The sequence below is a fragment of the Gymnogyps californianus genome, chromosome 4 (genome assembly GCF_018139145.2).
Source record: "Gymnogyps californianus isolate 813 chromosome 4, ASM1813914v2, whole genome shotgun sequence".
Lineage (NCBI taxonomy): Eukaryota > Metazoa > Chordata > Aves > Accipitriformes > Cathartidae > Gymnogyps > Gymnogyps californianus.
The window spans coordinates 84,189,470-84,331,910 of NC_059474.1; the positions used below are offsets into that span (position 1 = coordinate 84,189,470).

General features: G+C 42.9%; 7 protein-coding genes across 7 annotated transcripts in view; all 7 read left to right on the top strand.

The window, feature by feature from the left end:
- The first annotated feature begins 261 nt into the window (after positions 1-261).
- On the top strand, positions 262-3,582 carry LOC127015802 (interleukin-8). Its single transcript, XM_050895969.1, has 4 exons — positions 262-382; positions 1,156-1,291; positions 2,091-2,174; positions 2,758-3,582. Exons 1-4 carry the CDS (start codon positions 322-324, stop codon positions 2,786-2,788), a joined length of 312 nt encoding a protein of 103 aa, XP_050751926.1. The 5' UTR covers positions 262-321; the 3' UTR covers positions 2,789-3,582.
- Positions 3,583-29,502: 25,920 nt separating this feature from the next.
- Positions 29,503-31,485, top strand: LOC127015804 (alveolar macrophage chemotactic factor-like). The gene is made up of 4 exons (XM_050895971.1): positions 29,503-29,561; positions 29,764-29,890; positions 29,964-30,047; positions 30,289-31,485. The coding sequence occupies exons 1-4, from the start codon at positions 29,504-29,506 to the stop codon at positions 30,305-30,307; spliced, it is 288 nt and encodes a 95-aa protein (XP_050751928.1). The 5' UTR covers position 29,503; the 3' UTR covers positions 30,308-31,485.
- Positions 31,486-38,154: 6,669 nt separating this feature from the next.
- LOC127015803 (growth-regulated alpha protein-like) lies at positions 38,155-40,289 on the top strand. The gene is made up of 4 exons (XM_050895970.1): positions 38,155-38,213; positions 38,421-38,547; positions 38,639-38,722; positions 39,161-40,289. The coding sequence occupies exons 1-4, from the start codon at positions 38,156-38,158 to the stop codon at positions 39,177-39,179; spliced, it is 288 nt and encodes a 95-aa protein (XP_050751927.1). The 5' UTR covers position 38,155; the 3' UTR covers positions 39,180-40,289.
- Positions 40,290-47,571: 7,282 nt separating this feature from the next.
- LOC127016100 (interleukin-8-like) lies at positions 47,572-49,756 on the top strand. Its single transcript, XM_050896426.1, has 3 exons — positions 47,572-47,696; positions 47,849-47,932; positions 49,720-49,756. Exons 1-3 carry the CDS (start codon positions 47,572-47,574, stop codon positions 49,754-49,756), a joined length of 246 nt encoding a protein of 81 aa, XP_050752383.1.
- A 20,393-nt stretch (positions 49,757-70,149) lies between these two features.
- Positions 70,150-107,680, top strand: MTHFD2L (methylenetetrahydrofolate dehydrogenase (NADP+ dependent) 2 like). Its single transcript, XM_050895963.1, has 8 exons — positions 70,150-70,301; positions 79,154-79,338; positions 80,654-80,776; positions 85,758-85,910; positions 86,704-86,811; positions 92,572-92,664; positions 99,179-99,304; positions 107,568-107,680. The coding sequence occupies exons 1-8, from the start codon at positions 70,150-70,152 to the stop codon at positions 107,678-107,680; spliced, it is 1,053 nt and encodes a 350-aa protein (XP_050751920.1).
- Positions 107,681-111,585: 3,905 nt separating this feature from the next.
- Positions 111,586-120,341, top strand: EPGN (epithelial mitogen). Its single transcript, XM_050895968.1, has 5 exons — positions 111,586-111,642; positions 112,149-112,238; positions 117,958-118,078; positions 119,459-119,611; positions 119,923-120,341. The coding sequence occupies exons 1-5, from the start codon at positions 111,606-111,608 to the stop codon at positions 119,975-119,977; spliced, it is 456 nt and encodes a 151-aa protein (XP_050751925.1). The 5' UTR covers positions 111,586-111,605; the 3' UTR covers positions 119,978-120,341.
- Positions 120,342-139,178: 18,837 nt separating this feature from the next.
- Positions 139,179-142,441, top strand: part of EREG (epiregulin) — a 14,613-nt gene continuing 11,350 nt past the window's right edge. Inside the window, exons 1-3 of the mRNA XM_050895966.1 lie at positions 139,179-139,269; positions 139,374-139,477; positions 140,827-140,917. The gene's annotated coding sequence lies outside the window, so the exon portion shown is untranslated. The remainder of the gene's footprint in view (positions 139,270-139,373; positions 139,478-140,826; positions 140,918-142,441) is intronic.

Genomic DNA, 142,441 nt, shown 5'->3' on the forward strand with positions numbered 1-142,441 from the left:
ACAAAAGTCTACAAAAGAGATCGGAATGCATGGCTATTATTTACATATTTTAATAAACTAATACATTATATCATTCTGAGCAGAGCAATTCCTCGTCATCTAGGAAGGAGTTTCACAACAGTCATGTGACTCATTTTTACTGCATCTGGGAAATTCCTCTAACGCAATCTACATGCTAGCAGAGCACACATGCCGGGCACAAAACGGTATATAAGCAAGATGGATCGCCCAGATCAGGCATCCGCAACCCTCCGGGACAAGAGAGGTCACTGCTCCACAGAACCAGAGCTAACCAATCCAGCGAAAACCTCCTGTCTAACCATGAACGGCAAACTTGTGGCTGTCCTGGCTCTTTTCCTGATTTCAGCGGCTATGTCTCAAGGTAAGTAAATCCCTGCCAAGGTCCCCACGGCTGTAGTATTGTCTAGGCATCTACCGAGATGCTTGTCCTTGCAGAGAGGTAGCTTTGTATTTGTTTCAGCAAATTAGTTTCTTTCGAGAGATTTTGAGCAACTTCTCTTCAGTCGCAAAGCTACCACGTAGCCGTTGTACTGAAGAGTTACTGACATCTTGTGGGAAAAATTTTAAGGATGCAACTTAAATTTGCTTTGTTTCTATGTTTTACCTGAAGTGCATGCAGCTAGAGACAGGATCTTCTTCTGAAGTGTTTGAATGTTTCTCTCCCTTCCCACACAAAGAGCAGTTTATGATCTCGTATTTGTTACTTAATGATCATACTGCCTCAAGCAAGTAATATACAGCTGGGAACGGAGAATAAACAATATGAACACAGAAGCATGGACAAGCCTTCAATTAATGAAAAAATCTAGGGCTCTAACTTCTGCATAGTTGCCAGTTTTTAGATCCAGATATTAAAATGATGCAACGAACTGTACAGTGTAGTCAGTACCAGTAACCACAAAATACGTGGTTTTATTTTAAAAAGATGTGATAATTTATTTTAAAACGTACTTGGGCATCAGCTCCTCTGAAACAAATAAACAACTGATCTTTATACCGTGAGGATTTAGGCAGCTTGGACAAATGCAGTCTTTTAATTGAGAATGCTGTTAAAAAAGAGCAGTCGTGCTTTATGTCTGATACAGAGATGGTAAGACCGCCTCTCAAACCACGACCTTCCTTTTCTGCTCACAGGTAGGACCCTGGCAAGGATGGGAACCGAGCTCCGGTGCCAGTGCATAGCCACTCATTCGAAGTTCATCCCTCCTAAATCCATTCAAGATGTGAAGCTGACACAGAGCGGCCCCCACTGCAGGAACGTTGAAGTCATGTAAGTAGCTCTGCAAGAGCCTCCCTCTTCTTCACCTACGCTCTGCTGCTGCTGCTGCTGCCGCTGCAGGGGCTTTTACGCTTCATGACAAGTATGACAGTTAGCAGGCTGACAAGATGCAGTCGGATTTGGTTATTCTTTTGAGAGAGACGGTTTTAAGTAATACACCATGTTCTTCATCGTCTCTATGACCTTACGTATTCCTGAACTGATCATTATTTATCTGTCATGGGACATATTAAATATTTGTGGTGGTAGAACATGAATTTCGAGGACTGGTCAGTTCTTAATACACAAGGTACTAACGTAGTTGAAATCCTGCATTTATTAGGCAGGCAAAACTCCCATTAAAACAGTCTGCGTCAGTCTCGGAGGGAAAAATTAAGTTCCCACAGGCAGATTTAGGGAAACAATGAAACTAATCTGGTCCTGAATAGCACGGAGGAGGCACTAAAATGTTGAAATCCTTATACTGCTGAAACACCTTTTCACCAATGGAGGTTTCAATCGTGTAAGAAAGCTTTACTAATTTAAACAAATTCAAACCAAGTACCCATATATATTGAGAAAGATTTTTGGGAATGTGTGACTGCTTTGAGAGCAGGCACGCAGACTCACACAACTTCTGGACAGTTTTAGTCTCCTCAGCTGTGGAACACATATAACAAAACGGCCAAGTCTAACGTAGAGCAGTTGGGATGAATTTACACTAACTAATCTAAAAATGCAATATTATGTTCTGTGAGTAAAACAAATCCATGTAGTAGTTTCCTGACTTTCCTTTATTCCTGTTTTGCAGAGCTACTCTGAAGGACGGCAGAGAGGTGTGCTTGGAGCCCACTGCTCCCTGGGTACAGCTGATCATAAAGGCAATTTTGGCCAAGTAAGTCCCATTTCCTCTCAATTTGGGCAGTTGAGTGGTAAATCTCCCAAAAAAGCCAATTTGTAGGACTTCTTAGTGATACTTTCCATTTTCCCTTAATCAGATTTAAAGAACAAGGAACCTTGCTGCTTAATTATAGAATCAGTCTTAGTCTTTCTGACTCTGCTGCAGGGTCCTTGTTCAAGCTGATATGTCACTACTAAACCTTTGAGTACCGGCAACTCCATCTGGAGGGAAAGGAAAGTGTTCGGCTCCCTTTGAAAAACGAGGCTTTAAAAAATTCATCTTCCCCTTACTTACAGTAGCATATGTTAACAATTCATGTTTCTGTGTTAATGAGTTTCTTGATGCGAGTAAACACAGAAACGCGTGCTGCAGAAGTTTCCTAGCTGGGCACCAGATACGCACACACTGGGATTTCAGTAATTGCTTTTGAAACAGCAACTTATTCTCTCCATGCATCAAAATAGCACATAGAGTGGGGAAACAGACCACTCATCCTTAACTGTTCATGCAATGCTAAGCAATGATAACCATTCTTGAACCTGCTTTTAAATGATCCTCTTCCCTCACCTCTTAACAGGGCTGAACTCAATTCTGACTCGCCACTGTAAGAAACACCAGGACAGAAAAAATCTGGGAACCGCTCCCGCTCCTCCGTTAAGAGAAACATTCGGGAAAAGCATCATTCAGGCAGCGTACCATCTTCCACCTCCTGCATCCGTGTTATTATGTTAATTATGGATTATTGTATTTATTTATTTAACTGCATCTATTTAAGAAAGTCTTTCAAAATGGTCAGCGTTGTCTGTGGGCCATGCTGTTCACTGACACTGAAGACGCTGAATAGGAAAAGTGGTTTGCTAAAGGAAATGAAGAACCCTTGGCAGCCACTTCAGCTAGTTAAGTGCAATGCACTTATAGCACAGCTTATTTACATTAAGCCTTACTATTTTGCTACTACACCAGCAAACTGGTAATTCCTCCTGCTCCCCTGGAGTGCACTAGTATGTTGTGTCAACAACAGTTTCCTGAACCACGGTCAGACTGTGTCTAGACTGTGAACTGTGATTTCTGACTTTAAAAATCAGCCTACGCAATCTGTAAGACACTGGGTTTGGTACTTATTTATTGTGATTTCCATGGTATTTATAAATGTATTTATTGAGCAGTTCCTATACAAGAGAGAAAATGCTGATAATTTATTTCATTTCTACTGGATTTTCCATTCCTACTATTCATTTCTTAAGAAATATTTCTTAAGAAATATTCTCATTGCTCCGTACAAGGACTTGGTTGTATGTCTAATGTCTCAATCAGCTAATGGAAAAAACTGCATCTTACATACACAGAATTTGCTTGTGAGAGTGTAATTATTCCTAACAATGTATTATTAAATGTTTTCTACAAAAAATCTGTTTGTTATCTGTTTGCTATTTTACATTTTTATTTGCTTTATTTGGAAACAGTCTGCTTCATTTTTGCCACCTCAGCCTGATTTCTGGAACCGAAATGAAAATTTTTAGTACGTGGTACCATAACTCACCCTGTTATGGTAACCTGACTTTACTGAAGACAATAACAAACTCCTAGGGTAGGGTAAAATGCTCACTCTCCTCTCTTCAGGCTATTCCCAGTCCTTGGGGACTGGTGGGCTGTAGGGTAAGGCTCCTTATTTAAACACCTTGCAGACAAGCAAATTTTAACCTCAGATGCCTAAACACTGCCAGTGTCCAGATCAGCCCCAGAGCTGTAAATATTTACTACATCAAAAGGCCACTATTTGACTAAGAAAATGGGTATTTGTGACGTTTACTTTGGGTAGCCAAATACCAAGCATTTGCCCTCGTGTAACAACTGCTTCCTATTCTGATCCCTGAAACAGAGAGCGCTGAGTACACGATGCCTGCCTCTTTTAAAAGGCCTGGCTATTCCTCCCCACCATGCACAGGCATTGATGCTCGGCCTCTTTGGGAGAGAAGCACTCATACCGCATACGAACGCCGAGGAAGGATTCTGGCAGGTAAACTGGGATGCTTCATATTGTTACCACCCCATCTCCTGTGGGAGAGCACAGCTCTCATGGGTGTAATGCGCCTTCCCACTGGAGTCCCAGTGCAGTTCATAAGACAGTAGTATAAAGCATCCCTGCGTACCAGTTCTCTGAAATCATCAGCTCAAAGTGCAACGGCGGCCAAATGAAAGCCAGCGACGTGTTGGGCATCTTCAGGAAGGGGACTGAGAATAAGAGAGAGAGGGCATAGGTTTAAAGCCTATTGCTTTAAACTAGCGTATACCTGTTTATTGGAGGCATGCACACTTCTATTTCACTTTTACCTATGATCTAGATAGATAGTCTTAAAACAGCAGAAGGGTTTTTGCCAGGTAACTTTGTGATCATAGAATAAGAAAGCTGTCTTTGGCTTGCTTCTTCTTGAAGACCCTTTGCAGTAAGATTGATGTCAGTCCTCTCTTCGATCCATATTATTTTGGCATCAGTTTGAGGTGTTCATCCACTTGAACTCTAAACAATGTGCCCTGTGGCCCTCCAGTTACCAGGCCACGCAGAAGTCATAACAGAAAAGTGCACCCTTTGAAAACATGTAGACTATTTAGTAAGTGTCTTTGTGTGTGTGTGTGCGTGTGCATGTCTGCGTAACACACCAGAAAGCTGAAGAGGCGGTGAGCAAGAGTCAGCATATTTGCACCACAATGAAAGGAAGGACCCTGAGATTTCACTGCAGCTAACTACATGTTCTTGTCCGTCTTCTCGTTTTCCAAATCTCATGTAAGCTTCTGCTCCCCTTAGCCACTTCATTCAGCATCTAAATTGTATTTCTACAACCCTGTCAGAAGGCCATTCCATGTTACAGCCGCCATGCGTATTTGTCACCTTCCATTCATTTCTCTATTGCCCTCCTCGCAATTAAATGTAGCAGAGGTGTTTACATGTCCTTTCTGTCCTCAGTTATTTTCTTGGTCCCTTACCTCATCTTCCTTCCAAACCACTTTCACTTCCTTCTTTCACCAACAATTTCAGTTTGGGGGCAAGAGGACGGTAGGAACAACCAAACAACCAAGCAACCACCTCGTGTCATTTCCTTAGCCTCAAACTCCACCTCCCGTGCCTGGTTGCTGTAGTTCTGCTCTTGTAAGGAGAGCCTTTTCAATCACGAACTGTAATGTGTTCCCTCGAGTTTTAAAGTTACTTTTCTTATAATACCAAAAGTATATTTCTCTCTAATGTATAAATGCTGCAAACCATAGAGGAAGTCATTGAAAGAAAGTCATACTGGAAAGTCCCTGAAAAACACTTTTAACTCTTCCTTAGAAGAATAGAGAATACAAACAGTGATTTGCTGGCCTCCGCTCCTCTCTCTGTGCTGAATATTGACTAATACAAACATCCGCGTTAGGTATCAGGTGACAGATGCATTAGCCATGCTTTACTTGCTTTTGTTTATGGATTCCTTCCCATTCTGGAAATGATTGCATTTCTTATGTTGTTATCACATAACGTGGGAAAAGCCCAGGAAAATCATACATAGCTCTGGCTTGATATCGCAGACTTGTTCCAAGCATTGCATTTATTCTTGTTAATAACAGGATATTATGAGCAACTCCACAGGAAATGGATCCTTTGGAAATTATACAGACTGCCATGGAAACTTCTGGGTCAGCAAATAGGCATTTTGTTTCTGTGTGCAAAAGTGAAACAAGAATTTTCCCACCTATAAAAATAAGCCTGAGATCTCTGTTGTTGAAAACCATCGTGAAAATTTATTTGTAATATTATCTGCAGTTAATTATTTTTAATCGTAACTATGAGTGCCAGTCAGTGCACGGATGACTTTGCAATTTCTATGGATTTCTAGAGAGGAAGATACTATGCGTGGAAGAACCTGGAAGGTAGGCTGAGACTCTAAGCCCAATTCCGAACCGACAAAAGGAATAAGCTGTTTTCCTTTAGTCAGAGCTAATGCTTAGCAAGAGTTCAAGTGCAAACTCTGTACTATTTCAGCTGTGTATCTACAGTACTTACAATGCATTTTCTTCAAACCCATCATACTTTTGGCCTCCTCAGCATCTTGTGACAATGACTTCTACCGTTTAATCACAGGCTGTAGAAGTACACACATCCGGTTGCTTTCAACATGACATGTTGAAAGCAATACAATTTTCTCATATTTTCTCTTTTTTCCCCCCATAATTCCTTTCTAAATGCTTCCTAAAACTCTAGTCGCCTTTTTGACTGCCATAAGACATTGTACACCGTTCTATAAAAACATCAAACCTGTGACACCCAGCTCTATCTCCTCAGTGACAACAGCTAATTTACAATTCCTTCTGCACATACACAGTTAGGTTATAGGTATAACGAGGCTCACTCTTTCTACCACTTTCTGCAGGCAGATTTCAACATAGCTATGCTCAATAACTTTGCATCGTTAACAAATATCATTTATTTTAAACAATTATCAGCCTCTGGCAGGTCCAACTATCTTATGCCATGAAAGTTAAAATTCACGAGGAACACGATCAAATTTCTTGGAAAAAAAAGTTGTACTAGGTTGACCAGATCCCACTTGCCTGTATCTCCACGGACTCGGCCAATGACTCTAGCGGATATGTGAAGTAAGACTTTTCCCTCCAAAGGATGCATTGGCAACTCCGGTATCAGTCTATCAATTTCTGCTATTCCTTACTGGAAGATAGGTAAACTGGGGAAAATCTAATTTTTTTTTTTTCTTTTGCAGGTAACTATTTTTCATACATATACACCTTATAAAAATCTGTGGAAGTAAGCGGTCATTAGACAAGTAGCTTGTTTTGAGAACACGTTTGGACGAACGAGCCTTCGGTGTTCGAGAAGGCAGCAGAAAGAGGAGAGTTAAGCAGCTTTTCTGACTCAGCTAACACAAAATGCCAGAATGCCAAAACCAATTTTTAAGCACTGAAGCAACGCTCACACTGAGCTCCTGAGATTAATGATTTCTAGCTTCTCCTTGCAATTATTTTCCAGAATGATGAAAGCTCCATAGCTCGTAAGAGGACCAAATGAATAAGTCCACCCTCTTAGCCTGGCTTTTTTATTAAAGATATACATTACATGCTTCCACAGCAACAATGAGACTTCAAAAATACTGACAATTCTCCCCTTCCTCCTCTTTTTTTGAGGTCACTTTTTTTTCAAGATTGCAAGCAGACAAGAGAATCAGAATTCAACTGTCCACGCTAAAACCAAAATGTCAATAAAATTGTAAAAGCTTGAAATACTCACCACTTCTATTTACGTTTAGGGACCTCCTCTGTAAATGTTTCTGTCGCATTTGTTGGCCTTTTTATTACGTAAGAATATCATGGAGAAGGGAGCCTTCTCTCATATCCAGGGGCACGGATACACATTTCATCTTTTTCTCTGCCACCAAGTCAGGGCAATGAGTGTATTTATGGTTCTTGGATTCATACCTGTTCTCTCTTGACAGTTTGTTTTGCTACGAAAGAGGGATCAAGGCATGAGTGTGAAAATGCTGAGAGGATCTTGAATGAACTACTAGCATTCCCAGGATTAAGAAAGAAAAATGCCAGGCCCCTGGGCTCCTGCTCACCCCTCTGACCCCTGAACTACGCTTGTGTCTGTGACAGCCTATTTAGATTACCCTGATGGGACAAACAAGATCAGAAGGCTGCGTTTGCTCCACAGGGGATGCAAGCCCAGAGTTTCAGGGGACTGACTTGAGGATGCTCCCTGTAATAGAGCTGAGGGGTGCTTGGCCTTTGGGTCTGTGCTCAAGCCTCTGCCACTTAAGCTACTCCCTTATTTATTTCATCTCACTTCTACTGTCTTATTATCACAGGACGCTTGGCAAAGGAATCGGGCAGTGCCAGGGAGAATTTCTCTCCAGGAAATAATGAATTACTTAAGAAAAACTAAAACATAGGCATATGATAGGAAGACAAACCTTAAATCCGAGAAATGGAAACTTTTTTTTTAAACTATTTGCAGTGTATTCTTTCCTTCTTTACCGTTTTATGAAGTGTAGGACATGTATATGAGGCACACGTTTGCCTGTCCTCTAGACTACCATCTCTCTTAGAGTTCTGGTAGTGTATATTCAAACTATAGCAATCTTCAGCAGTGATTACTTTTTATCTCTCACTTTGTAGTGACTTTTTAAAATCCAAATAAGAAGAAACACATACACTTTGTGAAAACAAAGTTTGTCCTCTTCCGTTCACTTGAAAAAAGCTCTCTTTATGGCTATGAAGCATCAACGACACCAAAGCACTAACAGAAGACATTCTTGCCCCGTTAGCTGAAGGCTAAAGCATTCAGCGGCAGATTTCATGACGGTAAGACTGGACATGCTAGTGAAAGCCTGGATCGCACGTGTTTCTTTTTACTTGATGCAGAACTTCTAGAAGGAATAAGACTGCAGGAGAATAAGCCACTGTGTGGGGGCAAAGCACAAGCATCAAGGAAACAATTAATGCCATGGTCAAAAGGAAAGGTCTTCTAACTGAAAACCAGCACCCGTTTACCGGTACTCAGGAAAGCACTGCCACCTGCTATAATGGGAGATAATTAATGAGTACACATGCAACAGATGAGTGCCTTATGGTCTCCTTTTGGTCAGGCTTTCACAGAAGTCAAGGAGAAGCAATATATACCAAGCACAGGAAAGGACCAAAGAGCAGAACTTGAAACATCACCTGCCACCACCCAGTCCTGGACATGGGACAGAACTGCTGCAGTATTCCTTCCCATACAGAGATACCCGGGGTGAAATCCTCCTCAGTGTCTACAGCACTTGAGATTTCAGCCTCCACTGAAGTTCAGCTTGGGTTTTTCCACTAACTGAAACTACACAAAATTGATGTCAATTAAAACTAAAAAAACCCCAAAACTTATTGGGACAACAAGGTATCTAAATCCTTAGGCAGTTTTAAAAAGAACAGCCAAAATACATTTGCAAACAGAGACATCTGAGATGCTTATCTTCATTCAAATCTCCTGGGCTGACAAGAAATTACTCTTGATCAGGAAGGGAAAGCAGTCAAAACAGAGAGAGGACTCATTTCTCAGCTTGTTTAGGTAGGCCACTCTTCCCTTGCAAAGTGCTTGAAAACAAAGTGGCCCGCTGTAGGTGCTTTTTCTCATAGGTAGAAAGAAAAAGTAGAAATTGGCTTTATGTTCAAATCTACAACACTGGGTTTGAAATATAGTTCCGACATTTCCACTAAAACTACATGTTCCACAAAAAGCAAAAAGGCGAAGTCTTAAAACATGTTAACTGTTAACATCCTGAGAATACAAAATGGCAAGCAAGGATGTGGAAATACAGCGCCCAAGAAAATAAGCTACAGAAATCAGGACGTGAAACTATACTGCTGATACAATGTAAATGGATTTTTTTCTATAAATTTGTGCCTATCTTACGTCTGGTTACATTTCTGTCCTTAGCAAGGTTTCTAGTGTGAACAGCGAGTTCACTACTGTCCAGGGTGACATGCCACACACAGGAAAATTTTATCTTTTGCAACATTTAGGAATTTCTTATGATGTAACCAACCACTGAATACGAAACACAAACTCTGAGGGTGCAATACATAAAGAGGATGAATTACACTTCCCAGATGTCCATAATGCTCTGGAACAAGCGACACCTGCATAGATTGAAATCTCTTATCTAATCATGAATGTCATTACTGCTGCCCTGGCTCTTCCTGGTATCAGGAGCCGTGGCTGAAAGCGAGCAAATTTTTCCAGTCCTTATGACTAAAACCAGAGTAGCTTTCCAAAAATACCCAGAGACTCACCTGTTAAAACCCAAGCGTGTGTTTGTATGCATAGGCAGTGACAAAAAAAATGAAAAATGATTTTCAGTTTCAACAGCCTACACTCATTGAGAAAGCTACCTATCCTGCTCAGCACTTACTCTGAACCCCTGGCATATATTTAAAGAAACAGTCCACTCACATTAGAAAATTATTTGTGTCTTATTTTCTACTTGTCTGACCTCATTCTGGCTCAGATAATATTTTCCTTTATGCAATATTAATTTTTCTTAACTTTGTACGACAGAGCCACAGAATGTGGTTTGTATTTGTTTTTCCACTGTAACAATTATTCTACATGACAAAGGATTGTACAAATGGAAGAAGCATCTATACACACGCTTCAAAGCAATAACAAATAAATATTTGGAAAGGCATTCATGCATATTTAGTATGATATAACTAACCATAAATTCTGGTTATATCAGGTTCCAGGTGCGTGAAAACAAACCTTCAGATTTTTTTAATATTTAGGTAGTTTAGAACAAGGATCAGAGGCAATCCTTTATTCAAGTTTTGTCAATATGAGAATATTCTTCTAATACGAGAAATAGGGCTATCACGTAAAGCTAAAGGAAGCAAAGTTCAGACAAACAATAAGAGGTGGTTCTTCATGCAACAAATATTTGACCTGGGGAACTTCTCACCAAAGGATTTTGTGCATTTCAAAAGTGTGCAGAGACTGAAGACAAGATGCAACAAAAACATAGGAGAAAACCCACTGAGGACATCTAGATGCACAGAAATGTGATCCAGGTTGGGAAATCCCTGCTCTAAAATTGGCTAGAGTGTGAGAATATTCCAGAGAGGTAGCCCCAAATGCTTGTCCTCTTCTTTTCCTCTTTTCCAAGGTATTTGCTCTTTCCCAAGGAATCCCCAGCTCAGGAATAAAATACCAACTTTGATGGACCTCTACTCCGATCCTCAATGGCCATTCCTACATTTTCTGGTGTACATCAGAATCCAATGCGATTTATGAAGGAAATTTAAAAGTCACGCCGGAGATGCAAGAACTAGGTGACCTGCCTGAATCAGATTTGTATAGGATTACTTCTAGTGCTAGTGCCTGATAGTAACTGCTTAATGATGCTTTCTCAGATAACAAAATATTTAAGGGTTATTGTCCAGTCAAAGAGAACTATTATTAAGCGTCAAGAAATCAGACAAACTACAATACACGTAATAGCATGTGGCCAAAATTTCTGGAGACGCTCAAAAATGAGCAAAATTAATTCCTGTGATATTAATCCAATTTCACCCCAAGCACTATGGGCATGACATAACGGCGCCACTAACTCCAGCACTGACCTCGGCTTAGGCTTTTACAGACTGCCCCTTTATCTATAGGGACACAACAACAAAACACCTCTCACACCAATCCACATGTCCTGCTGCTAGCAAATCGTTATTCTAGTTCTTAAGAGCTATGAATTCTATCTGTTGCTGACAAACAACTGTTTCCATCTATAAAGAAATGCAAGAATTAATTTCAGATCAACATTTCAGCCTCACTGATGGGAATCTGAAGCCCAGCAATGTTCTTCCGTGGAAATGTAGTGACTATTGTTAAGCACATAGGCTTAGTCTCTAAAAGAATGTGACTCACTGACTCAGTTTGCTTCCTTTTATCATATTAACAACCAGATATGACTGATACGAAGTGTACTTTGTGACCCTGCAATCAAAAATGTCCTCTGAGCTGCAGTGTTGGAAATCCTGCATTTTCTACCTTTAAGAAAGGCTACAAATTCAATGGCCACATTTCGAATATTTCTGAATGCCAAGTATCTGATCTGAGTGAGAAAACATGTTTGCCTACATGAATTCTTTCCTGTTTTACCCTAATCTTTAGGGTCTCTGACAGCTTAAGACAACAGATATTCTTCTGTTAAGTCACCGTGAATCAGAAATTGCTATAATGCCATCAAATGCCAATACAGTTGCCCCCTGCACTTAAAGGGCAACTGAACTTAATCAAGGCACATGCTTAATTCCAACTGATTTCAACCACTGCACTGTAGGAGGTTTCTGATTCCCACCCAAACCAGCCTGCAAACAATACCAGATCCACAAGACAGGCCACAAGATACAATGTTCCTCATGTGCCCAAAAAAGAAAAAAAGCTGCTTTGCCCCTGCTACATTAGGAGGTCATTTACCTTTTCTTCACCACTCTCACATTTGCATTCAAGATCATTGAGGCTTGTTTGGATAAGAAGGATAGCGTCGGCAACCACACTAACCTCTTCTGTTCATCTAACCTCCTCTTTCTGGCCAGCCTCAGCAATTCTGCGTGGTGAAGTGCCTGTGCGGCTCCATTTCTTTCGGAGTGAGATTTAAAAATAGTTTTTGACATCACTGCTGCCTTCAGCAGAAGCTGCTATCCCCCTTCTTCTCCCATCTCATCTCCACATTTCCTCATTTCTTCCAACCCTTCAGCAGCCTAACATGCAGGCACAAATGTTTGTGCAGCTGCATGGTGCATCACAATTAAGAACTGGTAACTGAACAATAAGGTGGCACAAAATAAGAGTTAGTCCTTCCTCTGGACTCATTCTATGAACACCTGTGTTGGTGCAACCAACAAGAGGGAAGCAAGGCTAGGAGTGAATATCTGTAGTGGGATGGGGACCATTCAAACCAATCCAAAGACCGTTGCTACCAACTGTTAAACAGCGGCCTAGGATCCTAGAGCTCTGGTTTCATCACGTAATGGCAACACACTAGTTTGTCCACATTTAGAAGTAGAGTGATGTCAGAACCGGATTTGAGCTACAGCATTAATAGCTTGAGTTTGGGGCATGATGATGCCCTGTGATGATCTGAACTGGTACTAGTCAATGTAAAGGCTTTATGCAATCCTTACACCTTTAAATTTAGCTTTATTTTATTTTCACTCCTGATAGCCATGTATTAACAGATTCTAGACTCCTTACAAGGTATCCTGTATGCTTCTATGAGACCAAAGACTTTCAACCCCATAGCACCCTACAGTAACTGGCTTTGAAAGAAACAGAAACAGAAATATAAATTCTACCACAATGCAAATTTCTTCCCTGTGGGACAGCAAATAAAAGGTTTAAAAAGAGCAGGCATTTGAACCCCACCCCGTTTCTGGGCAAACCATAGAAACTGAGCCGTTTATTTGCTCAAGGAAACTGAGGCATTATTCAGTAAACACTCTAACCGTAATGAGCAGAGCATATATACTCAATGCAGTCAACTGCACGGTTCCCTTCAATTCTAATCTGTCCTCCTGGGCATTTGGTATATTGCATGTATGCTTATGGCTGATGTTTTCACAGTAAATGTGGTTGTTTTGGTTCTGAAAAGCACCCTCCCTTCCTCCTGCTTTTAATGCTAAAAGTATTCTGGAGACAGTGTGCAAGTCCTTTTTAATCCATGTGCCACATGTCCTGCCCTTCACAGAGCTGAAAAGGAACAAGAGCCTCATTATCAGTTGGATTTTTCTTTCTTTTTTTGTCCCTCCTTTATACTTCAGCACTATTACTGTGTCAGGTATCTGGAAGTGCTTTTTCAAGCTTTGCTCTGAGTTCACAGGTCTTGTAAGTAGAGAGTAATGAGCGGTTCCTAGGTGGTCATGAGATGCTGGTGCATCTGAGTCATTTTCTTACTCCCTAGGGGCACTTTCCTTTCTCCGAGCAGCGCTACGTTATTGCAATGATTACAAAAGCCAAAGGGCGCTGCCGCCTCCCTCAGCACCATCGCTTCCTCGAGGTTCCTAAGTTGTACTCTCTCTCATCCTGCTCAGCATCACTGCTGCATTCACTGTAGAGAAGCTATGTCAAGTACAACCCCAGTGCATCTACTCCATTACCTGTTGGTAGTATACAGACAAAAGCTTGTGTCCAAGGATAGCCGGAGATGTTTGTGTATTATGTGTGCTATAATTAATGACTTTGCATTTTCCTGTTGCCTAGGCTAAGATGTAACTGAAAAAGTGAAAACCTGAGACAGCCAGTACTGTGTGTTCACCACTGATCTGTCCAGAGACTGCTCCACCCCAAAACACAAAGAAAATACCTTCCTGGGCCTTCCCCAGGTACGTGCCTGTCCCAGGGACAGACATTTCTGACTGACCAGCCTGATAATCAGCAGCTTGTTTATAAGGCAGCAATTTCCCCTTTATCTCTTTGGTTTCACACCATCTCACAGTAGTTTGCTGAGGACAGATATCAAGGGGCAGGTCTGCTGCTTCTGAGCTCTCTTGCGTTATGTCACACACTCTCACAGGAAACAGGGCAACTCCAGGCCCTCACTGGGAAAAATGACCATGATACGCTGATTTGATAATAGCCATCCACTACTTTTTTGTACAAGTGGATATTTCTGCTGCTCCTGAGGCTCCCACCGTCTGCAGCCATCTACACAGCTGTAGATGGGATATGTGCCTTCTGCACTAGGAATCCCTGACAGCCCATCGTATTACCATAAACCAGAAATAGAGTATCTCATACTAACATGTCAGGCTGAAAACTGCACTACCTCAGGAGCAGCCTGACAGGTGGATCCAGCGTCCGTACTTCGAGGGTGGAAACCTTTTTCACAGTGTTAGGCTAGATTGCTGAACAGATGCAGCAGCTCAGTTTTGATACACTGTTCAAAGTCTGTCAAGATACCTAGCCCCCTTATGTAGATAGGAATTAGATATCTAAGTACCTTGGATGATCTGTCTCTCTGGAATATTTATTTTCAAACTATGAAACTTGCTTTATGAACAAGACTTGCTGGATTTATTTAATCCACAGACACCTTGCTTCCATGCAGAACTAGCCTCCAAGTATGTACTTACCTACCTGAATCAGCCGTGTTCTGGGACGTTTCCATCCTTAATGCTTCTTAAGACCGGGACTGGATTCCGCTTTATACCTGCTGCGTCAGTGGCTCTCATAACTGCTGTGGTTAGCCCTGCAAACACCGCAGAAACAACACATGAGAACTGACTCCTGAAAAACTTACATAATCTGCAAAGAGCTCTAGATGAGCATGAGGATTTCCTGATCACACGCGGCTTTCTATCACTGGTTGCCTCACGCTGCACAGGCTTGTGATATCAACATTAAAACTGGTTTGAATAGAGAATGAAGGGGAATGTCCAGGTGCAGATGCACCAGGAGGAATGGCAGAAGGACTGTAAGAACAGCATGTATGGATGGCATCAAGATCCCAGCACACCTCCATGTGGCTTCTGAGATACTGATCCAGAAGACAAATGACAGCACGTAAATACAGTATATACAACGTCATGCGATAAGGTTAAATCATACTAAAACTAATAGATATAATCACTGTCCTTCATTAGTAATAATTTTTATGAACAAGTAATATCTTTTCCAGATGAAAAAATCAGCAGCAAAACAAAAGCCCATTTCACCATGCAAAACAAAGACCTATGAAAAGCACACGCAAGTAAAGGGATATCGCTGATTGACATAAGCCAGACTGGATAATTCCCATTCCCAGCAGCTCCATCTAAAATGGTGGTTTTGAGAGCACTCCCCAACTCTTGGAGCTGCACAAACGATCCAGCTGCATCCTGACTCCCTGTCAGGACAATATCTGGATTTTCATCATCCCCTGCCATATCCTGGTCTCCACGGTAAAGAAACCTGGACATGCAGGGAACAGGATCAGGCACCTGGCTGGAAAACCTCTCTTTCCCATATACTAGGAAGACAAGGCTGGAGATGGAAATGAAGCAGGATATAAACAAATACCTACGTTCAGCCAAGAAAAGCACTGGGAATATGTTCCTCAGAAAACACCAGGGACACTCTGGGCTAATTGCTGTCTGGAAAAAACAGTGTAAACAATTTTTTTGGTACTAGCATCCAGGCAAAAATAACTCTGTGCTTTCTTTGTAAGCAAAAACAGTTTCATCAAAGTAGTATCTGACTTCGTTGCAACTTTCTCCTGTTTCCTAAATTTACCTCCCTGAACCCTGAATTTAGGTCTGTCACTTGGCACAAAAACTGGTGATGCTATTTGCAGGTCTCAGTAGGTTAACTACAGGTTCTACAATGAACTATGAAGGGACATTGGTCTTTTGAGGGGGGCGGGGGGGAGAAATCCAAATAAGAACTTGTTCACTTGGCCCTGGAAACCAGAAGCCTGAGCACATGGACTCAGTGTCTGTGAAAGGGGACAACTGGGCACCTCAAAATAAGGCCTAAAATCTGGGACACAGTGAAAATCCTGCTTTTAGATCTGACCCCTAGAAACCCCTCAGATCTGGCCCATCTACTTGATAAAAAAATCCCAAACATTAAAGCGGTTTTATAAGTAACCATGTAAGTTTAGAATTCCAGAAGGAAGGCATTTTGAAAACAGAAAAAATCTTTTTAAAAACTGATCTTTTGTTTTTCTGAGGTCCTATGGGGTGAAAAGATTATAAGTTAAACATACTTGGCAGCATTCCTAGAGATCAAATATGATATAAGGAAATACAGATTCTGTGTACTTATTTAAAAGTGGAATATTTGAGATCACTAAAGATCTCAAGTGCACTGAGTTCCATTTCACATCTGGAAGAGAGAAGAAAGCCAATTTTTTTAGTACTCTGCAACATAGCAGAGAGTTTTTAGTCATTGCCAAATATCATCTGCATCTAATTTTTATCTACTGTGACAGGAACATCTACAACATGTGTTCATCGAGTTAGAAAATGCAATAAGCTGCAGTTGTCACTGTCCTTCTGAAACACTGGGAGCCCCATCTGATCTATTGTAACTTGTCTGCAGGATACTGCTCCAGATGCCATGCTGCTGAGGGTTTGGCAGCTTTGTTTGTTTGTTTGTGTGCATCCATTATTTGTTTAAGTAGCACTTACAGTTTTCCAACTATGAACTCAGCTCTTCATAAACAAGACCATAGCTGAACTCTTCCTCACGAGCCAGAGTCCACTGGAAGCTGACAGTATCTTAGAGATACAAATTTGGGGGAATACATCTGTTTGCTTCAGGCTTCACAGGTGCCTCAGGATCTACCCAGTATGCAGTAAGAAAAATTGGGAAGATTTTGCAGCTAAGAAGTTAAAGTTTCTGGACCACTCCTCCCACTGGAATCGACTAAGCAGGGAAGCTGACCACTTTGTGCTCTTACTTCTGCAGAGGCAGGCAGCTTTTTATTTTCCATATGTTATGGGAACCTTTTACTAGCATGTCCCCAAGAAATGAAATCTGGAAAACATTTCATATTTGGAAGTTAATTCTCAAAGTCCCCCTATGTCATCGAGGAAAAAGACGGAATCTGACTGTCAAGTAAAACACAGGTGAAAGAGAAAGAATAAACAAGTGTGACAGAAGACAGAGGAAAGAGCCCTCACTAGCATTTAATTACCTTTCTCTGAATAATTATGCAAGAGAGACTGCCTAGAACAAACAGATGATGTTTTCAAACTAAATGCATAACGAAAAATGAACTGTACAACTGATGAGAGGACAACCTTGTAGAATACATGACAACGTGCCGCTGTAGCTTAAACGACACGTAGCCCTTCCACCCAGTAGCTTACCACTCCACCCTCTGCGCTGAATGCTCTGCTGATGATTCTCTGTGAATCCCTCTGCATCCCAACAGCTTTGCTATCGCTGTTTCTTTGATGCAATGCAGGAAACCTCTCAGAGATTGCTTGCCCAAATGCAGGGTGTTGGCAAACAAACGTTTGGTTGGAGACGTTCAGGGGTTTTGGTTTGGTTTAATTGTTTTTCCCCACTGTCAGGAAACTCATGCCTATTAAAGAAAATGCACAGACAAGAGGGAGCAGTAGGTGGTGACAGCAAGACGTTGTTCATCCTCCCTCAGAGGCAAACTGATTGGAATGCAACAGGCCCATCTCCAGGTTCAGGGTGAAAAATGCTAATACCTCCAGACTATACAGGGCTCAAGGTGTATCATGTGGATAATCGGGTGATTACTGTCTCTCACGTTTTGTAATCCAAATACAAGAACACAGAAACACTCAGAAAATACCATCAAGAAGAAAGGCTGAAAGACAGGCCTCAAAGAACTGTTCTGTGGTTTAGAGTAAGGATAAAGCATTAACACACACACACACAAAAAAGTTGGTTTAGGCCCATACAATCCTCCTGTGACTCAGCAAGAGTCTTGCCAGTGTTTCGTCGAAGTTGCGCAACGGGACTATGCAGGCCACTCCACCATGCCCCAGTCAGGACAGGCTGCCGTAGCCCGCAGGCTGAACCCAGCTTTGTGGACAACAGCCATGGGAGCCAGCTCAAAACTTGGCTTTGCACGAACGCTTCCTGCCTGGCTGGACATCAGTGGGAGAAAGGGAGCACATGTAGAAACCAGGCAGGGATAACAGGCGGGCAAGCACACAAGAACCTCGCAAACAAAAATGCCCAGCGCAGGTGGAATTAGTGCGGTAGAAAAAAACCACCAAGACAGGGCTTTTGCCAGAGGCTGGACAAAAGGAATTTGAACTGGGCAAACTACATCTGGCGTTTGCCTCCTTAACAAAGGAATGCTTTGCCCATTGTAATAAATACATGGGGTTACATGAAAAATATCTAATTCCATCAACAAATCTTTTCTTCTGACTGAAAAAGCACTTTGAACCCGCAAATTTTCATTAATCACCAATAACAAGAAAGGGTGACACTGGTATGAGAAGTAGACTCAGTTTGCAAAGAAGATTGATTCACTGTCAGCTAGCATTCCTGGTGGAACAAGATGAAATAAGTGAAGGAGCTGGTGGGGGTGGGTGGGTGTGGAGCGGGGCTGGAAGAAAACAGACGAAAAGAATTAAAATCAAAAGAAAGTGAGACTATGAAATCCAAGAGATGGAGAAGGTTCAAAATAAGCTATGATGTTCTAAAACAGGGGCTGGAAGTCTTCCAAAGAAAACTGCAAGATGTGTGCGGTTAGAGGTGCAAACATTTTTTTTGGAACAGCAAACATTAGACTTCTGCTGTGAGGGGAAGGCTAGCTGCAGACTTGCCAGTTCAGAACGGAGCAGAAATTAAGGAGGAGATGGGCAAATTGATCTTCCCCTCAAAATCATGGGGGACAGTAAATTTTCATTTAGTCTAGAAATCATCAGATCTAAATTGCTGGTCAGAGACACCACAACTTAAAAAAAAAAGAAAAAAGTAATTTGCCCCAGAAGAGCAATCAGTGAGGGGGGGATTTCCGCTACAAGAAGAAATTTGAAGCTATATGGGATTGGCCAAGTCTCCACAGGAGTCCAGAGGTGCAGTTTGATAGGTTTCTCATCCTGTTATGCAAGACTTATTTTGAAATTGCTTTTATTGCAAAACTATTATACTGGCTGACTGAAAAAGGAAAGTGGTCAATAATACATTTACTCAGGAGTTTTACTGACAAAAAGAGCTCCTGACTTGAATTGCCCATGTTTCCAAATTTCTATCACATCAGATGTAGATGCTAATGCCGACAGTTAGGAACAGTATTGATACAACAACATAGAGCCCAAGTCTAAGGTTTCCTCCACAAAATAATTTCACCCAGCAGAAGCTTCTAGAAGTCATTAACCTTTTGTTACTTTTTGCATAGAAAAAAACCCCTCGTGGTCAGGATAAATCACACCTCCTTGCATCAAAATCCTGGAACAACCTCCCAACAAGTTACAAACTGCAATACTATGATCTCAGTATTATTCACAAATCCAAGCACAATCATGATAGCACCAGTAGCTTGCCTACCTAGCACTGCTGTGCTAACTGCTTCACAAAACAGTCTGGCACTGACCCTTCAAAAAGTTATGTCGCTGGGACAGTAGCAGATGGCCTTGTAAAGTAATTATTCATCAGACCTGGAGATCTAGGTGGCTAAACAAGCGTCAAGAGTATTTCAGCAAGTTAATGGATTCTAGTTTCATAAAACACATCCCATATCTGCATGTCGACACTTCGAGCGGCTGCTGGAAAAGCTCAACAGATCTTGGGGAGAGTGAAGCACCCGCCTCTTTAGAATGACACACAGGTGCAGGAACCAGCATATGCCATTGCTTTTAAGAATTTACTGAACATCAGTCAGTAAGGATATAAACCATGCCTTGGGACAGCTTCTGTTTGGGCTTCACCCAGCACCATAACATAATGATACCAGTGTAAAATGGGTGCAAATAAAATCTGAATGTACCCTATATACTTTTACTTCCTTCTTCCTGCCAAATCAGAACAAATGTTCGTTATCTTTGCAGCAGAACACCAGAGCCAAAATTTAATTTGCACCTCACTGTGCCACGTGGGGTCTGGGAGAAGTTTGTAGATAGCATACCGTAACTGGAAGCAGACAGGCATGCTTAAAATCAAGCACAATCCACTAGGTGAACACACAGGCTCTATTCTCTTTCATTAAAAGGATCTGAACTATAGCCTGTACTTGCCCCAGTTGTTCTGGACCTCCACAGTCTTTCCTTAAGTACTAACGCGTATTTAACGCAGCTCAGTTGCTCTTACTGAAGAGTTGTCCATGCAGGTGTCAGATCTTTGTGGGAAAGACACTTAGTCACCCAACACAAATAACGAAGAGCGAGTGACTTGCCGAGAAATCCGACGCTCTGAAAGCTTTATGTTTGAATTATCAATAACCGATAAACAAAGGCACAGCAATCCGGGCTGGTTCACGGCTGATTAAGCCAGACATTGCGAGCAGCAGACCAGTAATCAAGCCAATAAAAACATGTTTGCTGACACTGAATTCCTGTTGTCAAAATTCTATCAACTCCTTCCTCACTTTCTGCTAATTCCTTTTCCAGAAAGTTAACACAGGTGGAGTCCCTGTGTCCTCAGGCTCCTATTGTGAGAGGCAGAGCGCACAAGGCTGCACTAACTCCTGCTTCTCTCTTGCTCCCCTCTGGGCTTTCTCTGTTTGGTACTTCACCTCTGACAGCAAAGACCGTCATTCTACAAGAGAGAAGCAATTTACGTAAGCACTGCTCATGTAAATAATAATAAAATATTATTTAATAAATAGCCAAAGAAAACAGGCATTGTTGTAGCTGGTTCATATTGAACGCTGTAGCTTCACCCACTCCTAGTTAACACCAAAAAAAAAAAAAAAAAAAAAGTATTTTTTGCATAGCTAAATCTTTCACCGAAGTCAGCAAGAGACTAGATTGAGTAAGAAACATGGGAAAGAGCTGCAAATCTATCTGCACACACTTGACCTGTTGGCAGGCCAAATGCTATACCGTCATTTCCTTGTTGAAAAATTCTCATAATACTATTCCTGCTTGGAGGAAAGGATGAAGGAGAGCATGCAAATGTCTTCTGATACTAAAATGACTATCAAAAGAAATAGAGTAAGAAGCAAATGGGTAATGCTGGATCAATAAGGTCTACAAGAGTCAGTTCTCAGTGCGAAGTACTGAGTACAGTTTGTTTCAAATGATGTGTACCATGAATACAAGCCGGGGCCGTCCAGATGGAAAGTGTGCTGATGGAACAGTGCTCCACTAGAAAAATGAGGATTCAAACAAACTGAAAAACTTGAGAAACTAGAAAGCAATGATTTTGTCAAATTCAAGCACATATTCAAACGCTAATGGCAAACTGTTTATCTAAATGAAACTACTCTGATCTCACAGCAAAACAGTATTTGGAGATAAGTGAAATGATTCTTTTCAGCCAATGTCCTGATCAATTTAATTTTATGGGAATTTTGACTATTTAGAAGAAAACCAAAGGTAAAAATGCAGAATTTCAAGCAACTCAGAAGTTGCTTTTTTCAGTAGCCTATTTTCTAAAGAATCCCTCTAGCTTGCTTACTCTTCCACCGTCTCTGTGTACTCCTGACACCAGCACTCACTAGCAATTTTAAGAAAGAAAAAATGGTGTGCTCACGTTTGTTGGCATAATTTTTAGTATGGTTTCCTTGCACATTCCTGTACCCTGTGTGTATTGAGGCTACTTGAAGTCAAGCAATCTGAAAATTTAAAAAAGGAGGGAAAAAAGAGAGAGAAATACAAGATAATGGGGAAGATAATCATTGACAGTAACCTCAGTGGTGATCATATTTATCAAAAGTGTTATCGATGTTTTTCCTCCAAACATCTCCCTCTCTAAAAACCTCCCTTTAACAAGCTGAAGTGAATACTTGTCCCTCTTGCTGTTTTGTATGCTATTTTGGATAATTCACTGAGAATTAAGCAAACTTATCAATACTATTTTTTCCTTCCTTTCAACTAAACAGCAAGCATTTTTTTTGCCAGCAACAATGTAATCGATTTTACTACAGAGTCCAAATATGCTAAAGAATGAACCTGCACGTAGCGCTCAAAGTGTTTTAAGAAAGTATTCCCTGAGCTGGCAGCATTATTATCTTCTAGGGTGTAAGTCAAGTAAGACTTCTTCACTTTTCCTTCATTGCAACACAACCAATGAAAGTAACATAGAGGATTAAAGTGCGGGTGTCATAAGAGAAGACTTAAAAGATTTTGTGATGATTCCAACGAGTGTTCCCATTTTCATGTGGTCACCAGTCTCGTGTCACTGCTTTCTCAACTGATGTCATCACTTCAACCAAAAGACCACAACTAGCCAAAGCACACCCTCAAAAATTACTCAGCTCCACTGAACCTGAAAACTTAGTTGGATTGAAATTGGCTTAACCCAGGTTTGGGGCGGGGGGGGAGAGTGGGGTGTGTAGTTTGGGGGGTTTTAGTTGGGTTTTTTTATTGGGCAAGTAGTTCATTTTTTAATTGGGTGAATAGTTCATTTTTTAAGAGACTCATATTTGCTTTACTTCCAACTATTTGCAGATGTAACAAATTTTTATGTCTTTATTTTGAAACAGCTCATTTCCCAGTTAAGGGAAATCTTTGCTATCAGGCTTAAAGTATAAGGATGGGAGGACTTTGTTTTCACAGCTTCTTTGAGGGGTCCCCTCGGGAAGCAAAAACTTCATCTTCGTTAACAATGCCCTGAAATGAAACATGCATTTTACTGCATGATACTTTTTTTAATCAGTCTTTTGCTCGTGCTCCCTAGGGAGCCCCACATATTTCTACCAACCACTGCAAAATATTACCACCTAGAAAGTATCAGCACAATGGCAGCATATTGCTGGCTCTGCATCCTTTCTCCCGTGCTTAGATAAAACCACTGGAACAATCGTCAACTGTTACAGGACATGCTATATCACACCTGTACAAGGCACCGGCAAAGTATAAGTCCTGCTGTCAGATGTTAGAGCCAGATACACAAGCAGCAGCAGCAGCCAGCTGCATATTCAGTATAATTATTGCACCTGAATTAATGTGCAAACCACAGAACCAAGATCTGCCCCAGCAATCAGAAAACCTGCCTGCTTCTGGCAGACAAGCAGGACCTAACAGCCCACAGCAAGAGATCCACTCCACCTTCTGAATAAAGAGTTGCCCCTGATGTTTTTGCAGATCCAAGGGCAAAAGCCTGCAGGAAGTTCATAAGATGCAGGGCATTTTCAGCTGCTGGAAAGTCAAGAGGAGCTCTTCCTGCCTTTCAAGAGCTGTGATGACCTCAAAGGCTTATCAGCTGAACAGCTATGTGAGGATGGAAGGAGTCACCCAACTGTAATCTTTATCCAGGATCACACCTGCCACTAAAAAGCCTGGGGGTTCTTCCCCCTCAGTGGGGGTAGGAATAAATTGCTTGAACAATTTGCTCCCACCCTCAAAAGGAAGCCCCTCTTGCCCTTATATGTTAGGTATAAAATACCAGAACCGGTCAGTCCACCACCAGTCAGCCAATTTACACGCTTTTTGAAATTGTTGTATGTCCAGCAGTCACACAAAGTAAGGTCACAGTGTGGCAATAACTACAATCCCATTAGCCATCTCGGAAAACGCAAGCTGGCACTTGAAACTGAAAAACGGAGAAATGATTACCCAATGAACTGATGTCAAAGCCAACCCTTTATATTTGCTAAGGTAATGCTTGAGGGATACAAACACATTCCTTTGCAGCTATTAACAGTGTGTTTGTTCATGCTCTGATTGTCACCAATGAGCACAGGTAAAGGAGAACCTCTAACTCTGTTGAGGGGAAAAAGACAGACCTAAGGACTCCAGAATGTTAAAATTAGGTGAAGACCCAGGAAGACAGGTAAGAAAATACTGACCATCATTTGTTATGGATCATCATTTTAAATGCAAATGTTAACATCTCAAAAGGCATTAAAGAAACGAGCGCACAACAGTGTGTGATGTGTGCCACGATGCAGCTGACAAAACTGAGTTGAGATCCTTCGTGACACAAGTTGAACAATGGGACACTTGTATTTCTTACATATTCAGGTATTATTTACAAGGGAATATGGACTGGAACAGTTCAAAACTAGAGAAACACACAAGGAAATTCAAGGAAATAAAACATCTGACAGATATAAAACATATTTTGCACAAAATTGTAGCATGATATTGAAATTTGGCTACAACCTCCAGCGAATCTTCCCGGAGACTGAAAAACCACAGTATTGGCTCTCTGAGAGCAGAGATGATTATATGTTTGTACCTCATGACAGAGACGGATCCACAGGAGGAGTCATAGGTGCTAGGGAATAGCACCCTATCATACCTAGGGAATACTAGGAAACATAGCATTGGTACAGAAAAAAAGGGAACATCACAATAACGATAAGAGGGGATATCAGCAGTATATACCCTCTGACTGTAGACACTAGTAGGTAGCAGTGACTCGACATTTTTCTAGCTCTCTCTTACAAATCAGAACATAATTCACTCCTAATCAAAGCACTGGAGGAAACACCTGACTTGTTAGGAAAAACCCTTGCCCTTTCAGAGATTGCCCATGTTAAATGGTTTCTAGGTGATGTTAAAAATTTGACCTAAGACTTGTATCTGGGACATGTCCTCCGAACTCATTTTTGTGCAGTTAGGATAAGTCCTCACTTGCTTAAATGAAAAGGACGTTGTCTCTTGTTTAATTGTCTTTTAGCTTTTCTGGGCCTGCTGCCAGTGAACGCATGCTCTCACTACAGATGCCAAGCCAAATACCTGCTGTGGAAAGGCAAGCAGCCAAAGCGTGCAACAAAGCAACGGAATCACTTCCTGCATTTAATGAATTAACAACTGGATAACATGAAGAAGATTAAGTCATGTGGCTAGTAACACTCTGTATGCATTTCCTCAGGGCCTGCCTAAACTGGGACAGCTTTCTATGCTCCCGTAACCCCGAGGCCCAAGCTAAGGACACTGAGGGATTTCAGTTTCTTCACACAGCAGCTCTTACCAAAGAACCTAAGCAAGGTGGGTAACTTGAATGGTAACTTCAACGAGGCAAATAATACAAACACTTTGGTGAGTTCTGTCATAGCTGTACTGACACCACCGCTCTTGATAACTAATTTAAACTTAACTCAAGCACATCGCTACCACCTGCAGCCAAGGCATGACAGACTTATCTATAACGAAAGAGATATGGCAGCAGGCAGGGAAGAATGCAGCTTTCTAAATTCTGGCTGACATGATGCTATCTGTTCCCTGTCTTCTCCTTACTTTCAAAAGGAAACGTGCCAAAGGCGGTTGAGGGGAGCTGGAGGAAAGGGTAGAATCCAGGAGAGTTCTTCTACAGCTCAGCCTTGTTGCTGCTGTCATCTGGACTGAAGAGAGCCTACCCACATTCACATGGAAGATAGCTAGAGGTGATCTGGAAGTCTGCAGGCACAAAGCCTTGCTCAGGCAGATGGTCTCACCTTCTGAAATACTCCCAGAGGTACCCAATTCCCTTGTGCCAGGCCTGTTTGCGCGAGTACTGACTCACAGGATCAAGCTCTGTAATGTCTACTGCATCTCAGCATGTTCACAACCTCTCTGACTACTGCTCATCTCAGCACATGCCTCTGCTGGAGAGCTGACTGCCGAGTTTCACACATTGCTGCTCTGTGTCCAAAACAGCCTCATGCTTCAGACCCCAGGAGACTTCTTCTGGAATTTCCTCAGCAGTAACCACTGTGGAATGAGTCTGACAGTTCAGATATTGTGAACAGTCATCCAGGCATAAAACCGAGCACTGTCACGTAAACTGTCCTTACTCATGCGTACTGTCCAAGAACAACACGTAATCTGACTGTGTATGAGTGACAATTTCTTACTCAACAGATCTGCTCTCCACATTTATTCAGAGCTGGACCTGCTAACGATAGTTTCAATGACCTGCATGGGATTATCTGTGCATCATTCTAACTGTTTATTGCCTCAGTCTGCTACAGCTGGGCAAATCCTTCTTCCTGGTGATACAGCATTAGCCTCAGTTTTGCTATTCAGCTTGTGAGGGCTATGTTTAGGAGAAAACTAGTTATGGATGCACAGCAGTCTACGAGGGTGGAATAGGGCACCTGATTCCCGTAGAATAATGTCACTCAAGTGTGTGTGTTCCTATCAACACAGTAATGCACATATGCAAATAAAATCTGCATTCATTAGTGTTGTCCTGCAAAGAACATGGCACTTCCTTGGGGCAGCCGTACAGGGAACTCACAGTACAATGCTTGTGGTGCTATAGCCTGGAGGGAATGGTGGCTCCATCCTTATGATCTCAAGGGATCCCAGGGAAGGTTTCTAACTTTTCTGCTTAGTGGTTGCCCCTAAGCACCTGTGGGCAATTGTCCATTCTTAACAGGTGTGTTTCTCATGTTTTTCTTAAGGAATCTCTCTAGTTTTCAAGGAAAGCATGCCCCTGCCTCTCCCTGGCTCCAGCCTCTTCGGTTGCCACTCTACCGGCTTCAAAAAAACCATACAATATTACTTACCGGGATCTACTACTACTATTGCTACTTAGAAGGGTGAGTCAGGCTGCAAAAATAGAGCCTGGAAGAGAACCTCTGCTACAAAGTTTTGTCTTGAAGATGGAAGCCCAAGTTACATGATGCATCAGCTTTACACACAATTTCATATACACATCAGTGGAGAATTCATTTTCATTAAAAATAATTGATTAGTTTTCAATTAAAAAAAAAAAGAGAGATGGCGTATGACTCACGGGAAGGTAACAGGCCCGGATTTGCAGATGTATGCTTCTTCCAATCTACTCAATGTAACACCCTCTGGACTCCTGCACCACCTCTGTGTCCTCTAGCAGACTACAGTCCACCGCTGCTTCTCTTGCAACCTCTCCATTTCTCCCCAAGGCCATATAAGCCACCTGACACTTCCCCAGCTTTTTTCATGTTCTAATCATACCTAAACAGATGGACAAGAGACAGCGCAGAAGGTAGCTAACTCCAAGCTATGCACTGGCTGCAAGCAGGAACATCTGGATTGGCCAGCTGGCAAGGTGGAAAGAGCACAGCTTATGCTGCAGATTTTCCCTCAATGGCAGTGCTGGTCTGGTGCTCTCTCTCCCTCCATCCAACACTGAGTCTCCACAAACTCGTACTAATTTAGCTGATATCCCTTGATAGCCCTTTGTCAAATCTTTCCGAAGCTGGCCAAATGATACAAACTTTATGGGAGGGGTGAAATTGGGGCCGGGGGGAAGGCCACAGCAGGACAGAGAGACGTCTTGATCAGGTAATTTCCTTTTAAGACCAAGCTACAAGCCAGCAGCTTCCAAGGATGTCATTACCAAACTCCAATTGGAAAGGGGTGCAAATTTGTCATTAGATATTTCCTGATTACATGGGGCAATCGCCATTTGCTTATGACATACAATCTTCCCGCACGGCTGACCTCCCATAAGACGAAGCCAGCAGCCATATGAACTATCTGATCTGTAGACGGCAAAGCTCAGGAACGAGAGTCTCTTGTGTACCGCTAGGTTGCCACCTAATTAAGCTCTCGCTAGGACTGATTCACATGCTACATCTTACCTGTTTTGAGTCCTGACTTGGTTTTGTTTTCAGACAGTAAATCTTCTAATGGGATTACTGTACTGTGATCCTTGTAATTTCAAAAATCACCTTATTTTGCTTTCCATCTTGGCATCCTTGCCAGTATAGTTTTACCTAGAGTTAATTCCTGTTCTGTCCTATTAATGTCATTATAATACAATGATTACTTGGCTTGTCTCTAAAAAAGTAAATATAATCTACATACTTTAGTTGCAAGAAGCTACCTCTGTGTTTCTTATAAGGAAACAATGTCAATTTTCCCCTGAAAATCAAGTCAAGCCAGTTCAAAACAGTCACTATAACTTGCTTGGCTTCAAGTCATTCTAATAATGACTCATGAGCAGATCTCTTCTTCACAAACCAGGAATGTTTCACTGAAATCTGACTGGTTTTATCTGATTTTGCATTAGCGCGTAAAGTTTCTATTTCTATTCTATCTAAAGATGTCTATTCTACAGCAAAGAAATATTTATTAAGTAAATAAAGATTAGAAAGCTGCAGGGGGAGGGAGATCTGAGAACACACTTGCGAATCTCCAATTCCTGCATAGCCATAAACACATCATAAATCAAAGCAACACGTCACACGTGGTACAAAAAAACTGACCTAGAAGCTTTAGGGATACACAAGGCATTCGAGTTGTCGGGGCAAGACACATGGCAGCCTGACCCAGGAACAATTTGATTTCCTGAACTCCACTCACGTTCACAAGCACCTGTGGAAGAGAGAAAAAGGATCGGCTGCAAAAAAAGGACATGCAAAATCATATTTCATACCGAAACAAATTACAAAAGAAAGTGCTTTGACCATAATTGAACTAAACCTATATGTAAATAAAGCTCAGAAACATTGCATCTAATTTTCTTTAAAAGCTCCCAGAAAACTGCTTTTTTGCTGCTTTATAACAAAAGAAGCTAGCAAAGCGCCTTGACAGTCCTGAAGACAAAGAGAGTGACCAATCTGTGCAGAGGAGTGGAACAGAAGGCTTGTATTAGTGGAGTATAGGTATGGAAATTTGAGTGTCTTCTAGTTGCAGGAGAAACAGATTTGCAGTTTTCAAAAGGCAGGTGAAGAAAGGGGTGCTCAGGGGAGCAACCCCCTCCAGATGAGAGTGCGTAGTTCCACGAGGCTAGCCAGCAAGGCAAGCTCCAGAGCCCAAACCCTCCTTCGGCTCAGCACCCTGCACTGAGACTAACTGAAAGCAAACCGAGATCCCCCCCAAAAGAGCCGCAGCTCCTTCCAGAGAACGGGGTGAGTCTCCTCGAGGCCCCACGATGAGAGAGGTCCTCCCTGAGAGATCTTCGGGACTGTGCAGTGCCATGCGTCTCCCTCCCCCGTACCTGAAAGAGCTGCTGTGCCGGGAGCCTCTCGGGGCAGGGAGCAGCCCCCCTCCTCTCCCTGCCCCGCTCCTTCAGCACCCGACACTCGGCGGCGCAAAGGGGCCAGCGGGGCTTCCAGCCCGGCCCGGCCGCCCCACCTGCCCCGAGGCAGAGGAGGTGGGGAGCCCAGCCAGGCACAGCTTCCCCCCCCCGCCCCCCCCGGCTCCACTCCGCGCCCGGGAAATTCCCCGACGGCTCCCGGCGGGAGATAAAAGCACCGGCGGACAACAGGACCGCACAGACGTCTCCCGCAGCACCTCCGCCGCCAGCACTAGCCATGAGCCCGCACCTCCGCCTCGTCCTCCTCCTCGCCGCCGCCGCCGCTCTCTGCCGGGGTAAGCGGCTGCGGCTCGCCCGGCAGGCTGAGCCGGGGGCACCCAGCCGTCCGCGGACGGGTCCCGGCAGAGGTGCGCGGGGTGCCGGCCGGCGCCCCCCCACCTCCCGGGGCCCGGCGGGGGGGTCGGGTCGGGTCGGGGCGGGTGGGGGGCCGCGGGGGGCCCCGGAGCCCAGGCTCAGGCGGCGCCTCCCGCCTGCCAGGTGCGCCGCTGGCCGGGGAGCTGCGCTGCCGCTGCGTGCGGACCGTGTCCGAGGTGATCCCGCCGCGCCGCCTGGCCCGCGTGGAGTTCGTCGCCGAGGGGCCGCACTGCGCCGTGCCCGAGGTCATGTAAGTGTCCGGCCCCGACCCCGACCCCGGCCCCGGCCCCGGCCCCGGCCTCACCCCCTCCCTCGCCCCGCAGAGCCACGACGAAGCAGGGACAGACGGTCTGCCTGAGCCCCTCCGCACCCTGGGTCAAGCTCATCGTCACCAGGATCCTCAACAGGTACCTGCCGGGGGCAGCGCGCCCCGCTCCGGCAGCCGCCGCCGCGGGGGTGTCCCGGGGAGGAGCGGGGCGGCTGCGGCTGCGGTCCCGGCTGCAGCACACGCACAGAACCCCCCCCGGCCCGGGTCAAGCGAGGGGGAGCCTCTTTCGCCTCCCCCGTACCCCGCTTCCAGGCAAGCTGAAGGCTCGCGGGTGATGGCAGGCAGTGCTGATCGCCGTCTTCTTGGCTTTTTGCTTTCAGCTCGACCCAGAAAAACTGACGGGGGAAAGAAACTCGCTGGAGGGGAGATGACACTGAGCCTGAGGCTTCGGGGGCTTTACTTCTCTTGAAATGCACTGCGTTTGAGCTCAGCCTATTTATTGAGGACTTTATTTAATGTAATGATATCTGATTGTATTTATTTAAATATTGCACGTACTATGTAACATGTATCTTTAATTGGGACATTGTCTGAAAAGCACAAATTCTAAGAAGTGCTGCACTAATTTACTGCCTTTAAGACCTTGCTTTTGGGGTGTTGTGCAGGAGAAAAGATACAGGCAATATCCTGAATTCTTTTACAGGAAAAAATTTGCCTCGGCAGCAGCATCAGCACACTACTGATGAGGCTTCAGCATAAAGTACATTTCCATGCTGCATGCCTTTGTAAGGACTTGAGTAACTCACATCATAGAAACATTTGTTCTACAGAGCAGCTCTGAGTAGAGAAAGGAACTGCTGCCTCCCAAAACACATCTTTGTTTTGTCTTGCACATCGTATAGCTATGTACCTGGAAAAAAACTTTCCCAGCTACTGTGGGAAAGCCGTGCTGTGCCAGAGCCAAAGGTTAACTCAGCAATGCAAGTTCACCAGCAACTTGTAGTTCCCTTCCTCCTGCCAGAAATCCTGGTACACACGGCACTGCTTACCTTGTGCGTTTGCAATTTGAGGCAGCTGGTGGGTTTTGCTCCTTGCAACCTTAGACATGTGATGTCTTTTTTCGTATGGCATAATGTCATAATTTTTATGAAGTTATATGTAAGCGAACATGCTGTTGTGTTGATGGATGTTTATTTATTCTAGTCCAAATTCCTTTTGGAATTGTGTATATGCAGTTTTCTCTGCTCTTCATATTTCTGTCCAGCAGAAAATTAAAAAGGAGGGGGATCTAAACCACTTTGAAATACTAGTATTTAAATGTCATCATGGTGAGACCATATGATTTCTATTCATCTACTCATTTTCCAAAATGTTGAAGAAACCCTCATAGTTATATATGTATAATTATTGTGTAGCGGTATCATCATACATCCAGAATAACTGTAATAAGTTCCTGTGAATGAAATGGAAGATTTTTTCCTAATGCTTTTATTACTATATATGTTTCCTAATTAAGAAATTTTCTCCTGTTACTTACAGAGTTTTGCTTTTTAAAAAATAAATACTTAGATACACTTGCTTGGTGTCTGGTTCCATGTGTTAACATGAAAGACAGATCTTACAACATCAAATCTTGTGGGTTTAGTTAATGGCTTGTTTAAGCTGTGCCCATCGACATACTTTCCCCATTCCAAAACTACAATCCTCAGCATTCCTTTGCCATAGTGGGAGTTCTGGACTGAGAGCAGTAGGACTGAGCCTCTTCTATTTGGTCCCATTTGCAGGGAAATGAAATTACTTGGGAAGCTGATGTGAAAAGCACCAGGGCTCCATTTTCCTCCCTGCCATTTCACTGCAGTCACCTAGAAGTTGAAAACTGGGCTAGAGACAATAGGGTCTGGAGCAATGCAACAACTCTTTCCCACACATCCCCCTAAGTATTTGTGCCAGCTTCTGGTTCCTTTTGAAATGAGGAAAAGGACAGGTTTCATATGGCCAAATGGCTTAGACCTTTTCTTAGCAAGGTTACAAGAAAACATTGTACCCTTCCGTCCTCTTGCTGTGCTTGAAATGAGCTCGTGCTGCCACTTGGAGAGGCTGAGAAGAAACCTCAACCTTTTGGCAGACCCCTTGGAGGCCAAGGGCAGGGAGCGAGTCTGAGCTGGTTTAGGTTGAATGAAGCCAGCAAACTGGTCTGGATGGCATGGAGGTCAGATAATGTAGCTTCATCGCCGATAACAGATTGACGCTCGTTTAAATAGGAAGCGGTGTGATTGTCTCGGGTTTCTCAAGCCTAAGAGGCTCTTCTTTCTGTCTACTGACACGCTTCTGTCATTTCACCTACTGCAAAGGAGCAACGCTATTTTCACGATGTATTTTTCTAATACATTCTCCATGAAAACGCAGCAGGAGGTGGTAGGCTGTGGGTAAAGCAAGGGTGATACTACCTATTTCAGCCCTGATTAGCCTGCTGCTAATTTGTTCCTCAGGCACACTCTCTCCTAAGTAAATACCGGTCATGCCAACGTCTGTGATGGCTTCATAAAGTTAATTCCCAGCCTCTGTGAAAAACATGACCAGGCTGGACATTCTCCTTCATAAAAGGGAAATTGTCAGGAACGTGGAGTTTAAAGTGTCTACAGAACTTGCTTTGCAAATTGCCTAGCTGTTCCAGTAACAAATCCAGCCTGCAGATGTGCAATCGGAGTCGTGCGGATGTACTACAGTATCTGTTATTTGCAACACTTGACATGGCCTTTCCCAGTTCATACAGATTGTTGTGACTCGGCTGTGGAAGCCTTTTTTGGGGAAGAATGATCCCTTTGGTCCACACTTGCACAGTGCCTAGGACTGAGGCTCCTGTCCCCGTTTGGGACACACGCACCGCCTTAACACAGATCTGGCTGCAAGGCCATTGCTCCAAGCAAATTCTGCTGCTGCAACAGGGAAGGAAGGCACGCTCCTCCCTTCCTCATACTTACATTGGTCAAAAAAGGCTGGAGATCAGAAAGTTCACGACACAGAAGCAAAGTGGGCAGATTTCCAAAGCTGTTTGGTGGAGCAAAGAGGAGATGCGGCTGCCCCAGCAATCCCTTTGTGGCCTTTGGAATCCTCTGGCTACTGGGGCACTTCTAGTTGGCCAGAGGAAACTGTGAAGGACAAACTGAGGGAGAGCACAAGCTTGACGGTGATTCTCAACTCATTTCGAGAGCAGCAGCAGGATTTCAGCATTTTTGTCCTCATCTGAGTACCTTTCTTTCCACCTCCACCCCCCACCATATCCTCAGCACACCCATATTTAAATAGGTCCGGAATGGCTGGATGTCCTTTTCACACTAGCCCGCTACGTGTCTGTAGCTGCCACGGACAACATGGCGATTTTCTGTCTGCACAGCTATTTTGCAGATATGATTACTTTATTCGGATGACCACCTGGGAGTGGAACAGTACTGAAATCCAGTTCCCCATCTGTTTGGCAGCATCTAGCCTGGTTTTCTTAGTAAATAAAGTCTATTATGTGATGAAGCTGCCTTGATTGTTCTATATTCCTCTGTTCCCCTGGCAACTTTTGAGTGTTGGCCGTTTTCAAAGTGTTAGGATCAAAGACAATCACTTTCTAGATGTTTTCTGAAAGTCTACGGGTAGCTGTAGAAATTGCCATTGTGCTCACACTGAGGAGAAGACTGCAGCGTAAGCACATAACACACTTCCATAACACGCTAGAGAACCTAAGGCAGAGGGAGAAAGAAAAGTTACGAGCGCCTTAATTGGGGGAAGTTCCTTGTTTGGATTGTGTACCTAATTAGGCATCAGAGAATCCAATATCTCAAAACTCAAGTCCATTGAAAACCAGTTTCATCAGTTCTGCTCCTTGTTTGCTCAAAACACCTTAATCATCCATTGCAATAATCCTCACCTAGTGGGAGCAACGGACAGGTCTACCATGTCGGTGTCAAGGAGAGGTTAATGTTACTGAGCCTTCCTTCAACTGCCCAAAAATATCGTCGATGCACAGCGGCAGGATGAGCTGTGCAGATTGCACATTTTCCTTATGTTACGACACACGTTCTTGTTCCCTTTCTGTCATCAGATGGACCTCGACACACTAACCTCATCACAGATAAAGGCTTTTAAAGTTACTCCTTCTCCTTGGGCTTCCCTGATTCATACTCACTGGCATAAGAAAATTATCATCTGATCTGCCTCCCTTTCTTATCCTTACTTCCAGGAGGCATCAGTGCAAGAGGAGAGCATACCTATGGCCTTTCATCACGCTAACTGGCAGTGGATCAGTCAGCCTCTCTTACATCCCACCAGTAAGTAATGACCAAGTGTGACACAACTGGTTGTGTCAATTAGAAAAGGGATGGGAATCTCCCCGTAGCTGGAGAAGTCTGGCCAGGAGGCTGGGCTGATCTCGTTTGCAAAATTCAGCTAATTGCCCAGGGCATAATCCTTGAAAGAGTTCATTCCTTTGGATTAACCTGAATTATTTTCCTCTTAACTTTGTCGAGAGTCTATCTAAAAGTGACAGTGTGGATCACATATTCATAATTTCAGCTGCCTCCTAGTCACAGCCTTCATTAAAGATTATTGTATTGGCTCCAATACAAAGGAGTAGCTGCAGGATATTCTGAGCACCAGTGCAAACAGCACAAGGTGTTCCTGTTTCACAGGGACAGAGACAGAATAAATGACGCTCATCTGACTTTTTATTGCCTTTTTTCCTAAAACATGGCCCTGATAATACTGCTTTGAGTGCACCCTGATGGAGCCAGATGTGTAGGATTAGCCTAGCACAGCTTAAAGGGAAGTGACTGAGCAATGCTCCTGGGCACGAGACATTTTTTCGAGTCTTCGTACATGTCGAATTTCCTCTCGCTCTGTTGGTATGACTGGTATTTGCAGAAGACTTGCCCAAAACTCTAGCCTGGGCTAAAGGTCAGGCCAGCTGTTAAGGAGTTTGATATGTCAGAGAATGAAGACATTCTAGCCCATCAATAAATGTTCTTGTGAACGTCAAACAAAATGGTTAATTACATCACAGGAAAATGACTGAGCAAATAAGCTTCTTCATAAGCACTGCAGATGTTACACATTTGTCAACAAGCCACATTTGCTGATTGAAGAGTATTTCCTTTTTGGCATGGTGAAGCAATCTCAGAGCTTCTTCACCTCTTTCTGCAGAGAGTTTCTGCTTCCCTGACACATCATTATTTCATTGTTATGAGGCACTCAGCGCTCAGGTCTCCCTTTAAAAGCAATATACCTTAGCAGCTTATCTGCTGAATTAATGCTGAGTCATGTTATAATTCACATCAAGACCAGTCAGTGGCAAATGAATGTATGTGAATGAATTTTTCCTAGTTGAAGAACAATACAACAGATTCCTTTGAAAAGCTGTATCGGCACAGGGAGGCGGTGCTAGGCCCAGGAGAACATGGACACATTGCCCAGTTGATTTTATGAGCCCTGAACAGATTAAGTTCCAAATCCCACAAACAGCTGTCCTCCAGATTTTGAACATGACTGTTCTACTAAAAAGATGGAAGCTTTTCCAGTTCACAAGACGCATAGCTGTATTTGAAGGTAGCTTGGTTTTTTTAAGGCCCTCTCGATTATTTGTTATGAAATCTCCCACTGGCGACAAGAAAGACTAGGAAGTGGCTTTCCAGATGTTTGAGGAAAGTAATGTCATTTAAGATCCTATTGCTGGAGGTGATAGTTTGAAACCCATGGGACAGAAGGCCTATTGAGGAGTTTCTCACTGTATGGGGAGTTTGTCACTGCTGTTTCACACTTGCACGTCTAACTGCCAAACTAATGTAATCATTGATATTGCTATATATTTCATTTAGCTCAGCCTATTCCTGGACATAAATTCCTGCTGAGAGATTTGGATAAGACTGAAGTAGTTACTCTAATGAAATACGCTCTGTTAATGCAGATTTCTACGTGACACAAGGCTTTGGCCACTCTCTAACAGAGAAATCCTTTTCCTCCGTGAGACAGGCCCTTAACGTACCATCCGTAGCAATTTCGTAAGAGCTCAGCCACTGCTGCCCTCCATGAATTGCTCAAAAAAGGGGTAAAATGCAGGTCAGCCCCAATTGTTCTTCTATACCTCGTCTACCTAAAGTGACAACTGAAGTCAGCGATGAAAAGCCGGCTTCATCTAAGTGGCCATTGACGTCAGCGCGATGAAGACTTCACGCAACAAGTGAAGCCTTTACCCTGAAATCCAAGACGACTGTGTTCAGAACCAGGCTGCTATTGAGCTGGCGCTTTCCGAAGCAGAAAGCCTGTTTGCACAGAACATTGTGACAAAAAGAAAAACAAACTGATAGCATAGGAAAGATTTTCCCAAATAAACAAAAGCCAGCACATAATGCCATATCTTATAAACAGCCACAAGCCAGGAAACGTTAGTTTATATAGGGGGCGGGGGCATGGGGGGAACCTGAAATACGGGGAGAAGAAAGTCAGAAAACAGTTCACGGAGACTATATTCCTTACATTTTAAAGCTAGTCCGTGTCTTTATGATGCCTTTGCATCTGGCACACTTAGCGTATCACTTCAGGTTCTACTCTGAATATTTTTGTGTTGGAGAAACAGGATTCTCGGCATGAAAATGTCATTTTTCCCTTGGCACCTCGTAAGGAAATTTCAAAATAACAGGCAGGGTTGTAGCTGAGTTTTGGTGTTGTGGAGCAAGGACTAGCCTCCAGGCCAGCATTTGATAGTTGGTGCTTACCTATTGAGCTAGAACCTGTAGTTCTTTCAGAAAACTCATGAGCAAGGCAGAAGGAATTACAGACGGGTAGGAATTAGGTATTTGCTCCCTACCCTTTGGCAGACCGAGCACGATGAGCGGCAGGCACTTTGGACAGAAATATAAACCCCCACTGCTCTGAGATCTTCCCCTCCTGGTTACTTTAGCGCTTCCATAACTTCCTGCAGGGTGGCAAAAGCCAGAAATAGTCAAGTGCCCCAAGGCTTACAGATCTGATGGACCTAGACCCACAGAGACTGCATTGGCAATGCCCAAGCAGTGAGTTCACCCAGCTCCAAGAGGAGAAAAGTCAGCTCATTAACGGCACGCAGTCAAATTGGTCAGCGGGAAATACCTGACGCACTAAATGTGAACACAAAGTTATTTCTGTTCTCAGCTTCCCTCTTCCTAGGAATATTTTGCAATTAAGCAGAGAGTTGATTTACAAGCTTGCAGACACTGCACTAATAAATCCATCTGTTTGTCATCTCCCCCTGCCCGAGTTAAAAGAAATGAGGTGTCCATTGCCTAATATCAAATTGGTTCTTTTGCTGCTCAGACCAAGGAAAAAATTTAACACAATTATTACATCTTTGAAAAGATCTTAGGGGAAAAATTTTAATCACTCTTCACTGCCCCAGAAAGCACAACAGCAGTCCACAGAAAAGCTGGAGGACTGAAATAAAGCAATGCGTGATCTCCAAAGACTGGGAAGAAAGGGTGGGATGGCTGTGGCACCTCTGGACTGCACCTGCTGCTCAGAGGCATCCCTGGATCCTCTGGCAGACTTTAAGCCTTGACATCTTTCCAGCCGGCGGGAGAGGGCCCCTACCACTGACTGCTTTGCATAACATTCAGGGCTCTTTGCTTTTCAGCTAACAACTAAATCCACAATGAAATTACTGTGTGCTTGGCAGAGAAACCCAGGTGCTAAAATTAAATGTGAACTTATCCCTAGATGCAGAAGATGAAGGACTTTGTGTCTCAGTTTCCACTAGCACCTTCGGGCTTAGGAGCTTCAAGAAAACTTAGGCTGGGCTAAATTTAACCTCCAAATTCTGGTGTCTAAACGACAGTGCGTTCCTGTACGAGTTCCCACCGCTGGCTCCCTGGCACTGCTGGGCTCCCCGGTAAGTGGAGCAGGCTGAACAGACACCTCTGGCCAGAAGCAGCGGGGCATGGAGACTGGCCGGGGCACGGAACCCGACCCCCCGCAGCCCGTTCATGCACCCTGCAAGCTGCCGGGTGCCGGGCGGTGCCGGGCGGTGCCGTGCCGCGCCGACCTGGCGGGTCGCAGGCAGGGAAGAGAGCGAGCAGCGGCCGCCCGAGGATGTGCAGGGAGGAGAGAAAGATGCGTGACGGCGTCTGAATCACGTTTCTCCTGCCCGACGGCTCCCGGCGAGAGATAAAAGCACCGGCGGACAACAGGACCGCACAGACGCCTCCCGCAGCACCTCCGCCGCCAGCACTAGCCATGAGCCCGCACCTCCGCCTCGTCCTCCTCCTCGCCGCCGCCGCCGCTCTCTGCCGGGGTAAGCGGCTGCCGGCTCGCCCGGCAGGCTGAGCCGGGGGCACCCAGCCGTCCGCGGACGGGTCCCGGCAGGGGTGCGCGGGGTGCCGGCCGGCGCCCCCCCACCTCCCGGGGCCCGGCGGGGGGTCGGGTCGGGTCGGGTCGGGGCGGGTGGGGGGCCGCGGGGGGCCCCGGAGCCCAGGCTCAGGCGGCGCCTCCCGCCTGCCAGGTGCGCCGCTGGCCGGGGAGCTGCGCTGCCGCTGCGTGCGGACCGTGTCCGAGGTGATCCCGCCGCGCCGCCTGGCCCGCGTGGAGTTCGTCGCCGAGGGGCCGCACTGCGCCGTGCCCGAGGTCATGTAAGTGTCCGGCCCCGGCCCCGACCCCGGCCCCGGCCCCGACCCCGGCCCCGGCCCCGGCCCCGGCCTCACCCCCTCCCTCGCCCCGCAGAGCCACGACGAAGCAGGGACAGACGGTCTGCCTGAGCCCCTCCGCACCCTGGGTCAAGCTCATCGTCACCAGGATCCTCAACAGGTACCTGCCGGGGGCCCGGGCAGCGATTGCTTTCCGTACGGGGATGGGGACGTGTGCCGCGCAGCAGCCGACACGGACGCGAGCCCTTTTGGAGGCCAAGCTTGGCTTTTGGCCGGGTTTGAAACCAGTGTGGGTGTCACAAGAATAACAAGCCACATGTTGATTTCTATGGGGAAATCTGTTTAGGTATGCCACAAACTTGCCCGAGAAGTGGCTTGTTGGGCAGAGAAAACCCTGTGGGTCGGGTAGAGTATCCACAGCAAATGTCTGATTAAATGCAGATCTAGCTGCAGTACCGGGCCAGTGTGGTCCACCATCACCATCAGGCATCTTTTCCAGAAGACATATCTCCTATGGGACTTATTATCTGGGGCATGCAAGAAGACTTAAGGAAAGATTTCCTGACTAGCTTTATAATTTGAATTCTGCCTGTTGCAGTTCACATAACCAGCTCTGAGAGGAGAAACATCTCCAAATGAAGCTACCTGTGTTTGTTGGAAGATACTGGGAAATGGATGCTGGAAGAAGATAATAGCCCGACTCTCTCATTTTGATGAGTTTGTAGACCAGCTGTTCTGTGGTCAATCCCTCTTAAGACTCTCCCCTCCCCTCATATTTATCATTGCCTACTCCTACGTATGTATTTATTGACTGAGCTAAAGTGATTGAATCCGTTTGATAAGACAGCATAGGCTTTGCTAGGTACCTCTCGGCGACCTTGCTGCAGTTCTCACAATTTGAGTAGCCCCACCATTGTGCAAGCCCTTTCCCTCCAAATACTATTTGACAACAGGTTCTTACAAATAGCATTAATATCCGAAAAGAAGATGGGTCCATCGTGGAGACCGTTGTGCAAACGTCTGCAGATAGTCTGATATACAGAGGTTTGAGTGGGTAGCGTTGATGATAGCGGGTAGTCCTTCCATTAGGAATAACAAGATTGCTAAGTTTGAGTGCTATCTGGCACTTAGCATTTTAGTGCCCGTTCAGGATTACACGGGAATAAAAACTGGTTGAAGCAAGCGCAGTGCTGTGCTGCCATGCTCAATCTGCTGCCTCAGGTGCCTAAATGAGCCTTGGGCTCAGAATGTTTTGCTAAATCTTTTTTTCCCTCTATAACTTACTAGCATTTACTGTAGAATGCCTAGGATCTTTTTGCACAAGGTACTGCACAATGAAATGACAGAAAGCTTGCTCCTGAAGTCTCACTCTGTTCAATACTTAGGACAGTTTAAGAATTTCTGTGAAATTGTGGGGTTTCGTGCTGAGATTGTTTTGGTTTCTAACAAGATAATGTTGGGGTTGGTTTGTTTGTTTGTTTTTAAATGAGTTTACATTTAATTATTATTTGGTATTTATACACAAGATGTAAAGGAACAGTAAATGTTCTGAAGAGGCTTAGATGTTTTATGTCTACTTGTATGACATACTGTCATAATTCATATAGAATAAGTAATTTTCCTTATTCTGCTCTGGAAAAATGTATTCATATAAAAAGGTGGATTTATCATGAAATGATAATGTAATGAAATACAATGCAATAAAAATATTTTCTTCTTGAAAAATATACTGGGTTTTTCGGTGCATTCCATGTTAAGATGGACCTGTGTGCCTGCGTCAGTTTGGCTAGCTGGGAAGCCGGGAAGCAGTAACCCCTGTGCGTGCCCAGGGGTTCCCGGGCACACCTGCGGTCCAGCTCTCTCTGAAGTGTCGGGGACACTTTGTACTGAGCAAACAGGCTTTTAGATTCAGAGGCACATTATTTAAACCCTTCACTCGGAGCTGCCGATGTGAAGAGAGATTAATCCCAGGATGGATGTCTTGAATCCAAGTAAGCCCCTGCAGTCTGCAGGAACTTCTATTCTGGTTTAACTTAAAGTGGGGCTGTGTTTAAAGTTAAACGTGTTTTGCCGGGTGGGAAGGAGCAACAGTGTCTGCTGCGGTAAGAAACCATGACAGTTTACAACAGTGAATTTGTTTCCACAAAAAAAAATTGTTCGGGTCCCAGCTGTAACAAGGAGGCCTGACACCTTTTAAAGCAAAGCATCTCCACCTCTGGATTTTTTTTTAGTGCACATTTCTAGTGCAAACAGTATCTTCAACCACTAGGTACATAGTACTTATTTAGTGACAGAAAAATCAATTGCTGTTTGCTCATGAAATTCAGTAGAACCTTATCTGAAGGTATAACCATATCCTGGCCTTGTTGACACGACTAAGAGTCATACAGTGTTCTCCTGTGACACCTGAAGAAAGCTGGCTCATCCTCATAACACAGTCTAGCTTTTCTTTTGAGAGAAATCATTGGAAAGCAAGTTCATATGAACAAGGATTGTCCTTGTTCCTTATTTCTTCCTCTTTATCTAGCAACTAACTGGATGTTACTTTTTTGAGTTGTGGACATAGAGAAAAATCTTACTGAATTTTGAAAACTTCTTGATGTATAAAATAGCTTTTCTCTCCATAATGCCAGAATTTTAAAGTCCAATATTTACGCTGTTGTGGTTAGGAGAAAGTGTTACATCACTCAGAAAAGGAGAAATTATTACATATTTTTTTTAGTGATACCATCTTTCTACTGTTGCTCTTGAAGGGAAAAAGTCTTACTATATTAAAAACCTTTCCAGGGAAAAGAAGTCATTTTGCCTGACTTACCCATCAGATGAGTGCAGAAATTTAGAGTAGTAAAGGGCTAAAAAGATGCCCTGCATCCGAGAAAAACAATGAATCCAATTATGCAACTTTGCAAACACTAAAGAGAGAAGAAATTAGGGGAGCGTGTAAGCTGGACAAAGCTACCTGCCAAAAAGCAACGGAGAATGGGAGGGGTTACTTACATATATGTATATCATTAAATAAATAAAATGTCTATCAAAGGATGGATTTTACAATGTGACAACTATATATACACACAGACGCACACATCTACTTATATCAACTGCATATTATGAAATCACAGAATGACTCAAATGCTAGATATTCTATACCCAACTGGCTATTCCACTGGGTCATAATGTGAACTACCTAGAAGCTGAAGGTATTTAAATGACCAGTGTTACTGGTTCAGTCATATGGTGAAATCTGGCTGTAAGGAAAACCAGCAGCTTCCAAATGACTGCGACACTATTTGTCAGACAAAAATATTCAATTGCTAAATAAGGTGGAGTGATTATTTACTGTCTTCCCCAAGAACATTTTCCTTCTCAAAATTTATAATAATAGGCTGTTTCCTCTTTGAGTTTTTCAACCTTTTGCCCTCTTTTAGACTGTATTTCCCTTTTTATTAGCGAGGAAAAGAGAAACTTTGCTCTTTTTCCTCTCCGCGGGAGTTCCGTTTCACATGGGTGTAGGTCCCTGTGCCATTTGGCACCTAAGCCAGAGGTCCCCCTTGTAGTGATCCTGCCTGAGAGACGCCTGTGCATTGAGGCGTCAGTGCTCCACCTAACTCCGTTAAAACGGGAGTAGGCCCAGGCCTGCGCTGCGCTGCGCTGCACGTACAGCTTGGCCTTCGGGCCTGCGCCGTACTGCACACATCTCTCGGCTGCAGGATAAATTTAGCCAGCTCACGGTAATGGAGAGGTCTGCAGGGAGCTCCCACTCAACGCTGGTGGTCAGCTACATGTCCTTGCCCTTATCTAAAACTGCAGCAACAAATTCTCGTGTGAACATTCTTCTTATCTGACAGTAGAAATGATAGAGTTGTTTTCTTTTTAGAAAATCCTCAAAAGAGCTTGAATGACTCTCAATGGGGTAACCTTTCCGCAGTCGGGATCTGCACAGAAAGCTGTGCCCTGACTGGAGCCCTGTTTGATACCGCACAACTTAGGGTTACCAGCATCTGAAGGGACGGAAGACTATCTTTACTATCCTCTTCATCTATATAGTGGTAGCTCTAAGAAATGGCATTTTAGGCAATACTTGACAGAGAAAAACAAGAGCCTGACTGCCTTTTTTCCTGGCATTCTAATGGACTAGCACCTCCTGGTTCAGAACACCCTTCAGGAATTCAAGGAGGTCATTTTCAAACCCAGGCATGCGCAATACGTTTGGCAACCAAAGCTCTGCGGCTGGACCTATGCTAGCCAACTCGCTTCTTCCACGCAGGCGATGTCAGCTCTACTGCAGACACGCAGAGAAACAGTGTCACCTGTTACACCACCACACAATGAGACCTCACTGCTCTAGGCAGTTTCTGATGAGGCTCATCCAGACGCTGAAGCAAGCAGAGCAAAAAGTTCCCAAAAAGGAAGCACAATGACAAACGACCTCAGCCCTCTTCTGTCTCACCTCTAGTCACACCGTGTTGGGCTGCAGAACCAGAGTTGCAGTTGGCTTCTCCTTCCCTCCCTCCTCCCTCTACCACCCAGCTCTTTTTCAGTCATCCTAACTCTACCACAGAAGTGGATGCCTCTTTCCAAGACAGGACCAATGCAGTTCGCTTTTCCAGTGGACCTCATTATTATGCTGAAACCACAAGTCCACCCTCCTGACCATCCCGTTGATGCCGTTTGTCACTATATGCCTAGAGCCCAACCTTGTTGGTTTTGCAGAGGTTTTTCCTGCTCATTGAGGAATTCCACAGGATACTCTTCTGCTGGCCTCAGAGCACGAGTCCCTTGCCAGTCCCAGAATTTATGCCTTGCCTTGCCTTATAATTGAGATGATAAATTTTCAGGTGGTGGTAACAAGCCCATTGGGCTGCGGATACCCAACGAGGAGGCGCAGGTTCCTCCACTGGTTACAAAAATGCAAGTATTACAATGTCACAGAAGCGTTCAGATATAGCAGAGCAGCCCTGCAGCTGACACCTGCTGAGAATGCAAAAACATGTGCCTCCACATTATTTACAAAGGACTGAAGTCAAACTCTATGCAAATTAACATACGGATCAAAGCTGAAAGGTTATTTTGCAGGAAATGTTAGCAACTTGTCAGAAAGACATATATACAGATACACACAGAACAAGTCTTTTATCCTGGTTCTTGCAGTAACCAATGACACTTTTCTGCTGTGAACTATTCACTGCACGAAACCCCTAGAGCTTTCCAGTGTTTCATGAAATAACCTCAGTTGTGAAAATAATCTCAGAACTGTAGAGTGGCGAGCTTTACTGTTTTTGAAAGCAAATGCTTTTCTAAATACATACTTTAGAAAAAACTTTCTTACTTGTACTTTTGAGTTAATAATAAAAAATACTGTAATTAGGGACTTCTTGATGTTTTACCTATTTTTTCAGTAATTTTCTAAAATTACCAACATTTTAGTCATTTCATGAAATGACCAATTTCACAATATGCAAATACACACACAAAACCACAAATATCTGTTCATTTTGTGAGCTACCACTCACTTGCATAACAAGGCAAAACAGTTCTGTATCATCGACTGGACAGAATTGAGTGCCTCAGTTTCAGGAATCCTGTCTGAATACAATATTTTAGGTATATCAAAATCATCAGCGACTCATTACAAGAGAAGGTGGGGCTGGACTGGGATCGAAAGCAGCGTGCAGTGTGCATGTCTGGTCATAGGCCAGGAGACAGGGACCAGAGGTGTGGCAAATGCATGCTTTTTTTTTTTATTATACATCTGAGTTTTCCTCTCAGGAGCGACACCTAGAAAGAAGGGGGAAGAAGAGATCTGAAAAAAGAGACGTATTCAATAGAGTTAAATGCAAGAGCGTAGTAAGAGGCAGCCTCTTTGTGCTTGCAAATCTGAAGGGACTTGCAAGAAGGAATTAAATTGTTCTTGACTGAGAAGAGCAGAGTAAAAGCAAAGAGGGCTAAGGGCATAGAAGGGAGCACAAGGAGATGGTGGCTCTTCCCAGCATTTCCACAGCTGGGTTTTTCTGTGTGTGTGGTATTGCACAAGTAACTCAAATCCTCATTAAACAAAACCGTGAACCACACATTATTAGTTCCCTTTTAAAGGAATGGGAGTCGGAATGACAAAGTCAAAGCATAGCTTTAAGTGCTTTCTAAAACACCGTCTAATATTCAGAGGTGTTGCAAACTCAAACCTTCTTAAAATCTTTTTATTTTTATTATTACTATTATTATTATTATTATACAGTATGAATAAGTGCAAGAGGTCAGGAGCTGCTTTCTGGACATCAGATCATGTGGCATGGCACCTCGTCCATACAGCTAAAGTCTCTTTTCCTACAGACAAGTGTGTCCTCAGCCATAGGAAGAGTCTCTGGCCCGTTCTGGCCCATGAATTTGCTGGGTGTTATATGGGATAGTGGATAAATATATGTAAGAGATTCTTAATGATCATTATCTTAATGTGATAATGCTCTGACTTCCTCATCCTATCCAAATAACACAATTACCTAGATTTTTGCCAGTGTTCTAATATTAAGTTGATTCTGTCTTGTATTTCAGCACTGAGAGAAAATTAAGCAAGTACTGAGCTATAAATGATGACAACCAATGAAGCTTAATGCCCCTCTCACTGCTTTAACCAGCACGTTATTCTCTCTTAGTATTTTACTGTTTTCTTGGAATTAAGAAGGAATCACAGCAAGCAGAGGGGCTCCAACTTACTGCTCAGTTTCAGGTGTGTTAGCACAAGCTGTTTCATCTCAGATTTTCCCACTACTTGTTCTGGTTGTGGCAAAAGGCAGGAGGGAGAGTAATTCCATCTGTATGTACATGGGCATGAGAAACAAATCCTGGAGTGTAACAGTGCCAGCAGTCCCATGTGGGTCTGAAGACACAGCGGAGTTCGTTTTCAGTTCACCATAAGAAGGCACAGAGAGCAGTCATGGATAGCAAGACTCTAATCTCCCTCCTGATTCTCTCTTTTATGGCTAACTTTCCTGGTAAGAAAATTAAATTTGTCTTCCTTTGTATTACAATTCTTCTGCAATACGGTTTAGCTAAACAGAATGTTTTCAAGGTGCGTAGGACTTCCATACTCGCACTGTCTTTGAGGTAGCAGGTCAAGGAAAACATATGCATGGACTGCCAGAGTGGGCCTATTTCTTGTCTCCTATTATTCTTCTGCTAGTGGAGATTCACTGATATTGGTGAACTTGTCCCTTAAATATTCTGAGGAAAATGAGATTACAACCAGGGCCTCAGAAATGATAGCCTGCAATAACTGTGTGGCGTATTGCATCACTATCACTTTTCATGCTGCTTTTATGATAACAGGCCCTGAGATGAAAGCCTGGAATATTCAACTTAGTTTGAATCAGGCTATTTCTAATCAACAGCCATCTGTTAGAGCTCTTTCCTGAGAAGCATGAGGGTAAAAAAACCCAAACTCTGCTGGGAAAGTCCAACAAGTATTTTGTGGGCAGAAAGTATGCCAAGTTTAGGGGTCTGGAATGCTTCCAAGCCACAGTACCATGTGGATGCTTGCTTCTACTGTGTACTGGCTTCACGTTGGGATGACACACATCTGCAGTCTCTCCTGAGCCAGAACAGGGCTGGATGTGGCCAACCTCCAGGCTGGACAACTGGCTGCCAGGATGCCTGTATCATTACACACATGTGCAGTGAAGCCCTGGCACAGCCTTTGGGAATCTCATTTTCTTCTCTTGAGCCTGCAGACGGGATGTTGCTGCTCTGCTGCGAAGCTCTGGGCTTCCCAATGCTTGACTTTCAAGTGCGTTTGTTTCTGCTTTCTGTCAGGTAGGTAGGGAGGTGTCGGTCAGCCAAAAGAAGCACCGGCAGATTCAGCTGGGCAGAAGATAAGTGAAGAAGGGAAATAGGTGGATGATCATATCAAAGTACAAGAACTAGCACAGGGTGAGGTAAAGGGGTTTGCTGGTTGGTCTTAAGGGATGCCAAGGCTACCCACAGTAAGAGAGGACCGATGAACTGACTGGGATTTCGGCTCCTGCAGCCCTACTCATCTCAGTAAGAGCGTCCGTGTGCCCCACATCCATTTATCTGGAGCTTGTCTTTGCTTCTTCTTCATACTGCTCTCAAAGTACTGAATCTCCTCTTTCAAATATATTCCATAGTTCAACTGTCAGGGATTTCAAGCTGAAGATGCAGCTTGCCTTAGTAGGAAAAATGGACAAATGTGAGAATTGTGATTGTGCATTTTAACCTGTGATATCTGACTTGAAACCAGGAAGATATCCCAGTGTCTGCAGCGCGTGGAGCTGGGAAAGCCCTGGGCTTCACGGCTTGTGATCTTGGATAACTTCCGTCACCTCTCTGGTGCTCTGTGCTCAATCCCTAAAGCTGGGATAACATTTTTTTTTTGCTTCACTAGGGCAATGTGGGTGTGGAAGGACTGTCAGGCAACAGCAAATTCAGTCCATGGACTTGGGTGCCATACAGTGCGTGGCATAATTTAATCAAACTCCATCGCAAAGCTTGTTGCATTTCTTGCTCCTAGTACTTACCCAGAGTTGCTTCCTCAGAGGCCCCCACACTTTTCCTAGCATCTTGATGAAGCTTCTAAGTTGAATATTTTCGTGGCTTTTTCACACCAGGTACCAGTGTAGAATTTTAGCCCGAACAGGTTTCACATCCAGGCTATATTCAAGGGGAGCAGCTGTCTGCCTCTTCAGCTAGCTTTTTCCTCCTCTCATAAGATAGGAGCCCCACACTTCCAGTAGCTTTTCATTGCACTTGATGTTGTGGGATGCCAAAATAATTGTAGTAGTAATGGGAACTTATAAATTGTTACCTGTACAAAGTCTGCAGATCTCAAATGCCCTGTTCTTGCTCAGCGAAGCTACTACCTTAAACCCATGAATAGCAATCCATTTATATGTTGAGGCATGAACTTTTTATCCCTTCTGCTTTCTCTAATTAATATTTTCATTGTAAGTTTGGTTCAGTTGCAGACATTATAAGCTTCCCTTTCCTTTCCTCACAGAGATGATGCTGGCAGCGGAGCTGCGGTGTCACTGCATCCAGACTGTCGCAGGATTAATGTTGCCAAAGCACCTGGCCAACGTAGAAATCATTCCTAAGGGCCCACACTGCAATGCTGTGGAAATCATGTAAGTAAAGTCAGCAGGCAAGAGAAGTTATGGCTTATGAATGCTGAAGAGTTGGCAGCCCTTAAGCTTATAATCTTCAGCCTTGTCTGTGTCCTCCTCTGACCTCCTCGGGTGCCAGTATTAACTAAAATGAAATGTTCATTCCACTGCAGAGCAACACTGAAGAACAGCCAGCAAATCTGTTTAGATCCCCAGGCCAAATGGGTGAAGATGATAATTAACAGGATCCTACACAGGTAATTGCCAGGATTACCTAGTAACTGGAATTATTCCACGAAAGGGCATATTTTCTCCAGCATAAACATCAACGTGTGTGCAATCTTCAGCGCTCTTTCTCTGAGACCCATTTGAGTAGCGCAGGGCTAGGAATACAGGAGGACGAGATTTAGTCGATCTTTGGACAAGGCAGGAACAAGGCCTACCTGACATATCTCAGTAATTTCAAACAAACAAACTGTTACATGTCATACTTTTCAAACAAGTATATTGATCCAGGGTTCCTCAGGGTTCTGTTCAGCTTCATACTGCCAAGGGCAATGTTTGGGCTTTCTGGAGGAACAGTCTTGGAAGCAATACAGAAGTGTTGTTCAGCACTGCCCTGCGCCAAATGGTCTGCTCAAGAGACAAGATGATCATTAGGACAAGATTCTCTTGCATCTGTGGGTGGGTGCATCTCCTCGGAGATAAATTACACGATAGCTATCCGGGCAAACTTATTCTAGAGTAGTTTCAAGTGACTTCTCCCTAGCGCAAATTAAACGAACGTTCAACTAAAAAGAAACAAAAAAGAAAACAATTCTTTTATTTTCCACTAAAAGTGAATCTGTTTTTGTCTGGTTTTGATGTTTCTAAATTAATCTCACTGTTTTGTGCCTGCTGTAATTCATTACAATATCTGTATTACAGTTCATCCAAGAAACGGCGTCAGTAAAGGAAACAGAGGCATCTCTGCAAGCAAGAGAAAGCTGCATAGAAATGCCATTGGCCTTTGGGTGTCTCCAGGGTCAGGGTATTCATAATTTCACTCTAGCTTTTTCTATCCTCACTGCTCTCCGTGCACAGACTGTTCATCTGCAAAAGGAAACCGCTGGGCTCAATAGGCTGTCACAACACTAGCAGACTCTCATATTTTACGGCAAAAGTTTATACGGTGCTTAACTGCAGAGGCATTTAAAGCAATATCCTAACCAAACCCTGGCCTTGCATTGGTCAGCTGGAAACACTGGCACAGGTTTAGCAACACCAAGGATTCGGCATTCACTGAACTGGTAGTTACACCAAATCATCTCTAAGCTTCGTTCTGAAGGACTAGGAAGTAGAGTTTGGTCTAGTTTAAGAGGGCCGTAGTTTTCAAAGTAAATAAATATTAACCAAAGGAGATTCTTACTGAAAGGAAAAAAAAATTAAAAAGGAAAAGAAAAGGAAAAAAGTAATTTCTTGGTATCAATACAAACCTTGCTTAGAGGCAATATGGTCAATGAAGTGAAGCAAATGCTGTGCTTTTGTACAATGATTTCAGTGTTCAAAAAACGTTTTTTTGGTCTTACGCATATTAAATATACCTCTAACCTTAAAACAGCGGAGTCACAGTAATTCTGTTTTTGTCACCAAGCTATCAATGTCACAAGGACTCGTCCATAAAACAGGTTTTTAGAAGCCATCAATTCAACTTTTTGTAAATGAAATGTGAAGAAAATGTGTGTGAAATATCTTTAATGTTTTCAAACATGCTCAGAGTTTTGCCACCTGCAAACCGTTGTTAGGGTTTATTCACTGTGCACCAGGGGCTGAAAAGTAAATAAAAATTTACAAATAAGTACAACAAGACTGTAGGTAATATTCTGAATTGCTATGTCTGTTTTTACAAGAAAATAAACTAGATTTTAAATTTATTTTCCATAATGACAGTTTTGCTAAAATACATTTCCTTTTCCCTTTAAATAACAAATTTGAATACTATCTTGTTTTCAAAATTAGAAGCGCCCGTTCCCCATCTGAACACAGGCGCATTTTTGGTTCTTAGGTGTGCAAGAGATCACGACATCATCACTGACTACTAACACTGTAGATCTCCAAACACATTTGAGAGATGATGTCTCAGCTGTGTAGCATGAGAGGCTATTTAAGGACTACCTGACTACTTAATAAATGAAAGAACAAACCAAACGAAACCAAACCCAACGAGGTTTGCCATTAAGACCTTACACTTACAGATAACTGAAAAAGTAAGTATTTTCTGCCAGAAGAATGGTCTTCCAAAGATATTGAAAAAGATGCTGATCTAGTCAATTAATTAGAAACAAAACTGGTGATCTTTTTAACAGTGTTTGGATTAAAAGAATATTTCTTTCAGTTTTAACTGAAATAAGGTAACTTTTTTGATCAGTTTACTTTGCCAAGAGCACACTCAGACCAAGTCGGTACCGGGAACGCATATGCACATTACAGTAGGAGCTGATAATGAAAAATGTCTGATAAATGCAGTTTTGCTCTCTATGCTAAAGCCAAAATTGTGATCTCAGATTCAAATTTTTGTCTCTACAGACAGGCAGTGACTGCACTGACACAGAGGATTATTAATACAACATAAATATGATGCAGAGAAACAGCAAACGAATCTCCTTCCAAGCCTCTAGGAAAAAAAAAGCATCTGCTAGCCACATGTCACTGCCCCTCTCCATCTTAAAAAGATTTAAGGTTCCTGTCCTCGCATCTGCCATTGCAAAAATTCTTGCAGAAACATTACTACCCAAATACTTAAAAAGTTCCTCTAACTTCCAGTCTACCTTTGCCCAGAATTAATTCAACTCTCTCGATGTTTTTCCACTGCAGTCCCTCTACATAAACAGGTCTTTCCTTCCTTCCCCAACAATGTCTCTGTAAAAAGCCCCTATAGTCCTTTTTGACAGCGTAAACCCTGACGTCTTTGCAGAATATAAATACTTCAGTTTTCTAATCACCCTCATAGTTGTTCTCTTCTTTGATTCAAGCTAATCTTTCTCAAACATAAACAATAATCTTTCAGGTAAAATATCGATCTTGTCACGAAATGATGATACGGTCGTCCAGACGTAAGAGTGGATTTCAGCAGAGGCAGTATTGATGGCCCTTTTATCATCAGGCAGCTGTCGTACTACAAATGAGAAAAGGCACAAGCCGAACCACCCTAACAGTTTTGAAGTATCCAAGTTTCAAAGGACATGGGAGGTGATCCGGCTAACTATGGGAGGAGGGGAGGAGGAAGGACATCTATACAGCAGAACAAGATAAAGTTCAGCAGAAAACAACAAAGATAATAAGAGTTACAGGATGAGAAACAAGTAAGCAGAATAGGTCTTTTTAGCCTGGAAAAGAGATGATAGAGGGAACATGACAAAATTCTGTAATCCTGTAAATGGCATGCTTAAGGAGAACAAGGAATGATCGATCACTGATTGCAATCTAAAAGAAAAACACGGCAAAAAATGAAGGTAGCAGGTGGCAGGTTCAGCAGAAACTAAAGGAATGTGTTCTTCTTACAACAAATAGTTAAACCGTGGGATTCTTTGCTACACCTGTTTGTGGATATTAAATGCTTCCAGGGGTTCAGGCAGTGAGCAGACAAATTAATGAGGGAAAATCCTGTAAGGCCTATTCAACACAAAGATGCTGTCTTTGGCTCAAGAAGTTCCTCAACTTCAAATTCCTGGCATCTGGAAAAATATAGAGGAAAAGTAATAGTGTAAAGTATCTTTACATGTTTTCCCTATTCTTTCCCAAGCATTCTTTATTGGTCACTATGAGTGTCAAGATACTGTTCTAGATGAAGCTGTAATGAGACGTGATGCAGCTGTTGTTATGCTCTTCTGTCCTAAGGCCTTGAGATGTCATGGTGTTTCCAGGATAAAAAATAAGGCCTCTGTTGGCTTGCATTTTGTGAGCAGCTGAAGACATCTCCCCTATACACCAAATGAAACGAAGGAGGCAATAAAACAGAGCAGTTTTTTTCACAAAGTATGCTGAGTCAATCTTCCGATCCTCATGCTGCTGATTTCATATCCTAGATTGACCATAGGAATAGCAATGTCAGCATGAAAAAAAGGAAACTATAATTTCCACTGTGGAAGGACTATTTAGGGACTTCACAGCATGACGAGGAAGAGTAACTATAGTCTTGAAAGATTACACCATTACTGCGTATCAGAACCATGTTAGAACCGGTGCCTAAATTCTGCTTGAATTAATCATGTCCAGTAAACTACAGAAAACATACCCTTTCAGGAACTTCTTCCACTGATTTGAATTGGGTTTCCTTGTTCCTGGAACCACTACCCAATCTAATATTATTTATGTGATTAACACGTGCATTTTTCAGTGTTAATTTATCAGTGAACGAGGACTTAGCACTTGATGGCCCGTTACTTTGTCCTCTGTTCCTGGCAGTGAGTGAAGAGGGCTTTCCCCAGGCAGTTACATTGTGCTTGCAGTAGTAGCAGACAGGAGATATACCTAATTAAAGGTCAGTCCCTTTAAACGCAAAAAAGTTCAGGTGTTAAAAGTGTCACAGGTAGACTTTCCTCTCTTTTTAGGGAACTTTGAAGTGATTTGAAAAAACAGTTTTGTCTCTGTGTGCAGTATTTTCACTGGCATTTAAAAACATTCTTCTCCATCTTGGGATGGGGAGGAAATAAAAATCTTTCCTAAGGACAAATCTTTTCAAGCAGAACACAGTGGCTGGTGTTTTTTTTTGTTTTGTTTTGCTGGGTTTTTTTTCCAAAAACAGCAAATAAGAATTTTCAAATCAAATAAAGAGAATTCCTCATCACTGTGATTTCCCGAAGTGATCAATTGGCAATTGCAATAAAAAATTGCTCATCATTATGAATTCCAACACGGTATACCAGTGCTAGATTCAATCTTTCCTGGGAAGCTTTGCCCATCTTGACATGAGTATCTACACAATTTTCACCTCTCGTGAAGCATTTTCTTGATCCAGGGTTATAAAAAGCCAATGATAAATATGAAACAAATTGTCCTCATTCAGACAGTCACGATCTCAGTGCATCTTTTCCATCTGCACATTCTGAGTAATGTAATAATGTTGTCACTGAGCTGAAACCACCAAAACCCAAGGCCAAGTTATGAGATAATATTGGTGCTGAGTAAATTGGTGTGGTGAATGAAAACAATTAGCCACAGCTCCTCGGACACTTGCTAACACAGACACTAAATGGTGCCAACATAAAAACATACATTATACCACACTGGGCTATTTAGGAGCCTGAAATATAGCATCATTCATGTACTGCCACAATTTTTTTACAGGAAGGTAGCTGCAGGGTCTGAATTCTGCACTTCTTGTCCCAGCATTCTTCTTCTGGTTCCTAATGCCAAGTTTATGCAAGACTGGCCACCACACTAAGCATCGCTGCGGGAGCATGCCAATGAGTGCATAGCACCAGGGTGAGATCACATTCAGACCGGACCAGCTGAAATGTGCTTTGTAAAGCCACATACAGGATGCTGCATCCTGATTGTTGTTGCAATCTGTGCCGTCTTTGGATATCTTGAGGTTTTAATAAGGTGAGCAGCTTTACGATTCTCTCTCAGTGAATTACGGGAGAAATTGTTCCAGGAAAAACAGGAGTAAGTGGTCACTAGAAGACTTCTGCGTTCAAAAGGCTTAGTGTGGTCACTGCAAAGGTTGTGAGTTATCTGCGAAGGAATCAGGTCAGCATTCTGAAATGGATCCAGTTAATGAGAATGAAAGCGCCAACAATTCTGCATTAAAAGCCCTTGCCTAAGTCTTTAGATCAAAACACCAACAAAGGTAATTGTAGCCTTCTTACCTCCTTCCACAGGCTTCACATGAGGCCTCTAATTCTAGGGTGCTCTACTTCCCAGCTACATGTTACTTCCTAGCTCAGATAATACAGATTCCACAGAAAGAGCTGATATGAACAGTTTCTTAGAACACCTGAAGAGGAGATTAATGAGAAAAACTGATCCAAAGGGGAAAGCAGCTGGACAAGTCCAGACTAAAAGGAAGAGAAAGAAGGATGAGGAAGCAAAAAGGAAATCTGGAAAGTAATGAAATAGTAAAGATTCCTTAGAGGGTGTGGAATCTTCCTGCTCCTGTCTGCACTGGCCTGACTCATTACAGCATTAGTTCTGGCACTCGAAATTATTACCCGTGTCATCATACGTCAGACGGAAATGTGCCATTCTGATGCCAGATGTAGGAAATTATGTGGGAAACACTGATTCACTGCAAGGAAAATAGTATATTCATAAAAACTCACTTGTGAGGCTTGTGGCACACTGAATAAAAATAGCCTACTTTCAGTATTAAATTAAAACGGTGAATACGCATGTCATTCTTCAATCATATGCAGAGCCAGAATCAGAAAAGAAATGTAAATTTTTTTTAAGCCCTTTTGATATTTTGAATACCAGCACTTGGGGTTTGAAACGGCCACTTCTGTCCAGTGCTTCATTCTAAGCCACAAGGGAGCAAACGTCCATTGGTCAGCAAGACAAGATTTCTTGGTAATGATAATATCTTCATTAGACTTATTCGTAATGATAATACCTTTATTAGACCAACTACTTTATGTGGGAGAAATAAGTATATGGACCACAAAGCCTTCATCATGCCACTTTTGTATTTCCTTATCTAGTGAAAACACCTAGGTTATTTAACTGTCCGGTAGAGTTTTGCATTGTTTTGACAGAAAGCTCAGGATGCCCTTCAAGAACAACACTCTCAAACCACTGCGTACTGCAGGCCACATTTCACTCACTCTGTCACATTAGTACAATGACGGAGTTCCACATGGATGTATGAGAGCAAAAAAATACTTTTCTTAACTTTAGAGCCTTCTTCAGTGAGGAACTGAGTGTCCGCTCTACTGGAGGTAATGAGCTGTTATCACCCCCGGCTTAACGATGGGGAAACTGAAGTCATAAATATCCCACAACTGTGACGAAGGTCTCCTCCCTTCTAAAGCCATACCCTGTTGAAGGATTGTCCTCCCAGTTCTTTAAATCAGCAAATTACCACATTCGGGAATCTTTCCGACAGACACAAAAATCTTCTCTTGTCAACAAAACAGAACATCGTGGTAATATGATTAGAAAATTTTATAGGCAAACGTGTTCTTTACCAATTCGTTCAGCCTAAATGGAAGAGAAAACTCTTCCATTGGATTTTTTCATACCGTCCAGCAGGGAGGAATGGTAAAAACAGTTCTTGAGAAATACAATAAAGCACAGAACAAGATGTACTTTGCTACCAAACTTCTGTTATCGTTTATTTTTATTCTTACTGTTTGACACGCAAGCTTTTCTAGCAGAAGGATTGCATCTGGGTTGCACTACAGCAAACTCTTGCTTTTCTTGTTTTGTGCCAGAAGTGTAGCTTAGCACTCTTTCCCGTACAAAATAGCAATGGGCCTTTGCTGTTGGAACAATCTTTTCTACATTATCAGCCTGTTTTCAAACCCTGTGAAGGAAAGTTGGGTAGGTAAAGGGTAGGTGTCTGGTGCTAACGAGAAAGACTTCCCTAGAGCTCTTCTTCAGTAGGTGTGCTATGGCAAAGCTTGCAACTTCAGATTCCTTAAATCTCATGGGATTTTTCCCATGATCCAAATTATTTGTGTACTTTTCCAAGGACTTTCTGTCCCGCCCCACCTGACATATTACATATCTCAGTCACAAGGTGTGAAAAGTTACACCGGCATCATTAGAAAATAGTCTCAAACTTCATATTTACAGTGATATTAAACAGAAAAGTCCAACCTAGAAGTCGCTCCACTGCAGCCAACGGAATTATACTACAGGTGAACGTAGCCTGCAGATGCTTTTGCCTCACGACTGCCATGTATCTAAGTACTTGTCCTGTGGGTGAACTCATCAGTATTTACTATGAATAGCTTACTGAACTATGGAAAATACCAGTTCTCTCTACTTCTGTGCAATAGCAATTTTTCATTTCAGGGTTTTTCCAAAGACACACCCCATTTACTAGTCATCATCTAACTATTAGCAACATTTTCCTTCCATGGCATATGAATAATAGTATATTGCAATGGTAGGAAGGCATTATATACCTTAAACCCACTACTGGACAGGAACTGGGTAGCACATTAGGATCGAGCTCGACTGTCTTCTCTCCTTAAATTCTACTTTTCTGTGCGAGTGCTTTTAGACAAATTATTTTTGAGATTAAATTGCCTCCATGCTCATTCTGGAAGATTTTTATGTACGGAAAGTTTTAGTCACATCTTTTCAATGACAGATGAGTTGTTTTATCTGAAAGTACAAGTACCCCCCCACACACATATCCCCCAGTAATGCTGTGGTTAGATGAAAAATGAGAAAGATTGAAATGAACAATATCAGAGCTGACACATCTTAAAAACCTACTTAGAAAAAAACCAACCTAGCGAGGAGATGGATGGGGGAATGAAGATGAAAAATAATTGTGATTTGAGATAAAAGTTTCCAAATATCCTCAAACATTTCCTAGAGTAAATGCCATTTTCAGAAGTGATGTAAGCATGTAAATGCCTAAGTCAGACTGGAAGCCAGTAGAATCTACGTGGCTAAGAGAGTTCATACGTTACGAATTTAAGATATGAGTAGTATTTGGTGGTAAATCTTGCCGAGGGCACTTATTCTGAAATACGAATGACTTGTTCCAGTTCATTCTTACCACTTTGCAAGTAAGAGAAGGCCAGTGTTCACATCTACTGTAACACCAATACAATTACTAATATTACAGTTACACCATTCTAGTTTGGCTTCATGTTTCCCTGTTCAGACAAGCAAAGTGTCACTTTCAAAAAAGTAATGTTTTACAGCGCTATTAGATGTGGACATTAAAGTTTAGCATCTTTTTGGAACTTAAGGAGATTTACTAACCGCACTGTGAAAATCTTAGGTTGGCTCAGCATTTGAGGGTGCTGCTGTCTGAAACTTTAGATAGTCCTTTTGAAGGGTATCAATTCAAAGAGGGCCACATTCATTAAAATTCTACATAATGGCTAACAGCTTAGAAAAATAGTTATCATCTTCTGCCTGAGCACCTACAGGGAAATTAAAAACCTGTAAATGTATTTTTAGAATGCAAGTACAAACAATAAATTAAACCAACTTTTTAATTCCCTCCCAGAGGGGACCAGGGCATCACATGCACTAAAGACAGGGCCAGGAACAAGACTGGGGACATGACATACGATGCACAAGCCTGCTGTATTGACACAGCACGTATGCTTCAAATTCAGGAAAAAAAATCATGTTGTAAATATCTCATGGTTTCAGACACTGAGAATGTATTTCCTCTCTGGCTAAGTTCATATAGTGCAGAATAAATCATACCCATATTATTCTTATCTTTACAGCTGCCTAAACCCCTTTGCCTGACATTCAGGTCAGCTGAAGCAGCTGCAATTCAGATAGATTGATTTCCTTCATACTGCTAAAACATATATAAAAGAGTGGCATAAAAAATCTTAAGGTTTTAACAGTGTAAGGAAGGAAGGGGAAAAGACTTTTTTCCCATATCAGTAAACATTAAGTTTTACCTATATTCAGAATAGTAAAAAAATGTTAAGTCATTTAGGAACACAGCTCTTTAACTCAAATTGTAATGTGAAAGGAGATTTTTTAAAAAGCATTCTTTCTCCCAAGACAGCTTATTCTATACTGGGAACTGTCTAAGACAAGGAATCCTGTGTCATCAGGGAAAGCTGCATCTCTGATGAAGGGGTTCACTGGAGCATGACAGCGCCAACATTGCACTGCTTGCATCCCACTAGAAGGCTACGCTGGAAAGCGGCACTGTGAGAAGCCACAGCGAAGAATGCAGATCCGCAAGGAGCATTTTTTTTTGCCAGCACATCTACGTCACTTACTGGAAGCCCTCTAGTGAACAGCTTGTCTGCATGTTAGGGCTTATGCCCCTATAATTATGCTGCTAGAACTGCCTCGTCGTGCAGTTGTGTCTGCCCTTGCCTTCTCAAGAGGAAACTGAAAGGATTTTGCAAGTAGCTTTGACAGTCCATTATTCAAAGCTGTGCCGCTACCAAAAAGTTGGCAAGGCTGAAGAAGGTGATTTAAAATAATATCGCTAGTGTAACCTGAAGTAGATTAAAAAAGAGCTACCATACCTTCTGCTGGCAGAGCTACTGGGCAATGACATTCTCAGCTGCTCCTTGAGATCCAGAAGATTGGCACAGGTTGGAAGGCTGAGGTATGAACGAGAACAGGCACGGCAGTGCTGTTGTCCCCCTAGCTAATATGGATATGCCAACTAAGGCCTCCAGGCAATGACATGGCTGGAGCCATCTTCATGAGTTTCTAGGGACAGAGGTCAACTGTTATGGATATTCTTAATTAGCTTACTCAGTGTGACCTAAACATTTTTTTTCTGCAATCTGTTAGAAATTAGAAATAAAATTGAATAGTGGATTCTTATCTAACTAGCTTGTAGGGTAGCTATTCTAAGTAAGCCCAAGTTTGCTGTTGCATGTTAATGGTTCAAACCTGTATCATACACATGCACTGAACAGAGAACTCAGATGCTCAGGGTCAAAGTCATGGATAAACGAAACAAACAAGTTTTAGAATATTAAAAAAAGTGCACCCAGTTACAGCATAGATGGCTGGAGCTGAACATTGTTTAGGTGATCGATACCTGTGTTTTTTGGAAATACCTGCTGTGGTCAGACTGTGTAAATTAGGTCGGTAATTTCAGAATGTTTCTAATTCACTCTCAGAAGGGATTTAAAATAAATGGCTCATGTTATAAACAGTTCTCTCCACAAGTAATATTTTTTAATCACACAGAGAACGCACACCCATGTAAATGTGCCTGCTCATTATTTTTTAATGCAAACTTATTAACCTTCATGAATATGAATTCCACTGCGTTTAGTTAATCTACCCCAACATACAACCTTGCCCCAAATTTACCATTACACTTCATATTTCTTAGTGTTGTTGGGCCTCAATTCTGAAAACCCCAGCGCTTTATATTTAAGCCCACAAATGGCACCAAGTCACGTGTTTGACCTTAACAGTACAGATAACTCTTTCCCTGTATGGCAGGAACAGTCTTTAAGGAGTTCAGCCAGTCTCCACAGCAAATTCCCTGCTGTGTTTCACGGATTATTCCCACCCACACGAGCCAGTAACCACAGACAGCAAAATAAAAGATTCACATAACTGCTTACATCCAAATACAGTAAAATAATTTGTCAACATCCCTTGTAATAAACAAAAAAAAAAAAATTCCAAAATTTTTTTTTCTACCTCACACCAAGACTCAGACTTAGAAAACAGAACATGCTAACGTGACTTATGTTCCTAACTTTTGCCTCAAGAACCGTCTTTAGCCTTGACATTCATACTTTATAAGTTTGTAGCAGCAAAAAAGTACCCTGGCATAAGTTTTATGCATCATCTCACAAACCTTTCTTCATACACAGGCAGTAGTTAAGTCAATAGCACTGTACAGTTCACATATTTCAACGTCAGCTGTCTATTAAATGGCTTCTAATCATAACATTGTCAGATTACAGGCTGCCATTGATTAGGAAGTCATTATTTAAACTAAACCCATGACAGTATATATTCAGAACCGCAGATTTACTGCACTTTCTGCTCCACCTGCACCTACAACACTGAGGTGAGGACGGAGGTACGGTCCTAGAGTACAAAAGTGGGTCCTATGAATAATACCAACGTTTTCCAAAGAGCTGAGCATCCATCAGTTCTTTCCAAAGTCATAAGAATCACCCGAGAGCTAATATTCAGGCACGTCACTTCAAACCCTGGCGGAAGTGACAAACCCTCTTTACAATTTAACAGGCCCTTTGCATTTTGAACCTACTTCAGAGACAAAATCAGGACTGGCTGAGCATTAAGTTCCTCATGCTGAACAGCTAGAAGAACTACTTCACAGTTCATTCAAAATCAGCCTTTCCTCAATCCAAACGCAGCACATCCGACACTGGCGTGAGAGGATATACAGGCAAGGAGCTGCCTAGGACTACCCTTCTCACAGCATCTGCACTAGATGAAAACGCTTCAGCAGTAAAAAGGAAGAAGCCGCTTCCTCAGCATATTAATATTTGAACATTATTGCATAGAAACATAATCAGAGGACTTTTTTATAACGTTAACACGGTCAGTTCCCTATTCTGTCCCGTTTTGTCTGCTACAAAGCAGATCGATTCATGCACAAAACGTTCAGCAGACGTAGCCGTCACGCCAACCGCACACACCCTAGGTTAAGCAGACATAATAAAACAGAACAGGCCCCATTACTCTACCTGATCAGTGCCAGTTGCATCGTTACTACATCCACTGAATCCTGATATGTTCATGTATGGTGTTATGTGGTTATGACAAATATAGCAATACAGAAACAATTATGAAATAAAATATATGCTCCTACTCCTCGTGTATCCTGCTATTTACTTATTTCTCATTTGGTTTGCCCTTGAGTGCTTTGCTTGAAAGTATGCGTGGTGTAATACAGATTAATTTTTCCACGTGGATTTACTATGATAGGGGCTCCACAGGGCATGCCAGAGGGATGAATGTCCTCTTGGTTTATCGCGTGAGGGGCAGAAAGGCCCAAGATCCAGCACTTTAGGCTACAGCGACAAATAAGGCTCTCCTGGGAGAGCATTGTGACACTCCTAAGAGACGGGAGAAGGAAGCGCATCCTATTTAGAGCAGTGCTACATGAAGATATTTATACGGAAAAGCCACTATACCAAGTAACCCACATTTAATGTCTTGTGTGTTAATGCCTCAGGATTGCACAGATATAGTTAGCTGCCTGACTACAGCGAGCAGGCTGTAAACCAAAGGAAGGTGGTTAATCGCATAACTTGTAGCTAAGTCATAGCAAAGGATGTTGTAAATATTAGAAGCTTACAAGAGTCTCCTATGGATAACGTGCAGACATACGGCAAAAAAATCCCAAGACTGTAGCCTAGCTCGGGCAGTCCACGAAACACAAATCATTCGCAGTACGGGAGCAATTCTGGGAAACTACTGCCACACGCCCTGTCTGTTCTTGTCTTCTTTCCTAGAAGTAAGTTTTTGGCTACCATCCAGGACAGGAAGCTGGGCTAGATGCGTCTTCAGTCTCATCCAGAGCGGCTGTTCTTATGAAAGTCACGTGTACTTCACTCTGCAGTCTACCACTACTAGGAGAAGTTGGATTTATCCCTTACCCTCCTCATCTCTCTTGTGGAAAACAGGCACATGGATAGGTGGTGTCTTACTGCATTGCAACGACAAAGCGCTCTGTATTTTGGTGACCCAGCGCAAACTAAGATATATGAAAAACTACCTCCTTCACCGGCACTAGGGAATTGCTGTAGGTACGCAGCCTCCGTCCCTGACCTTGGCAGTGCCAGAACACACCCATGGATAGATAGTATGAAAGGTGTTCTTCCCCTTCCCTCCCACCATTCCCTTCCTGCCATTTACAGGTGACCCGAAATGACTGCTCCCTCTCCACAACCTTGAGAAAGTCCTGCCTGCACTGGCCACCACTGAACAGACTTTAGTGCCTCTGCACACATAATAGTTTTCCTCCAGAGGATGGTGTCTATCAGAAAAACCACCGTCAGCACATTGTCCTGTTGCAACATGTCTGTCTTGGGAATAGCATGGATTCCAGAGAGAGCTACATCCGGCTTCACTTGACCAGAGCAGCAGATGTTTGCAAAATCCCAAGTCTCCAAGGCAGAATTTTCACTTTCGCTGGCCGGTGCGCACCAAAGACTGGGACTAAAAGACCGACAACAACCAGTTTGCCTCAAGAGCCGAAAGACGTAATTTACCTCCTGGAATCGATGCCTATTTTATATGTTATTTTTGAAAACTGTGGATCAGTGAAGACTGCTACAATTCTTCCCTCCTGCTCTATGTCATATGTTTTTCTTCAGATGCAAGCTAATCTACTAAAACAGCAATGGAAATAACTTCTTGTGCAACTCTGGATTTTTGTCTCCCACCCAATTTTCAGCATGGAAGTGTATTGCCCAACAAGAAATGCTAATAAAACAAACACATCAAAAACCTCTCAGTTTTTTGAAGTCCTCATGGGACTTAGGACTTTTTGTCATCAGTTCTTTGAAATTCCTAAAATACTAAGCGTGAAGCAAGTCAAGCTTGACAGTACCCTTACAGCTTCAGATAAATGCCTGTAGATAGTCAAATGTCCACAGTCACATTAAGCCTATTGTTGCAACTTAAAACTGGATTTAACCCTTGCAACTATTTTTTCTTGGCATAAAAAGTGGAACCGGAAAGAGGGTTTCCATGTAAAGTTCCAGCTTTGAGTGATTAGCATCATAGCCTTTGTGCTGTATTGTAATAAACTTGATGAACTGAAAACATTTATAAGCTATTTAGAGGAATGGCTAGGAAATTGCTTTGTTCTCCGTAGCTGCAGACTGTGGAAGCAGAATGCTTTCAGGGAGAAATTAGAAATTGCTTACTCTACAAGGGTACTCAAAGATGATGACTATTACCGTCTGAATAACATCTCAGTTGTTTGCAATGACCTCTGTGGGAAGCCAGGAAAATTTCTTGAAAAGTATACTCCATTTAGCATTAAAAATAGAGGAACACCTACTTCAGCAAAGACACAGCCAAGCATCTTGCTCCATGGATACGAATTCACTATCCTCTTCCACACAGGAAGAGTGCACTCAGAAACTCACTTGCCAAGCTAGCAACAATTATATTATAAGTTTGGGGGTTTTTTTGCCGGTACTATTTGAATAAAGTAGCTGAACACATTGTCAGTGAAGGTGCTGTATTTCAAGGGGTTTCCACAGTCAAGCTAAATAAAAAGCAGGTTCTTACGCCCTGAGCAGAAATGACTTTGTACAAAAAAGAAATAGCGTACAGGTTTTCTATGTGAAACATCTGGTATCATAAATAAAGCTCACCTACGGACTTAAGAGATTTACCCTAAGGATAAATTTGTCCTTATCATTCCGGACTTGTGTGTCAGCATAAATCTGACTTTTCACCTCAGCTCAGAATTTCCTTCATACTCTTACCTGCTAGCAGCACAGCTTCACTTCTGATACCCGCACTGAATATGTAATCTCAGTTAAGATGCTGTACTTGGTACCTACATTTGATGCTTCTCTTCAATGGATTGTTGATATCTCCAATATCAATTTTTAGGATGTCTTGCATATATACTTCTATAACTTCTGTTATATTAGTGACCTTACAATAAAGTGCTGATTTCCTGTCAGTTTCCAGAATAACACTGCTTCTGTAATATCCAGACAATACATATAAAACACCCCATAGCAATTATTTTTATTTCAACAAGCTTGCTAGTCCTCTCTTCCTCATTCAATGTTACCTTTAAATTCCATCTATAATTAAATCCAAATTAAAGTCACAAAGTGTCCAGTTTGCACAGCAAGGAAAATATAATTATGCTAATGAAGTTTTTAAGAACTACAGTGAAAGCAAACAAATTCAGATCGAGAGAAATGCATTGAACATGGGCTTGCTTTTAAAAGGCCTATTTATTCTTTGTCAAACGGTGTTCATGTAACATACCAGATTTTTCTAACTTTTACTCGCACTTTTATTTTGACCAGCATCTTCTGCTTTCCAGGAACGCTGCACTTCTCATCCTAAGGGTATTACACTAGATTTTTACTACTACACCGTCATGTAAAATGAACCCTTTTTCTTTCTACACTTAAAACAAACTAGAACGTTTTGAGACATTTCTTTGTAAGTTTTCTCCCATGCCCTTGTCTCCAAGAGACAAGACCCAAGATCAACTACACATTTTCATAGATTCATTTAAGCGTTTTTTCTGTAATTCTCCTGCGGATCCTAGATGGCTGCCAGCACACAGGCTCTCCAACAGTGACACACTCAAATCCCTTAGACCCTGGATACCAATTTACCAACCCTCATCAGCACATAAAGGTGTCTTCCAAAAAGAAAAGTGCTCAGAGCAACCTAACGCAAATCTGCCTCTGCCTTTCCCCAACCCCAGCCCACCACGGTATTTGTAGCTTTTCCCCACGTGATTTTCAGCCCTTTGCAGCCCTGCTCATAATGTTCAGTCAGCTGCTCACCTCAGCCATAAATGCCAGCATTCCACTGTTCACTGAGAACGAAACACCTCTTCAGCCCCCAGAATGAAAACTTGGGTAGGAGCCATCTGTCCTTGCCTGAAAGAAAAAACACGGAACAAAAAGTCAGCAAGGGAAAGGTGGAGAATTTCAACTGTCTATTGGACAGAAACTCTGTGCCGTAAAAAAAATGAAACCAGATACGAAGAGATGGGAACTTTGCACCAGTGGCACATTACTGCTGCTACGTCTCTAATTCCCCGCAAAGAAGGACGGTGAAATTGTGAAGATATACAAGGGAACAGCAACTGTAATACGTAGATGACAGCTGTTTTGGAGTCTACATAATTTTCAGGAAGATTTGGGACAATACACATGTTTTCAATAAAGAAAACGCCACGAGCTTAGAGAGTCTCATACAGATAACATTATCAGTACAACATCTTTTCTGAATTTTTAACATGAAAACCATATTGAAAGCTGTGACGTGACTTTATGTAACTTCCAGGTTTTTTTAGTTACGCGAAGGAACTGGAGAGAAGTTACTTTCTGGGATTGTCCACAAATGAGTGTTTTACCAAAAATTTTAGTCATCTAGTGAGTAGATCTATCAAAAACAAAGACAGCTGAAGAACGGTTTGGCAAGCGACAAGAATGAAGATAACTAGTCTGGGTTTGCTGGGAACTTCAATGCGGATTTACTTTGTTTTAAACTCATGAAGACATCTTCCGTTGACTTCAGTAGCAGTGCTGATTCTATCTGCATACCAAAGTAAAAGCAACATAAAATGCTGGGTTTACGTTTTGCTGATGTATGTTATCAGAAAATAATTTTCATTTGTGGTTTTCTTTTTTTAATAGAATAAGCTTTAACGTAAGATCCACAGGAAGATGCCTTTATCAGACATAATTTGTAATGTGTGGTTAAACTACTTGCTAAAAGTCTTGGCAATGTTTATAATTCTTAATGATTATTTTAGAATAACCTAACAGAGAATATAAATGCAATTAAGATATGTCAATCAAGCTTAAGAGGAGTTTCCCAAGCCTGAAAATCCATGTTCCTCCTGTTGTACTCATAGCAAAGAGCTCAAGCACAAACTAGATACCTCATTTTCACTCGTGCGGAGTTCTATAATGAGTCACAGTATTCAAAAAGAGTTGTGGCAGAGCAAATATACCTGACTATTACAAATTTAACTGATATAAACTTGACTGGGAAATGACACAGCTTGAGTAGACTCTGCTTAAATTTACAGCACATTTTACATTCCTTGCAATTCAAACAGGCTACTTGGTTTGTTTGACTAATAATGGAAAACCATGAAAAAGTCAAAATATTACATACTTACGCAAATAGATCACAGAAATTGGAGCTTGTTACTATTTAGGAATAGCTGTTACTATTAATAATAGTAATAGTCATTACCAATGATTTTGTAATAACACAAACTATTGTTTCGTTTAAAATCAAATCAAAATAATTTCCTTGTTTCTCCATGAAAACATGCCTTTAAAGGATCCAATATCATTTGTGAAAGGCATTATAAATGTTTATCATTGTGGTTAATGATTCCTATTTTATTTACTTTTTAAAAATAATACCAGAACCTTTGCTCCAAATTCGATCCCACATCAAATGCTAGAATTTTCCTTTTTCACATAAAAAGGTACTTTCTGTTGTTTCCACTGTAAGGTTCTTCAGAGTGCAATAGTAAGACAGGGTGCAGAGAAAAGGAAAACTTTATTTCAATCATGCTAGAGAAAGCCGAGAAAAAAACACGTTCAATATTTAGGACCTCTGTAGAAATACAATGCACTGTTACCGAACGACACAATCTACCTAACTCGCATCTGTGCTTCCAATACTGTGCTCACTTAAGAAGACATTTCAGAGTCAGACCATGCCAGACAATAAATGCTAGTTATTAATAAAAAATGCATCTATCCATAAACTTTAGCACTCTGAGAGCATTGATTTACTGCCTGGACATCTGCAGAAAGGGATGCCAAAATAACGAAGATTAACTAAGATTAAACACTCTCATTAAAACAGACTTGGCTGGGTATTCATTTCTTCAGTTCGTGCCTTAAAACCGCGTATTTGAGCCAAGATTTTTCTAAACGTACAGTGTTGACTGGTAGCTGGAGGACTAACAGTTGCATGAAAAGCACAGGAAAAGAGTTTTTAAAAGATTGCCTGTGCTTTGATGTCTATATTTCTCTTCAAGATCGTAAATATGAATTTCCATCTTGAATCTAGTTTTCTTTCATTTCCTACAGAACAATTTAATACGTCTTTTCTATTTCAGCTGACAGCTACGGTGAACAGAACTTGTGCTCCTGTTTGTCTCTGTTTCCCTGCCACCATCGTCCGGGAGCAGGTCCTAAGGGAAAATAGGATATTAAAACAAGTGAGGTGACTGGAGGCTCTTATTTTACGTTTCAGAATAACGACTGCATAGCAACAGATGTAGTTAAAGCCGTCACTAATGATCGTCATGACATTCAAGCCGAACTTGGCTTCCCAAGCAGTGCATTTCCGAAGACGGCAGCAGGGAGGATCGGTGTGAGGCGAGACTATCGTGTGGGATGAGTGCCTCCTGGTGGCTACCTTCCCATATGGCATGGCAAACCCGGCAAGGCAAACACTGGCCTTTGTAATTACCCTAATATAGTCACAGACTTTCTATATAAACACAAGGTGAAGGCACAGTCCGGATTATTGCTGCGCACTTTAAGACAGTCACGGCCCATAGTAACACACATGCACACACAGACACAATCCAGAACGTACTGATGAAGGAAAACCCTTCCGGCTTCAAGCAACGTTCTGTACTGCCTTCTTTTCCCCTTCGTGAACCAGCACTTCTGAACAGAAGGTGAGTGATGTTGGACCAAGGTGCAAAATATGTATCTGTTAAATAAATCGGTAACACATCTTTTTCCTTTAGTATCTCTTCCGGCTCCAGCAATAGCCGTGACTCTCACTTTTGCTCGCATTCCAAAAATTCTGGGTATTCTGCTGTTGGGGCCCAGGTTTTATACACAGTTTGTTGCTGTAGAAAGCAGACTCTGCAGCAGGTGCTGAAAGTGCCAGATCATGGGATCTTGAGCAGGGTTTCTTAAAATACAGTAGCATGTTCGTCCCAAATACTATGTTCATCCCCAATACTGGTGTCCTTCGAAAACAGAGACTGCGGGTGGCGTGGGGGTACGACTGCTAGAAAGTAAAAAAAGGCCAGCAAATGAATTTCCTTAAAATGCAAAGCTTCCCAAGGGTAACAAGTTTTTTTCTGAAACTAAATTTTTCTCAAACTATTTTTTTTTCCTAAACTAAGATTCATTTGTTCCTTAAACTACGACTGCAAAATACAAGGTGGTTCACCTCTCTTCTCAACCTCTGTCTCATACAAATGTACACTTCCAGCAGCTGGGAAGGCAAAACAGAGGAGAAAAAAGTGGAGAAGTGGACAGAAAGACATAATATTCTCCCAGGATATAAAAAGAAATTACTCGCAAAATTTTTGGTAAAGCAACCTTTCCTGATACAGGTTTTCACAAGATGAAAGAACAATGCTTCTTACCAAACAAGCATGTTTGACTTCCTCTTCGCACACAAATAATTATTAAGAGATAATTTTAAGCTGATGGGATTGTTAATGCCCAAGACAGTGTTTCATAACTATAGTCCTTTATCATAGGCACATAAAAATACTCCACGTATAACAGACTCTGAAACAACCTGTTAAGAATACCCACCTTCTTCACAGCTGTCAATGCCTAACTCTGCTTTAACTGCTATGCAAACCAAATTGCATTTTTTCAGCTTTATCCTTTGTACCAATTTCATCAGTGCATTTTTGTGGATCACATGCATACTGTTATTTATTATTGTACTATTTTTGTTAGATTTTCTGTATAATGTATTCAGCAGATCTTGAACAATAGTAACATGGTCACTTCTTGTAGACTGTGCTCTGCAAAGTGTTAATTATAAATATTGTTATAGCAGTGGTGAGCTTTCAGATTTTTTTTTCAGGAATGATACAAAAAGGCAGTGTATTATTTTGGTGTGAATGACTGACATTGGTAGCATTTTTTTATATGTGCATTACTACATGTGGCTTCAAGGTCAAACCTGAGGTTGCCAGTACGGTGCAATTTGATTGGTGTGAAAGTTCATTTAAAACGTTGCGGTGTTTTGCTTTTTTTAAAGTTGTGATATTTAAGTTCCAAACTGGAATGGGATCTAAAACCTAAGCAGTTAACTCAGGCCAAGAAAAAAGGTTCCATCGTCATATTACTGAAAACTTATTTTTATTTGTCTGTAGGGGTCAGTATGAATAGCAAGAATCCAATTGGTACAAAAGGTGAGTTTGCATAAAAGATAATGGGTAACTTTTTTTTTTTGTTGTGTTCAGCATCGCTGACTGCAAGAATATGCTCCCCTACGTTTGTCCAACATTTTGTAACCAATGTACTTTTGAAGTAAAACAATTCTTCAGTTACAATTTGCATAGCAAATTTTATCAAAAGCATTTATAATACTACTGCTTTTTTCTAGTCTACTAATTTGGTAGAAAAATCTGTGGGGGATGTTCCATTTGTGGAAAATTTTAACAACAGCAATTCAAAGTTTTGTAGTCAAGTACACAAACTTTGCATACAAAAAATGAGCGGAGAACCTTTGTCATCCTAGACAAAAAGAAAGGTTTGACGGAATTCTCTTCTCTGTAATACCAATTTTTAGAACTACTGATATTTTTTTCATTTCCCCATCGTGTTTTCTGTTATCCTCTTCAGCTTTTCTTTCTTTTAATATCTTGCCTATTCTTTGTGATATATATGTACCTCCTTCAAGTAACCTACTCCCTTTTTTAGGATTACTTGCAATTCCTTTTCCCACCACCACATAAAGTGTCAGCCTATCCGTATTTGAACATCTCCATTTTTATGGAACAATCGGTATGACAGTCCTAAAATAAATAGCATTCCAAAAATGGCTGCATTTTATATAAATGAGCTTAAATAGTCAATTTACATTCATAAGGATATACATAGGATAGATTAGCATTTGAAGATCTTTGTTCTGTCTTAAAGATCTACTATGTGTTCAGGACCGTGAATTTTCAGAGGACTTCCTATTTCCTCACATGTTCATTTTTCTCCAAACAGGATAGTAACAAGAAATAATCATGGGAGTAAGGGGCAGTGTATGTAACTGTGTCAATGAATCTTGGATAAGTGTCCTTTTTTAAAAAAACTTTATAATTAATGCAGTATGTACATGCTAGATGGTGTGTAAAGTTTGGTGTCACTCCTGTTTATAAAACAAGAGATGGCAACCTAAAGGGGAAGATTTACACAATATCTACAATATGGGGAGAGAATAAGGGTCTAGGACAAGTCATTAAAAAACAGTACGCATTGTCTGTGGAAGCACCTGAGCCATGTCCCTTACGCAAGCACCTAACTGATCAAAAAATTTGCCAATACCACAGCAGAAACTGCAGCCTCAGTAATCTGTTGCATCTTTTCAAAGCTTTTGCCAGCTTTATAAAGGGATTTGCCAACTGTCAGTAGGCTCAGTATTGCAGGTGAGGTTGCCGTTTTTATTTCGGCATGCTTTGTACATGCTATTTCAGATGTCAGTTTGTTTTCTTCTTCCCCACTGCACAGAGGAATTTTTCCACACTTTTTAGTGAAAAATCTGCCATAAAACATGACAGAAAGCACTAATATGTGAGTTGCAAGAAAGTCCACGAGACTTCCCCTGGGAAAACATGAGGGTGCAGCTAGGAATTACGAAGGGCATCGATGTCTGTCTGTGGAGGTCTGACTCGGTGTCGGCTTTGCCCACACCGCGTTTTGGCGGGAACTGAACTTCTATACGAATCAAAGGATGCAAATGAAGACCGCCTTTTGCACCATCACCTGCAGAGGTTCCTGCCACAATCCCCCGAAGCCCTGCAGGGTGGCACGGGCCCGGGAGGTGCGTAGGGGCTGTGCCGCTCGCCCTCTCAGCACACAAACCCGCAGGGTTTGCTAGCCCCGGACACGGTTTGCCAGCCCCGGGCCATCAGACGGGTGACGGCCAGCCCACAGGTGTGCCTTCACTTTAGGCGCTGCCACCGCCCTTTCAATTTTGCCGGGCGGTGCATTCGTCTCGCCCCTCAGGCCCGCCGTTCCTGTCACGGCGACCAGCAGCTCCGCCCGGCCCTCAGCAACGCGCCCCGCCCCGCCGTGGCCCCGGGCCCGCTACTTGCCCTGGCTCCTCCCCTCGTCCCTTAGTTGCGGCGGCGTTTCCGTCTGTCGGGACCGACATGGCGGCGGCGGCGACCGCCTTCTCCTCGTCCTCTGTGCTGCGCCCGGGCTTGGCGCCGCTGAGGAGATGGCGAGTTCTCTCGCGCCCGGCGCCCCGGGCCGCCTGCGGCAGCAGCAACAGCAGCAGCAGCTCCCCTCGCAGCGCTGCCAGGTACGCCGCACCGCTCGGGGCATCTTCATCCTCACTCCTTCTTCTTCCTCCTCTTCCTCCTGCCGGTGCGGCGGGGAGCGTTCTGGGGAACGGCGGGCCGGGCGGCCGCCGCGCGCGCCGCCGCCGTTTAACGGTCGCGCTGGAAGCCCGCGAGCGCGCGGCGGGCAGAGCGGGCGCCAAGCGCCTGAGGGGAAGGCAGGGCAGAGCCCGGCCCGGCGCCCGCTCCCGCTCCCCTCGTTTCCCTCGTCGGTCGCCTCCGGGGTGGCTGCCCCTGGACCCCGGCTGACTTGGCGTTCTCCCCGGGAAAATGGGGTTCTGCGGGGTCTGTGCCAGCGGGCAGAGGTACCGGGAAGGAAGGAGGGAGGGAGGGAAGGGTGGCTGCGGCACTGGCGGCGTTAAACAGAGCTCTGAAATGGGGGAGCCCTTGCGGTGTGGCGTCCCTGTCTCCTCCCCGAGGGGAATCTGACTGTTAAACATTTGTTGTGCTCCTGGTACCTTAAAGAGCCTCTCAGCTGATTTACACAGAATTACTATATATATTAATTTTTTGGCTTCTGTGATCATTCTCGCTGATGGCTTGTGGGCGAGTATTTTAATCTTTGCTAAAGAATATTACTGTCTGTATGGACGGACATGTGATGGTGACAGCCCATCCCATTGCATCTCGCTGTCCTCAGCAAGGCAGGTGGTGTGACACTGTGGTGCTCCTTTGTTCTTGAAAAAATAAAAACAAAATTTAAAATAAAAATAAATTAAAATAATAATTATTTAAATAAATAAATAAATAAATAGAAAGCATCCGGTCACGCCGTGTCTCGCGTAGCACTGCAGCGGTAGGGGTCTGCCAGTGTTTGCTGACAGCCTGGATCCCTAGGGCGAGCAGGGCACACGCTAACACAGCGAGGACCGGTCTCCTGATATTGTTACCCCGCGTGTTTCATTTAATGTGCTGGCTGGACCGAGCGTCTCATGTTGGTGTTGCAGCATGGCAACTACGGGTGCTTGTCTGGGTGGGGATGGGAGGGTTTCAGCTGAGCTCTTGCTTGTCAGCCTTTTCATTTATACTGGAATTGTCTTAAATACTGACCTGAAAGTTTGCTCAGTTCAGCAGATCACAAGTAGCCTACACTGAAATCATTGTCTTTGCTTTGTGTTTTCACACATGAAAAGATTAGCAAGCCGTACTGTGACAACTGAAATAAATGTCTGACCTCCTAGATATTCCGTATATCCTGTACAACAAAGCATTCGATTCTGCTGGTTTTGGCACAAATAGCTGTATTTCTGGAACAGTGCATGCCTAGTTCTGTTCTTTGCTGCTAGTAACTGTTTTTTCCAGTTCTGCAAAAAGTAGATGCTCCTGTAATAATGATTTTACAGAGATTTTCCTGTGGTATGTATGGGACTGAGATCCCATTGTGATGCCCCATAGGATTTTTGGCTTTTAGTGTATAGGTTGATCTAAACTAGCAGCTGACATCTTTGTTACTGTAATGTCCTGCAAGTCCCTGGATGCGCTAACAAGAAAGATTCAGTACATGAATTGTTCTGCTGTAAACTCACACAGGGTTCAGAATAAGATCATCCATGAGTGGGTAGGATGGTAGTGGGATGGGATGGCATAGTAACACGTATTAAATCTGTCATTATACCTGGTTAAGTTTTTCATGTGGATAAAATTTAAGATAGTAATTCACTTCCCGATTTCAATGTCTTGAATAGCTTGCTGCAGTGTCACCTTGCTGAACAGCTGATGCTTTACTTTTTCGTGTAGTTCTTGTATAATATTTCCATCGAAGGACTTCAACTATCTAGATTCTAAACCTAAGAAGCATCAACATATTATAATATTTGCTATTTTTATATTTGACAGTTGTGAAAAATTTTCTTTACTTGAGAAAGTTGTATACACAGTCTTTTTAACAAGGAAATAAAAGACTTTGAAGAGCATTACAGTGCAACTAAGGAAAATGGCAAGGCATTGGAAGTTTCATGTTATGTATTTAAAGCTTGGGTTTTTTTTTTCTCTTGTGAGAGTTAATTTTGTAACTGGGTGGTTTTGCTGAGACAGAGTTCTGAAGGTCCGAATAGCAAATGTGATAGTATTTACTGAGTTGTAGTAAAGTGTTCTTCTTGATACTTATTTTGCGTATGAAAATACTAGTTGATGCATAGAAGACAAATGACAGTTGAATGCAGGAAGTCACAGATGTTTTCAAGGTGACCTTTGTTTTTCTTAAACTGGTTGCTCAGGAGGTTGCTAGAATTGGAAGGTGAGCTGAATTTAAGTATATTTTCTGCAGCAGGTGTGCATGTGTATGCTGCTTCTTCATCTTTCCCTGATAAACTCTCAGCACCTTATGTATCGTATCTGGAGAAACGCTCAAAGCTTTAATTGTTGTTGAGTAAATCCAGAGACTTTAAAAAAGTGGTATGAATAGATGGTGACTACGTAGCAGAAAGTAGGTTCTTGGTGAAATATACTTCATAAAAATAAATCGTCTATGTTATGTAAGAAGTGGTGTTAGTGCAATTGTTTTCTTACTTTTGGGAAGGTAATTTCTGGAGTCGTGAAGGATAGAGAATCCTCTTAGAAGGAGGAGAACTAGAAACTTCTCCAGTTGGAGTGGTAAATGACAATGCATTGCCACCTGATTTGTTTCTTTTTTAGTATTTGCGTCTGAACCCAGGAGTGGTTTCTGCTTTGTAGCCGCTGGCGTTTAAAGAAGTTTCTTTCAGTAACTTGGTAGGTAGTAGCAAGAAGACTGTGGGTCATTTTGGGTGCAGTTAAAATGTCTAGATGGTTGTGGTTTTTTTTTTTTTCCCCCAGAAGTGCTGGCAGTAGCTGTCTGTTTCCAAATATGATCGTATTTAACAAGGAGTTCTTTTTAAGAAATGGCTGAACTATGTTATGGGTGGGATGATGCTCCTGGCAGTTTGTTGGTGCTTCTTGGATTATTGGGTTTTTTTCCCCATCTTAAAGACTAGCGGAGGAAAGAAGTTGTTTCAGAACTCGCCACTGTGCGTTTCTTCCATATGCTGTTAGGGTAATATTTTAAAATCCTTAATGTTCTACCATCTGTGTGTCTATAAAGTTTAAACAAGTGTTTCTGAACAAATATGGTGTCTGCTGGATTTTAGATATTTTCCCCATGTATTGAATTGTTAAACATGTCTCGTGTTTGAGTATGTTGCTAAATAGACAAATACGCATCTTATTAATATAACAAAACATTAATCATACATTATTTTACTCCAGTTGTGTAGTTTCTTATAGTGGAGACAGAGTGCAAAACTGGTTTTAGACCATCTCAGAAAGCATGGTGGTTTTTTTTTCCCTGAATGTTGTTCTAGGTGCGGACTTGTTCATCCCCCAGAATATGGTACAGAAAAAAGCTAACTGATCAGACTTGCAGCACTTTGAAAACCAGTCCAATTTTAACGTAAACCCAGAATGCTTTATTGGTTTTGCAAATGACTTTGAAATACTTTCATCATGGCAAACTCACTCAACATGTATTAAACATCAATGTTAAATACGTTTGTGTACAGATATACATTAAAGCTTCAAGCATATGTATTTGCAGAGAGCGTGGAAATGTTTTAGTTCTGGATGTTGAGGGTAGTCAGGCAAAGAAAAAGATTACTGCTGAAGGGTGCCAAGCTTTTATTCTCTTAATACCTAATCAAACATTTTTTTATCTACTAGGGCTTTTTTTTTTGGTTTTTTTGTGGTTTGTTTTTTTTTTTTTTTAATTTTCTTCTTCCCAGGGAGGTTTTTCTTTGGAACTAAAACCGCACTTCTGTTACACAATAGATAATGCATGTTTCCGTGATATACTGAATTTGTACTCGTCTTAAAATTCTAGATGAAATTATAAACCCACTAGAACTAACAATGATCAAGAGAAATAATAAATACTGCTGTCTTCCTAGAAAATAGAGGTAGAATACCATCACGTACTTTGCTGATTTTATGTGTCAAGCAAAGTTCAAGCAACAAAAGTTGAAGTAGCCAAACACCAGGTGTGAGAATGAAGTAATTAATTATGGTGATTAATTTATTAAAATCTTTCGTAGGAAGAACAGTATGTTGTCTTGCTGTAATGATGACCAGCTGAGATAAATCATCATCAAGACTGAAATAATTCATTTTAGGACACTTCTAGATAGTCTTCACTTGTACCAGCTATTGAAGTGTTGAGGTTTCCATTTGTGTAACTGAAATGCATATGGTTAAGTGTAAACACTAGGTATTCGTGTTCATTTTTTTTTTTTATATAATGAAGTAGACCAGCAGAATGGTAATGCATGGACAGCTGCTAATTGTGGAATTTCTAACCATGTAAAAGAAGAACATAATGATCTTTATATTCTAAGTAATACAACGTTTGTTTTAGCCTTGGTTTTGGCCTTGGAGTTGTAAAAATTTAGGTGCTCGCCGATTTAGGGCAAAACTATTTGCTATATATGGAGGTGACGTAAGCTTTCAAATCTATTTGAAAACTTCTGCTAGGAAACATATAAGAAACGATGAACATTTCAACCGAAGTGGTGGTTCTTGCAGTAGTGATATTTAGAGCTTGGTTACAGTGATAGCATTTTTCAGTGCAGAGTTAACCTAGTGCATATGTGGAGTGCTTTTAATAGCTTGGGACTCGTGACAGCTGGGACACTTGGTTTCTGAACCATTATAAAGATTGTTAGCTGTGTTCCAAAAAAGATTTGCATTAGTGACGTTGTACTGATATTGGTAAACTATGGGTGGTTGAGCCCACGCAGCTCAAGACAGGTGTATGATGGTCAGGAATGGGCAGACGATGGGGGAAGCTTTCTTGCCTTACACAGTAAATTTGGGGGGGGGGGGGGGTGGAAGTCACGAGATTTGCTGTTCTTTCCTTCCTTAAAAGAGAGAACAGTGCATGTGTAAGTTGACAGGCTCTTTATCTGTAACTCTGTAAGGTACAAAGCTGACCTTTCACACTTCATTTTCCAGTTATTTGGTAATTTCAGTTGCCCTGTGGTTCATGGTCAGTCTCCAAAGCAAAGGCTGAAAGTTTTATCTAAAGATTTCTTTTCCCTGTACTTTGTTTTCATTGAGATTCTCCTTGAGACCTGGAGTCACTTTTATAAACATTTGCCTTCAATGTACATGCTATTTACCATCTCCCTTCCCAGCATCTTTAAGTTACGAAAATGAAAAATAGAACTAGTCTTTGCAGTGATACGTTTCGTAACTTCCTCAAAGTATCCATTTAGCTGTTGGAATGCTAGAAGAGGGTAGCTCTTTTAAAGTAGGGCCATCCCATAACTTCTTGCTAAGGTATAATTGGACTGGTTTTCTTCTGCATATGTGAGCTAACCTGGAATCATTTTGATCTTCTATACCTGGGCTGCCCCAGAGTATTAATTTTTCAGAGTTGTCTTAACTTGAAACATTTCTGTTTTCAGGCAAGTTGTTGTCTTTTATAATTGACTTTTGCTGAGGCTTGTAGAACTTACTGTTTGTTGTCTTCAGAAGGATCCAGGTGTTGAAGAGCCTTATCACAGCACCTCCTGGCTAGGATATATTACAGGCGTTTTGTCCTAGCTTATAATGTGTGTGTGTGTGAGGGTGTTTTTTCTTCTATATTTGTATGTGTTTGTATGGTTTTGTGTTTTTAGTGCTGTTTTTCTGTTCATTCGCTTTGGTTTTGATCCTTGGATGACTGAGAAGATTGAACGTGACTGGGTGAGAATGGTCGGATGTAAGTGAGGACGGACCTTGAAAACTTAGTGAGCCTATGGCTAGATTTTAAGGGAGAGGCATGCACTTAAAATTGTTTGCTTAAAGATTAGGACAACTTATCCTTTGGCCACGCATTTAGAGTAAAAATAACATAGAAACGCGATACGCATTCATATGGATTGAAGATATTTTTTGGCACCAAAATATTGTTAAGTCCTTGTATTCTTAAATGTATACGGCGTTGCTACACAGGTGAGCATTCATTATTTATTTCGCATAATGAGTACGTCGAAAGAAGTATCTTGTGCCAAAGGTATGTATCACTAAAACATAAATAATGAAGATGAGAGAGACACATCTATGCAAATGAGCACATAGAGAGCAGGCCATACAGGAAAAGAATAAAACCACATCTGTTGGCTTAATTTGTTTTCTTTATATATATATTGAAGTTAAACAGTACAGAAACTTGTGTTTGGGAAGCAGCTAAGACTGGTGCAAAATTGGAGGAAACAAGGTATTCATGTTTTTTCTGTGCTAAGTATGTTTCTAATACTTTACTTTCCTGACAAACAATCGGATACATTGTTCTCAGCAGTGTGTTTGTTCTTCTTTTTTTTTTTTTAATAATAGGCGCTGTGATTTTTTTTGTTCCTTTTTTTTTTTTTAAGTTATAATGACGCCTTGTTGGTGTCATTATAACTCATCTGGAGTCCTTGCTGAACTATGTCAGTTACAAAGGGTAGTCATGTTGAATTAATTTATTCAATTGAAAGCAGGGGTTACAGTCTGTGTGTGTGTGTATGTGTGTATACATGTAAAGCTCTTCATCTGAAAGAAGGAGGCGAAGGACGTTTGCAGGGGAGAAACCCTCTCCTATTCAGGCACTTTGGAGTAAGTAAGATCAAGTAATCGGTCAATGGTCTTTGGTCAAGAGCTGATAAACCAGGAGCGTGTTTTTTCTTCCAGTGCTGCACAGTTGTGCTCATTAGGAGAGGAGTGAACTTGTCCACTAGTAACTTTAACTTTGAGTCTGTCTTGGTAGTTCTGCTTCTGGGGAGTTGGTGGTATTTTACTGCATTTTTACCAATAGAACAGTATTTACTTTCTTGTTATAATATCAGATGATTGTGCCAAGAAACACTGTATGTATGTATCATGTTAGGATTCTTGGAGTTTCTTTGAGAAGATGAGAGGTTCAATTAGTGAAGGAGATAGTGTAGATAAAAGCTTGAAGCGTGGTGGAATATGTCCCATGGACGTGTACAAGGTGAGGAGCACCTATGCTCGCTCACAGTGAGCAGACAGGCAGGAAGATGGAGAAGACTCCAGAGACCAGGAGAACAACAACCAAGGTAAGATAAAGCTGACACTTGGAAGATCTGAATGAAATAGTACTTAAGGAAGTGCTGCTCTGTCGAGATGCACTTGATCTTTGGGCGGTTAGCTGGTGAGGTGAGCGTGGGAAGTTGATAAAACACATTAAGAGCTTTACCAAAGGGTAAGTCTTAATATTATTGTCACCAAAGTGTCATTCAAGGGTGAGGGTAGGGCTTGTAAGATTAAGTAAGGAATTCAACTTCCGTTCCGTTCTGTGGTGCCTCTGGAGCGCTGTTAAGGTTTACCTCGTATGTCATTTGAAATAGACTTTATTTTACAATACATTTTGGAGGTTGTCGTGTTACTGCTTACAAGTTGGTCATTTATTTGAAGGGGTTGAGCAGCAGTAGAAGTTAGAGAGTTGGATACTATTATTTCCAATCCAGAAAAATGTATTTTCAGGTATCTTGCTCTTCCCTATGTAGCAGAGTCCTCATAGAACCGTTCTTCGGTAACCTGAAATGTAGACTGGATTTCTTCATCTATCAGTCAGATACAGAGGTTCAGTTTGGATGATGTCTTTGTGTAAGACCATAGATAACCTGTGATTTGGGGCGGTCTTGCGGTTGTCCTGTCCCGTGTGGCACGGGTGTCGCTGTTGTATGTTTCCCCCATACCTTCCTTCTTCCACACCCTTGTGCATTTAGTTTCTTTGGTCATGAAGATTTACTAAGAATGGTTGACACTGCAAAAATGTCTGAAATAAGTAAAATGCAACTTACTCTTTTTGGCTGCTTCAAGTTATGGTTTTGAATCTCATAGAATACCATGTTTTAAACCAGAGCAGTGATACAATTTCTTGCTCTATAGCTTTCTGTCTCTTCCTGCTTTCTCCTCCCGAAGCACCACCACCGCCAAGCAATAAAGTTAGTATTTAAAGGCTGCTTATGTGATACAAAAGGAATTAAAATCTTAGCATCTGGAAGTTATACATGCTGGAGGTTTCTTGTTTGTTGGGGTTGCTGGAGTGTGGGGGGCGGTTCCACATCCTTGGTTGGGGTGATGATCATAGCAGTGATAGAGGGAAGAGGGGGGATGAGGAGTTCTAGGACAAGTTCAAGGCACAAGACTTTTCCAGTTTTCCTCTGCTTTTCTGTATGGGTAGGGCAATGGTTGTGGGCCCTTCACCCAAGGAGGATGTTTGTCTGCTGTAGTGCTGGTTGAGGGGCAGAGGGAGGTTAGTGGAAGGACAAGGAATTGAAAGGACAAAAGCGGGGAGGGCATGACAGAAGCTCCAGAGTTAGTCACCACTGGCTTATATCAGTTAAGTCCTAAGAAAGCTGAGAAATAGTATCATCTAGGCTTGGACAAAAGAATAGTGTGAATAATCCATGTCAAATAGATTTTTGAAGAAAATGTGGGAAGGGAGGTGGGTAAAAATTGCTTAAAGCAGAAAAACTCAAGGGCGTAAGAACGTTCTCATGTTCTGTTCCCAAATGCAGGAGTTCTTAGCTACGTTCAATCTGGCTGGCTACGTGTGTTGGGAAGGTGGGGTGTGGCAGGTGAGCTCCTCTTTTGTGTGCACTGATGGCGCATTCCTGCCCTTCAAATAAGGGAGTGGGGATACACTTCTTTCCCCGGGTGGATTTGTAGTGCGTTAGTGTTTTTCAAATAATATTTGAAATACTAGCAAATTAACTAATCAAAGCATTTGCAAGTATTTAATGTGGTAGATCACACATGTAAAAGTGTCTTGTTTGTGAGATTTTTGACCTAAATATTGTGTATCTTCTTGTCTTTATAGTGATGAAGCAACCATTATCTCAGGGACAAAGCTTGCTAAACAAGTTTTGAAAGAAGTTCAAAGGGATGTAGAATCGTGGATATCCTTTGGAAACAAGAGACCTCATCTCACTGTCATATTAGTAGGAGACAATCCAGCTAGTCATATCTATGTCAGAAACAAGATAAAAGCAGCTGCAGCTGTAGGTACGTGTTATGTGATACAAATGATCCTTTGGTAAGCACAAGATGATACTGTTATTTAAAAATAAAAAAATAAAAAAAGCGGGGGGAACCCCCTTTGTATCTTAATTTAATTTTGCACTGTTTTCTTCGTCATCTTCTCTGATGAACCTAAAGAAAAGAAGTTTCATTGACGTGTGAAGAAGGTAGTTTTAATGGCACGTGCTTGGTAGCCGTAAGTTCAGTTCTGCATCTTAAAATGTTGTTAGGAAAGAGTTTGCACCCTTAGTGTTAGAAACTGGAAACAAAAGGAGAACACTGGGGAATTTTTTTGACAGTTAAATGTCTTAACTGGCTTTGAGAGGCTTGGTGAATAAAGTAATCAGAGAGAAATTATGTCAGTTTTTAGTTGTTTCTGCAAGACACTGATTATTTTTGAATGTGAAATATTTGCTTAAGAACTTGCCTCCTCAGTACCTGTTAGATTCCTTGTTCTATGTGTGGATTTTTCAGCCCACCTGCAACTGTGGTGGCAAATCCTACTACCCCGGAATTGATGGGAACAGTGATTAAGTAACCAGTTCCGCAGGAAGATATTGAGAACCTTTTTCTTCATAATGTCAATAATTTCTTCGTGATGTCAATCGTGATGTGCATCTGCTGTATCTCATGGAATATTTGTCCTGTTGAATGCTTTAGCTCCACAGTAGAGCTGGGCAAGCCAATCCAAAACCAAGGCTTCACAGCTCTGAATACGAAGGGCAAAATTTCAGACGTAGTGAAATCAAACAGTAAAGCTAAGTGATTGATTACCCGGGATAAAGCCCAGTCACTACAACGTCTCATCTCCAAATGAAAAAGGATCATAGCCTAAACACGGAACTTCAGTGTTGTTGCGATCAGTGAAACTGCAATCTTGTGAAGTAACTTGAAAAATTTTCTTTTCTCATAACGAGTTTCGTCCCACAGAAGTAGAAAAGCTACCAGATAAAATGCCAGCGTAGCTTTATCTGTTCAGTTTTAGTTGTAATTTTCAAGAGCACATTTGTAGAAAAGTTTCATGCTTTATTTTCCAAATACTTCTAAACTGTTGTTTAATTTTGGAGCTACTGTGTCCAACTATAGACTTTTTTTTTCTTGTATGATTTGTTGTAAGATTGTACTTGACATGTAGAAATACAGCATTAAAGACCAGACAGTGAAAGCAGAATTTTTAGCAGGTCCTCCATGGTTAAGACAGTTGTTAAGCATCGGACAGATTTTTAGACAAAATGACTAAGCTGTCCGTAGATAAATTTCCTGGTACTAATGTGTGTCTTCTGTTTTTGGTTTTTCTCAGGCATTTCTAGTGAGATCATACTGAGGCCTAAAGACATTTCTCAGGAAGAACTCTTAGATATGACGGTAAAACTCAACAAGGATTCAACAGTTAGTGGTTTATTAGTTCAGCTACCTCTCCCAGGTAGGTGATGTCTTTTGTCCCACTCCTTCTATACAGTCAATGTAAGAGGAAAGAGTTTGACAATTTTGGGTTGCAAGTGTATCTTAGTGACATAAGAAGCTCTTGAAAGAGGACATGCATCATGAAGGATTAGTTGAGATGTTAAATTTTTTGTTGTATGCTAGCCTGCAATTCATTTTAAACAAAAAAGCAAATTAAATGGTGAGAATCATTTCATGTTGTCAACCTTGCCTTTTTTTAAAGTTCACTCAGAGTGCTTTTTCAAGGAATTTCCATCCCCACACACACTTCTCCGATTTATTTCTCCTTTATTTTGGGGGGTGTTTTTTTGTTTTTTAACATGTTGCACTGTTTTGCCTTGAACTCCAAGACCTTTGTCATATTTTCATCCCCTATATCATGCCAAGTTGTGCTGTCTAGCAGGTGATGCTGCGGCCTTTCTCACAGTGTTTCCAGGTTTTGCCTTAAACATTTGTTTGTGTTTTCTATGCTGTCCCTAATGTTCCAGGTGAGCTTTGTACTAAGGTCCTAAAAGCCTCTACTATATTGTTGTTTTTTATTTCCTTTCTCCTAACTTGTTGTAATAAAATCTCGCTGAAATATCACTTGGCGGTAGCTGGCAAAGTCTTGGTCTTCACTGTCAGACAGTTCTCGCTCCCTTTATTTCATACCTCTGAAACAGCAAAAATTGGGGCAGATGCTGAGTGTTATAGAGGAAGAGATGCTTTGTTTGTATTTATAATAAACATCAGCGTTTGTGATGACGGCATTTTGTGCTTTCTATTATATGAAAGCTACCTGAAATGGGCCACTTATTTCAACAAGTTGGCCACAAGGTGGAAGTATAACACAAGTAAGGAGATGGAAATCTTGGACCGAGTGAGGAACTCTAGGAGCTGATGGAATGTGATCGGTTTGCTTGGAACAAACGTATTTCCCACTAAGAACAGATGAGGGGAAACAGGTAGTGTAACAAATTTTCATTTCAGTAGTAAGAACTCGTGCAAACGATGGAGCACTGACAGCCTAGGGATGGCTATCTTTGTCTGAAGCCTGTAGCAAAGGAAACATACTCATCCACTGGACTCCCAATCCGCTGTTGTGTTCCCCAGAAATGGGAGGTGTCATGTGTTGCTTGTCTTACTTGTGTGAGTACTCGGTAAAATTGTTAGGTACTGCTTGCAGAAATGCATTTTTTTTTTTAATGAGGAGCATATCAGGTCATTACAGTCTGCTCTTGAGCTTTCTGCCTTCATGGATACATAGTTCAACAACAGACTTAAGTCTTGAAACTTAGTGAATTTAAACCTGTTCCACGTTTGAAAAGAAAAAAAAACCCTGAAGATAATTCTAGTTGTGTCAGTTGAAATGTCTGATGCTAGTACACTTAAATGTTTAAGCCCTCAAGTAATTGGTTGAAGATCCCTCTCAAGAACTATGGTACATCTGTCACAGTAACTACGTGAAGACTCATTAGCCTTCCTCTAACCTATAAAACTTGCTAGTTTGAAGCCTGGCTGTTGCCTGCCTTAGTAAAAACCTTAGAGTAATTTTATCGATAGCAGAACTGTTTCAGTATTGCATTGTCTGTAAAGTAAAGTTAAATACGCAAGTTATCACGAACTGAAAACGTTGAGGAAGTTCTTTCCATAATAGATGTCAGATATAACTCTGATTACTGAATTTTTTTTTTTCCTCCTCCCGAAGGTACTTCAGAAACGGAAAGGCAGAAAGCTCAGTTAGCTCATTTTCCAAAATTATTTTGATTTGTATTGTAATGGAAGGAGACAAAGCCTAGAAGTTGTGAAAACTTTATCAGTGGAGGCTGCTTATTCCAGAGTTGAGGTTGTTGTGTGGGGTTTTGTTGGGTTTTTTTTTTTGTAGTAAACCGCACACAGGTGTGGCTTTTGATCAATGTTGGGATAAAAATAGAAGCGGAAAACAGCTTTGTTCTCTTTCACTTTTGTGAGCTGGAGCAACTTAACTTTGAGGATTGTCATCTTTGCCTGAGGAAAACTTGCTTTCTGTGCACCTTTTGAGTACATTACTTCTGATGTGGTAATGGTTTTGTGGAGAGTTTCCTGTATCTTTTTTAAATTGCCTGGAAGATGGCTATGAAATGTTACGATATTTTTTTTGAGGTAGAATATTGAAAAACTCAAAATTTTCTTAGTTGTAAGCAGCAAAGAAGTATGAGACAAATGAGTAGAAACATGACGTCCCTCCATTGTGAAAGACTGTGCCAGCCTAAGCGCGGCCTGCTTTGGTGGAACTGACTGTTAAAACCATAGTAGTGTCTCAGTATAGCTTCTCAAAATTATTTCCAGGGAGCTCGTTGCTGCTGCCGAACAGCTTCCTCCTTGCTCCGTGTCTGTATTTCTTGATCCATATGGTGTGTTTTTGAATCCCTTTTGTGCTATGTTTTTATTTTCATCGCTCTTCCCTTTTGAAAACCAGTCTTTATTTCTCAACATGTCAACATTAGAGGCACATGTTGTTTATTGTATAAATAAGAGTTTCTCTGTGTGCGTGTCAGAGTAGCTAGGCAAGCGATGCCCGATGTCGTTGTGCAAGTTTGGTTAACAAGTGGAAGGGTGAGTGCGGAGAGGAACTTGGCACGGAGAGTAGCTTGGAATGACAGCAAGTAAGTCTGTATGGGTGTCAGTTGAGAGGAGGCTAAGCATGTTCTATGAGACTGACAGTAACGTACTTAAGAAATCACTTTGTTCCTCTGGAAATAAATGAGGCTATCTGCAGTCAAGAGGAAACAAACCAGGAAAATACATTTCTTGAGGGAAATAAAATCTACTCATTAAGTAACACAGTAACTGTCTATACAGTTTGAATTGGTTTTGTTTGTTTGTTTGGGGATGACCCGCCCAACTTAGTGTTTTAGAAGTGTCTCTGATGAGGAAGGGAAGGTGTCCACATCCTCTCTTCTCAGGCCCATGTCAGCCTACTTGTGCCCAGCTATGCAGCTGCATTTCTTCCCAGTACTGTGTGCCCTTTGCTGAAATTCTGCAAACCACGTGGTTTTTTTTTTTTTTGGGGGGGGGGGGGGGGGGCGGGGCAGAATTCGTATAAAGCATGATTTTTTTCCCTTTTACAAGAATGTATCTGTTACCTGTCTATTTCTGGGAAGCAGAAGACAGACGGCAATGAGGAGGTGTTTGTCAGAGCAGTGTTCTGTCCTATCATCTGAGGCACAAGGAAAAGCGTGGCTGCCAAGTTTTTGTTTTACGAACAACTAACTTGCCGAAGGTTAATAGGTTTTCTTTTGCAAAATCTGTTTAATAGGTTACTCCAAACTTCTTTCTTCTTTGTTTTTTTTATTCCTCAAGTTGACATAAAAACAAGATTATGGTTGCCTTCAATCTGGATTAGGCTAGTTTGACTTCTGAGAGACTCTTTCATCAATGTGCTTAACATCTTAATTTCCACAGACCTTTCTCATTAGGATTGAGAAGGAAACTTCCTCCCATCAGAAAATGGAGAATTAAATCGTAAATCATAACAGTCTGGTTTAACTCTAGGGTGTTTTTAATTGGAAATCTTTTAAGAAGAGATTACCTCGTTTTAAGTTTTATGACATAAATGGTATCTCTTAATTAGCTAGCTCCTTTTAATGCAAAATCATGAAATACCTAAGTAGACCTAGTTGACTACTACATTCAAACATGCTATATATGTCTATAAAATATTTTTACTGGGAATGTCTGAATTTCATAATAATTTCCCTTTATTTGGCTTTTTTAAAGATGCCGTTATGCTCCCCGAGTTGGACTTTGGGATGTATCGCCTCACAATCGCAGAGTTCTGTTAAGGATCTAGCCTAGAATGGGCATTGTATCATTATATAAAAGATGCAAAAAATAATCATTCTGAGATGGAAGTAAAGCTGAAAGTGTAATCCTGGAAGCAGTTTGGGATACTATTAAACAGTGAAGCAATAGACTAAAATGTCCCTGCTCGTTGCAGGGGGGGGGTTGGACTAGATGACCTTTAAAGGTCCCTTCCAACCCATACTATTCTACGATTCTAAAATTGTGACGAAGGTACCACTGGGTAAATAGATTTATTAAACAAAGTTTGCTTTCTGGGTCAGTATGGGGACGTTTTGTAGAGCTGTTCCTGTAGAGTGTCTTTACATACGCAAGCTTTATACTTGGGTTTGTAACTTTGTAGAGGTAGGACTAGCTAATGCATCTCTACTTTCATAATCAGTACAAATGTTTATGCAGTATAAGCTTTAGGCAGTTGCAGACCTATCCCGTATCAATAGCGCATATGACAAATGTTCATTACGAATAGGTGTGAATAATAAATTATGTGCAGGTACGGTCATTTAGGACATACTTAGTGTTTGATACTGATAAGCTCAAAACAATTTTATGCGTTCTCACAGTTTTCCAGTGAAGTAGGATATGTTTTGGTCCTACTGATTGGCAAATTACTAAAAACAGTTGTATTGTTGTAAAATGGAAAATGAAAGCTAGACCTGTAAAGTTATTTCAGCTTAGGGTTTCCGTACATTAGTTTAAAACTTAGGACGCGTATCCTTTGTGATCTTAGAAACAGGTAACATGCACAATACTTTTTGTCCTATGATTTTTTTTTTTTTGAGCCACTTGGTAATTAACACTTCCAGAATGCAGAAGTGACTGTGAAGTGTCTTGCTTAAACATTTATTTTTATAGTTAGTAAGACGTCATTCTTAGCTGAGTATCGGCCTCTCGTATTTTGACTTAATCTGTTGTATTAGCAGTGTCACAAAGTGAATTATTTAATTTTCAGTAGATGACTTTAAAAGGTGAAGTTGTAACTGCTGCCTTTAGAGGGGAAGTGTAGTTTATTCTTAATAAAGAATAGGAATTACCGTAGCTAGACCCAACTTGCGTGTTTGTCTGTGTAATGATTCAGATAGTATTGGTGACGCCTGACAAGTGAAAGAACTGTAATCTGAAAGCAATGTGTTTCCTAGATCACATAGATGAACGAACAGTTTGTAATGCTATCGCACCTGAAAAGGATGTGGATGGATTTCATATTATGAATATTGGACGTCTGTGTCTTGATCAGCCTTCTATAATACCTGCCACTGCTGCTGCCGTGTGGGAAATCATAAAACGGACAGGTAAGAAACTGAACTGTATTGAAACTCTTTTTATCTCGGAAGATGAATGAAGGATGAAGTCAGGTGTGAGTTAAAAGGTGTAGGTTATCTAAATTTATTGGGTTGATTGAAGAACAAACATTTAGAGGATTAATCTAAATAATAAGGAGTTGCCAAATAGATGAGATCTTTTGCCAGTAGCATGACTATGTATTAAGTGTAGACAGTAATTGGTGTAGAATGCTTGGTGAAACGCTTTGGTAACTTATTTTCTGCGTTTTATAGTGTTGCAAGGAACTTTCTGTGATATTGCTCGCCTCCTGATTATTTATCAAATAGAAGATTTGAATGCATAAGTTCCTATGGGGGAAGGGGAAGAAACAAGAACAAAAATGGGAACGTTTAATTCAGTACTAGAAGGGGAGAAGAATGCATATGTATTCGATAGTTGTCATTTTATAAGTATAATATACATGTTCTTATTGGTAGACATAAGAGCTTCCATTTCCCTTTCTGGTCAGAGAAGAGAAGAGAAATTAAGTCCCTCCAAAGGGTGATTCAGATAACCTGAATGAGTTGCCAGTTTTGTTTCTCTAAGGTGAAAGCTGAAAGTTGTTTTGTGGAATTGTCTCTCAAGTACAGCCTTGTGGATTTTCAAGTCATGTTGATGTCAGCAGTCCACAACAGCAAATAATTACTTCTTGGGGATTGAGAACAAGGGTTTAGGTACATCAAAATAGTGGAATACAATCTTTTGATAGGTTGTTTGTTTCCCCCCCCCGCCCCCCCCCCCCCCCCCCCCCCCCCCCCCAAGGAATACAAACATTTGGAAAAAATGTTGTTGTAGCTGGAAGATCTAAGAATGTTGGAATGCCTATTTCGATGCTTTTACATACTGATGGAGAGCATGAAAGGCCTGGAGGTGAGTCCATGAATGTTGTTTTAATGTTTCCATTTGTGACATCGTTAAAATATAGCTGACCAGAGGATTCAGATAAAAGAGAAAGCTTTTGTCTCGCGTACAATATTTGCAACCAGAGCAAGGAAATAAATTTGCTAATACAATTTCTGACGTGTTCTTAGGAGAGGAGTCTCTGGACTCGACTTTTTCTGGTGTTATGTCATCATTTTGCTACTGTTAAACATGGTTAGCACTGAACGTTGAGGCTAATACCTGATGGCCTGGCCTTCAAGAGCTACAGAGGTTCATGTGATGTTTATACAAAGTAATATAGCTATATGGCTTATCCTCATGCTTGTGTGATATTAGTTTCAAGTTTTTCATACACACGCATGCGCGCACACACATATATATACACACACACACACACACACACACACACACAAATATATAACATGATTAGTGTGTTGTGGTCTGTTAGTTAGGTGGTGATGATGACGATATCCAAATGACCAACAAAGTAACTTTTCAGTGTGAGCTCTATGATATTACACGTTGGCCTGGGGGATTTGTCTGCAGTGCAGTTTATATCCCGCTGGAAATTGGGGGTTGTAATGGAAATATTTTCAAGTAATTCTAATTACAGAAGCATGCATATGCTGCTATAATTGTGCTGTAGAAAGAAAAACAAATATAATTTAAATAGAATACCGTCCTTTTGCAACTTCATTTTGATGTTAGAAACTGCCAAGGTGGTGTGCGCAAACGAGGTAAACATGAATGTTTAATCCCAGGCATATTTAATAGGAGTGGAGTGAAATCTGTTATTAATATAATAAAACACGAAAAGCTTCTTACTAATCATAGAGTTGGTTTTTCCATTCAGCCTCTGTGGGAAAGTTGCTATTTGAAACTTCTCTCAGTGTTTGAATTGTAATTACTGTCAGTGCATAGTTCTGGTCTCATCCCCATTCCCATGAAAATTAGTAGCATTTTTGCCATTTGCTGCGAATACTGGGTTATGTATATTACTGGCAGTGCAGTTCGGTGCTTGAAATAGGCTTTATACAACACAGAGTTATGTTGCACACTACTTGGATGTTTCTCGGTTGGAAATGAGGAGACTTAGTGACCTGTGATTCTTTCAGCAACTTGTTACAAACCCCATAGTAGTTCCATGGATGTTTTTAGCTGTAACTCAATACTATTTTGTAGCTTTCAGCTTTTGAGTTAGTTGGATCCGTGGCTCAGTTTTGTTCACTTGTATCCTGGGTTTGTAGTTCTTATTTGGCTGCCTGGTAGTATCCCTTGTTTTGGGGGGCTAGTCCGTGACTTTGTTGGCCTATGAACGAACTTTGTTGTGCTTCATGGTTGTCTGCGTACATTCTGATTCCTGACATATTGCACATTACTTCACTGGCAGCCCTGTTTACTGGCATTGTCATTGATGCTATGTATGTCAAGTATTGTATGTAGGGACAGAAAAATGTTCAGATATTCCCTTACCGACAATGACACCGGAATCTAGATGTAGAAAGAGTTAACTCATTGAAGTTATCTTTGTTTATTCTGAAGAAATGGACTTATTTTTAAGGTAGTTTTTCTTGTTTTCCAACCTGCCAAGTGGTAGTATACAGTATAAAGCAGCTGGCATTGAGAAAACAAAGGAACATTTGTACTTCTTTCACAGTAAATTAGCATTAAGTATGTATTTGTCATGTCCACGGTGATAAATGCTTTCGTAGTTCGGGTAGTCTAGTATAGTTTTCATTCCTGACTCGCAGATTGGGCTGTCCTTGAAGATCTGGTTGGTCTTCTGCAGTTAGCTTTCTTCTCTGCTCTGTTCTGAGCAACAAGAGGCCAGCTTGGACAGTGCGTGGAAGGGAAGGCAGGCCAGGCGGTGGTTTCAGCTTTATCTCAGCGGCTATCAGAATTTCTGGACCTATCGTGACAGAGAAGAAACTGAAGGCAGTTGAGATAAAGCTGAGGTAGACAGTGAAAGAGACTGCATAAAGATAAAGTCTTATGAGATGAAGGAGGTGGAGCTAAAGGAAAGACTGGAAATGTGAACATAATAAAAGTAATAGCTTAAATGGAATAATCCTTTCCACTCGTTTTCTTAGCGGCTAATAGCAGGGCAAAATTTGTGCGTTATGATCAGAGACATCTGTCAGGATATAAGATGAGGTAGCTTTAGCAAGTGTGTTAAGTTTCTAGATGAAGTGTGTTTTGGAGTTGAAAATTACATGTCGGAGTTGCTTATTTTATTTTTTACGAAACAACGACAGGCTTTCATCTTAAGTATGTGTTTAGAACAGTTTTAACCTCATAATACAAATGAAGTGGAAGCTTTTTTATTCTCTCTCTTTCTCTCTCTCTTTTTTTTTTTTTTTTTTTTTTTTAAAACTATAGGGGGATGGGGACCAGACAAGACCTACAGTTAAGTGCTGAAAAAGAATTTTCTCAGGTTATCAGTCAAGATAGGGTTTTAGCAGCAATTGGACTGATGTGATAAAATAATTTTTATGGAGAAGTGATGCAAGGTGTGTGTATGATACTGGTTTTTGTTCTTTTTTTTTTCTTGTAGGTTTTAGTTGTTGCAGATTATGAACAAAACTGAAGGCTGGTGTCTGTGTTCATCTGTGATATTTTTGTATGTAGACACGGTCATGTCCTGCAGGTGGCAATATCCGATCACATCGGAAAACTGTCTGAACCCTTACAAAACAAATTGTGTTTTGTGTAGGCAGGGCAAGAGACTATCTCTATTTTATAAGCTAGTGAATTGACTCAGCAGTATCATGCAGAATCTTAATTGCTAAATATATTCCTCTTCTTTCAGCAGAAGTAGCAGTGTAAAAATAGTTGTTTATTTTCTGTTTTGGCTTGATCACAAATAAATGGAAAACCTACCCTTTCTGAGGTGTCTGTAAGCTTCTGGACTGCTATTCTGAAGGTAGGGGCATTTTTTTTTTTTTTTCCCCCCCTTTCCCCTTCTTTTTTCTCCTTTCCTTTTTGGTAGTGAGAGCAATTACTTGGTTTCAGGAGCTGACTACAGACACATTCCTCACTAAAATCTTGATGGGAAACTAGCACTGATTTTTATTTCTCAGAAGATGTGAATATTTGTAACTTTGGATTTTATCGATTGTTTTTTCTCAGCCTCTCTGCTGAGTACAGGATAAGAGGTCAAAAGGATCTCATTATGTATATATTTTTGGAGGTAATGGTTGTGATTTTGGGCAAGACATCCTTCTTTTTTTTGCTTAAAATAGGTATCAGAAGACTCCTCTCTTTTATTCAAGCCTTTCTTTCCAGAATCTAGTGATAAGTCTATTTGCCTTTCACGTGTGAAGCATGGCCCTTCAGAGAATCCCTAAGTTTTAGTGCGATTGATAGAGCATTAGCCAAGAAAAGGAAAGTGTGTCACACGAAAGAATAGGCGTGGTTCTTCGGCAGGGGGTGAAGTGATTTGTTATTAATATGTTTGGAGAACGAGGCATCCAAAGAAGGAAAACTCCGACCATCTATACGGCCCGTATGCTGCTCACTCAAAAGAGTATGTTCGTGGCCTACGTACAAATGAATCAGCAGCTGGAGACATGCTGCTTTAGATTAGCAAAATGAGGAGTATCAATCAGTAATACTTCAGTCCTGTTCCAGTTGTTTTGTCTGTATGAATTGGTATTTTGTGATCCCAAAGGTATTCAAGGAAGAAAGCTGAAGGAATCTTGACATGCAGGCTTTATGTACTGGCTGGGATGTTGCTGTCACAAGAAGGGTGACTGTGGAGATGTTTTTAAGACAATTAGCTGTTGAAGCTCTTGATGCACATAAATTCGTGGGAAGCTATAGAAAGTTGGTGAGAGACTTCTGACTTCTGCTAAGTCCCCTTATTTCATGGAATTGCTTAGGCACATCTGCACTTTTCTGTTCTCATTATCTGAAAACATCTTGATCTGCCTCTCTTTGAGGAGACGATATGCGCTATAGAGACTGAAGGAGAAGAGGGATCAAAGATGAGGGGAAAGAGCAGAGAAGTCGGAGCGTGGACAGGTTGAAGATGAAATGCATGAAGAAGAGAGTTAATGAGATCAGAGGCACAGATTAGATCAGTCAGACACATTCCAGAGGAAGCAGATGTGGTGGTAACATCTGAGGTGGCAAAAACTTTTAGTTTAATGGTTAATAATGTGGCTTAGGAGTCTATGATGAGTGGAAGGTGGAGATGGGGGGATGTAACACCTGAATGTTGTGCGGTACAAATAGTTGACAGGGAGAGTGTTGGGAGGAGTCTCCTTTGATAGCTGTTATCTTTGCTATGTTCTTGGGCAGTCCTTAAGGGATCACCCCGCTTGCTGTTGGATGCAGTATGAGACTTCAGTCCCTATCCCCATGACAATTCATTTTGTGTGTAGTGGTCTCTCCTCAGTATCTCCATCAAACAGCACCAGGTTTTTCATGTCTTACTAGGAGGGTTTATTTGTAGCTTCTTGCCAAGAAATGTGGATACATGCAGGAGCAGGCCCCAGATCTTTTGAGTTTGCCCAAAAGGATGTGTGCTTCTATTTGTGATAACTTCAAACACTTCCTACTCTGGTGTGAAGTAAGGGTTCAGCTGTTTTTGTTTTATCGGGAGATAAAAGAGATGGTAGGACACCTGCAAAAATCTGAGCGCCTTTTTGTCCAGTCTTTTCCATTCCTGTTGTTGCGCTTGAGCTACGTAAAATGATGATGTGGAACGCTTTGAGTGTGTGAAAAAATACATGCGTTGGATGTGTTGATTCCTTAAGTGGTTATGGTGATAAACCCTCTCAGATCCATCCAGTTGGAATTTTGTAAATATTGACGCTGCTGTTGATTGTGTTCCGCATGTATGTTCAAGAATGCCTCTCCTTGATGAAATCCAGTAGCGTTCCAGTCAAGAGGGGGATTTTGGTGTCTGACCCTCACATGCAGTTATTGGTCGGCAGAGTTTCGAAGCAAAGACCCTTGGCCCAGGAGTGTCCTTGTTGTCATAGCTACTAGACTCATTCCCTACGCAATCAGGCCCTACAAACAGAAGAACCTCAGTTGTCATCTCCTGTTATTGGCCAGATTATCAGCCGCGTTAATTCTTGAGAGAGGGAATATCAGTAAGAAATAGTGCCCCTTCACTGAACTTGAATTACAAATTATTCTTTGAGCGCTCAAAATCTGTCCAAAGCACGGGCCAAAGACTAAACTTTGACTCGAGGGAAACGCTATTATGAAGTTAGGTCACAGGTACAGGGAAAGACTGTGGTCTTCCTTCCTGTCTATATAACAGAATGTCAAGGGAAGCATCTAGGGAGCTTCAGGACGGACGAATGAAAAACACGGTTGAGGACAGAGATCTGAACGTGGTGAGCTCGTACTTGAAGCTTTAGTTTGTGACAAACAACTGGGTCTTATGGCACGCTATACGAGTTGTGTCTAATAGGGTAGATGCTGGATTCCATGGCGGGTTTGCTCTGTGTAATTCCACCAAACATAACGAAGCTGATGAAGGAATAACTTTGTCCACAGAGTATAAATGAATTCATCCTATGAGAATTTTTAAGAATAAACGTTTTTTCATATGTGTGAACAGCAAGTGTTGTGAGCGTTCTGCCTGTGCTGAAATAAATGATGCATCGAAGACAAATCTGATGTTCGTCTGTACTGTTGTTAATGTACCAAAGTAAGTCATTTGCACATGAAAGTAAATGCTATACAGGCATTTTATTTGTGACAATTAATTGATAATCTCTTATATTTCAGGTGATGCTACAGTGACCATTACTCACAGAAACACACCAAAAGAGCAGCTCAAGATCCATACACAACTCGCTGACATTGTAATTGTAGCTGCAGGTAAGACTAGTTTTTGTTAATACTCCAATCACAACGTTTAAAACCTAAAAAGTAGACTTTGGTGTCCGTGTTGGTGGCACTACTAGCTATTTCACGTTTCACCAAATAATTGGTGCTCGTGCTTGCTGAGGGTGTTGCAGTAAGTAGGATTTCTTATTGTAAGAAGGGCAAGCGATTTGGCTCTTTGTTCTTGTCCTTCACATTTGCAGACTCATAAGCTGTTTCTCGTCACATGTGACACCTTTCCCTTAGGGAGACTTTAGAGTGAACTCAAGATTGGGAACCAGTCAGTGCATAGTTTATACAGGTATAATTATGTAAATTAAAACATTCTTGGTGCAGTGCAAAAATCATGAGTCATTTAAATTTTGACAGGAGGGTTTCTATAAATCAGCTGGAGGCTGCATTCATAAAACAATGGTATCATTCCCTTGCTGTTAGAATTAAGGGCAACCTTGCCAAATGAACTGGTAGTTTTTGTAACATATGTTATTAACGGCTGAATCTTTAGTTTATTTTTTTTCTTTTACAATTATCATGTAAAGAGGAAGAGAATGGTAATTGCCTAGAGGAAGGGGTCTGAAAGATCAGTGTCTATATTCTTAAAGCCACATAGAGTGAAATACTTGCTCTTTCAAAGAAACAAGCAGAACTCTGCTTGTGAGCAGCTTTTGATTTTTGTTTAAGGGTATTACAAATAGAAATATAAATTAATTTAAAAAAAAACCCAAACAATCCAACGTACTAAAAACCTTGGTAAAATTCTGTGTCCTCTCACAGCTCAGGATATCCTCCTTCTCTCATACCATTTTGGAGGGCTACAAGAGGATTGCGTCTTTTCTCTTTTCTCCTCCCTTCCTCCCTCTTCATCATCCTCAAGACCAAAGTCTTGCTTATGTATTTTCTAGGTGAAGACAGATAGGTACCTGTCTAAAGCTCATCACTTCCTGTTGAAGTGAGATGTCATTTGCTTCAGGGCTTAACTGCGCTATCTCTTTCTCATGCCGGGTCAGGAACAAGAAACGGCTCAGTTGTCCGCATGCGATTACTCAGCTGTGGGCCTGACCAGAATTCACGCACCGTGAATGAAAGACAATAATGTGTGTGCTAATTGGACATAAACTAGTAACTTTTCATCCAAACTCACAGCTTCCAATTTAATCATCACTTCTGATTTTTATGCTGAACATAGTTTGTCATCAGTTATGCTTGTAGTTAAATGGTTCAGTAGCAAGTCAGCCGTGTTTGTTCTTAACATTATTTTCTTCGTGTCATTTGTAACAGGAGCATGGTACGACGCTCATTACACAACATGAGATATACTTGGAATGACGAAAAAACCTAGGGCTAGATTGTGCAAATAGTATGCAGCCCTGCCCCAGTGGATGCTCTGGGGAGGATTACACTTAAGAAAGGTGGAATTCCCTCCAAGGTTCCTCTTGTTACTTGAGGACCGTGCGCATTGTACCTTTGGGATCACGCATTCCCTGGAAGTGTGTGACCTGTTGTGTGAGTGATAGAAAAAAGGTGACTTCTACGCTGCCAGGCAGAAGCAGCTGCTGTCATAGGCCACTGTGCAAGATGTGCAAATGGTAAACAGCTTTTTGTGCGTGTCCGCATATAAGAGCGAGATTCCTATTCTCATTCTCTTCCCATGTAATACTTTTAGAAGAGCCATCTGCGTTCTGGCTCCCCGTTTGGTGACTTGTTGCAGTGAGTCTGTTCATTCTGATGTGGTACTCTATCTCTGAGGAGTTTTCTGTTTACTTGCATTCGTGGCTTCTGTAACGCTTCAAATCGGGCGCTCCTGTTTTTACTCTTGAGTTTCAGAATACCCATCTTCTTATTTTGTGTCCCATTTGCCCCCAGCCTTGGGACCCCTGTTTTCCTGCTTGCTTTGGTTGTAACTATCCATGCAGTTTATTCCTTCCCTCTCGTTCCCTCCCAACTGCTTGCATCAGAAGTTCGAACAAAGCTGCTCTTGTCCAGCCTACCTCTCCTTAAAATCTGTGCCTCTGCTTCCAGGTGCAGCTTCCTAAACTCTTTCAATAGCACGCAGCTTTTGCATTTCTAGCCGAAGCATAAGGTTTCCTCTGAAGCACACCCGGCACTTCTCATCCCACCGTAGCCTTTCCTATCTTTGCCCGCTATCCCTGCTTATACAGACATCCCACGGAGTCTGTTCTTTTTGCTATCGGCCCAGACCCGTAGTAGAAGAATAAGTGCACCTTTACCTGTGGTGCTTGTATAGCCACCACACTACTTCCAGGGTGGTGATGGAGGCAGTAGGCGGTCTTTGACTAGTCAGCCTGCTGCTTCTGCTGTCTCGGCTTTCCAGTCTGCTTGAGAGAGAAGACTCATCTGCCTGCTAGGTTTGGAGAGGGGGTAAAGAGGAGAAGGAAGGGGGGTGCCAAATGCCAGATCAAATTATCCTGGGACTAGTTGCGCTGTCGCTCGGGATGTGATCTGTGGTCCTCTTGTATAGGAACTGCTGATTTGTCAGACCCTTGTATTCAGATAGTGGCTGGTTAGCGTTCTCGGGAGTTGGCTATTTTACAGTCCTTGTACCTAAGCTGGGATTAGGTAGGGCTTTGTTTCTCTTTTGTTTAAAACGCAAGTCATCATTTTCTACAAAAATCACCAATGAAAGATTTTTCCCACATTCTTCAGTCGGTGCATTTTAGGAATAGCTGCTCTAATGCTTATCTCTTCCTACGTGGTATGTAAAGTAGGCTTAAGTAAATAGGTCTGCTCATTTGGTTTGGGGGATGGTTCATTTGTTGCTATTAAGTATTTGGCCTATTATCAATCCATTTTACAAAGGGTGTAACTGTGCATCTTCCATTAATATGCTTGCATCCCTATCGCACACAGATCATGTACCCCCATAAGGCTGAGGCATTATCCAGTTACCAGCTGGCTTGCAATTGATTGCTTAAGAGCGTGATGAAGTAGACGCAGCCAGATGTTATCAAATGGCATAGGAAAGAATTTGAGGTCTTGGCTTGCTCAACATTAGAAGCAGAGTTTCAAGCTGGTGTCCTATGGGGGAGTGAGAAACGGAGAGCAAAGAAGGTTCTTGTATTGCCTGTATCTAAATGACGAACTGGCTGTGTTCCAGCACTTTAAATGAAGCTAAAACCCTCGTATACCAGGGCTTGCCTCTGATAAAACTACGGTCTCAAGCCATGTGGATTTGCTTTGTTTTCCTTTTTTTTCTTCTCTCCACCTGAGAGAAAGCTGCTTTGGTGGGGAGAGGGCAGCTGAGACTCCCCCTTTGGCGATACTCTATTACTAGGATGAACATTACTCGCAGAACATAGAACTGACGGACTTGCTCAAGAAGCAAGGTGAATTGTAATTTTGAAGTTGGAATTTCCCGTCACTCAAAGTTGGAGGTTGCATGGTAGGAAAGAAATTTAGGAGGTCATTTAAAGTGAATACAGAGAAAAGATTGCCACTGTTGAAATTAAGGCATGATAGGCTACTGCAGATGATGTGTAAGGACTTGATATTCTTGGCTCCCCGATAGCATGCAGTGACTTTGGTCTCAGATAGTGCTTTGCCTTAACATTCCAGGAGACGCTTCATTGTGACTGTCCAGGCGTAAACTTTGGATGTCTGGTCACACAAGATGCTGCTGTTTGTAAAGCAGCGCTAGTACATTTGTTCTAAGGTAGCCTTTCTGTACTTAAAATTGCCTTCTGCAAAAAGGGATCCTACTGAACTCCTGTTCTTGAAAGGGAGGTCTTTTCTGTGCATCAAGTGGAGCTGTTGGCATGCCGTAGAAGTCTTACCTCTAGCTTCAGTACATTGGGGAAGCTAGATGAGATTTATCTCCTCAAAGTAAATGTGTGGTGGTGCCTGCAGTTTGAAATCCCGTGCAGCAGTGATCTTTACAAAGTGGAAGACGTCTACTGTCCAGGACTACTGCCTTGGAAAATGATGTTTTCCCACCCCCTTTGGTAGGACCCAGGTCACGTTCTGTGTGTAATTCAGTTGTCATTTTTGTGCTTAAGTTGTTTCAATACCTAAATAACTGTTCTGGTGTCTCTTGCTATGTATAGAGATAGCTCACCCGTGCTGACTGGAAACACATAGCCATTGACTCAGCTCTTTATCTGGAACTTGAAGTGACCTTTTAGGGTTTCTGGGTCCTGACTGTTGAACATCTTCGTGATGAATATCGAGGTGCTTTACATTTGAAATGTGCTGAAGAAATATAGTGCATATGAAAGAGCTGAGGCGGCTTGTTGCAGCACTCTGTTTTAGCTGGAATTTCTTAATAGCAAAAATATCGTACGCTGGGACGCTACACAGAGGTGGCCCTCTGAGAGATGATGGAGGTGTGCAGTGCTGAGGCTAGGCCCTCTTTAGTCAAGCAGGGAGGTCTCCCAATTTGCTGTAAGTAGCAGGACGTGGTGTTTTGGACAAGCTCCCCTGTGAAAGGTCGGTGTCGTGCACTGGGGTTACCAGTACCACAGTTAAAATCGCTTATTAGTCGAGTGTGTTTCTTGAACCAAAACGAATCCCACTGCGCAACTTTTGGTTTGTGGTTTGGTTTTTTTTCCTCTTTTCTGTAGTAGTGGTAGCAGCTAACACAGAAAAGCCTCAGCTGTCCCAGATTCAGTCTCAGGCTGCCATCCTCCACCCTTGAACAAATTTTGGTAAATGCGTTTGCCGAGTGTCAATGGCTTCATGATCTAAGGAGTACAAGAGACAGGGCGTGTCTTCCGCGCATCGGTAACGTTTGAATGTAGGAGGTCTTTGCGGTTCCCCTTTGCTATATCTATGTGGAAATGGTAGAAAAGCGGGGCGAGAACGGTTTTTGAAAGCCCATCTAGTCCGTACGAGTGCACCAAAAGTGGTATTTTGTACATATTAGTTCAATCTGCTTTTTCAGATCTCCAGTGATAGAGACCTCCTTATTCTCTCCTTGGACCATTTGCTTCAATGTTCCTCTGTTCTTCTGGTTAAAAAGTTCTGAGCAGTGCAGCAAGGGAAACAAACTTAAGTCTATTATTTTGTGTCACATTGATCATGGACGTGGAAGAAAAGCGTAGTTCGTCTTCTTGTGTCAAAGGTTTTTAATATCCTTGAAGGCTGTCATGAGATCTAGAAGGTTAATTCTTTGCAAAGTTTCCTCATAATCCTCATTGTGCTTGGTGTTTTATAGAGATGTGAACAGACAGATTAGAGAAGTCTAGCACCCACAGGGAGGATATAGTATCCCAGCTGATGCCATATGCTGAAGAGGTTAGGGCTTCTGTGTGTGTCTTGCACTAGCATGATGGTGTCTGTTTGTGTTCAGTTGATCTAATCCCATATTCTTTTTCTGAAAAATTACTGCCTAACCAGTTGTTTGCTGTCTTGCCTTTGTGAGGGGTAATTATTTGTACGTAAATGGGGCGTCTTTCCTTCCTCCCTGTTGAATGTCAAATGATTTTTGATGCTTTGCTCCTTTTTTCCAGTGGCACTTGAAATCTAAGCTAATGTGTTTAAAGCTCTTTCCAGCTTTGTGTCATCTGCACCCTGTGCCGCTACTAAATAATAAGTGTTCTCTACCATCGCGCTAGTGACACTATAAACAAACAGCTGGCCCTTCTGGTAGTCCCTCCGCACGCGCTTTCGTTTTCATAAGGCACCGTTGGAGCCTCTTACCTGGGTACAATTACCCAACTGGTTTTCCATCCAGTACGTTTTTCTTGCTTGCTTATGAGAAGATCAGATGGAGAAAGTTTTACTTGTAAGGCAGTTGCTTCGCTCCTACAGATTGAGCTGATGCTCTTTATTACGGGTAAATCTGAGCTGGCCATTTTATTTTTTTATTGTTGTCTACCTGTTGCTTATAAATGACAGGAATCAAAAATAAGATGGCAGTATAGATCGGATTCTCTCACCACGCTAGCGGTTTTTTTGTAGCAGTGGTACTTCATGTATTTCCTGTTCATTATTTAAGTAGCTGCTTGAAACACGCAGCTAACAAGTAAAGCATACAAGAAATCAGAGAAGTCAAGAGTAACATAAATCCAATACAGAGGTTAAAAAAGTGAAGATTAAAGAAAATGCTGTGGGGGTAACGTACACGGCTTGCTTTAGCAGTTGACAACACTCCTGAATCAGCAAATCTCTGACAATACCAGCCGTTTCTTGTGGCTCGCAGTGCATCTTTATCGTCCAGCTTTCTTTGGAAATGCTATGAAAGGGACTTACTGCCGCAAACCAGCGAGTACTTCCTTCATTGAGGTCATGTTGACTATGTTTGCCGACCGCAGGTTTAGCTGAAAATATTTAGTCAAAATGAACAAATATCCCTTCTCTTCTCATAATTACAGACTCTGTGAAACTGAGGAATAATTGTTTCCTGTGTGTGATGTAGCAAGAAAAATTCAAGTGAAAGAATTATCTTTTTTTGTGCATACACACACGTGCATGCACACCTCTTGATATAATTTGAAACTGATGACCTAAGACTACCTGGCCACGTTAATCAAATATATCTTGATGATTCCAGGTATCCCAAAGTTGATTACAACTGATATGGTCAAAAAAGGTGCAGCTGTGATTGATGTAGGCATCAACCATATCCACGATCCTCTTACAGGAAAGACCAAATTAGTTGGGGATGTGGACTTCGAAGGTCAGTGAAACACTCTTTATACAACCTGTTGGATAAATATCTTGAAGTTTGTGGGATTCATTCATGATAAATACTTGGAATAGCCAGTGTCTCGAATGAGGTGACACTTGCAGGAATTTTTTCTAACTTATTTACTTAAATAAGAAAACAAACTGTATGTTCGTCTATCTACTCTGAAGAAATGGTATGTTATTTCAGAGCGGAAGTGTTACTTTTAATTACATGTACCAGCAACCTTTAAGAGATGCAGATGAGCTCTTATGGCGGTGTGGTGGCAGAAGATGCTTGTCTCCAGATTTCTTTAATCCTTTGTTAGTCTGTGAGGTGTTTAAAGAGTAAGCAATAATAAACGGTTTCTGTTCTTTCACAAGTAGAGGGTCTCCCACTGTTCATAGCAAATACTGTGATACCACAGCTTCTCAAGCCTCTTTTCTCTGCGCTCGTATGTGAAGATGTTAACTCGTGCTTTAGAAGTATCCTTTATGCTAAGGTTTAATGTGGGTTCATCTTAATCTGTTGAAAATCTTGGTCCAGGCAAGCCTAACAGATAAAAATTGGTGTTACATATTGATCTTTTTGTTTAATGTGTTGCAGAGCAAGTTCACAATGTAACTTGATTAAATATCTCTGCTCTGGAGGAGCTCTAGACTGGAATAGCAGGATTGTTGCAGTTGAAAATTAAAGCTTATTGGCAGAGTTGAGTGTGGGAAGCTTAGACAGCATTTACCCACATTATTAATGGTTCTCAACAGTTCCTTATTTTGATAAGTAGGAAAATCACCCACAGGTTTTTTTTCACGGTTATTAACATCTTGGCTGGCATAATGTCTCAAAGCTTAATTATATTCAAAATGTTTCTAGCCAGCTGTATGTATTTGTAATTACGTCACTCCCTTAGTTCCTGCTTCTTTTAGTCATCATATATGATACCTCTCTGTTGAAGTCAATGAAATTACCCGCACGAGTGTAGCTAAGCGATTGTCTCGGCATGCATTTGGAAATATATAACTGTATGTGTACAACAGAGCTCCAGTAGAAAAATACCTTTACAGTGCAACTTGCAATTTTTTTTTTTTGTTATCCTGCTTGTACTATCACAAGTAAAAGGTTCTATTTTCTGTTTTCAGAACTGAACTAAAGTACACACAATTTTCAGGATTTATTGTTTGCTTTAGCAGGTATGGGAGGGGAAAAAAGCTATAACTTTGAGAAACATGAAATTGTATCCTTTTTGTTTGTTTTTCTTTAAATGCGAGACATTCTCAATGTAATATAGGTGTAGATTCAATGGCAAGGCCGTGATTCAGAGTTTCAGCAATGCACTGTATATGTCTCGTCATGTCTGCTGCGGGTTGTTCTCAGGATTTTACCTGGGGGGAGGGAAGATCCAAAAAAGAGGGAGGAACTTCAACTGGGATTATGCCACTACAGTTGCAAGTAGCATTTCACTGTGCATTGCCAAAGGGAAATTGTTGTTGGTTCATTGGTATCGGTGAAAGTTTCACTAAATCTCTAACAACAAAAAAACCCATCCCAGTGTATACAGTTCTAAATACTAAAAAGTAGATCATCCTTGCCAAGTATTTGATGTGGCAGTTAGGAAATGGAACGAGCTAGTGTATTCATGTAGCAAATCATTTTATCCTTGTCCTCCGTTTGATCACTCGACTGAATTTATATTTAAGCCTAAGTGAAAATGATTTTTGCAAGTAAAGGCCAGGTACATAAATGGCTGGCATGACGTACAGCACCTGTTTAACATCATGTAGCCCACCAATACGTATTGTCTCATCATCTGCTGCTTCAAGTAGAAAAATGTGGCCGTGGGGAGAGCCGAGATTTAACTGGGCAATGAGAGGTTAAGTGTGATTTATAAGAAATAGATGGAAATGGCTTACGGCACCAGGTCATCTGACTGAAAATCTCCCGTAGTGGAAATTAAGTTTACTAGATGGGTGGAAACTGTTTTGATTCAGTTGTCATATCGTAGCAATACTTGGATGCCACCCTCTAATCTCTAGAGGGTAGCTTAGACACTAAAGTTTATCTCTTGAACAACAAAAGGATGCCATTTCACTGTTGGTTGTTGGGTTTTTTTTTTTAATGTTGTTCATTATTAAATTCAATGTAAGAAATGCCTGGAGGAAAAAATTCCTGCGACAGGCCAAGAGGGTTTGATAGCTGCTCGAAAAAAGAGTTTTGAAGTTTTGAAATCTGTTCGGAAGTCTGCATTTGTTTGAGTCATGTCCGCTTCTGCTGTAGGCAACAGAGTGGCATGCAGTCGCCCCCAGCCAGAGACCTTGCCCTTGACAGCACTTCCCACAGCGGGCCGAGGACTGACCGCTGGCATAAGCTGGTGTACGTCTGTACACGCTCTCGAGCCGAGGAGCACGCTTCGGCTGTCCTTTAAACGCCAGTAGATGAGGAGGAGCAACAAGATTGTTCAGTTTACTTAGAAAAATTTAACAGTATCAGACTTGTGCCTATCACTATTACAGCTGCTGTAATGGTTGGCTTGGTAGCGATGGCATCGGGGTACCTCTGAGCTTGTCAGGCTTAACCGTTTATTTTGGGCAAAAATCCCAGCTGTGTTACGGAATGTCTTTAAACAATATTTGTGATTTCTCCCATTCCCATATGTCCTCTTTATTTTGACGCTCCAAACTGTGTCCACATCAAAAAAGGGATTTTTTTTTTTTTGGTCCAGCATAGTTTACCGTGCAGTTCTAAGGTATCTAAAAGAACAAGACAGTAAAACACTGTGCGTGTGGAGGTCACCTGCAAAGCGCTGAGGTGCCTAGCCTGATATTGCTAGGATATCTTAAACTGCATGTGCATCTGTCCATATATAACCAGCACCGCACATTCAGTGTACCCTTATTTATGTTAAGAATTTGCCAAAATAGATGGTGCAGGGAGGAGGGGTTTTGTAGCTTCTGGGAGCCACAAGAGGGAGGGTGAAGTGACAGGGAGGAGGAGGAGCGGTGGCATCCGTAGATGACTGCCAGCGCCATTTTAGTTACTTTGGGGCAGCAAGTTTCAGTCACAGAAAGGGAGACATGTTTCTATGAACAGGGTAATGCATGTGTGGGTGTACTTGGCCCTGTTTTATAGGCCTTTTGTTGCCACAGCAATAATGCTAAGGGGGAGGAGGGCTACAAGGACCAGGAACATGAAATAAAGCAACACCTTACACAGAGCATTTAACTGGAATGGCTTTTTTGGGTGGAGCACCATTTCCAGGAGCGACTGGTAGAGCAGGGTAGTAAGACGCCAGTGTAGTAGCGAACCTTTGAAATTGCAGCTGGAAATGCCCATGAAACCAAAGTGTGCAGAACTCGAGTGGGATTTGCTTTAAATGCTGCTTATATTTCTTTATGATTCCTGCCATACCTTTGGCTAGCAGACGGTAGTGCTGGTTTTTGAGTCTTTATTGGATACCTATACAGAAAAGAAATCCTTTATGTAAGACCTTCATAGGTGATGTAGTTGTGATATCAGTGGAGGGGTTTACAGTGAGAATTGTTCTCCCGACTCGTCTGTTTTGCACAGCCTAGGCAATGTAAAAGAGATTCTGGGAAACGGGTGCCACCAAGAGCAGGGAGGGGTTCCCAGTACTGAATAGCAGAAAAAAGTGCTTCAACAAATGATCGATACGGTGAAGGGTGATGGGCGTATATTATGAATTTCCTTTGAATGAGGGATAATTGTACATAATGAATGCAGGGAAACCGGGGAAATTGTATGTTGAGTACTATTAAGGTGGAGAATGGACCAGATTCAGACATTGCTTCTGGATAGACCGAGCGTACCAGAAAGAATCAGCTGAGTGAAAACCAGGGAAACGCGTCCTGTCCTCATCAGCTACAGGACTAATGACTACAAAATAATCGGGCAGGTTGACAAGTTTTTTGAAACTTGTTCATGTAGTTTAAGAGATTTACCTAGATAATCTTCGAATCCAATTTCTTAAGGGAAATGGTGGTCCTGCAGTTGTATCTTAGCTACAGTTCGCTGGGAAACCCAGGCTTTGTGACAGCAGTCCCTTCTGACGGTTATTTGCTGCCGCTTTGTGTTCGTTGTGTTACCTTCCAGGCCGTAGGCTTCTCTTCAGATTATTGAATCCTTTCCAAATTACCTCTCTGTGCAGCTTTTCCAAACAGTGGTCGTGAAAATAGAATGTGGATGTTCCAGCTGCTTTTGCTATAGCTTTTGTTAGATAATTTCTCAGTTGATTTTGAAGACCGGCCGTTCATTTTGCAATTAATAAAAGTCCAGTCTGCGTAATCTTGTCACCATATTACTGCCCTGCAAAATTCAGGGGAAGCATTACCTGTTGTTATGCTCCACTAGTGCGAGAAATAAATAAGAATGTTAGCATTAGGCTGTGACCGCCAGAAGGCCAGACTGACTGGTTGCTAACTGGTGGTGGTAAGCTGCTGGATGACCAAGTCTAGGTGCTCCCCCGAAGGGGAGTATGTCGTGCAGGGGTCTAAGTAAGTAATCTTTGATATCTCGCATTCCTGCTGCCACTGCTTATTCTCCCAAGGCTACAGCGATATCCCATCCACCTGTCTGTGCTGATTAGCTGAATGCAAAGAAGCGGTTGTGCATAATTTTACACTGGATTTTCTGCCCAAGATGCCTCTGTTGCTTGGCTTTTAGAGGTACTGGAGGAGGAAAGATACATGCGCTATTAGAATTACAGTACTGGGCCGTATTTCCTTCGTTTCCCTTTATGTTGCTGTTGAAATAGCTGCGGTAAGAGAAACAGCGATAACATCAAAAAGAAGGAACTTTGAGAAATGGGGTAGATGCTTGCTGGTTGGTATCCCACAGCGTGCAGTAAGAAGAATCCCAGAACATGTAGAGCAGAGTATGGGCTATCTACTGTGATTGCTGAGCACGTGATTTGCACTTATGCAGTGCTGCAGGGATGCAGTGATCCAGAGCAGCTTTACAGGGACTAATAAAGCTGTGTGGAAACAGTGCTTAGGCAGGAATTACTGTGCATCACTTAATGCAGATGCACAAGACACAGAACTGCCTTCAGGTTGAGACTTGCCCTTGGTTTGTGTGATTAACCCTATTAGGTGTCTGATGTCCTTAGCTTTAAAGGAACCTAGGAATGAAGGGCTGTTTCCAAAGCAGTGGATCCTGTTTTTCAAGGAAACAATCTGCATTTCATTTCTTCTGAAGAATCAAAGGAAGATTTTAAGGTTCTACAGAAGCTGCAAAATAGCAGCTCCTCCCCCATAGGCACTTAATTTGCATGCCAACATTTTCCAGGTTGGCAGGGAAATGCCTGGGAGAACAGCGTGCCTCTCGAGAAAGCAGAGTTAAAGCTAGGGACAAAGTTAGACTATTGCTGAGAAGCAGAAACAAGACCTTCTGAAGGAACCGACAGTGCAGCACCTCACTTGCCACCATGAGATGGGTCACGCTGAAGTGCTGTCTTGGAACTGTGCTTTGGCCTACTACGCTTCACGACGAAAGGAAAATCTATTTACATTTTTGAGGGCCGATTTATTTTTCCCCTGTTGGTCGCTGGCATTCGTCTTGGAAAATTGCATTCACCATATCTGTATTTACTCTTACAGATGGAAACTTATCAGATGGTAGTTTCCCCAACATAGACACCTGTTGTGCTTTTAAAAATCTGGATCAGCTTTTGTGAATAAGCTATCCGGGTGGTTTTATGCTAACTGATACAAAATATGTCGTCTGCCACACTGACCCACAGGGATTTCCATAATGATAGAGTATGGGTAGAGAAATTCCCCAACAACCTGTGAAAACAGTGTAGTGTGTGTTTACTCCTGAGCACGGTTACTAACACTAGAGGCAATGAATGTTGTACATGATATTCATTAGAAGCCTTTCTTTAGGTAAGGCATGGTCCGGTTGTGGATTGTACCTTTTAGTAAGTAAGATAGGAGTAGTTTGACTAATACCACGAAAAGAGGTAGGTAACATTGCCGTGGAAACAAACTTATTTCAATTTAAAATGCCTACAATATTTTCTGTGTTAATTACTGTGTTTACTTCAGATGTGGGTACATTTCAATAATTATGACATCAATCTGGGAATTCATAGTAACTGTGTTAACCGTAAACACCGATCTCAAATGCTAGGTAGTTGAAAATAGTATAACTATTAAAAAGACAAATTATTTGTGTTTGGAATGTTAAGAATAACTGTCATATGAGATCTTAATTCATTTGTTACAATTTACATGTAAAAAAAACCGCATGGCAATTTGTTGACCTTTCCAAATACTTTAACAGTATATCTGGTGGTACTAGTCAGCTGAGTAATTAAAACCCTCCCAGTTGTAATTACCATCTGTCCTCCATGAGGCTTAATCTTCTGTTCTTCAGTTTAGTGAGATATTGGCCATTAACTTCTGCGAATGCTCTTGTTAGGTCCCTGCCTTGGAGAGTTCAGACAGTGGTTTTTTTATTTCATTTAAACCCCCCTCCCCCCCTTAAAATCTAATAAATATTCTGTCTGAAAAAAACAATATCCAGCTTTTCAAATTCTCTTGTAATATTTCTTTTTGTGAGACCTTGTTATTCTCAACAGTAAAGCACCACATAGATTCAGGATGAATACACTTAAAGCAGAAGCAAGTTATCTTGTTTGTTCCAAAATGAAGGTGGCTAGTTTTCCATCCATTGATCTCTTCTCATAGGCAGGTATAGATTCTGCTCTGCAGTGACTTCAGAGGAAATGTATGTGCTTGTGTCAGAGTTATGCTTGCTCAGTTTTCTCCTCTGTACGTGTGCGTGCCTCTTCAAAAACAGTGCTTTTAAAAGTGGGGTGTGAGTTTCCAAGAAATTATTTCTAAGCAAGCAAAAAAATCCCGAACTAACAAACAAAAAACCTCTCACGGTGGCACTTGAGAGAAAAAAAACCTCTGTAGTAATCAGGTTAGTAATATGCCATTCGGACTAACCATTATTAGCAAATAACTGCTCATTACAGTCTGTCATGCGATGCATTCCCAGCCAGTTGCATATAATTCCTTTTTAAGTAACCTGCAATTCGAGATGATTGCATTTTGCACAGTAGATAAGAATATCAAGTCACAATTTATTGCTACATTATATTAATTCCTCACACAAAGAGGTTAACTTGACAGTTGTTAACTTAAATGCTTAAAAAAACCCGATCCATACATGTTTACCTCTTAGCACGAGCATTCAAGGTGCATGCTTGTTAGTGGTTGGAGCTAATTTGGCTGTAAGAGTTTCCTTTCTGTCTGAGACTTTGGGAACATCTGCGCCTCCGAAGCCTAGTTCAGTATAGGCACCCTAGTAACACTGGTTAAAAAAAAAAAAAAAAAAAAAGTCTTCTCTGGAGGAGCTGAGTGTTTGTGACTGAAGTTGCAACGGGAATTTTGCCGCTAGAATCTATTTTTCCTTGAAGACAACTCTCGTTTTTGTTCTTTGTCCGTATTGTGAAGCAGAAAAACAAATCAACCAGGAAACTGTACTTTCTCCCTTTGCGGTTTTAAGTTCCCTTTTGTGATCGTAGAATGTCTTTGGTAGAAGGTGCAAGCCACAGTCAGGGAAAGAAGCTCAATAGGTGACTTAACTGCTGCTGGTGCTCTGCGGTCGATTCTGATACTTACAGGAGACCCCTGCTCTGCATGCCGCTCCTCAGGAATGCGTACAGTTTGGGGGGGGTCATCTCTTTACCTAGAGAGTGAGATCCCCAGCTTCCATAGCTCTCAAGGATGTTGAAGGGGCAGCATCACAGTTGGCAGATGGGGGTGATGCAAGTCCGTGCTGCCCTCCTGGGGTCGTCCCGCCCTCGTGTCACCCAGACAGGCGTTCCTGCGCCAGCTGGTCAGCCAGGTCAAACAGTCAAAAACTGCCCCTTACCAAAGAAATTTGGTGGGATTAACTTTCCATCTGTCTGACCACAGGCTGCGTGAGTGTGTGTTGCTCCCGTGAGGAAAGGGCAGCCCGCTGCAGGTAGATCAGCTCCTACAGGTTGTGAAACCATGCCCCAGAACTAGCCCCTGGGTAATAATATTCAGATGAAGAAAACTACCTTGCAGCCCCGGTCCTGACTATATTCTGTCACTACCATGGCTGTAATAAGACTTCTGCCTTAACTTTTCCCCTGTTCTCCAGTACTTGCCAAGTCGCAGTCCTTTATGCTCATTGGCGGTTAGGCCTGTGTGGGCAACTGAAGGAAAAACAAGGCTTTCGGAAACATACTTAGTCAATACCTTTTTCTCTTTTCTCTTAGAAGTGAAGAAGAAGGCTGGCTTTATCACTCCAGTGCCAGGAGGGGTAGGACCTATGACTGTTGCAATGCTTCTGAAGAACACACTCATAGTTGCTAAAAAGCTCCTTTACTAGAGCAAGCGGGCTACCTTGGAAGAAGAATCCAAGTTGTTCTATTTATTGATACACAAAACATTTATTTTTTATTACAAAGATATTTATTTCTACATTGTATTTATTTTTTCATGTCAAGTATGCTAAACCTGATGGTTTACAAAATGTTAAAATACTTTGTGTTACCTCCTACTAACTTACTGTGAGCAAAAATGAATTGGAGAATGCAGCCTATGCAGATATGTTGGTGGTGGTCAATTATGTGTGTGAAAATGAAGAACGAAGCACGAATTACAAATACACCTGTGTATTTGGGGATGGAGTGCAATTACCGAGATCTTTTAAGCACTTGGGACCCTCGGTTTTCATCAAACACTGTAAAAACTAAGTTTCAATGTGCTAGATAGGTTTTAAAAATACAGTTTGGGTTCTGAGGTCATGAAGCACTCTGGGTGTAGTTTGAAGTCTTGAAATAGTTTGGTTGTTTTTTTTTTTTTTAAACACTTAGAGATAGCAGCAGGAATCTTGAATCTGAAAGGAGTGAAAGACTGAAATTTTTCTTTCAGCTGCCAGGCAGTAATGTTGACAGGAATGCAAATGTTCAGTACATGTTTTAAAACAGTCAAGTAAACTTGAAAGCTGGTGAAATTCTGACCTTGAACATATGCAAGAGGTATGCATGAATAAGTAGCTAGAATTGAGGCCAGAATTATTATTTTCTTTCCATGTCTGGATTTGTTTGACAAAATGTTGTGGTGCACAATACCCTCATCCCACAAAAAAACCTGAATGGATGACTGGGCTGGATCGGACTTTAATTAGGTAGAATGTATTTAAAACTACTCTGTATGTATGTTATGTATGGGGGCTGGGGAGGAAGAGAAAAGCAAGAGTTTATCCCTGATGAAATACTTTTGTGTTGGAATGTTAACTCATTTAATTATTCTCTTATTTTCTGAAACTGCATGAAGGGTTTTTTTGGTTGTTTTTTTTTTTTTTAGTCTGTGATGTAAGGCTCAGCCCTGTGAATCCTTGGCTACAATGTTTTGCTGCTTAGAGAGGACTATATGGGATAATAAGATCAGTATGTTTCTATTCTCAAAAATTGTAGTTCTAAGATGGATCTAGAGAGTCTCATGCAATGTAAAAGTTGGAGTGGAGTTACGACTAGGATGCCAGTTGAACCGAGTGTGTGCACTATTGACATGAAGAGCCTACCCCAGTTCCCACTGAAGTCAGTGGGAGCCAGTTTGGGCTTTTATCTTCGTGTTTTTATCTCAGTTGGGATAACTTTGATTTATTTTCATCAAGAGCCTTAGGTGTTTGCCAGTAGACTATAGATAACTTGAAAGGGGAAGGAAAAAAAAAATTGTGTCTAAGTATTACTGCCGTTAAACAAAAAAATGCGCTTACTGTAATAAAAGAAATAAGATGGAGCATCACTTCCGTGCTGATCGTTCTTGTGATGGACTTTCTGAGAGTTGTGTTTAATGCAGTGTTTACAAAAGAGGTTGACAGAATCATTACTAAATATATAGTGCCAATAGTGCAGACGCTTGCTTATCTGTTTAAATTTAAGCGGTAGTATAAACGTTAGGAGGATCAAGGTGCCTGTGGAGATAATACTTGGACTGATTCCATCATTGACTAGGATGGAATAAAACTTGTTCGCTGTTATGTTAGTCTCGGTGAAAAATTTTAATACAGTTTTGGGGGTGGTTGTCTTTTTTCCTTTTTTTTATCAGTGTGTTAAGAGTGGAGTGGGTGGAGGTCATTTGCATGTTCAGTCATTACTTTTTTTCATCTGTTTACATTGCTGTACTAGATTCACGTTTGTTTTCTTGGATTTAACTGTAATCATCTCTGCATTTTTTTGGCAGAATAACAATTTATGGCGTTCTGCTTCCGTCGCTTGAGTGAGTCTGCCTCTTTCATGTCCTACAGTTTATTGTGCATCTTAAGCTTTTTCTCTTGTCACCTATGGTGGATGGGTTAGCATTGCAAAAAAGCCAGTGAGACCGAGGTTTCACTCAGTGGCATGCTGTTTTCAGAGCTGCCAGATGCATCGGTGAGAGTATTCTCCACTGGGAGAACATCCAGAAGGAGCATCCAGAGGGAAGGGCCTGTTAACCAACCCAAAAAGCATGCTCGTATGCCAGACCTGGTCAAGTCCGGTCCAAGCGTGAACGCCCTGTGGCCGACAGAGGCACGGCCTTATCCACTGAAGCCTTCTCACAGGCCTACCGCACCCAGTTGCATTGCCTAATGACAAAGTCACCTCTCGGATTCAAGCCGGATTAAGCTCCCATTGTGTAGATGTGTGTTGAAAGCAAGGCTCGTGGGACTTAGCCCTGCTCAGGACCGATAGCAGAGGTTATCCAGGTAGGCATAAACACTCCTGTTGATCCGGGGAGTGCGCAAGCTGCACTCGATCAGCGTGCAGGCATGCGGCAATTCAGGATAGCGAAGGAAGGGAAAAGCCTCCTGGAATGCCGTCCATGAGCAGGAGGACTCATAATTAAAATGTGCATAACTAGCTTGTGTTTTTCCCTTAACATGTGAAGTGGTTAGATTTAATCCTACAGATCACTGAGGAGAGTGCAGCGTAGAGGGAGAACTTGAGCTGTCTGGAGTTATTAGAGCATTTATCAGAAGATTTTTGGTTTTAAAATATAGAAATTGTGAAACGGTTTTGTTGCTTGGAGCTCACAGTTGAGAAAGCAACAGTTGTTGCTGGGGTGAGGCGTGTAGCTCTCCTTCGGTGAGAGTCGGGCTGTTGATGTGTGTGTACGTTATTGAACTGGGCCTTTCTGATGATCTGCTCTAGTATGTCTGGCTACATAAGTACCCTTCAGAGAGACCAGTCATACTTGTTCCAAGCTGCCTCTGACCAAGGAAGCTGGTCAGCGTTTGGGGCTGTGGAGAGTGGTTTAATGTAAGAAATGTTTATGACAGGTATGTCTTAGAGACTTAGAAACACTTTCGGCAAAAAGCACGATTGTTCTCATTATGCCTCCCCGCTTCCTGGAAAAGGTAGAGATGGGCTTTTGTGGCAGTATAGTGGCAGGAGTAACAAAGGGATCGCCTAATACAGGAGGCAACAGCTTACCTGCTCTTTCAGTCTGTGTTTTCTCGGCGCCTGTGCTTTGCCAGCTTTCGACTTCTGCCCCCCGCAACCGCGCGTAGCTCCAGCCAGCAATCCCAGGCCTTGCGCAGGGCTGGTGGCCTGCCTCGCTTCAGAGCGTTGTGCACACGGGAAGGCTGAATGAAAAGTGATTAGCATGCCCCTCGGGCTCGCCGGAGCCCGTGATGAAAGGCCTCTTGCTGGCAGTCGCTGATGGAGAACATCATCCATTGTCTTTGTGTCTGATCGCTTCCAAATCTCGGCACTAGCTGTTGTCGCAGTTCCTCTTCTGGATGGCAGGGAACTGAGGTACGGGGAGGACCAAGGAAGGAAGACAAGGAAAGCAGGGGCTTGTCCCTGGACCCTCAACTCCAGAGTAGCGTTCTGAATGCTGGCGATCCTCCTGGAAGTAACACAAGACCTACGTTGCTAAGGGAAAGCAAGATCACGTTTTTCACGATACATCATTTTTCATTTTGCTCACCTCTGTTTTGCTGTATTTCGTTGATCTGCTCTGGCAGATACCAGGTCTCTCTTGAAAATTGTATCTTTGCATGCACAATTATGCCCACAGGTAATAGGAAACCAGGGTTTCAAAAGAAAACCTGATCCCATTGCTAGATAATAGCAGTTTCCTAAATAAATGTGTGGTTGCCCTGGGGCTTGAGGTTGTTGCCAGATGCACCTTCTTTTGATTGGTGAGAACGGCAGATGACGCTTCATGGCATATATGTGCAAGAGAAAACACGGGAGCACAGATAAGCAGAGCAAGCGAGCCATCTGGAACGAAGAGTTGAGAAGGTGTTAAAGCAGCTGCTTGCCATGGCATTTGGAATGCTAATCTATATTTTGCTGAAAGGTAGGTTTGGAGGAGGCTTTTCAATGTTGTAAGATAGAAGGCTTTGTTGAACAATAGTTCGCTCTTTCTGAAAGAAGCGGTAGGGGTGGGAAGCACGCAAAGACATTGCGAAGCAGAATTGTTTTAGCAGTTTCAAACCTGGGTGAAATTTTAACTGATAGGGTATAATTTAGACTCTTTGAAAAGAAGCTACTTAGACTGATAAATAGGTGTAACGTTGTAGTATATTACAGGTATCTGTGTCGTTAATTGCGTAAGATAATAGAATGGAGAACAGGATGGATATGTATTTTGGAAATTTGCAAAGAGTAGTTTGTTTTCCCACAATCATAATTATGCTGTGGCAAAAGGAAGTTTGAGGCAAGAATGTTTTAAATGAATTGTTGTTATATTGCTGCACCGTATCAGAATGCTATTGAGTGGGTGCATGTTTTCTGGATGAAATGAACCTTGAATAGATATACTGAGTTTTTCTGTTACAGTAAGCATCTATTTGCATTACACAGCAATGGGGGCACTGAGTGAAGAGTCAGCTATTACTGTTTCATCCCTCAGCACAGACTTATGGAATAATTGGACAAAAAACAACGCTGAAGGTATTTCTTTCTTGTTCTGTTTGTCTCTGTTAATCTGTCACTTAAAAAAAAAAAAAAAAAAAAGAAAAAACCAAACCAACCGAACAAACCCAAAACAAAAAAAACCCAACAAAATCTTTTATGATGATAGCTGCTATAATGCTCCTGTCACTTGGACACTGTTGAATTTTGTGTGTGTTTTATTTGAGATGAGCTGCTTTCTTCATGGAGCTTTAAAAACCTCTCTGAAGTAATTGCTGCCACTCAGCTGGGGGTAGGCTTGGCATTGACCAGCTAAAGGATCATTTATCCAAAGTCAGTAATAATTTGAAGAAGATATTTTAAGGCTAATTGGGATAGATGATCTGCGTTTCTGATGGCCATTTCTGTTACTTTGAAGCAGTGCTTGGTTTCTAGCTGTCTTCAGTGTGAATCTTTATGCACACAAGTGAGAATGCAGCAAGCATAACTTCAAGTGATGGCTCTCATTACTGTTACTCAGTGGTTTCTCTCTTTGTTGCAGTTTTGCTTTCGGCTATCGCAGCTTCCGCAGCCCTCTTCAGAGTGCTGGCTCTCTCTTTTCTTTCTTTTTCTTTTCTGACTGAAATGTGAACTCAAGCTGTTTACCTGCCAACATCTGAGACCAGAACGCTGTGTTTATCCTGCAAGCTGCATTCTTGATGTTACTTCAGGTGCTAGTGATGTCATTACTTTTGGAGAACTGTGCGATCTGGAACTGAGGTTTTGGCAGGTCAGTAAAGGAGGAAAGGATTTTAACTGTGATACTTATTAATGTCTTTGTACTTTAAAAGGAACATACACATGCATACAGATCATCTTCTGTTAATTGTAAGTCATCACAGGATGTCTTACAAGTGTTTTTCAGTAGATCCATAAGCTTTTTGTTTTTCTCATAACAAGTCAAACTGTTCTTTTTATTTTTGTCTAATTTGTCTTAGTGGTACAGTGTTATAGAGATATATACATTCATCCATACATGTGCTATATATGTGAGTTTCATATATATGTATGTAAAATATATAGTCTATATATACACACACACACACACACACACGTATGTGAAGTCGAGAAGATGTTGATTTTTGACTGCAGGATTTGAATTATCAGCGCAGCACTGTGGTCTGGTTTAGTGGATTTGTCTGTGACACGATTCTTCCAGAGTTGCATACAGCAAACAGGAGTATAGTGAAGTAGAAATATGTTGTGACTCGTTAAGTGCCCTGTTTGTATTATTTCTAGAAAGCGGGAGTTACGGGTTATGTTATAACAAATAAGAGGCTTATTTACAGGGACACAGCCATGTCTGTAATTGTCCCATGTACCTTTACGCTAGCTGTGGCCGTGCAAGTCAACTAGATACCAGCGCTTTTAGTTGAGAGTGCGTTCCCCTCAAAGGTAGAAGCAGATTTACAAACATACAAGCGCACGTTTACACGGGTAGTTAAAACTATATTTCGGTGGACCTTTTACAAAGCCACTGTACAGTTAGAAAACGGCATTTCCAGAAAGAAGAGTGAAAAGAAACGCTTAAAGAGTCACCAGAGAAACTGGCTGTATCTCTCTGAAGTTTTCTTGTAGCTCCTGTTCCTGTGCAAGTTAAGTTTATAGTAAGGTTTATAACCAAGGTTCAGTAATACTGGATCCTGAGAAAATGGATTCCTGGTTAAGTATCACTGGAGGAGCTGGCAGTTTCTTGTGGGATTCCAAGTCCTCTGGGGACTGAGGTGCCGTTTGTGGAAAACCATTAATTTCTGCTCAATCCATTTGCCTTCTATTTACGAGATCATGTCCTATTTCCTTATTTTATGTTACATAGGCTTTACTTGTCACCGGTGCTGGGGCTAGGAAACGTTAAGCTCGGTGATCAGCCGGTGGGAGAAAAAGGTAATGGAGAGGATGCCTGGCTGGGAGCTGACACGGTAGGGATGAAGAACTTCTGACGCTGTTTGGGCTGAAGAGGAGCCTTCATAGCAAAATGGGCAGCTAGGAGTAGGCAAGCGGTTGGTTTTACTGGGGAAGAAATGAGATCCCTTTGTTGCTGTGAGCTGCTGCTTCTGTGCAGCCCGTAAGGGAGGCCCTGAACCTGGGGCTGACCCTTTTCCTCCCTCCCCTTTCTGACTCTCCCGTTCCTCCCCGACGCACCATACTTGAAGGCTGAGCTGTCGTGGTCTTAGTGGCTGACTCTTTTTGTTGCCGGTCTGTCAGTTTTGGCATGCCCAGGCCTCCGAGTACCTGTAGTTTTGATTTCATGTCAGATCTTGCCAAGTGTATCTGTTCGAGTGACTCAGTTGCAGGCAACTGTCAAGCGCTTACACAGCATGCTTTTCTTCCCTCACGTGACATGAAAGGGCACATGGATGTGTTTATTCAACAGCTTATTTAGTATCTAGGTGGATAATATGATATGAATTAGCATAATGCTCTGGGATGGCTTAGGAAGTCGTTCTTTTTGTTTTCAAGACTCATCGTTCTTTCAGAGGTAACTTGTATTTTTGCAGTGTCAAAATAATTAGCACTTAGAATTTTTGTTTGTGCGTTTAAGATCTGATCTTGCAACCCACAATGGACAAAGCTCTTGCTCCTGACAACGAGAGAGGAATGTATTGTTCGTTTGTCGCCTGCATAGCAAGATGTTTGTCTCAAACGCTTTCTAGGCAGGCTTCTGCTCTAGGCTGACCTTTGTTTCTAATGACAGTACTAACTTTCACGGCACTCGGGGGAAGAGGTTTCGCGTACCTGCACGAAGCGAGGTTTCTTCCAGACGTTGGTAGACCGAAGGCTGCCACCTCTTGGCAGCGGTGGGGTAAATGAGGAGGGATGTTCTGGCTGTGTGAATCCATCTGGTGGAAGTTTGAGTAGAGGTGGCTGGGGATTTCATGCCTCTGGCGTGTAGGTTTGTACCTTCCTCGTTTATTTTTTTTTTTTTTTTCCCCCCTGTATGGCAGAGATACAAGTGAAGTACTAAACCTGTGCCGTAGGCATCTTCTCAGGGCCCGGTAGAAGAGTAGTACTTTGGGCGGCAGGAAACGCACATTAAAGGGTCCTGTTGAGTGGTTATGTTTAGTGGTTTCGTAGTGCACTGTTCAGCCTCCTTTGTGCTGAGGTGGTGATTCAAAACAGTTGGTGCCTAAGTGTTTGAGGAGAGGCGCGGGGGAAGCGTGAATGTGCCGTTGCCTATCGTCCAAAACTTTTCCCTGCAGAGAAGCTGCTCTGCAGGTACGTGAGGCCCAAGTGAAAATGGGCTTTTGCAGGTCTCCTGCATCCTGAATCTCCTTGGCATGCTGAGCCCTGCAGCTGTGTTGACCACGTGCTTTGTTTTCCATTGTGCTTTCCCCAGCAGCGAGCATCGTACAGTGCTCCTGTGCAGACAATAGTATCATCCGTCTCTTGTCGTAAGATCTGTCTTTTCTTCCTGAAATCTGTCCTTTCTTAAGTAGTTCTTCTCTTCCTTAAATCTGTCCCTCCAAGGCCTGGTCCTGCGCTGACTGTGCTCTCGGCCAACAAGCTTGTCCCCGGAGCTTGTCGGCAGCGTTCCCAGAGCCAGCCAGAAAAGAGCCAGAGCTTGATGCTAGAGCTCACGTGTAGCCAGCGCCAACTTCTTCCCTTGCAGAGCGCGTGGTTCAAGGCTATGGGTGTGTCTGCCCCACACAGGGCTTTCTATAGCAGAGACACCATTCTGGTTTCAGTATGTGGGGACAACCTAGCTGCGGTAGCATGGAGCTCGCTGCTGGGTGATGCTGCACGCAAATCTGGTCTGCGAGCCGCTTCAGGTACTCCCCTGCTGCATCGTAGGTGCGATAGAGACAGGGCCTCCGTCTCGGCATATCCTTCGGTGTGTATGTATTGTCACTTGATTGCTAGGCTGAAACTGTGGGTTTGGTTTATAGTTTCTAGCGTTGTGCTTCTAGCTTTAGGTCTGCCATCTCCACAGCGTGAAGAGAAACTTGTGATTTTTTTTTTTCCTTACGAGCATGGAAAAGATGCCCTTTTCTCAGCCCAAAGGAGTTCATTTTAAAGCAAGACATGTTTTTTCCACCTCTAGCTTTTCCCGAGAAAGTGTAGTAAACCAACATGTTCTTTTTCAAGCAGACTTGAATTGTTACTTGTTCTCTCTAAGTCTCTTGATAAGCTGGAAGTCTGATTACTCTGTTAGGTTTTAGAGGGCACTGTTTTCAAAGTAGTGTTGTTTGATCTGAGGAACAGTGATAGCATCATGCTGCTTAGGCATCCAAACCGCATGATTCACAACTCAAGTTGTGAATTGCTCTAACGTGCGGGCGTAGAGTAGAGCAGCTGTTTACCATCGCTTGTCATCTCTGTGATGAAGCTGCATCAAGGACGAAGAAAAAAATGGCTTAGTTGAGCACACGGGGGGGGTTCCTGCCATTAAATGATTCCAGCTGGAATTTGATCGGGAATTTAGGGGGTTGGTGGTGTTACTCCTGCAAAATGTGTCATGGGATCTCGAGTTGCCCACGGGACGGCTGGAGGCTTACGTCTATGAGAATGGTTCCATCGGTGTAATATCTCCAGACTTTGATTCAGCACTTAGTCAGAAAGGAAGGTTTCTGCTTGCTGTACCATTGTTTAGTCACTCTGAGCAGACCTTGTCACCGTCCTGCAAGATGTTATTTTTCTTGTGGTCATAACTGAAAGCTGGTGTTGACATACACTCGGTTAGGAAATCACCTTCAGCCATCACTAAAACAGTCCTCTGAAATAGAAGACATTGCTTGGACACCCCACCCCACCAGCGATTCCTGTAACTGGGTAGAGAGACCAGTTTAAGCAGATACTTGCTTTGATGGTGAAGCTTTCGAGCTTTCTCTTCGCTTGCCGCACCCCCGCTCCCGTGTTACAGATTCATGCCGGCCTCTGCACTCCTTCTGCACAGCAGGGTGCCTCGCTCCTGGGCTCAGGCACTCTTCTATTGGTATGTAACGTGGATATAAGATCCCCAAGAACAGTTTTGACTTCTCCTTTATTTCCATTTGAGCCGCCATGGTTGGGAATAACGTTGTCATTTTCTCTGCTTTCAAAGCAGAAGCATTCTTACTGACCTGGATGCATATAATTTTGCACACGTTCAGAAACTTAATAGTCGTGGATCGTGCTTTTGCACGGGAAGACCATCCGGGCAGTCTTGGGTGCTTACAAGCATAATTGGACACTGCTAACATTAGACCACGGAGAATGGATGGAGGGAGCAATCCCACCATTCATCACCCACTCGTAGCTGCAGAGTGGGCGCTCCTGGCAGGCAGGAGTGTTACAAATGCAAAAGTTTGTGTTGTGATGGGGGAAAGAAAAAAGGAATTAACTAGTAATTTGAATTCAAACTGGGAAGCATACTGAGAATAATTCGATGCTCTCATTGTGTCCTAAACCTCTGATGTTCCTGGGATGGTTTTTTTGATCGGATTGCAGGTTGGATAGTGCTAATGTTACCCTGGATGAATCTCCCATAATCATTTTTATGCGCACTTCTCAAAAGCAAGTAATTTATTTACAGTTTGTCCTTTCTCTAAAGCTATGCTGGAATGTCTTAGAAGCTTGTTCTGCTTAGCGGTGTTTGAATCTGCTCACGAGACGTATCACAGTGAATCTATGTATTAAGCGTCTTCTGCAGGCAATGTCTGTTCAATTTGTGTTGTGAAAATATACTCAAATGATTTTTTTTTTTTTCCTGAATATAACACGACTTTTTCCCCTTTCACAGTAGACTACACAGAGCAGCCAAAGCTGTTGAAGCTTATGCAGACCTGTCTTGAAGAACACCACAGCTATTGTATCAATGGGCTCTGTGCTTTCCACAGCGAATTGAGGAAACCCATATGCAAGTAAAGAATACTGCTTATAAGTATCTGTCCTGGTTTCGGCTGGGACAGAGTTAACTTTCTTTTAGTAGCTGGTACGGTGCTGTGTTTTGGATTTAGTGTGAGAATGATGTTGATAACACGCTGATGGTTTAGTTGTTGCTAAGTAGCGCTTATCTTAAGCCAAGGACTTTTCAGTTTCCCATGCTCTGCCAGCAAGGAGGTGTGCAAGAAGCTGGGAGGGAGCACGGCCGGGGCAGCTGACCCGAACTAGCCAAAGGGGTATTCCATACCATGGAACGTCATGCCCAGTATATAAACAGGGGGGAGTTGGCCGGGAGGCGCGGATCGCGGCTCGGGAACTAACTGGGCATCGCTCAGCGGGTGGTGAGCAATTGCGTTGTGCATCACTCGTTTTTTTTTTTTTCCTTCCCCCCCTTCCTTTTTTGTTATATTCCTTTTCATTACTATTATTATTATTATTAGATTTCATTATTACTATTGTTAGTATTATATTTTACTTTAGTTATTAAACTGTTCTTATCTCAACCCATGAGTTTTACTTTTTTTTCCCTTTCTTCCTCCTCACCCCACTGGGAGGGGGAAGGGGGAAGCAGCTGCGTGGTGCTTAGTTGCTGACTGGGGTTAAACCACGACACTATCCTTCTTAGAAAATAGCAACAGCAGCATTGTTTCTTTGTCTGCTACATGTTACTAATGTAATGTGACTAATTTTCAGCAGAGCGCAGCTTTCAAGTGCCAGTCAAGTATTTGCGGGCTTAAAGTTTGCCACGGGCTTGAGTGCTATGGTCGCTCAGGACTGTTAATGAGGCAGTAGCGCTGCGCTAGTGTAATACTAAGGAAGGGACAGGGAAAGTTCACAGCTCTGTAGGTCACTGCCGTGATGGCATCTCAAATCACAACTGGTGCTGGAGTAAGGAGTAGAGGAGCAGATGTTCACAGCGGGCACAATGAAGGGGGCAGGATCTTCCAAGATGGCAGCTGCAACTCCCTTATTCTGCAACTGCTTACGCGCCAGTCAGGACTATGGTGTCCTTCAAATTTTCTGGGGTCCGTACTGGGCGCTTTGGCCTTTGGAGACATTATAGCAGCTAAGGATCAGCAGAACACAGGGCTCTTGGTCCACACCCTCCGCGATGAGGGTATGTTTAGACTGCGTTTGCTGCTGTGACTGCAGTACTTGAGCTAGCTTTAAACTAGATCGACTGGGGCAACTGGTAGTCTTGGTGGAGCAAAGAGGTTCTGACTGAGCACCAGATTCAGCCCATCCTCGTTTAGACTTGTTCTAAATTGTTTAAAACTGATGAAAACTAACGTGTTTCTGAAATACAAAGCATAAGAAGTTCTGAGTAATTTTTTGCACGGTGTTTATTTATTTTGTAGGTGCCTTGCAGGTTATAATGGAGAGAGGTGTGAACATCTGACACTAAATTCATATGCGCATAATTCTTACGAACGCTACATTGCTGTGGGAATTGGTGTAGGAATACTGACCAGTGGGATACTTGCTATCATCTACTGCTACGTCAGGAAGAGGTACGGGAGATATGTAACCTTCTGATTACATTCATCTGAATTACAGTGGGCAGGAAGCAACAATGTGCAGAGTTTGGAGGGCACTGGGAGCGTATTCTTGCCTGTTACTGATCTGCGGCGTGATCTTAAGGGACCTGACACTCTATACCTCTGCTTGCCCATCTGCTCCTCGGGTCAAATGGTGCGATTGTCTGAAACATGGGCTTCATTGGGGCTGCCTAAATGAGTTAGGTGATTAGATTTAGGTTCTGTTCAGACTGCTGTGGTTTTAGATTTGTCTGATAAAAATCACATGATGTTGTCCGTTTCAGATGCAGGAAATTGAAATCACCCTACAAAGTCTGCATGGGTGAGACGACGTTGTGAAGATCTGGCGTTGGGACACTTACCAATTTGCCTGTAAACGAGAGGAAGTTCTGCTGGGAAGGCCGCCCCGCGCCATCTGGCAGGTACCCCAGCCTCGCTGATGAGATGAAATGAAGGGAATGACGGAGCGAGTACATAAAAGGAACTCCTGCAGAACTGACGGGCTCCATTCACTTTCGAAGAAAGACTTCCTCTTTTTAGTAAAGGCTGCTAGATGAGCAGGTCCGAACAGCTAAGGATACTTGCAGGCCTCTCGGCGCTCTTCTGTGGTTGGTATCTGCTGAGGGGAGGACTGTCTGGTTTTAGCTGTTTCAGTCATTTCAAGCCCTAGTACAGTGTTCTGCTCTGGTCTTTTCTGTCTGGTGGTGCTTTTTTTGTTTTTGCTTTTGTTTTCTTTTTTCTTCTTTTTCCTCCTCTGGAGGAAAAGCACAACCTGTCTCACAATGGAGTTGTCTTCTGAACATCACGTGCTGACAAGAAACCGTTTGGGTTCTGATTTCAGTGTCTGCTGCCTATGTGTGTGGATAAACAGCCCTGTCCCAACACAGCAGTTATCTTCAGTGTGCTAAGCAAAGTATAGACTTCTGTTGCCATAAAGGACAAAATCATAAAATGCTTTGGACTGAGGCAAATGGATGGTTCTCAGAAGCTTACTTAAACTTAGGAATAGAGAGTAAGCAATTCCTGGAAAATTAGATCATGACACCTCTGGGTGTGGCAAGTTCTTCCTGTTTTCATACGCAAAGGAATCGGACATCTTTCTCAAAATGGATTATTGAGTGTGCTCACGACAAAGAACTATGCTCTGCCCTAATATCATATAGCAGCTCATCAGATTCACGCAACTTCAGGCAGAACGCTATCTTGCCGCACCGTGATTTCAGCACAAGACTTCAGTTGCTAGAGAAGCTGGAATTTTGTTACGAAACTTCAGTATAGCTTTGCCCAGGAAACAGACTCTCTTCATTCCGTTCTCACGTCATGTGCACAATGGGACCACTCAAATAAGAAGGAAATGACCGTAGGGATTTTGTTCCACCCTGGACAAAAAGATTACATATCAGCCGCTTGTTTTTCTTCATCTTGTCTGCAAAGAATCACAAAGGTAAAAAGATTTTGTTCGAGGAAAAGGGAAGAAAATCGGTTCTGAAGATGGTGGCACTAACTGTGACGTCTCACTGGCAGTTGGAGTGTTTGCCAGTGCTGATGAGACTGGAGATGGCTCTAAGAGATTTTCATTTCAGCTGTTGCATGTTGTAGACGCTTCTGCTATGTTTAGTCATCTACGAGAAAAAGGCAGTTAGGTACTTTGTGATTTTATGGGATAATATAGGCTCCTAGATTTAGGTGCCCTGCTGGAAAGCTCAATTTCTTTGTTATACGAGTTAATTTTCACAACAGGATGCATGTCATTTGTTGAAAAAATCCTGTGTATTTGTGAGACTACAATGATAACGCTGAAATGTGCATGAAAGGCTGGGTTTTGAAAGGGTAAATGTACATTTGGCACTCGAGTGGTCTGAAGTTCAGTGGGCTTCTCACACGGGGATCCTGGTCAGTAGCTGAGTCATCTTGGCTCTCCATTTGACACCAATAAATAAAACAACACGTCACACACTGTTTGGTTGGAGTCCCGTGCAACAGACTGGAGCAAGCGACACGTACGTACACAGAAAGGATCGTTGGTGAGGAGCTGGATGGAGACAGACACCAGTCCTTTCCTCTACGCGTTGACGTGAGCGTTTTATAAGAGGCGCTGAGCTGATGTTCCACCTCTCAGCGTTTTTGTTTTTTTCATCTCGAGTTAACTCTTCAGATCTCTCCATTGTTTGCTCCTTTCCATTCTTCTGACCTTTTCTTAGCGTCCAGAGAGACAACTTCTGCTTTTCACAGTTTTCAAGTCAGCTTTCAGTAGTTGCCCTCAAGTTATCTGTAGTGAGGCTGCAATTAGGTGTGAATTACAATCTGCACATCGGCACACAGACACACAAAAACCACCCTTCACCCCTCGCACGCACTGGACAGGCTGAACAGAAATACCTGTTAGAAACATGCATGTCATCAGGAAAACAGAAGTGAGACATCTTTCACTTTGATGTCAGAGAAAATTTTAGAGCTAGATAGGCCAAAGGAAGAAAAGCCTCAAAGCTGTTGTCATGTGAGTGAATCTCCTTCTCCGCAGTGAGTTGTCTCTTCCTGCATGCACGTTGCGAGTGTTGCATTCGCTGCTGGAGGACCGACCCCCCCAGGGTATCGCAGAGACCGTGTCTTGGAAGCAGACATGTGCAGTAACAATTTGCTCAGGGTCTACGTGCATTTGTTAAAGGAGTTCCAAGGGCAGGAGTTTGAACAACTGGACTTCCACTTGTCCCAAGAAAGCTGTTGGGGAGAGATGGGTTTTGTTTGGTTTTAACCGTTTGTATGTCCTCTTACTGACTTTTTGGACACCCTTTACATACCAGTGGCCGAGCAGGTGCCTTGCAGGGGTATGCAAGTGCTTCTTCAAAAGTATTTACTCATTGCAGTGAGACACTCTGTACCTATAGAAACACACACTGACTTCCTGTTTTATAACGTTTGGTTAAACATAACTGGAAAGGAAGGTTTATTTCAAGGCCACAATTTAGCAGGAGACTAAATAATGAAATATTTTTTTCTAGTTTGCTTTCTGGTCCAAGGCAGCTTTGGAGGGACTGCCAGTGAAAGTTTGCTGAGGTCTTTCTGCTAGTGGGAGAAAAGCTCGAGAGTGAAACACTAGATGAGTCTGTGCCATGCAAAATGAGACTTTGTGTAAGGGCAGAATGAGAGTAAAATGGAAAGACAAAGATGGGAAGAAAGAAGGAAAAAGAGGTCTTTGCTTTATTTTAGTTTTGTTTTTCCAAGTGGTATCGAGGCTTCCAGAAACGGGTTCCTCGCCACTTGGGTGCTGTACGCCCTTCGTGCTGAAGCACAACCTCGGAGCAGGCTACCGGCTTCTTAGACATCCAAGGCTGGTGGCACCAACACAGATGACGGCTTTCTCCATCAGCCTGCAGTGTTTACAGGCTGTAGCCTGTGTGGGAGAAGAGTGTTGTTATTGCAGTTTTAAGGGATTTCATCAGGCCCAAGCTGTGTTTGAGACATCACTGCATGAATGAATCACTCTGCTGTTTGATGCAGTGACCCGGCTGAGGAAGTCTGCGTTGCCTCAGATTGCTTCGTGGAGTCAGCCGTGCTGAGCCCTGCCTTGATAAGTGACAGATGCTGCTGGGCTAGTATGGTGTGTTGCTGCTTACGGTGCTGAATTTCCTGCAGAACTGGCCTGTCAGAGGATCAGGATCATCTTTCCTGGCTCGTTTATCAGGCTCAGACTCCTTCTGTAATGGCATAATTAACAGAGTCGTAAGCTTCTGCTTCCTAGTAGCTGCACGTGCCAAAAACTGTCATTTCAAGAGGAGACCCTGTGTTTGTGTGCCTTTTAGGCAGTCCTGCATCAGCTTTGTTGGGGCACCAGCTCAGCAGGGCCGAGAGAGAGACGTTAAAGACTGCGACCTGCCTTTCCGAAGGACAGAGCTCTTGTCCTGTGTATGAGCCTGGCTGGTGGAACCACGCTGGCTTTTCCTGCAGCGCATCTCTCAAGCCTAGTTGCCCTTAAGCCACCCAGCCCTCTACCCGCTTCACTGGCATCTGCAGTCACCATGCGGGTGTAATTTGTTGCTAATGCTTGGCTGTGACTTGAATGCCTCCCCTGAATTAGACACCCATTTTCTATTGAAGTGTGTGGGTGGCCTGCAGCTTACCCGATTCCAGCAAGGTCTATTTAGAATGGCGAGATGCAAGCCTGTGGAAAAGATGACTGTCCTTTCAAAATACTGCTTTTCATCTTGGAAGGAAGTGTAAGGAAGTGTATTGATGGCTAATGTTCGGAGTACGCAGTGTCCCTGTCCTGCCTGCCTGATAGGGTGCACTGTTGATTAACAGCGGTGCCCGTGATCGCGCACGGCTGACTGAGCGATCTGAGCTGCAGGGGCACAGGAGCAGCCAGGCCGCTGGCCCGTCTAGTCCGATAGCTAGCCAGCGACTGCAGACAGTGCCAGAGGCTCCTGAAGAAGGTCTTAGGGGTCTGGTGGCAGGCAGGTAGGTAGGAGATGGTTTTCCCTCAGAGAAGGTTTTCTCTTATTCTCAGTAACCGAGAGTATGTTTTGCACAATAACACAGCAGGGTTTCGGCTCCTTCCCACTTAATATGGCAACCCGGCTTCTTCTACTGCATATTAAAAGTAAAAAACTGATTTGCGCTTTTGTGGCTGGCGCAAGGCTAACTAGCATATGGTCCGAGTGTAAGTACTGGGTTGTGTCCTAAGAACTAGCTGTGAAACTGGTTACTTGCTAGTGACTCCGGACTTTATGCAAAAAAAACCCCAAACAAACAAAACAAAACAAATCAAACCCCCCCAAATCATGTGGCTCTCAGCAATATTTTATAGCTTTGTCATTCTTTACACCCATTATATGTTTTATTTAATTTCTGGTCTGTGAAATACACTGCAGTTGGAAAAGCATCCCACAAAGAGAAGGCTAACTTGGCAAAATAATTGGTTTAATAATTAAGTTCAGAATAGCTCCCGTGACCCCTGAAGCTTGCAGTCCTTAATGGATTTGTCTTTAGAGCATCCCTATGAAGCAAGGCAGTGCTTTGGGGATGATGTGCTGTGGAGAACTAAGACAGGGAGGGAGTGAAGTCACATGAAGGAGAGGCATCAAACTTTTCAAAGCTGCTCATAGGGCTGTAGCTGATAGATCATTCTTCTGCTTCTTTGAGTTCTTTTAAGAAATGGTTCTCTAGTAGATCGATAACACGCTAGCAGTATTGAGAGAGGGGAAAGAGGGGCCAGTCTTGGTAAAAAGCAAGTTTGATGGCGAACAGCAAGAGTTTCTTTTTTGAATATTCATTTCAACTCTGTATCTTGTATGACATGAGTGCAATTTTTTTGGTTTGTGTTTTAACTTTGGGAGCTATTCAGAAAAGTATCGTGACACAATGTAAGTGTTTGAAATAAGACAATTTGCGTGATGCAGATGAAAAACCTGAAGGCTCTGTTCAGTCAACTCCAGCCCATCGCAGGTAGGGTCTTCAATAGCCCTGCCCGTTTCAGTAGCTCCGGGCATGGAACTGAACAGCTTCATGGCAGCGGGATAGCTGGGTCCAGCCTCCAGAAAAAGAAGCATGAAAAATGAGGAGTGGGGAAAAATGCACTGGTTATAGCTTGCATTTCAAGGTGTCACTTCAGTGGCCCGAAGGTACCAGTGAGCAACTTGAGCTACTGACTGTGAGACTGGAAGTGCTGTCTGCACAGCTCGGTGCTCTGTGGTCTCTCTGTGCTGCAGAGCTCTGATGGCATCCGCAATGATGCGTGGCTGCTCGTACATGTCATGTCGTTAGCCTTGCTCTGACGAGGGAAACGCCTGTAGAGGTCCCTGTTGTACTATAAATCCAGGAAATCATTTGGGACTCCTGTACGACCCAGTTTAACAAACAAACAAAAAAAAAGTGCAGGTACTCATTAGAAGCTCAGTGTAAGTAGTGATGAATTATCATGACAGCAATAAAATCTTGTACTATGACTAGACTTTGGGCTGCTCCTACTCTCGCTGAATTGAATGGGAGCGAGAGCAGGCTCTGTAAGAAGCAGCTCTTAGCAAGCTGAAGGAGGCGTCACAGCATAGCCGACACCACTGATTTGTGCAGAAGAGGAAAATGTTTATTGTGCTATTGCTGGGAGCGCTGTTACACCAGGGCCCTTTTGCTAGTTCCTGCGCAGATGGGAAGAGCACGCTGTCACGTGGCTGCTGGGGTTAGAAGCTGGGGCGCAGACTGGTTTTGGTTGAGAGCGGAGTCCGACTTGGTGTGTAAGCCCGTTGCCTGTGTGGGCAGGCAGACCCCTAAATGAGAGGTTAGATAACTGCAGGGAGAAGAGGTGAATGCCTTTTTTCTAGGAGGCCGGATGAAACGATACAAGAGGAAATAGAGGCACAGGAAAGGTCAAGTTGCTTTATCTAAGTTGCGTGAAGCCAGACATTGGCATAGACCCTGGGCCTGTGGCCTACCCATGCAGGATCTAGGTGATTGCTTCTCTCCTGTTTGCAGACCAACATTTTGCCTTTATATTGAAGGGAGACAGCAGAGGCCTAAGACCTGGAAAGAGAGCCCCGTTGCCATTTGCTGGATTTGGTGGACGCCTTGATAGTGGAAGGATAGAAATCAGTAGCACCAAAGTCTAAATCTTTTTGTCCGTCTTGCTGGGGCCTCAAATTGATAAATGTTCACATAAAAAAGGAAGTAAAAATGTAAGCAGTCAGTGACACACAAAAATAAGCATAACACTCAGAAGACTTCTGTCTTGGAGTTTTCCATGTAGCTGATTTTTAAAGATCAGTTATGGTCCACGTCCTGCTATTACGTCCACGTAGAAGCAACAGGTCACATCACAACCTAGAGGCTGTCGTATAGCTGGTCCAAACCAATTGTTAGGTTGTTCGAGTCAAATTAAAATTCTAATTTTATTTTTTTTAAACATAAAAATAGTCTGTGAGACAAAATTTCACAGACAAATTAGGGTAAAAACTATTTTAAGTGCTCGTTCTCTGGAGCAGTTCAAGATGAGCTGAACTTGGGAGTCGAGGCATGTCTTGCATAGCCATTTTGGGGGAGTTTTCCATCTGATGGTTTGGGGTTTTTTTGCCCTATTGTGGAAATAAGGCCACTTGTGAAATTGAGCTCTAGCTCTGGGCTCAGTTTTCCAACTCATGAAAAGGTCAGTGGTATCCAAATGCGAGGTTTTGATTCCGTGTCTAACATGGAGTCACTTGAACAGTGATTTTGAATGAAAACTTCATGTTGAATTTATCTGGTGAATGCTGGCAAACAAGCATCCTTGTAAAGATTCTCTAGTGATGTTTCTTTTTAACAGTGTTTTGTCCTTCAAAAAGCAAAAATAGGGTTCGCTGTACTTTGAATACCTGATACTCAAAGGTCAAGCTGTGTTTCCTGGTCGTGACGGACCAAAATGCAGCATGGCAGCATTGCCGTTGGCCGATTAGAGCCGGCCTGATGGAGAGCCGGCCTGAGGTGGCCAACGTGGGAAAGCTTCCTAGGCAGGGTATGTCTGTGAGCCCAGAGCTGAGTGCCCGTACCTGCTGCCTCAGACCTGAATTGCTCCTGGAAGCCCAGTCTTTGGAGTAGCTGTTGCTGTTTGCAAATTGACCTGCCGTCACCTTCAGCTTCCCAAGGCAAGGAGCCACGTTGTGATCCAGGGATGGGAGTGTTAGAGCTTCGTCACTGTCACTACATGAAAGATGTTATGCTCTTTGCTTTTTTTGGATTGTTGTTTAGGTGGTTTTGTTGGGGGGGGGTTGGGGAATGCAAGAACCCTTCCTCTGTCTTCCGTGTTCAAGACTGGTGTGCAAAGAGGCCTCTCCATAGCTCCATCTGACAAATAGCACAACCAGCGTTGAGACGTGAGAGGACAGGGCCGTGCTTTGCAAGAGCGTCTGACTAACTCGGGCAAAGCTAATTTGTTTGACATCATTTCTGTACGTAAGACTAAGTCTGTTTGTGTCCCATTGTTATGGCAAATCCCATGATGAACTGCATTTTATTGACTTCTGCCGGCCATTTGACAGAGCCCGGCAGCAGATTTGAATATGAGCAGTGTTCCAGGAAGCTGTCTTAATAGATACTAATTCAGAATTTAAAGGTTGCGGGGCAACAGATCGGCCTCGCAGGTAGCTGTGACAGCTTTACGTAACAGGGAGGACCTGGGCACTTCGGTGCATCCCTGCTTTGCGAGCCAGGCAGCCCAGCAGCCACCCATTGGGTGGGTGAAGCAGGCTGAGATGAGTCAGTGGCAGGCAGGGACGGTGAGTGGGGACCTTGAGGTACAGGCCATGCCATGTAGCCAGAACATGCAGTATGTTGCTAATAGTTTTGTGCCTTTTCCCCTGTTTTCCAGGCTACAGCATCACATGTTCATGTGTGTTTGTTGGAGGGATGCTGTTCAGGAGGAGAAACACAGGGAGGGCCCCCAAGTGGCCTTACCTGTGTGTGTGATTTTTTGGAAACTCTTAGCATCTAAAGGGTTGGTCGGTTGGGTCTTTGTGGCTCTGGCACGACACTCGGTGGACTTTGGCAACTTAATCTGCTTTCTGTCTCTAGCAGTGCAAGCACTGAAGCTTGGCAGGCTGGGGCTCATCATCGTTGTAGACGTGGGCAGGGGAGGGAGAGGAGCTGCTGGCGAGGGTGGGAAGGCCGATGCTGCAGCTGGACTTCTGTACGGGACATTGTGTCTGCCCTGTCCAGGTGAACAGGACTTTGGTATGTGTTGGTCCCAATCTTGGCTGCTTTCAACGAATGCAGCCTTACTGATGTTAGTGTTGATCTGGGAGTACCGAGGATGTCCCTTGCAACGGATAATGCAGGTGTAGAAGAATAGCCAGCCTGTCTTTATACTATTATTTTTCTTATTCAGCAAGGGAAATAGTTGAATGCACAATTCCCGTTTGATTAGGCTCTGGGGCCTAATCTTTCTGTTTGGCTTGAGATCAGACCTGGGTCCACACGTAGGAGCAAATCCTTTGGTGCCCGATGGCTATAACAGAGTGGTGGCTGTGAAAACCTTCAAGTAGGAGTTTGTGCTAATTTCTCTTACTGCCTTATTCTCAGGGTGGTGGTGAGGTGCAGAACCGTCAATTTCAAGATAAGTGTGAACAAGAAGGCAAAGGCAAGTTGAGCCCGGCGAAAGGCACTGTGCTTAATGAACCTGTAAAATCAGTCACTTCCAACCCGATCCTGTAAAAAGAAACAGGACGGAGTATTTCAAAGCAAAACAAAGTTCAAGACCCAGAACTACGTTTGGGGACAGCTGGCTAGTTCCACGAATGGGAGAGTAAGATCTGTGGAAAGTCACAGGAGATGCATATCTCGCTGCAGCGGCCTCTGGTTCAGCTGTGTTCTGGTTTCACGCTTATGCTTTTACAGCTGAACAGCTCGTCGTAGCCCCTATGCGAGCGTGAGCGTGCGCAGCTCGGCTTACGTAGCCTAAACCGACAGCTCTTACCTTTCCCCGCTGGATGTGTGGACCCTGTTCGGTGAATGCAGGTGGCAGCAGTAGAGCTGGCTTTGGTAGTTGTGTTGCAAACCCCTTTTCAGTAGTTCATGGGCTGGTGGTGTAAAGGATCTGATTGAACAAAGGCACATTTGATTTTGCTCTGGTGGCCAAGCAGGCGGAAAGTTAGCGCTGTTACGGCAGTGCCTGTAGCTCACTGTGTGCTCTCGTGGTTGGGTATCGCTTGCATGAGCTCCCGTGTGTGTCCAACAACTAGAGGATAAAGCATGGTGTTTTCTCGTTATCCAGCTAAAAGTAATTTTATAGCTCTAACTGCCCACGGATTACTTCTGTGGAGTCTGCTGCCACGCTCGGAGCAGTGCCCTTTCAGGCTGTCCGAGTTTACCAGAGTGAACCGGCGCTCTGAAATGCAGGCAGGACTCTCTAGGAGCTGAAAGACAGGAAATTCTCTTGCCCTTTACCCTTGCCGTGTTAGTACTTCTCTTGACTTTTTTGGTGGCACGTTCACGACTTCTCCTGTGCAAATACATTTGAAAGTTCTCCTCCCTCAGGCACTTAGCCATCTCCTGAATTCCTTCCTCCATCACTAACTACTTTTTCCATCAAGATTACAGCAGCAAAAAATGTTCTCTATGGGCTAGGTGCTCCCCTGTGCGTGAAGAATGTGTGCAGGAGCCGAGAAACACCAGGAGTTTCTTCCTGATTGTTCCCAGGAAGAATGAGGAGTGACGCAGGCAAAGGGCGTGACCTTACACCGACAGACACACGCTCTGAGGCCTGCACAGAAATGGCCGTGACCTCAGCGAAACCGTAGGGAGTTCGGGGCTAGTTGGACCGAGTTGTGTGGCCCCTCACATTCCTCCCTGACCCTTTCCTTCTGGTCCAGCGTGGTTCCTTTCAGGTTCGTCCTTCCTGGCCTACCCAAAGGAGGTGTTCCCTCTTCCCACCCAGAGCAAGTGCCTCGATGCAGAAGGAAAACACCTAGGTTTACTCCGTGTGGAGACTCTTCCCTTGAACGGGGCACAAGGGAGAGCTGGAAAGGCACATTTTAACCCCGGTTCTGAGCTCTGCCAAGGGCTGGGCAGCACCCCGCTGAGAAGAAACTGCGAGAGGTCTCACGGGGTTGCAAGGGAAGATGGAGCCTGCCGTCCGTGCCTTACTCTCCTGTTACTCAGGGCACGTTTGCACTGGTTTGACCTCCTCGGCTCATTTAGGCAGAGGGAAGATATCCCTGTGTGGGGTACCGCTATAAACTTGTCCAGTGTCCTTTGGTAATTCGGGTGCCATATTCAAACTGCAGCCTGGAAGGTCTTTAAAGGGGTATTTAAGATGATTCCAAGCAGGGTTAGTGTGACTGCTTTTTAAACCATTAAGTGTCTGTGAAATGTAGCAATTGAATGCCTCCACTGAAGGTTTTTCAAGAGAATTAATTGTGAAGTAGGGATCTGTGATTTTCCCAATTAGCTCTGGCCTAACTCCAAGCCCTGCTGCAGGCTATAGTAAAACATCTGTTGGCCTCGGTGGATGCAGACTTAGGCTACTTGTACCGTCTGAGCCCTTGGGTATTTAGGCGTTTATGTCTTTTGAGTGCCGTAGGATTCTTAAAAGTTCCCATTTGTTTGTGTTGTTTTCTTTAGTAAGAAGTACCATGATATATAAGAAGAGCAAGGTAAGAGATACAAGCAGCCCTGGGTGGAGGAGAAAACTCAGGGGCACTTGACTCTGTATGGGCACAGTTTGGATAGAGCCTGTGGAAATCCTGGGCATTTTTCCATCAGCTTCCTTAGGCTTTGGAGCAGACCGCAAGTGGCTCGTGGTTCCTGTGAGACAGGAGAATCCAGGGGCGTCTGTTGCGTTTGGGCCCCTGCCTCTCCTGCTCATGCAGATGAAATTGTAGCAGAATTGACGTCGTCGATTTTGAGCAGTGACTTGTGAAGTAGCACCTGACAGCGGTGGGAATGAGTCTTTGTGTATTTTTGTAGGATTTTTGTATCAGCCCTCCATCAGTTCTTCATGCCTACCACAGGACTTCTGGAGATTGCATACATTATCCATAATTTAAGTGAATTAAAGTGAGAGTGGCTCTCTCCTTCAATACAAATAGTTGTATCTATTTGTATTGAAAGAAAACATGACACAGATAGGAGCCAGATTCCCTTTGTCTTCAAAACGTTTGAATAAATTCGTTTAAGAATATGCATTGCTTTGTTACTTGCTCATTCTTCCTTCGGCAGTTTAGCTGTGTGCTGCTACATGCAGAATTTCTGTTAAATGATATTTTCTGTGATCAATGTCTAGTTGATATGGAAATATATAGTCAAATGTTGACAAAGGTGCCCTGTGTGTATGACAGAAAATCTCTGACTTTAATGTGCATACCATACCTCGTGCTGATGCAGAGCTGAGGCTCTGACATAGATTTCAGGTGTTTTGGTAATGTTGAACAGCAAGTTTGTCTTTTATTTCTCATAAAAATAATTTTTGTTAACCCCGAACTTGGGTTCATGCAGATCAGTATATGTGCAGAAAGCGCTGCACAAAACGTCCCGTTATCCTTGAAAGAACTCAGTTAGGGGAGGAAAAAAAAAACAACCCAAAACCCAGCGATGTGGGGGAGAGTTGGATCCTGCGTGCCCACTGCCGTGTCCCTCCTGAGCCCCCCCCATGAGTGTTTGGAGCGGGGGGCTCTGCCGTGGCGCAGTGGCAGATCTGTATGCAAAGAGATGCAGATCAGGGCCTGCAGAGTCTTCAGATTTTGCACAAAATCTTTACTCCAGTCGTTTCCACACATGAAATTCCCTCAAGGTTTATGGTCTCATGCAGAATGCAAAAATGATGATGAATAGAAATAATACAAAATTACAATTCCATATGACTTGATGCAAGTCACTGCCAAAGAAATCCAAGCAAAGGTTTCCACGTATCATGAGGAATTAGATGGTACAAAAGAAGCTTGCTTCTGTTTGAGGAGGCCTGTTGTTTCAGAAGCTTGAGCTCAAACATGGGTCCGTCTCAAACTGTAGACCTTCTGAATCTCCTGTCTCTTTTGTAAAGCAACAAGCTCCCTGGGTGCAAGACGTGAGCTACAGGTTTATTTGGCCTGTGCTAAGGGTGAGGAGGCAGCAAAGGGAAAAAAGCACGGGTTGATTCGCTGAGACCACCATGCACAGGATCTGACACGTCCCAACTTGCAGAGTAAATAGGCCCAAGGGGACGTAGCGGTCGTCACATTTGAATGTAAAGACCTGACAGTTTTGCCACTCTTAAATCTCTCTCCTTGGTCAGCTTTAAACTTTCATTCTCTCGCAGCATGGATCGGGGCTGTAGCATCAGGAGAAGGAGTCTGGGAGGCAGCCAGCGCTACTCCGACTCACCGTCCACGGAGGAAGCAATCTGTGAGAAGGGCAGCAGTCTGGATCGTGGGAGACGCAGGTACGAGTCTCTGCCTCCGCACGTGTGTTGGGTAAGTTGCAGACGCTGTGCGTGCCTCGGTGCTACCATCAGAGAAGTATCAAAATGGCTACAGGGATGCCACGGGGGTGGAAGTATTATAGACTGTGAAGGTAGTCCATAGGTGCTGGGCGATGGTAAACCAATACTTAGTCCTTAAGTAACACTTTGCATCCGTAGATTGAAAAACCGGTCTCGCCCTCAGCATGCGCTGTGGAGGAAGCAGGCTGAAGTTATACAGAGACTCCCCTGGCCGTCACACTGCAGAGAAAGCGAAGGCTTCTTTGTCTCTGCTTTTGCTTTTGCTGCTTGCCTCCTTCAGCCCTGCCAGCCATAAACAACTGGGGGGAGTTTCGGGTGTAACTAATTTCAATAAAGTGGTTTTAGGAATGTTTTGCCTCTCTGGAGCTTTCATAACATATACTAATAGAGGCTTTTGGCAAGAGTAGTAAAGCAAATTGCTCCCACCCTCTTTTAGCATGCGGTAAGCAGTGTCTATCCCAGCAGCCACGTGACTGAAAGTCTGAAAGCGGCGCAGCACCTGGTAAGCTGGGCATGCCCTTGTGAAACACCCAGGCCTCTGTGTCCAGCACAGAAGCGCGAGCCTCTGCCCTCCCACGCTCGCTTTGCCCGTGATCTCTGCCAGCTTTTGCAGTTCTCTGGAGCCGCTTATTTTAGAGCTGATGGGGAATGTTCTGTCATTGGGGTTGCACATCCTTGCACCATGGTTGCCTCTAAGCCTTAATTTCCTTTGCTGTTGAGGGCTTGCATCAGACTTTCAGGCAGTATTGAACAGAGACATTTGTGTTTATCTGCTTGCCTGGTAAGGGAAAGGTAAGCAATTTTTATGCTTTAAATGCCTCTCATATCTCCCCAAGGGCATTTAGTTATCTCATTCCTTAGCTGTAGATACACTTGTAGTGGGTGTAAGTTACAGTTTCCTCCTGCTTTATCTGCAAAGCAATCTGAAGCCCAGCTGAGTTCATAGTGCAATACACAGTGATTTACCTTAGAAGAAGTAGCGTCAGGACTCCACACCACTGCCTTTTCCTCATTGTTTTAAATTAAAAAGCTTACAGCAAACACCTTTTTCAGATGCGGTTGTCTGTGTTCAGGTGGTGCTAATGATGGGTTAGAGGTGTGAAAAACAGGCCCAACATTTCCCACTTGCGGTGGCAGCAGGAATGACACCAGAGCAGTCTGCCCCTACATCGGTACAGCCAAGGCAGCTCCTACAGCCAGAGCAAAGGCTGCTCTCGGTGGCTCAGAGGATGTCAGGAGCGGTCTCTCTTGCCCTCCCGTTCCTTTCACCCAAGTGACTGGCATAGGAGGAGAGGAGAAGGAAATGGGGTCCTGTCTGAGAAGGTTTTGGTGACGCCGGCCCTGCTGAGGTTTTTCTGGGAATCGGACTGAAATGAGACATGTTCTAGTTTTTTCTTGCTTGTGACGCAGCATATGACTCATGTCCTTTTTACCCAGGTCTGGGGAAAGTGTGTGTACAGGGGGGAGGAGATGCAGAATGGGAAGGTCATGAAATGTAGGAAAGCTTATCTCTGTTTCCCTGGAGTTTTGTGCCAGATGACAAGACTTGCAAGTCCAGTGCCTCTTTCTGATACATACTGAGGACTGTTGGGAAGAAATATCATTGCAAGACCACCGGGTGCCAGTGTGTATTTTGTGCCAGGTACTCTTGGCTTTACGCGCTGCCGTTCTGCCCAGTTGCTGTTTGGGATCGTGATCAGACAAAGCAGCAAATGAGGGCGATGGCTGTGGGCGATTGGAACTGGGAGATGGGAGAGGGTGGAAATGTGCCGGTGACAGAGAAGACGTGGCTGGGAGATGAGCTATGCAGCATCCAGCTGGGAGCAAGGGGAAGAGAAAGGCTGGGTTTTAGAGTGGGCCCAGCTAGCAGCCTATGAGCCTACATGCCGCGCGTGCCGCTAGAGGAATGGGACTGCTTTGCAAAAGAAGAGCCAGCGAGGCTGGGGAATACGATACAGCCACGATTCAGGGACAGAGACGTAGCTAAGGGGCTGTCATAGCCGTTCTAAAGAGGCCAGGATAGTAAGCTGTCCCCTCCTTCAGAACTATCTTCAGCGAGGACGGTAAGCTGGTCTGGCTCGGACAGACAGCTTTTACTGCAGTGCACGGCCTGACTGAGGATCTCTGTGTGGGAGATAGCATCTCGGATGGGAGGCCGTACATGTTTTCTCATTAAGGGTATGACAGAGATGGGGATGTGGGAGCTGGGGGAAACCAGCTTGACTCAGAGAAGCTTTAAAGTCCATGGGGACAGTGTTGGGATCTGTGTAATGTGCAGACCCCAGCGGTTTGGTAAGAAATAGCTCTTAACTTGAAAGGGCACCAGGTAGCTGAGACAAGATCTCTTTTAGATGCAACGTGTTTGGAGACGGCAACGATATACATTCTGATGAGGACTCCCTCAGCTGCCCAAACAGTATTTAAGGTTGGGTCAACTATTATTTCTTGAATGCTTTACTGGCATCTGACCTTATGCTAGCCCAGTTGTAGCCTGGAGTTATAGTTCTTTAAGGCGCTTGTTTTGGAGCTAAGGACGTACTGTCAGACTGCTTTGCATCAGTGCGCTCTCAGTAGTGGGTTATTCACATGTGGGTTAGGAGTGACACAACGTGGTGCTTCTACTTCTCCTACACCGAGGATTCGTACTGTTGTTCTTCTGTTAGCTTCCAAGCTGGAGCTTCCCTCTGCGTGAAGGCAACTCCTCCATCCTCCAGAGCTAGCTACCTAGTCAGCTAAATATGGGCCAACCGGGGTAGGCGTGCATTGCTTTTAATACAGTATTTAGCTTAAAAGGAATTTTCGGCCTCTCTCTAACTCTGCTGAGAGGATATGTCCTGAGGTGGAGTGCTAAAACGTGAGAGCTTAGTGTTCCGACTTCTTTTTGAAAGGTATTTTTAGATTTACTGCAGAAAATCTGCAGGATTATGGACGGGTATCTAATTATTGACCATCAAAACACCCTATTTTGCAACACCGAAGGAATTCCCAAGAAAATTTTAGATTTTTCTGTGTGCGTGTGTCTGTGTGTACACATGTGTGTCACCGTCTTCATTCAGCTGGAGTGGAAGTTTATATGAAGGGGAAAAAAAAAAACCCGTACCTCTAGGTAAGATGTAGCAACAAGAATTCAGCACAGGGTAATTCGCTTGCTTTCTCTGCCTGAGTGAGAACTACACAGCATAAGCCTATGGAAAATGATGACAACAATAATGTCTTATTTCTTTGATTTATAGTTCCCCAGCAAATGCTTTAAAGATGTACCAACTCCACAAACAATTTGTAGAAGTCATGAAGTAGAAGCGTTGGTACGTACAATTAGAGGCAATTGTTGTGGTCAGTAACAGTTGTGCAATGTTACCAGTGAAGTTTTAGTAGGGAGAGACTTAGTGCAGATGGGCATACATCGAACTGGTCTTTTGTGAGCTTGCAAGTACAGCCGAGGGATTTCCAACAGGATATTTACAAGTTGTTAATATCCTGTTTATGAAAACCGTGTAAACAATCGCAGGCCGTTGCCCAAAGGCTCTGATGTTATTTAGATCTACGTAAAAGACAATCCCAACATTTGCAATGCAGTCGGCAACTCTGATGATACGTGACATGGTGATCAAAGTTGCCCCAATATAATCAAATGCACGCAGCAGTGCGCGGCGCGTTGCATAAGAATGCTCTAGGAGAGAGGGGAAGGAGACTTGCATAGAGACCTCTTTTTTTAGTTTAGTTAACCTATGTGCCCTTTGAAGTGGTTGATTTGGAAAGATGGGTAATTAGCTCAGCGTACAGCAGCCCTTCCTGGAAATCTCTCTCCTGGTTGACAAAGGGGAAGGTTAAAAGAACAAAACAGGGGGAAGGGTTGAGAAGCCGGGATGGAGACAAAAGAGCGGGGCCATGTTCTGCACGGGCTCTCGCGTCTGGCACGTTTCACCGAAGACAGGCCATCTCCTTTGCTCCCTTAATGGTCTTTGTTTTGGTTGATGTCAGGCTGCTGTGTGCTTGGTTTGGGCAGGGTAGATTAATCTGGGTGTGGAGATGGAACGTGAGTGTGTTATGTATGAAGGGGTGACCTCTGCTGTAGGCATGCTGCAAGGCAGTGGCCAAAAGTGTCTCACCCTGAGCATCTAATGTGCAGCCTCTATTTGGACTCTTACAAAAAAGTGGTTTTCAGGGATGCCTGTTTTCTTTGAAAGGCCTGTAGAGGGACTGTTGTTATGGAGGAGTTTAACTAGATTCAGAGACCTGACTTGTCTTTGGCAGCTTTGGCTAATTGACCCTTATCCGTAGCCCTTTTTTTCATGTATGAAGGACAAAGACCTTGACTGCAGGAGCATTGATCGAGAACTGCCAGCCCTAGCTTAGTGCAGTTCTTAATTTAATAACCGACACCAATCTAATTAAACCCAGCCCTGGCCTTTATCCTGTCCCACCTGATTTACATGCATGCGCTCCGAGAGTCATAAAGCAAATCTCCTGCATCTCTTAAATAACATCAAGCTGCAGGAACGAGGACGAGGGGGTGGATGTGTCGATACCACGCAGAGGAGTTATCCGTGGAAGTGTCACAGTCAGCCGACCGGCTGCTGGCAGCTCTCCCCCGGGACATCCAGTTGCAGATTCCTCTCCTCGCCCCATCTCCCATGCACACAACAGGCGACCAGCACCCTCCCTGCCCGTGGGGGGAGAGGTCGGGACGAGTTCCCGGGGGGGCTTGGCCTGGGGGGTATGCCTAGGCCTTTGCCTCCCCTTGGCCCTTGGGCAAGCCCACAGCTCCTTGCTGAGAGAGCAGAGAAACCTGCAGGGTCTGAACACGTTTTGTTTTGCTTTTTAGTCAGGGAGGAGTGTAGGCTGCGCTCTGAGACGGGTTGGGGAACAACTAGCTCTGACCAGAAAACTGGGGTCTGTCTCCTTTCCCGGTGCCCGATAGCAGCCAGACCCGCATATGTGGGAGGAAAAATCAATGTTGCAGGCAGATGGTTTCCCCCTGTGCTGGAGCTATCTCTGCCCTTCCCGGCCCCACAGAGGCCTACAGTCTTTCCCTGGGGCTCCCTGTTGGTACCCAGTCTGTGGCTAAGCTGGCTGATGCATTTCTTCAGTCTGTGACCTAGGAGTGGTGTCTAGGGAGGCCTGGATACCTGAGGTGATGTTCAGACCATGGATGGGAGGACAAGGTGACTAGAAGATGATTTCACATAGTCTTGGTCATTCCCAAACCAAACCCCAGAGGTTTCCGCGTACCGTGTGACTCACGGTTGGCTCTCAGGAGTTGGTGGTACTAAATTCACTGGAGATCAAAGAATACGGAGTTTTATAGCAGGTTGGGCCCAGACAGGGAAAACACAGAATGGGAACGTCTTGTTGAGTGTTAGCGAGCCCAAAGTATTCCTCATCAGCTTCCTCCCTTCCCTTTTAGCTGCATCTCAGCAGACAGAGAGTACGATATGAACAGCCTGGCTCCAAGCTGATGCGAGCCGGAGGGAGTGCCGTGGCTTATTTTCCCTCGAGTTGTAGGGGAGCTTCATCGCGGACCACAGTGTCCTAGTTTGAAATATGACTGTAGCGATGAATTAGGCACCCGTGTTTATAGGTTCCCTGGGGCAGGCTGTCTCATCACCTCTGCTTGACAACAGCCAGCACAATAAAGGCCTGATTCTGACAGCCTTTTTTTTTTTTGGTCACTTCAGTAATAGTAATGATTAACAGTAATTATCAGAACAGTAATGGGAGTGTCCCATAATGCTAGTGGATGGGGGAATTCCACTAAGTGCATCTGCTCCCATGCCTAGCGCTAGTTACCAGGCCAAACAAATACACCGTGGACCCGTGCCTCTTTCCTAGATTTGCTTTCTGGAACGTGTGCTGGCTAAGCTGGTTTCAGGTGAATTGCTGTTTACTCCATCGTCCCTAATGACACATTCCTCGTGTCGAGGGTGCCCCAGCTCCCCGTGTGCATGGCTGGCGTGCAGGTGACAGTCACCACTGAGTCGCAGCCAAAGTGTGGAGTCTGTGGACGGCTGAAGTCCCAGTGGTGGTGCAGGGCCTGGAGCACAGGGCGAGTCACAGCTCGGTGCTGCTTCTTCTGATTCAGCAGGCCAAGCACAGGAGCTCTGAGGCTGGGAAATAGCCTGCAAGTCAGCCTTTGCTCTGCTCTTGCCCTGCTCTTATCCCCTCGCCCCCCGCAGCACTGAAAGGGGCAAAATGTGCTTGCCAAAGGGATTGAAGCCACTGCAGCCGAGGCCTGCGTAACAGCTCAGCTGATTGCCGAGGTTCCCAAATGGAGCACGTGAGAGGCAGAGGGCTCTGCTGATCGCATGCGTGCATCATGTATTGTTTAGGCCTTGGCGCAGGCCTTAGAGGCTGGCCCTGCTCCAGCCCGAGGCAGGTCTTTCCTTCCCTCTGACAGTGGCACTTATATACAGAGCGTCTTCCTCTTGTCTTCCCCATGCTAGCGCCAGCTGTCCAGGTGGAAGAAACAGGAGAGGGATGGAAGGTACCGGTGGAGAGCCCATAGCCGGGACTGACTGCTGTGGTGAAAGGCCGACAGGAGCCGGTGAGTGCCTGCTGAGTCAGACCAGTCCCCACAGTGGTGGTCCTTGCTGTCCTTTTGCTGTCCCGAGATGGATGTCGCTCTCGGGGCAGAGCTATCGAGCGGACGTGCCGCAAGGTCAGCCGCCAGGAACGCGCTTTCACGTAACGATTTCAGGTACGTTGGCCACCGGTCAGGGGTCTAAATGCTGCACCCGTGTGTACACGTGGTGAACCGTCAGAGAGGGCGGTCTTGATATTTGCATGTGTTCTATCTCTCAGTGGTTAACTGTCATTTTCCTGGAGAGTGAAAAAGACTGTTGAAGAGGTGACTTTATGAACTGGAAAGAGGTGCCGATGGACAGGAGAGCACACAGGACAGATGGGTAAGGGGCTGGTGTTCTTCTCCCAGCTTGCTTGCAACCTGCTACGTGCTGTGGGGAAAACCACTTTTCTTCCACCTTGGTCCTTCTCGTATCCTTAACAAATCACTCGGAGCAAGGAGAAACAATTACTAGATATATGGGCAGTGATAAGGGAAGGACTTGGTTTGATAACACACTTTACAAGGGTATAAATAAAACGCTTGCACGGGTTTGTTTAGCAGCAAGTAAAGGCAGAAGCCATGAAAAGACTCCACAAACAAAAAAAGCTACAAACCCCTCGGAGGCTAAGAAATCACTTAGCATGGAGCACTGAGCTGTAATTAGGAAAGGGAAAACACCAGCTGAGCATTATGAAGCTCTTCCTGCCAGTGAGATGTGTTGAGCCATTCAGGAGTTGCCCAGGGGAGAGTAATGGAAATGTCATACAAGCCAGAAGAATGAAGCTTTAAAAACTGCCCTGTAGGGAACAATCCAGCGTGAACTGGCACATCTGTCCGCCTTCTCATCTCCATCTTCTGAGACATGTCGAGATGGATGGGAATTAGCTGTTTGGGGTGTTTTTCTTTCTTTTTTAAATTGCTAGTTAATGCTGACCCCAGAAGTTGGCTAAGAAATCAGTGAATTGGGGGGATTGTTTTTTTTAAAAAAGCAAAACATCTGTGTTGTCCAGTGGCTTTGACCTCACCCTGCATTTACAGGAAGAAGCATCAGCCACTTTCAGCTTTGGGGGTAGCATTTTGAACTCTCATCGTTTATGGGATATCCTGGTTGTTTAAGAACATTTGACCTAATTCATTCCTCACATACATGGCAGATTTGAAACTGACCTTTATATGGAGTGAGTTTGGCTCAAGGTTTTTCCGTACTCCATTTCCTCCAGACTGTCTCATCTCTCTATCCCAGTTAAATACAGTCCCTTCTCAGGGCATTTGTGCTCACATGTGAGCCCTGTGCTTTTTACCACTTCTGAATTTCATATTTCATATTCATATTCATACCACTTCATACTTTCATATTAATCTTCTGTAGTTCAAATGAAAACGCCATCTAGTGAGCTGCACTCCAATTAGCCGTCTGATCTTTTGAGAGTGTTTCTTGAGGATCTCTCATGCTGTGCAATGGAAGCTTGTTGTATATAAAAATTTGTCTTACGCACATACTGACATATGCACTCATGCTGTTTTCAAAAATGCTGGCCGATTTTTCCAAGAATTTATGAAAATGCTGCTTTTTGTTGCTCTGTGTGTGTGCGTGTAACAGTGCCAAGCGCTTCAGTGCAAGACTAGGAATGATTTTCTTCCAGTTTCAAAAATGCTTTCTAACAAAAAAAACGTTCATTTTGCAAATAGGTCTTATTCTCGACAGACAAAACCCATGCAGATCCATCCCCACAATGGCAATGCATAAAACTGGATGCAAGTCCTACAGAAAGCAGCTAAAGTAAGTAGTATAGTCACTTGTCATGTATGGTTTTAGTTATGTAAAAACACATACATAAAGTGGCAATTCATTGCTATGAACACATGTGTATTCTTCTACAGCAAATCACAATGAGGAAAAGTATTTTCCACCGCACAAAAATGTACATGTAACCTGTATTTTTTCCTCTCTAAGTTGAAAAGGGTATGTTGTTCACGGAAAATCCTCTCTGTCATCGGTGACAGATAAACTAATAGACAAAGCTCGATCCATACCTTTGAAATAATCGCTGCTATGAATCTGCTGCTCTGTCCGAAAAGAAGAGAGATGAATACTTGTGACATCGAAAGAGGATTAAGCGCAACATGGACTTGAATTGAGCCTATGTACTTTGTAAATAGAGGAGGTTTTTTTAAGATGGTTGTTGAGCCATTGCAAGGTAATAAAAGCAAGTCAGTCTTTTGCACAAGTTCTTAAGGTATTTTCTCGTACACTTCTTACACTTCGTAAAGACGACGATCCTGAAATGTCAAAGCATTGTGGGGGCTACTCGCTGGTCTGATGCCATGTGGCATAAATCCATCATTGACTTGACTTGGGCGTGCCAGTTCACCCCAGCTGAAATTGAGGCCACTAGCTGAAATGCACCCGTGATGCTCCGTTGCCCAATCAGTGCTGCCTCTCGGCATTGTACAAACATGTCATCCCGTGCTCAGATCTGTGGGATGCAGTGAATCTACCTTACGATGAACCTATCGGTGGAGGAAGGCGCTACTCGGTGTGAACAGCCTCTTGGAAAATTGGCTCTTAAGGCGTGTATCAACCTTATTCAAAGAGGCAGCCTCCACGTGGAGGAGAGGGTGGTGAAAGCTGCAAGCGGGGATGCCAGATGCGGAATCACATACCACGAGACAAAGAACATGACAGAAAGATGAAGCAAAGATGTGTGTATGATACTTGTTTTCCATATATTCAAATCTGAAAGAGGAAATTCCAAGGAATTGCTCCAATTGTGTCAGCGTTACTTGGTATCTGGATACCGGTACAAGACTATAATTAAATGCTCTCTTTCAGAGGATAAATCATACAGGAATTTAAGGGTGAAATTAATTATAAAGTGGAAGTTCTGCAGTGATGCTGCTTTTTAAGGCATCTGTATGCCCACACACAGAAATGCTTTACTAATCATTGCAGTTCCTTCCTTTACTCATTATGATCCCTGAAAGAGCAGACAATAAAATCCTTAATAAGGGGGATCAGCCCAGACTAAAGAAGCAACAAAAACAGTCATGTGGCATCTAAAAAAGGTACCATCTGCTAATCTTAAAGCGGTATACTGGTTGTATGGAGGTAAGCCATGACCCTACTGCTAGAGAGGGGAAAAAGGGGACTTAGAAAAAAGAGTCCGGCTGTATCATGTCCCACTTACTTGTAGAGGACGAACTTCTAAACGCTGCTTTCACACTGATCTTCATTACATTTATCTTGCCAACTCTCATGCCATTAGGATAATTAATAAATGGTGCTGACATACAATTCTATACT

Coding starts and splice junctions, on each gene's coding strand:
- LOC127015802 (XM_050895969.1), top strand. CDS start 322: ATGAACGGCAAACTTGTGGCTGTCCTGGCTCTTTTCCTGATTTCAGCG. Junction 1,292..2,090: donor TGCAGGAACGTTGAAGTCAT/GTAAGTAGCTCT, acceptor CCTGTTTTGCAG/AGCTACTCTGAAGGACGGCA. Junction 2,175..2,757: donor ATAAAGGCAATTTTGGCCAA/GTAAGTCCCATT, acceptor ACCTCTTAACAG/GGCTGAACTCAATTCTGACT.
- LOC127015804 (XM_050895971.1), top strand. CDS start 29,504: ATGAGCCCGCACCTCCGCCTCGTCCTCCTCCTCGCCGCCGCCGCCGCT. Junction 29,562..29,763: donor CGCCGCCGCTCTCTGCCGGG/GTAAGCGGCTGC, acceptor CCCGCCTGCCAG/GTGCGCCGCTGGCCGGGGAG. Junction 29,891..29,963: donor TGCGCCGTGCCCGAGGTCAT/GTAAGTGTCCGG, acceptor CTCGCCCCGCAG/AGCCACGACGAAGCAGGGAC.
- LOC127015803 (XM_050895970.1), top strand. CDS start 38,156: ATGAGCCCGCACCTCCGCCTCGTCCTCCTCCTCGCCGCCGCCGCCGCT. Junction 38,214..38,420: donor CGCCGCCGCTCTCTGCCGGG/GTAAGCGGCTGC, acceptor CCCGCCTGCCAG/GTGCGCCGCTGGCCGGGGAG. Junction 38,548..38,638: donor TGCGCCGTGCCCGAGGTCAT/GTAAGTGTCCGG, acceptor CTCGCCCCGCAG/AGCCACGACGAAGCAGGGAC.
- LOC127016100 (XM_050896426.1), top strand. CDS start 47,572: ATGATGCTGGCAGCGGAGCTGCGGTGTCACTGCATCCAGACTGTCGCA. Junction 47,697..47,848: donor TGCAATGCTGTGGAAATCAT/GTAAGTAAAGTC, acceptor ATTCCACTGCAG/AGCAACACTGAAGAACAGCC. Junction 47,933..49,719: donor ATTAACAGGATCCTACACAG/GTAATTGCCAGG, acceptor TTTGGTTCTTAG/GTGTGCAAGAGATCACGACA.
- MTHFD2L (XM_050895963.1), top strand. CDS start 70,150: ATGGCGGCGGCGGCGACCGCCTTCTCCTCGTCCTCTGTGCTGCGCCCG. Junction 70,302..79,153: donor TCCCCTCGCAGCGCTGCCAG/GTACGCCGCACC, acceptor TTGTCTTTATAG/TGATGAAGCAACCATTATCT. Junction 99,305..107,567: donor TGGGGATGTGGACTTCGAAG/GTCAGTGAAACA, acceptor CTTTTCTCTTAG/AAGTGAAGAAGAAGGCTGGC.
- EPGN (XM_050895968.1), top strand. CDS start 111,606: ATGGCATTTGGAATGCTAATCTATATTTTGCTGAAAG. Junction 112,239..117,957: donor GACAAAAAACAACGCTGAAG/GTATTTCTTTCT, acceptor CCCCTTTCACAG/TAGACTACACAGAGCAGCCA. Junction 119,612..119,922: donor TACTGCTACGTCAGGAAGAG/GTACGGGAGATA, acceptor TGTCCGTTTCAG/ATGCAGGAAATTGAAATCAC.